The sequence below is a fragment of the Seriola dumerili genome, unplaced genomic scaffold (genome assembly GCF_002260705.1).
Source record: "Seriola dumerili isolate Sdu_G_001 unplaced genomic scaffold, Sdu_1.0 BDQW01000291.1, whole genome shotgun sequence".
NCBI lineage: Eukaryota > Metazoa > Chordata > Actinopteri > Carangiformes > Carangidae > Seriola > Seriola dumerili.
In genome coordinates this window covers 7,315,542-7,459,720 of record NW_019174546.1, presented here as the reverse complement: position 1 = coordinate 7,459,720, position 144,179 = coordinate 7,315,542, and the positions used below count along the sequence as shown (strand labels likewise).

General features: G+C 40.2%; 1 protein-coding gene across 1 annotated transcript; it reads right to left on the bottom strand.

The window, feature by feature from the left end:
• Positions 1-50,958: 50,958 nt before the first annotated feature.
• On the bottom strand, positions 50,959-111,635 carry cdh2 (cadherin 2). The gene is made up of 16 exons (XM_022757900.1): positions 111,346-111,635; positions 109,475-109,583; positions 74,043-74,263; positions 69,695-69,862; positions 68,230-68,385; positions 66,761-66,905; positions 66,233-66,405; positions 64,702-64,839; positions 64,039-64,224; positions 63,201-63,454; positions 62,305-62,447; positions 60,947-61,180; positions 59,756-59,989; positions 59,386-59,525; positions 54,916-55,080; positions 50,959-52,245 (listed from the first exon to the last, which is right to left on the bottom strand). Exons 1-16 carry the CDS (start codon positions 111,403-111,405, stop codon positions 52,039-52,041), a joined length of 2,733 nt encoding a protein of 910 aa, XP_022613621.1. The 5' UTR covers positions 111,406-111,635; the 3' UTR covers positions 50,959-52,038.
• Positions 111,636-144,179: the final 32,544 nt, after the last annotated feature.

Genomic DNA, 144,179 nt, shown 5'->3' with positions numbered 1-144,179 from the left:
ATTTTAACATCACACGGATCAACGTTTGCTGAAAATGTGCATATTTGGATATGGTCTTGTGTGCTGTGCGCAATGAGCTTTTGGACATGTATATTGCAAAGCTATGGCATTACTGTTGTTGTTTTGGTCTTTGTAGCAGCATTGTTGTAGGACCTGTTACAATAGAGGCATACAGTAGATCGTGCAATATTGTAAGCTGCTGCAGAGCAGTTAACAATTTAGTTGTCAATAACTTAAAACATCACACTAATATACCTTTTGTTGAACAAAATGTGCATATTTGGACATTATATGTTCTTGTGTGCCCTGCAATGGCTTTATTGTGAGCTATTATTATGCAATAGCATTTGTACTGAGTTTCTGTGTTTTATAGACGTTGTTGTCGTTGTTGTTTTGGTCTGTGTTGTAGTAGCATTGTTGTAGGCCTATTTGTATGGAGAGACACCCAATATGAATTTTTTAAAAATAAGCCCCAACAAGCACTCCCAACCTAAGACATCTTCCTGTGGCCCTGGTTTGTCTCGTTTTGCTGCCTCTCTCCCTCATTGACTCCAGAAGATCTATTTACAGCCATAAAAAGCAGCAGAATAAGAAACTGAAGTAAATGACGTGTTCTGTATGTCTGTCTGTCAATCTCCTCCGCTCTTAAATCACAGCAGCTCCTACACACAAGGAGCTTCATTACAATCAGTTTATCGGAGTGTGTGCGTGCGCACTTGTTGCAAGCATCGGTTATATGCGATTATATGTTAAACTGTGGAAGGCAAAATTTGATTTAGTATTAGTTTAATACTATTAATACCCATTACTATATTAATGGGGAAATAAGTCGAATATAGCCTTGACATTTGCAAAAGCATGAGCAATCTTCGATCGTTCTGATGATCGTTGATCACTGATATCATCGTCCATGGGCACAACCCTACTGAATACAAATGTTAAATTTAGCAAGAAAAACAGGCGCTTTGTGCACTGTGTGTACTATGGCTGCTAATTCCAAGAACATCAATGTAGTCATAAATAAGCCATGAATGAGAGTCAGTAATTGCACTCTCAGCCCATTAAAATACATATGATCAGGGATCTTTAATTATTGTTGACATGAGCAAAACCTTTCACTTAGTGTTTCATGAGGCTCAAGAAGAGATGCAGTTTAAATAAGAGAGCACATCATCACCGACAGTAATTAGAGATAGTACCCACATATGCATGAACAGGGATAATTACATGACACATGCAATAAATGTGAGTACAGGTAAGTTATATCACAGCTCTCTGTGTAGCAATACCCAGAAACCACTATGCGATTATTCCTAGTTAGTTTATATATTCCTCAGCACTCCATATTTAAATCCATATGTTGCATGAATTCACATAATAGTGGATCATAGGGCTGTCAGTAAAGACTGCCATGAGTGAATGTGGATTATTTTGTATGACACTATCAGCAGGTGATGTTTAGCAATTCTGGAAGAGCCTTCTCTTCTGTTAAGAAGACCTATTATGGTTTTCTGAGTTTTCCCTTTCCTGTAGTGTGGTATATAGCTTTTTGTGCATGTAAATTGGTCTACAAAGTCGCAAGGCTCAATGTACACACCAAAGGAAGTGCTTCTGTCAGGGCGAAAAGCACTTTTCACATTTGCATGAAACACCTCGTTGGGGGTCCAGGCCTTACTTCCTAGACCTATTGATGTCAGTATGTCACTCATTGCCGCCGACCTGTAAATTGGACACTTGCTGCAAGCTTGGCACACCACACAGCACACAACTACTTCAAATAAAGGCCAAGAATTTTTTTTTTTGTTTTGTAGCCATGCTGAAAAGACACTGTGTTCGGAACTGCCTGGAGCAACCTACTATGTATGCTCTGCTAAAAGCAGAACCACAAAGAACTCAGTGGCTGAAATTCATTTTTACCGGGTTCCCTCCACTGGTCCAAACATTTTACTGTTGACTCACATTTCAAGGGGGACTGCTTCAAAAACCGCGCACAGTTTGATGCTGGAATTATCGCGATTATACTTTTTGGAGGACAGGGCAGTTCACACTGTATATTGCCCAACAGGAGACCCAGGCTCACAACTTGGGAGTACAAATTATTATTTGTGGATTTGTGATGTTTAACTGGGTCGCTGGCGACCCAATCGAGTTAGTGCAAAACAGCATAGTAACATACGTACACAAAGATAAACCAGCAAGAAGGTAAAGCCTTGGTGATTCCCTACCTTTGATTTGAAGTCTTATCCTCAGTCCATAAGTGTCCACAGATAATAAAAAAACTAAACAAAATGGTTTTTCAAAGAGGTATTCCAAATTATGAATATTGTCATGTGAAGTCCAATATAGACTATCAAGCAACTTTTGTAGCACTCCGTCTTATGACTCCCTGGCAGTTTGTATGCTTGCTTCCTCCAGCTCCAATCTAGCATGTGAAGGTGGATCGTGTCTATCATCTTCTTATTCAAGATCAGACTTGGTCTCAAACTGATAAGGCAGGACAGACGCCATTTTAACAGCCACGAGAGTTTGTTTACAGCTGCGTGAGAAAACCTGATGTAGGCAGAACATATAGTTGCTGGCAAGCTTAGCGTGCTCTGATTGGTCAGCTTTAGAGGCCAGAAGAGGGGCCTTAAATAGCCCTGACAAAGCTTTTAGACAGAGGGTGAATAGAGTACAGTATAAGATGTACCGTGTAAGAAAAATAATGTGTTTTTGGAACATTTAGGCATGTAAATCTATTTTAGAAGACACCAAGACTGAAATGATGAACACTAAAATGGCCATAATATGTCATTGTTAGTGCTGTATTAGTGTTTTGGGTTTGTGCAACTTTTGATGAACAGTAGTCACTGTGGCCATGGGGGGTGATTACAGGATAAAAGTTAGTATAAATGCAGAGCCAAGTCACTGCATACACTGTAACAAATTTGACCTTTCATCTGCAAAAGGCAAATTTCATTATTTGTTCTTTCAAAAGTTACATGGTCATGCTCTGGCACTGGGTACTTTCACAAATTGAATTACTTGATTTATCAGAACTGAGGGTCACCTGGGCACCTTTAGAAGAGATGCTACCTTCAACCAGCAGTAATAAGTGAGTCAGAGTTAAAACTTATATTGAGCTGGTTGAAGGCTAAAATTTATTCTGTTTTTAGCTTTTAACTAGCAGAAAAGATTTCATTTCAGCTGATAATAACATCTGTTGGGTTTTTGGATGTATTTTTCACACCACAGGCCAGGCCTTCATACATACTGAACATTATGCTACTATGTACTTTGACCTGTTAACTTCCTCCCACCAAGTTTAACTAGTCTTTTAAAGTGTGTTACCTATATAAGTAATAACCTTTGGAAACACGTCTATGAAAATACCAACTGAATTCTTCATAAAGTTGGGGCATAAGTGCTGATATCAAATACTGGCTCAGTTCTTTGTTCTGCTGCAGCCCTTTTAACCTCCAAGCACCAACCTCTCCTGGTGCATCTCTCTTTCTGAGTGTTGTGTTTGCTCTGCTGTTTCTCTGTCCTATTCTGCAACCACATAACCTCTATCTGCAGAATATCAATCAGGCTGGGCCGTAGCATGCTTCATCATTTGGCTCTTCAACTCAGCCTCCTCTACTTTCACACAAGCAATCAACTGATTGTGCTTCATCCTCCTAACCCATTCCTGAGTCACCCCACAGACTTGGGCTGAAATGTCAACCAAATTAGCAGTCAGACTACCTGCGAGCATCACTAGCAAACAGAAATGTTCTCAGTCCTGGCAACACTACCACATGGAGCTTACAACTGTGCAAGACAAAACAATTACACAACTACACCATTGGCCATCAACAAAGTTCCTGACATGCTGTTAATGTCAAAGGTGCTCCTGTTTAAAAGTCCAAACAACCCCTCTGATGCTATTGGCAGAAGCCTCCTCCACCCCAGCCTTTGTATGCACCCTGGTGTCTGTTTATTTCTAAATTTATTCCCATTTGGGGAGTGTTTGCAGTGCCCTCTGCATATTATTTATTATGCTGTTGTTTTTCTACTTGCCTTGCTATGTTGCAGCAGCAGGGAGCTTCCCACAAAGTAGAACCATACTGCCATGTCAAAGTGTGTTGACATCTGTATTTGCAACACCGTATGAGTGTTCTTGACAACAAAAATATTGTAGCCATATATAATATACCAAAAAGGTTATCTTTCTAAAATTAGAAATTATTTACCTGTGATCATTTTTGTGCTCTTTCCATTTTTTTGGCTACTTAAGCTCATAGTAAGAACTAAAAGAAAATCTCATGTATTGCTGATCGTTTTGAGAAGAAGTATTTCATGAAATGATATAGTAGTTTTCTTAACTTTCATATTTCACTGGGGTGTAGGAAGGAATATATGATATTCCATTTTTCATTGCCTGAGGTATGATTTTCCTGAGCTTGTAATGGCCATGGGAGGATGATATGAACTACAGGTTATCATAGTAAACACTGACTGTGGGATATACTCTTCCAATCAGCAGGTAAAGTGCAGCAACTGCTTTTCTATTCTCCTCTAATTGTGTGGTGGTAGCGGCATTGTAGCTTTTTAGCCCTTTCCCCCTGGATGCTACATGCAGTGTTATCAAACAGGAGCTGTAAAGTAAAATGAATATCTTGCTGTATCTCATTATTGCCTAACTCTGAGGCAAGTGTGATTGCATTAATTATTATTATTATTTTTTATGATACTACAATAATTAAAGCAGGATGTTAAGCATAGGCACATGATGAGGCACATTTGCTGATGCTCAAGTACTCACATCTAGGTCAATACACACAAAAAACAGTCACATTCATAGTAGGGAAATAGAGTTCATTAGATAGACATTAAAATTATGACATTTACCAGGGCTGAGGATAAGCTTGGACTACATTCAAAACAATTACCAGCATTTAAAAATGGATAATTTGGTTGACTTTTCTTCAGCTTCTGTCTCCAACTGTGTGCGATGTCAACTGCAAGAGAAGGGTTCCTATTAGTAAGTATCCTGTATCTGCCAGATTTTTCAATGCTTGTTACAAAACCAGTAAGCTATTTATTCATTTTTGCACAATTTAATTAGGGTTCCTTTCAGCATGATTTTTGGTTAAGGTGGAAACGAGCCATCTATGCCATTTCATTCACTGCTGATGTCCTACTTAATTATCAAGTTAAATTTACAATGGAGGCTAGGATATTAAACACCAATGTTAACATCAAACTTTTTCATTTAAGTCTACCATAATTAAATTTAATCAGTTACTCCTGTAAAAGCATGTAACTAGAAATGTGTCCACTATGATTCAGCTGAATAAAGAAATGCCACAGCACTGTATTATAATTAATTCTAGCCAGCAGGGACACATTTCCTTACTTGTTTATGATTGTGCCATAATTCTCAAAAGCCCTGTTTAACCCCCTCTGTATGTGTCATGTTTAATCAGCAGTTTATGCCATGAAAAAGATGTAGGCTGGTGCTTACCTAAGACAAACGGTGCTTCTTCTACATCCTTAAATTACACTCTCCTAGTCTGACACAGGGGGCTGCCATTCTACGGTATTCCATGTTTTCCACGGCCGTAAACAAAATTATCCTAAGGCATTTGTTCCCTGCCATAAAGTGTCTGAAAACCTGTCCGATACCATATTTCACACAAACAGCAATTTCTTGACAGGACTTGCTTACAATGACAGCCATACTGCATAAAGATCAAAGCTACCATCAGGATGGATTTCAGGTCACAGTAACATTGTTATGCTCCTGCACAGCAGGAGAAAAAGCTTTTCATGTGTTGTGTTTCATTGGGAGATGTTTATTACCTTTCCATCATAGGGGAAAAATATGGTGCTTTACTGTGACAACAGATGTATCTCAAACATTATAAACAAACCTATTGAACTGTAAAAAGGCTAGCTTCAAATAACACAACAGTAGGTGTTACAACTTGAATGCAACTGTACATGAGATATCATTACAAGCTGAAGACTAAGTAGAATTTAGTAAGTTGAATAGACTGTGATTTTAAGTCAGATACTTCCTGATTGTCTGTCTGTTCCTTCTTTTATTCCCTGGAGACTGTTCCCCAAGAGAGACACCTTCAGGTACATCGGTTCAGACTCTCCTGACAAATGTTTCATTGTCTCATCAAACCGGTCTGTCCTCTGTATAACAGAGGCACCACCCACGTGCTGTGGAGGCACACAGTGCATCCTGTTGTTTGTTTTAACAATACAAAACATCTATACTGTGTTTCAGAGACACATTTCAATCAATATTTTGTATGAAACAGACTTCTACACTTTGTCCATGTAGAATGACTGGGTCACATCCTCATTCACTCCTCTTCTTAATGTTCTTTGGCTTCCATGCATTTTCTCCACTTTCCTAAAATGTATGGGAAGCTACAGACAACAGAAAAAGCAAGTCAGTGGGATATGAAGAAAACAACAACATACAGACACTAAACCATGCATTTTTAAATCTGTTTTTTTTTTGTATTACATTTGAAAATCTCAGCCATCTCGAGAAAAGGGCCCAGAGACTAGGATAACCCCTGACCCCACTAATAGTCTTAAATGGGATCTGTCTTATACTGGTCTGGGTTAGAAGTATCAAGTTGTCCCTGGGTACAGCTCATTACAGGTCATTCACATCCAGGTAAATACTATTTTAAAGGGAAAAGGATAAGGAGCGTTTGTAACTCAGAAATATAATAAACGGCAATGAATACAATCTCTGTTTCCATGTTGCCCCTCAGTATTTTATGTAGTCACATTAGGATGTTATGTCATGGTTTCAGGGTTGGTAATTAATACATTTTGAGCAGAGTGATAACAAAATGTAAATGGTGTATCGAAATAATGCGGCACTCTGTTGTCTAGTGGTGTAATTTTGAACAAAAAAAGGTGATGACACCCTGCCACAATAATGACCTCACCATTTCCAAACAAGGTGTTTGTATTACCCATTGCCATTGGCAAAGTTAAGCAAAATGCTTGAATTCATCAAATACTGGAGACGGAACAGATATTAGCAGGATGGAAGATTAATGTGGCCAAACTTTGGGCATAATAACAGTCTATATTTGCATGATTCTGTAATTTTTTTCTCAGTAAAAATGATCTGTTTTGTTTTTAACCAAACTGCCGGATCCCTGTCACTGTTAAATAAAAAATGTCTCTGAAGTAATGAATTATTCTGAAGTGATGCAAAAAAATCCTGATTTTTAAAAATATAACAGACTCACTGCAACAAGTGGTCACTGAGTAGTCTGCACAATTAAGTGCTTCGGGCAAATGAAGTTCACATTGAAATGATGCAATAAAGAGTAACAGTGTTTCCATTATCAGTAACTGCTGATGTCTAATCTACTGTATGAAGGTAGTGTGATTTTCTCTACATAGTTTCCGCACAAAAGTGCCTAATTAGTAATCAGTACAAGTGCTCAGTGCTGATAAAATACAAAACGATGATCTGCAGAATACCTTTCATTCTTTTTGTGTTTTTTTTTTTTTTTTCCCTGGTTCAAGATGGGGCTTTCAACAAAGTGCTGCTATTTAAATCAATACATCCCTCATTACAGAATGATGAATATTTCATCAGCAAGACTATTACTTCAAATGAATAATTTAACTATGTTATATCAGTCAGGGTTGGGGGTTCAGTGGTACCCTGGTCCCTCAGCTTTTAAACCCAACCACTCATTATGAAGCTCTTTAAAACACTGCATAACCCCACCAAAAAGGTCCAGGATTAAGTTCAGAGATTGTTCTCTCTGAAAATGCCAGGGTCGCAATCGAAACCACTGACAGTAAAGGTATCCTCAGCTCCAATTAGCCGTGATATGTACACCGTATTGAAGGCATCTCTCTTTATTATAATGAACTCTATGCATGGTTAAATCCCACATGGATGTATGGCTTTTGTGCTCATTATAAATACCAAAATCCCCCACGACCGTCTGGTTTATAATGAAAGCTCTTTTTGTAATATTTTTTTATTTTTCAACGTGAAGATTGTTGTTAATGTGTTTTGTTATTTCATACATACAAACATTTTTGTCGGGATTTAGGGCTGTTTTGCAAACAGATTACTATCGCTATTTTTTGACCTCCTGCTGCCACGGCTTAATGGAAGATAGAGCAGCTGTAACAATCAATTATTTTGATAAGAGATCATTTAGGTTTTCCTGGTAATTATTTAAGTAATCGCATATAAATGTTTTCAAGTGTCTATTGGCAATTAGACACACAGTTGACTGATGAAAATGATTGGTTTCATTGCAAGTAGCAGATAATATACATAAAGATTATTTCATGTTCAATTACGATAAACAGTACTAACAGTAGTAATCTAAGGCTGTGCCTAACCAAATCACTAAACATTTACATTAAAAATATTGCTTATACATTTTGGAAGACACTGACAAATGATGCTGTCCTTTTAGAAGCAATAACAAACAACCTCATTTGTCTTTCAGTCCAGAAAAACATGTTAGTCACAAGCATAACATGGTGCCTCTTATAAATGTCTGGCGCTTATATTTCACTGCCAGTTTTATGCAGCAGGTGCTGTGGCCTGGCCGCTTGTGCAGCACCACAGATGCTTTAAACATAATGCCCCTGAAACTTTGACAGTTTCTTGTGTTTTGATTTCTTTTTTTTTTTTCTCATTTTACTGCCTGTCTCTTCTTTTTGCTCTTCCCTCTTTCTGCCCTTTCTCAGTTTTCAGCTTACACAATCAATTTAGTGTCAGCTTGTACTGCTGTGGAACTGCTCCGGGATGAAATAAGGATTTAAAGCAGAGAAGTTTAGATTTTAAATAAAAACCTTTTGAGTCATCATTTCAGCTCTACCAAAGCAGTTTCAACGGAGAAAATTCTGGTACCTCAAACGTGGACTGAGCTCAGTAATACTACAAAAAAAGCTGTAGCTGTATTATCACACACATCAAATTCACGATCATACATTAAATATCAAGTGAGTAGATTTTAACCTTCAGGATTTCCACAGGGGAAAAAAAGGGATGAATCCACTTCCCCCCTCTGAACTTCATCAAAATGGAGATAAGATTTCTTTCAAGTGTTGAGCTGTGCTGGGTGTTAAGTAACACACGGTCAAAGTCAGCGTTCATGTAAGATTATGGAAATGTCAGTCTTTTCTATTCCTCTCAACTCTGTAGTTGAGAACACTGACACGGAGAGCACAGTCGTTAAGTATGTCGTACACAGATAGATATGTTGATTGTATGAGGAGAACCTATTTCAGTCACATGCCTGTTCATTTGTAGTCTTTCACTCAGACAGGTTATAATTTCTGTGTAATTACCTCCATTAGCACGAATTGCTCTTCTGAGGCTCGAGTATGTAATGACATATTGTGAATGCAGATAGTGGAGCATGGGCACCATGAGCTCTGCAATCTTCTCCTTCAAATGACTGCACTGACTCTCTGCAAATAAGGCATTTATCGAGTTAATTCATCAGTATCAAAGCCCAAAATTCTAATATCTACAGATATATAACTTTATACTTTTTTGGAAAAATGTAAGCTGCGATGGATGCAATTTCCTGTCTCTTCTACAAGCATTAAAAAACACTCACATTCAAGCTGTGTTTTAATCACATTATAGTGGCCAAGATGTTGTGCCTCCACTGGGTGTTGAGATTTGTGTAGACATTTAATTTTTGGCCAGTGTCTGAGTGTTGAAGTACCACTTTTGCCTTTTTGCCTTTAATTTGATGTCCCTCAAGACTCTTTGATTAACAACTGCATTATTAAAGGACGGTGACAATTATTTTGTTTTAAAGTGATAGTCCACCCCAAATCTATCTGTTTAATATCAAATATTCATGCCATTGTAGGCTCGAAAAGCAGCTTTGCCTTCAAGGATAGCAGCTGTGAGCTTGAATTCATGTCGATTATATCAGTTACAGTAGCTTCAAGGTTTTTCCAGTGGAAAAACATATCAAAAGGTCATAAAATCATCTCAAACCTCCCCTGCAGCGTTGCACAATTCTCCACTGTCCATCTGTAAGCTCAGCATGTTGCAAACAACCATGGTTTCATCAAAATATCCCTTTTATTGGCTACTAAGTAAAACCCAAATGTTTCACATGAAAACAATGTTCAAATGTCTTTTAAGAAAGCAGTTGTGAGAACTATACTTTTTAGTATTTATAGCTAAAATAATTCTTTTGTGCAGAAAAATCGTTAGTTCAGCAAGTGTGCAAATAGAGTAGAATAGACTTTTAAATGGGTTCATCTGCATAACTAGTGAGATTCAAAAGCTTTTCATAAAATTTAGATCAGAGGCATTTATTGAATGTAAAAAGACTTCATAACTTCTGATTCTAAGTCTACTCCATTTTTTTCGTTGTTCTAAATCTAGTAGAATAGAAGTTGCTAAACATTCTAAAAAGTCATGTCGTTTTGCTCGTCTGTGTCTGCTAAGAAGTTAAGACCCTGACCTTTGATCATCCAAACCAATGTATTTTGCATTGCTTATAAATCTTTTTAGCAGTGATCCATCATATCCTCTCTAACAGCATGTCCTCCCAGACTGTACGCTGATAGCGATGGCGGAAGTAACTTATCTGGATCTATCTGTCCCTGGACTCTCCCCCCTATCTCTCCATCCTCTGTCCAAGAGACCCTACTGAATGACAAACTGTACTGTTCTCTGTGGATCAATGGCTCATAAGTATAAACCAATTTCCTTTACAAACTGCACTCTGGGAAATAAACAGACACACTGCCTCAGGAGCCTGATGCTGTGTGTGCTTCAACAGCCCATTATTCACTTTAATGTTGTGGAACTTTGGTAGATGCGCCAAACTTCAGAGATTAGGTTAAATGTTAAAAAGTGAAACTCATATCAGAATAATGGTTTATATTAGAGGCATCAGGAGAAATAACTATTGTATATGAAATCTATTTTAGACAACTACAACTACAATATCTCACAGGATAATACATGCTGTACATATTGAAAATATGATTATGGGGGGAGTATGTGATAAATGAAGCTTTGGATCTTGAATTTTATTACAATAATTAAAGATTATTTGTGTTTTACCTTACTGCCAGCCATTTTCCAAAATATAAGTTTTAAGACTACAACATGAAAATAGAGTTTAAGGGATTTGAAACTTGTTTTATTCCACCACAATTAAATGAAACCTCTGAATTTCTTCATTTTTTTAATCCAAGTTTTTTTCATAAGGGACCAGAAAACTCATTCAAATGTTCAAGGACACCCTTATATTTAAGATGGCCTAGTTTGCTGCTGAACATAAATCTTTCAATACACAAAACAACCAAATTCACATCATTTTTTTTCACAACAGTTTGCTTGTTTGGCCTTTCGATTGGATTTTCTGACAATATAGCTCATCAGTGCAATGCTTTTCCATTGGCAAAAACCTTTTTTTGAGTATTGAAGAGCCCTTGAATGCACCCGCCAAGGAGAGCGTTGAAAACAGTCTTTGTTTGCAACTGGGATATAGTACCACTCAAAATGTTTGTGTAGATACATCTCATTCATAACAGCAGCATAACACTGAAGTTCACTTGAGCCTTATTTCTACAGCAAAATGGGTGAAATGGCTGAGAATCTTGAAAATATTAAAGGAGCCATATGTACGTTTTGCTATTGCTACATAGCAAGAAACGTTGCAAGTTCGTCATAAAACTTTAGTCCTTTACTCACCAAGAGCTGTCTCCAGCGGTGGAAAACAACTCCCTGGTTATGCTTCTATTTTTATCACTTCTTTTCTTCTACTGAAGTTAGCATGCTAACCAGCTAGCCCCGGTCCTGCGGGACCGTCTCATCACTTTTAAATACAGAGTCAATGTATTGTCCAGTCTGCCCTGAAGAAGAAGTGTTGCTCAGAGGGCGTATTATAACCTCTTGTCTTGTAAACATGATGACGACCGAAGCTCTTGGCTGGTAAGTAAACAGCTGTTAATGCTAACGTTTGCTATGTAGCAATAGCAAAACTTACAAATAGCTCCTTTAAGAACAATATACTTAATGGAAAAAAACTAAAAGAAAGGCTAGTGACTAGATGAATCCTCTGTGCTACTGCATTTTTATATTGTAAATGCGAGAGCAGATTACAGTTAAAAAAAGACAAAAAAAAAACAATCATCTGAGCAGTAAAGATGCCAAAACTGCTGTAGAAGGGAGAGAAATAGTGCTTGATATGGTTTGTGTTTCCTGTTCTTTAGTTTGATGGAAAGGTTTGGTTCAGCTCTTTACAAGTATCTTCTCCCCAGTCTACCAATTGTTTCTTCCGATGTCATCACAACAGACAGCTGCTGGATGTAATTGGTGTTTTTTAGGAAGCCTTTTTATGGCCAGGTTTTGAATGATAGACCCTTTGCTGCTGGGGTGACATTAAAAGAATGTCCGTACTTTTCAAGACTGATCTGTTTCGTTGCTGCTGCTGCTGTTGTTGTTGTTGTTATGCTTTCCTGCAGGGCCGCTTGAGACTTAGTGCACTGATGATGCAATTATGATGGAAGAACTATATGTAGAAATATTTTTGAGTAAACAAAGAGTGTTTGGAAAATTCTGACATACAGTAAGAAGAAGAGGGAGTGGATTATGTTACAGATATTTTGTGTAAGTTGTGGTTAAAACAAGTCGTGTCAGTAATTAGACATCCCTCTGCTGCTGTCTTTGGCTATTTGAAGTTTGCAGAGAAATAGAGTGCCATTGTGCTAACAAAGACCAGAATGCATACGGATAAGCTTTAGAACAGAAACAAGTTAAATGGCTATTACTGTAATGAGAGGAAAAGTATCAAATATGGTATTTTTAAGGACAGAAATCTTAAGGATCTGTGCTTTATCTTTCAAAAAGTAAAGGGTGAATGGACTTTAAATAAGGACTGCTACACCTATTTAATGTCTTTTGTTAGGTATGGCGTTGCTCTTTCTCTGCTTCTTATTCTTAAATTACTTCCACACTAATTAACAGGAGCTCTGCAGTCTTCAACATCCACCTACACTCATTATCTCTCTCCTTGAAGTTTCACTGTTTCCTTTCCAGTGTGCTTTACAACTACTCATACTTCATTTCTTCTTCTTTTTGTTTTGCCAGAAGTCAATCCTGCAACTTCTATTGCCAACTTTGCATCTGCCAGCAAATTTACTGAAGCTTTTTTTAAGCCCCTTTCTCTTCCAACTCCGCTTCTTTGCTTCCACTCAGTTCTGAAGAGTTTGTTGATTGCTTTAACAGCTCTTGCCTGAGTTCTCTTGATGCTGTTGCTCCTTTTAAGAACAAAATTATCAAAAACAAAAATCTCTGCCTTGACAAAATAAAACCACTACAGCTGTGTGTAGGGGGATGGCTTAATGTTGTAGTATGAATTGACATGATGTCATCCCTTTGGGTTCAAAATACATCTGAAAATATAGTACAACCATTTTCACTGTTACACACTTACATTTGCTTTTTCTTCCACAGCTCCATTTACATAAATCAGAAAAATACTTCCTTCTCATTTACCTACTGCTGCTACTGCTAAATGATAAGTGCCTTTCTAACAATGTAAACCCAGCAGCAAAAACAGCCCCATCACCCATCTTATACTTGTTATCTGCTTCATAGGTTTATATCAAAACTCTGTGATCACAAGTTGAGCCCTGTGGTAGGAATCTCCTCCTGAGATCCTTAAAAAAAAAAAGGAAAGAAAGACTGAGATGACTCAAAGGACTTCAGCTCCTCATCCCTGTGTTTCTGCACACAGCAAGATGTTCAGTCAGTGAAGATTCTCTGTCTTAGTGATCACAGGATATCCAAAAGTACTAAGTCTGGGGCAATTGGTCTTAAGAGTTTGGTCTTGAATTCAGTTTGCTGCTTGTTGAAAAGGTTTCAGTGGCTCTACATCGATCCTTTAGAAGTGACTGTCCAAACTGGGACAGCGTGGGCACACAAGGACACGAAAGTGTAAGACACAATGTTAATGTCCCCCTAATGCTAAACAGGCTCTTCTAAAGCCTTCACTGCAAAATAGAACACATTTTTTAAAATATGAAATAATGAAAATAAGTCTTTAGTTAATACTTTTTACATAAACAATAGTTCAAATGTGAATTATCAGCTGCTATTAAGCTCTCGATGCTTAACAGCATCTTTCAGCTCATTGTTCTTGTTTTCATGCAGGCAAATGTGATGTTTCAGTTCACTTTCACTTCGCTCTCACGTTGTTGTTTTTGGATGCAGCAGGCCGCTGTTTTTCAGTGACAAAGCTCGAAAAACACACTGCGCACACTTTCAGCCTGGCACCAAGTAGCGGAAAGACAATAGGCATGCTTCCATTAACCTTAATGCGCAATTTGCAATTGCGACCCTAAAACAAGTAATGGAAATGCGTGAATTGAAAAAATGTATACACCTCTATGACGTGGTTTTTCAGACTATTCAACAAAGCATTATTTCACAACATTGAAATGGAAAAACTTTTTTCGCATTCAAGGCGTGGCACCTGTCGTATCATTCCCCAGGGACCCAGTTCCAACCGAGAGGCAAACTGCTGGAAATCCGTCATCACGTTTCATTGGAATGTTATAGTGTGAGAAGAAAAACAAAACAGCTTTATTTGCTTAACATCACTCAACGGAAACACAGACCATTTGCAATGGCGTTTTGTCGACTTTCCTAAAAAAAAAAAATCACTTCTATGCTGTAATGGAAACCCTGCTAATGTTAGCGGTTGGCAGGTGAACATATTGGAGTTTAGAGCTAAATAAGTTTGTCAGGAATGACTTGAGACCAAAAATGGAGCTAAAAGGAGAGTAAATGCCAGAAATGTGAATCCAAATGAATGCAAACGTTGCTCTGTGTCTGCTTGATGTCTAGTCAACTAAGTTTGCTAACAACTTATAAAGTGACAGTGTTTTATTCACAGCTTCTATTCACTGCCATCTAGAGACCAATTAGTTACTGCAGGTTTAAATGTTGAATCACATTCGGTGCAATTATTTTTTACTGTGGTGCACATTTTCATTCTCATCTTCATAAAGCTACGTGTTGTGAGTGTAGAGGCCTGTTACTAATGTCAGCATACCCTTCCATCAAAACTCCTCAAAGTGTCGCTCATCCCTTTATTTGTTTGTCAGTGTTTGTTGCAAATGACTCATACAAAAGGAATTGGAGGGAGGAAAGTGAAAGAAAAGATGATCAATTCAATCTCATCCAAGCAGGGCCTTTTTATGAACACGTCTTGCTTACAAAATGCATTTCTAGACTGCAGTGGAGACATAGGGGGAAACCAGTTCACACAGAACACTGAAAGGTTTTTGATCTCCTGCAAGAGCCATTTTCTCTGAACCTCCTACTTAATGTTTTGACACTGTTATCCATGTAAATGCTCGGCACAGTGCTTATGAATACTGAGAGCTCTCTTTTGCACATGAATTGTCAGAGTGGTTGAAGATCATTTAATTCTTAGGAGATGGTGATTAACACATGCATTCATTTCAGGTTATGCACCTCTTTGATGCCAGCGAAAAGAGAGAGACCAAAAAGAGGAAGGGGGGGGTGAAGGGGTGGGAGAGAGAGAGGAGGAGGAGGAGGAGGAGGAGGAGAGAGGAAGAGTGGGGAAGGGAGGGAAGCGACGAAAGAAAGAAATACAAAGAGACGTACAGAAAGCCACACAGGAATGGGAGCTGCAAATCCCTCATAACCATGTATTACTGATGTGTGGCAATGTGCAGGAAAGAGTCTTCATTAACACTGTTGATACTAAGCACAGCCTCATTCAAAAGCACAAAGAGCACTTTGCATTGGCAGACATTATCAACAGTGCTCTTAGCCCAACAAAGACGGGAATGAAAGGAGGCAACCACGTATTGTACAATAAAAGCTGCCAGTAATTGCTTCCCAATTTCCTCTTTAACAACATTGTCCTTCCACTGACATCATGTTCAATTAAAAGAAAATTTTCTGCATTTTTTTCACGTTCAGTAAATGCAGTATATGTGGTGGGTGTTTGTCTGAGTGGGGGAGGGGTCATTTTTAAAACCGAATAAACAGATGAATAAATTATGTGCACATAAACATCTAGAGAGAGGACAGCTATGGGTGAAAAGTTACTGATGCGCAGAGAAAAGATGAAAGAATTTTATATGGTGGCTTTGCATCATATTTGTCAGATTTAACCATTTAAAAGGCTATTTAGATGGTCATTATCCTCCATGTAATGCCTTCAGCCAATCTCATACTGTATGGAGATATTTTCACCGCTTCACCACTGATAATATGCCAACACCTTCCTTTGGGTAAATATTCCATTGTTTTTAAAGGTCATGTCCCAAATACTGATTCATAGCTCATGCAAAAGGGCAGATGTTCTTGAATAAAATCATAGCTAAGGTCATTTGCAAAGAACAGCTTTCATCCTTACACTGTATCTGCTCTGTTATCTTCCAACCATCTGTGCATCTTATCTTTTATCCATCTATATATCCATCTTTGTGGATCAGCTAGCAGCAGGTCATAGTCGCCATTCCAGCAGAACACTGGAGTTATGTTTTTAACAGACTTTATCCATTCTTTTGGTCTCTTGCTCTAGATTTCCACCAGTAAAATTTTATTCATGCCAGCCAGGGTTAATCCATGTTAATGAAATTTATGTGAAAAGCGTCCTTGTTCATTCGCTGATGTAAATTTGCAACTCACAAGATTTTCATTCTACCCTAGTGCTATGTACAGTACAGCTAGGTAAACAGTTTCGAATCCTCAAATTATCTCCCGCTCTGCCTGAAATCAACACAGGGACATAATACAGCAAGGACCGACTGGGCAAACTGTCAAACTGTCAAACTGCAACTTCAACTTACCATTTTCTAAGGTAGTGCAGTCTATGTTTTTACCTTTGAAATGGCTATTCATAGATTTTAATTCAGCATTCACAATTAGTCTCCTTTTACAATTGTCTTTACACTCAATGTAAAAGCAGCAACAATTTAAATGAGAAACTATTTAAAGCATGCACGGTATTCATCAATCTTTAGAAAATAAAAAAGATTTACAATTTACTGTTTAACAAGTTTAAGAAAAGCAATTACCTACCATCCAAACTCTTTACAAACAGCTTGGGTCTCTTAAAACAGCCACATGCACTCAACTTTGTCCAGCATGCAACAGGAATGTACCGCTACAGCTGCGAAGACTGGACAATAGCCGTTTGGGGAACGGGTTTAGTAAATAGTCAATTGTTGATCCAATCAAGTCACTTCTTATGATGTTTCATAAGAAACAGGTTACTTAGAGTCCTGTAAATACTCATGCTCTGTAAATATTTACATCCTAACAAAATGAATGTTTGCTATTACAGTTGGATCTGCATACACAAAAACCACATGGATAACAAAAGCTCACATGCAACATGGATCTGGTTTTTGCGTTTTTGACACTGACTATTGAGCATTTCAGAGATGGAATTCGTGTGAGTGTTGTTGTTAGTAACAGGCCTGTGTGTTGGTTAATGTACGATATCTGTGACTTCAGTTGTAAACATCATTCCAAACCAAAAGGGTAAAAAATCACGACAGTATTAAACTTTTCAAAGTTAGAACATGAAAAAGTCTTTCACAAAACATTAAACCAGGGATACATGTCGACAGTATAATGCCCATCATAAAACAACAAACAGGGGTCACTCCATGAAAAGGTCTCTTGACAGTGAAAAGGGCACTGACTTTATAGACAATGTGGTGTAACTATATTCCATGGATATGCATTTTCTTCTCCTCCTTGTGGGTGTAAAAGCTCAGCCTGCCAGTTTGCAAAGTCAGCTTAACGTACCGTAAAATATTGTTTTATCATAACTTCAAAAAAGTTGCCCCCAGTCTTGTTTGGATTTTAGCTCTTGCAGTGTAGCTTTTTTTGCCTTGAGTGACTCCCATTAAAATAATTTACATTTATATATGTTTTCGCTCTTACTGTCAGTTAGAGTGTGAACACTCCTAGATACTGTGAGTATTGTCATGATGCTCTCGCAGCGCCACAGACAATTTAATGATAGATGCCTTCGTAAATAAAGGATGGTGTTCTACCTAACAGTGAACACAAACTTCCAACTTTGTACATTTTGATCCGGATCAAGGGTTGGCTTTAAAATGTTTGTGATACTGATGAGATATTTTGGCTCTCGCCATAAAAAGTTGTAAGCGTTCGCTCTAATTTGTCACATTCTCTGCTTTCAAAGGGATGCCCCACAGCGTCCACTGCTGCGTACCTCTTTCCCAAGGCTTGTGTAAATTTGCAGAAAAAAATAATAATTTGTAGTGCACCTTTTAGTTGGAAACCTCTTTATATTTTACAAGAGCACTTTGACCAACAGGAGTCTTTATAAATTGAATTACCTTGTGTCCTTGAATGTTGATGGTAGCTTTTACTGAGAGGAAAGAAAGTCATATAAATGCAAAAACTGCCAGTTTGTCTTAAAATGTTGGACTCATTTAAGTGTTTATTTGCAAAAGAAATCCATGCTGATATTTTTTTCATTTCTTTTGAAAATAGAAAATACAATTTCCTTTCATCAAATGTTGTATCTGCATGTGATGGCATATTGAGGAAATAAGACGGTGATTAGGGACCTGGGGAGCGAGGAGGAGGAAGAGGAGAAAGAGGTGATGGTGCTACTATCATCATGACTGGCCTGTCACAACGTGTGGACAAACTGTGTGGGGATGATGGGGGACAAAGGAGGCGATTAGTTGGACAGAGCACTGCTAATACACTCTCGGGGGACCAGTAAGTCAGGCAGCTCAATGCTACAGCCAGGTTCACTGAGCAATTAAGAGAGCTGGGAGAGTCAAAGTGGCTTAGCCTGATGCTCTGCAGCTCTGCGCCAGTGTTGAGAGCAGAGGGTCACTTTCAACCCCTATCACTCCACCTGTGTGTCTTAATGCACCCATCCACACTGGCTAGAGGAGCCGAGAACAGAGCCAAAGAGACGAGTGGGGCCAAAGAGTACATGGGAGGAATTATTCTCCCCTTTCCCCATAATTGTGTCTGATATATCCTTTGGCTTCTCTCCCAGATCACTAGCAATACATATATTTTTCTTTATACCCTTGTTATCCCTGGCTCCTTAATGAATTATTTATAGTGGGGAGAGTGAGGGGGTAGAGAGCATTTCCCTCAGAGTAAACATACCAGTAAAAGGAGAGATGACTGCAATAAAATGATATGGAAAGCATCATTTGCCCTTTTACCAAAATGGGTTTTAAAGTAGGCTGTGCACGATTTTGTGAACTTTATAAAAAGAGCCAAACTCTTTAGCAATATGATTCTCAGGGAAGACGAGGTCTGAGTGACACTGTGGAAACTTTCAATCAAAAGCGGTTCATTAGCGTTGCAAAGACCTATAAACTCCATTGCAATTAATTTGTGATGCACAAACAATTGATCTTAACTGTAATAATCCTGCCCGCTGCATAAACTAAACTGATTCAATCCTCTTAAATATTCCATTTTCTAATGCAGTTTGACCTCAATGGTGGAGTAAGTGCGAATGTCATTAAATTGCTCTTCTGGTTTCAGGTTTCTACCAATTTAAGATGAGTGTCAAATATTACCGAATACTACCTTGAAATCAGAAACGCCAATAAAAAAAAAGAAAAAAAAAGCAACTTTACTGGAAGCATTTTAACAGTAAGGCCCCAGGGACAATCCTCTATATGTGTTTTTTTGATTTGCTTGTTTCTTTTTTTTTCTTTTCTTTTATGTCACCATCAGTCCACAAGACAAGGGAGATTACAAGACTAAAGGCAGTGATGCCTTGAGGGGAACAATTTCCAACTTACCAGCAGCACATCCATGAGCACTCTCTCACCTACTGGTCCTCAGAGAAATGTGCGCTCCGATTTACAGCTTCTGCAAGAATGTGAGAAATAAGTGTCCATAAATGGGGAATCAAGCTCTTTGTAACATTTCATTAATTTGGAGGAGAAACCGTCAGCTTCATGGAAAGATGATAGGGTCAGAAATGAGTAGCGCTCGATGACTCTTCCTCTCCCTAAGCATCTATATGTTCTGAAGTCGTAATTTACACTCATTCTCATTCGGTCTTAAGTCCTCTCAATGTGAGAGTGGATTATTCTCCCATGTATGAATGTGCATGTCGTTATTTTTTTTCTTTTTTTTTTCTTTTGCTCATTGAGACGCATTTGCTTGCTGAGTTCCAGTGTTTGAGAATCGCAGGAGAGGGCAGTGATAGGTCAAAGCAGAGAGCCTGTTAATTGAAGTTGTACATAATAAAAGAAGGGGGGGAGTGAAGTAGGGGAAGGAAGGAGGGGGGGTCTGTTCATTAATAATTGATCAAAGAGCCGTTAAATTGGAATGTGTTTGCATCAATTAATCATCCCCCCAGATGCCACTAATCAGCCTTTTCCATCGCAGCATCATAGCAATCCTGCAGACTACACCAGTTGTTGCCGAGCCTAAGCCATCATTCATCATGTCTCACTGTGCTCTTAAAACTGGCCTCAAGTCTGTGACAGAGTGATTAAAACACTATTGCCATTGAGCGCTGCAGGCTTTACTCACAATCTCCTCTGAAAATTGGTTGCAGTCTGTACTGTGTAGAGTGTGAAACTTGATTACCATGTTTCTACGAGTTATTGATATTCTTTGAACTTTAACAGGGCGGTGAGGCGTTCTGCAACAGTTTGTGGCGACAGTTCGCGTTCTCAAAATGTTCAGTTCAATCACTGTCAGGCTCTTTGTCGTGGTAGGGGGGAGGGGGGCGCCATTATGCCATTAGCAGTTTATGTGGAAAATAACATGTAAAGCAATGCAATGACATTAAGGACTACTAAATTAGAGTTCACAGTTAGGCCTTCCATTATCATACCTCTGTTTTACATATGCATGTACTTTGACTTTAGCTAAGTGAGCCAAATGAAACACAAGCACAGTGGGATTGTGGAGCCAACAGGTGCGTGCACGGACGTACAGCTGTTGCTTTAAAAGGCAAGAGAAATTGTGAAATTTGGAGCGTGTAGTTTGAAAAAAGGATGACAGCAGCAGCCACTGCAGCGAAGCACTGAGCAACAAAGCACAATATGTGAGTACTACACAGTGTGTGAAATTGTGGGCTGCACTGTTCATATTGCTTTGTGTTGTCAGTCTTGGTGAAGCTCTTATTTTTTTGTTGTTGATTGTACGAGCTGTCAGGTATTTATGCCTGTTGGACGTGATATGTGTCCACAGGCTTTTTTTTATCTGTTGTCATGAGTTGATTCATTCTCTTGAGGCTATCCTGAGAAAGATGATTATAATTGGCAGGCTGGTGTATCCATAAGATGCAAAGTGCCCATCTGCAGTATGTAAAAGGAATTGATATTTTGGCTCGGATATGTAGCCCTGTGGTGCAGCTTGCAGAGCATGACATTGTTAGTCTTGTCCACACACACAGAGATAAACACACCAAACAGTAACGCTTGTTATTGTCATTATTACGCTCGCCTTTTTATCATATATATTTTTCTCAGTGCTGCTGAATGTTTACGTAAGTTACCTGAGGATACGGGCGTGACAAATGTGATGTGTTCCAAAGAGTCAGCACCATCTAATCTGCCCGAAATCAGAGCCTCCATCTTTAATTACGATGAAAGCACAAACTGATGCCTTTTTATATTTACTACATCAGTGAGCATCCAGGTTAATCCAAGAAAGGATTATCTCCAGTGACTGAGAGTGACCACTCATGTAGTAAACTCACAAGTAAGGTGACTCGGCTTCAGAGGGCCTGTGGAGTTACAGGATGGCCCAGCCACAAGTCATAATAGTCAGTCGCACTAAGCCATGATAGGAAATGTCCCCATCATCTTTATTTAAAGTTTAATATCTCCAGGCTGTGTCTCAGCCCCGATGCTGGTGACATAAAAATGATCAATGACAGTAGATCAGCCCCATGGGAAGTGCAAGATACACATCACATGATTAATGGCTTTGTCAGCTGTCATGAACTATACTGGACCAATACAGTGAAGGCTTCATAAATCATAAATTTTCTGACACATGAAGTTTTTGTGCATTTTATAAAAGCCAACATTTGGTGTGTTGTCATTTTTTTTTTGATTTCGGCAGCACTCTCAGGAACATAACACGATCAATTTTGCTTCCCAATTTTATCTGTTTATAGTTGCTGCATTCTGTTGACGGCAGCGCTGTTGCAAAATGCCTCCAGTCTAATGATGAATTAAACATGAAATTTAAGAGTACATATAAGATGTCCCTCAGGACAGTCTGTCATGCGCTGTCATATGCTAATGAATGTCTCTTAAACCTGCATTAAGTGTTTACCACTAGAGAGAAGAAAGACTCCAAAACAAATTCACAGTAACGTAGCGCTGATATACCATCAGCTTATCAAGTGCTTAGGGCTAAAGTATTCGTAGAAAATTGGCTGCTTACACATCCAACAGACACAGAGCAGCACAGGCATCCCACTGGAGTCTTTTTTTCTGTCTACCTGTCAAATATCAGCCCAATATTCGCTCACATTTCAAGCCCTGGTTTGGTCCATGAATCCCTGAGGAAAAAAAAGTTGAATTTTTTTTTTGCTTTCTAGATGTTTAGCTGTAAAAGATGTAAAGCGACGGGAAAGCTACCGAAAGCTATAGGGCCAGATGTTGGTTTTTGAGGTTGGAATCCTCAAGATTTCAGCGGTCACTATGATATCGGCAAGAGCGGGTTAATATACTACAGGTCCCACAATTCTGTGGGCTGCAAACACTCCTTGAGAAGCTAGTTTGTCAGAAATACAACGGAGGGACAGCTGGTGTTATCAGTTGGCAGTGAAACCAAACAAACTCACATTGTTTTAATAAAGGAGACAGTTGATAACAAAGCAAAAGCAGTCTGATTTCACACAGAGCGAGGGCTTCTCCACACAACAGCTTGGCACAGCGAAGCTGCTTCCCCTGCTGATGAGTTGGATGTGTTAAGCCCATCTCCAGCAGCTCCTCATTACTCTGGCTGCCCCTTCTTGTCCATGTAAGAAAATGACCAAAAATGAGACTTTTGCCTAGTTTTGTAGACACACTTTTAATGAAAAATTGCATTGTGTTTATGGCTGCTTCACAGTAAAAGCCACCCTCATGTTTCATCAGTTGAAAAGTTTTATTTAGTGAGAAGCAGAAGCAGCATGAAATCTTCTGTTTGCATTAGCAACTTAAAAATACAGGCAGAGTGTATGCATGTGTCGTTTCGTGTGATCTGAATACATAGCAGATTCCATCACTTACAATGAATACTACTAGACAGAGAGGTAATAACTGAATGTAAATACAATGAATGGCTATTGCAGCTATAAATAGTTCAAAAGTGAGAGGTTTGATTTCATGAAAATCTTAAGAATTTAAACTTAAAAGTGATTAACAGTATAAGCCCCCCCCCCCCCCGTATTACAGGAGTGAAGTTATTTGAGACAGGGTAATCAAAAATGTCACTTTATAAAGCTTGAAATTATCTAATATGTTTAATCAGTTGTAATTAAAATTCCTTTCTTGCTCATGGTGTCATGTCCACTGATGATTATTAGTTTTCTCGATCCAGCTTTTTGCATTTATGTGTGTGTGTATGTGTGTTTGTGTGTGTATAAGAAACAATTTCCTCTTATTATGTTAATAAACTTGAGATGCCGTTCTGTTACATTTTTTACACATTTGCATTCCACACGAATCATTATGCTGCCATGTGGTCACAATAACTCTCCTTAATGGCCATATTAGTAAGACAGGTCACCAGGGGTACAACTTGGGAATGATTACATATCCACCCACCAACCACCTACATATACGCATGCACTGGTTCATTACTAAAACATGTATGTGCGCGGACAATCTCTGCAGACAGCAACAGAAGGAGGTGATACAGAGAGAGGGAATAAGAAAGAAGGAGAGTGATAGAGGTCAGAATTAATAGAACACTGAACCTTTAATAACACTGTACAATAGTGAGGCCATTACTATTATAATTATACTCATTAGCCTAATATCTCCTCCCATACCCTATCCAGGATGATATGCACCACTACTGAGAGCCATCAGCCTTATTCCCATTGGGACTCTGAGAACATATGGTGCATTTAACAATGTGGAAAAAATAAATAAATAAATGAAAGATTTCACATAAATCTAAAATAATTGTTTATCTGACCATACCTTCAGGATTACCTGGTATTTCTATTAATACATTTTGTGTTCAGTTGCTCATATTCCTGCGCAAGACAGCAATCCCTGTATCACTTTGCTATGTTTTGACGGTATACAATAAATCTATAGCCTAACTAGCACTTACAATACAGCATTTCTTTATTCACATAAGGGCAGCCATGGGTGATTGTTTCAGAATTGAGATGTACAAGTTTGCGGAAGTCGTAATGATAAGATGTTTCACTTGTTTTTAAACTTTAAATCAGACAATTTCCAATTTCTGAGCAGCGGAAGGTCACTCCTCAAACCACCTTTTCCACTTCTCAGTCCAAACAACAGCTTGCTTTGAATGTACCGTGGCTTAAGTCTCAATCTAACACAGCAAGGTCAACACACAGTGAAGAGCAGCTACTATCACTGAGTGGATCTGCAGAAATATTTGCCAATACCAAGAGGCAAAAAAATAATGTTGGAAAGAAATAATCATAACTTTGAATAAAGCATGTCAAAAGCTATGAATGCAGTTCTGTGTGACCTGGTAAGTGGAATAGCATTACATAAAATATGTAGCCTATGTTTACCATATTTTTAACATTAGTGTATGCACGACAGATGTCCATGGCTGTTGTTTGTGTTTCCACCTGTATATTTTTAGACCCTTGTGATAGAGCTGCTTTGGGTATACGCTACTCTTGGCCAATGCATGCTGGGACAGGATCCAGCCCCACTGGGATCCTAAACAGGATAAGCAGCTATAGAAAATGGATGGATGGCTGGATGCAGTGGAGTCTCCCTGGAGAGAAGATGTGCACTACCTGTTATGAGAATGACAGGCAATATATTTTTACCTGTGTGTATGGCCGTGGTCATTCCCAAATATAAAGTGTGCATGTTTGTGTATGAAGGATGTTTGATAAAGACAGCTGTCTAGTTTGGAGCAGATCTACAGTGCATAGCATGGTCAGCAGTGTTGGCAGCTTTGTAAGTTGCCAACCACACATACACTGGCCCAGAGCCAGGACAATGATGCATGCATGTTAACACAAGCAGGAAATAGTTTGGTGAAGTGAAGTGTGCTCTGCGATGTGAAGTAGTGATCCTTGCCACCTCAGCAGAGAATTTGAATGTGATCTCAAACTGCCACAGCGTGGAGAGGAATCTGTCTCCTGGCATTGAAGTGCATCTTTGGAGGCAGAGGCAGGGAAGTGATAGAGAGAACAACCAACACCTGGAGTCGAGGAGCTCTGCGTAGCAACAATTTGCAAACACTATTTTTTTTCTCCACAAAGCTCAATTATTTCCTTCACAAAGCCACCCTGAAGCGACACGATTGAACTCTTAGCAGGTACGTTTTTTCATGAAAAGCAACAAGAGCAGTAGCGGTAGCAGCAAGTGTTACAGCAGTCTTAGCAAATGAGCAGTGCAGCCCAATAACCTGAAACCTGAAATAAAACCCACTACAGCAAAGGGTGTATGTATATTTCAGTGAGTAGAGTAAGTCACGAGTGGCACTGCAATTTAAGTAGTCTGCCTGAACGGGCTCGCAGGTTTCTCAACTGATATAGAAAAACGTGAATGGAATTGTTCCAATTTTAGAAAAAGAGCAATTTGCTGTGGGTATAGGCTCATTTATTTACCATGAGTCACAACCATGTCTGAGCTTAATGTTGTCCACATTCTCACTAAGAAACTGAGATTTACTGGCTTTATTTATTTATTTATTTTTTGCAGTATCCACATGAGGTTTGCTATTTTGGACATTTGTTTAATTTTATTGTAATTGTATTGGGCTTAACATGCTTGTGCTGTTAAGTCGTTTCGAAATACCCACTCTTGCACCATGTGAGAAATATCCAGGTATTTGGATTTAGCCATCTAACAATGAGAGATCTTACTATCAAAGGTCTGTGAAAACTAGAAAATAAAGCGCTGTAATCAGCGCAGTGTTAGTGTGACTGAGGGAGCACAACATCCTCATTAAATGCTACGTCTCTGGCTGTGAACAACAAGGCCTGACCCTTTGATTACACCAGAGCCGGGGACAAAGGCAATCCAAAAAACCTCCCTCGCGACTATGATTAATACTGGAAGAGCCAGGGCTTCCCTTTGCTTTTTTGATCATATCAGATCATTTCTACCATAGCAGCTTCCACAATAAATAAATCAATAAAACAGAAAATGAAAATATAAAAACACTGTGAACACCATTAGGCAACATGGGAGGGAACTGAGTACAGTCTGCTGAGATGAAACAACTCTCCACAACAATAGATACTTGACTTAGTAGAATCTGCAGTTGCAGTTGTCTTACAATGTTAACTTGAGTCAACATATCTTACATCATTAGAGTATGGGACTCTGCATGTTAATCAATATTGTTAGGTATGTGTTAAAATGCACCCCAAAGGCTATATATACTTCCAACATGGCAACGTCAACTATTCATAAATTGGATATTAGCTTCCAGACAGACTAAAGCCTCAGTTGACTCTGTGCCATCAGACGACTGAATAAATAGAAATTCACCACAAAAGTAAAATAGTGGTGGAGGTTCAGCTGAGGGCAGGTCACACTGCGTCTTCCTGAATTAAACATGGAGGACGAGATAACAAATGTCATAGGAGGACAATGGGGAGTTAAATGCAAACCAAGCGATGCACAAAAGAGACATTTCCGAGGGGTTACTACAAGCTTCACCGCCACAATAACAACATGGATATACAGTCTATACATTTATAATGTGTATATATGCTGTATGTATGGACATCATATCGTGCGCATGTGATAAAAGGATGAAGATCCCACAAAATTACTCTCCTCAGTTCAACATTTTTTTTTGGTTGAAAAACATACGGCTTACATTTTCTCAAACATCCATAATTGATAACTAAATATGTACATAATTTTTTCCCCTGGTTTATGCGCTCACGCTCGCTGTTGCTAGCTATGAATTATTCGTTTAATCCATTAAAAGCATAGACTGACGCTACTATCATGGAGCTTGACAGTTTAAGCTCTTCCCCTTATTTTACAGCTTGATGCTAGAAAGCAAGTGGTCAATGCGTCCTATTGCAACACAAACAAACACTCAGTCAAGAGATGGAACTGTAGTGAGATGGAATTTGTTATGTTAGTGAAAGGAGGGTCCTGGTATATCAAGTGATACTGAAGACAGATTACATAAGATCTCTTAGACCATTGAAAAATTCACAATAATGTAGAGAGATAGATAGTTACTTTATTTATCCCCTAGGGGAAAAATAAAGTATAGGGTATATGGAATAGAAAGTTGGGTTAAAAGCAGAGATGTGAACAGCTGTGTCGTTCAGCAGAATTTCGTTGGTTTTTATATTTTGAAAGTGTCCTGAGTGACTTCATTTTACACTAGTAGCTCAAGATAAGGGAGGGAAGACTACCAGTGAAAGGAAGCTTACGTTCAGCGCATTCAGCCAGTTGAAAATGTCTTTATAGGAACAATGTCTTAGGCCTGAGAAGTAAGTGGCAGAGAAAATTGTAGACGGTGTAATAACCCCAGATGATGTTACCTAAGCAGATTTCTGTGCTAATGGACAGAGCAGCAGGAGGTGCTAAGCTCTCTGGTAAACATCTCTGAGTTTACAAAGTTGGTCTTGCACTTATCGATGTAATTCAAGCTCACTAATGTTACATTTTTTTCCTTCTTACTTCAAGAAATATGCAGTTTGTATTTACAAATTGAAATGGTTGCTTGGAGACAGATAATTGCCCCTTACCTCTAAGTATGAACTGATGCATGTGGTTCAGTTTACTTCAGATGTCTTTTCATCAAACCTACTCTTTTTTTTTTTTTAAAAAAGGATTTAGAAATACAGTGGAGTAGCCTTATTAGTAGCTCTGTTAATGGTAAATCATGTAAGGTATTATGGGTGTGTGCAGACAATTTATTAATTGAAAACAAAATAAAGTATTAGAACTTTAATTGATGTTATTTGAAGTGGGTCTATAATGTAGTTAATAAGTTTGTATCCTTGATTGCAGATTGTATAGGATGCTCCTATAATAGATGTTGAGCTTTCTTGGTGGTTTCATCATGTTCTTACTCCACTGTCTCAATTGATTATTGATTTGTTGTCATCTGGTGAGGCCAGTCTGCATCCATAGCTCCTCTTTGATCATTCCTGTTGGGGAATTCTCTTTGCATTGGAGAGAAGTTATACAGCGTGTCATTTGTATTATCTATTCATCATTGACTCACGCTGCACTTTACATTCACAGTCCCAGAGTGCACGCGGGCAACCCTGCGCGGATGTGGTCAGGTAATTTGTGTCCTCAGAGAGCGAGCCACAGGAATGAATCGGGGCAATGTTCTGTTCATTGCTGTGAAAAATCATCTGAGAACATTCTTCTGAAAGCAGACAAATACAATTAGAGCGAGCTGATCGAAAAAGTGTCAAGGGTAATGCTTTGGGTTGTTAACACTGCTGATTTTGGTGACCAGACTCTGCCCCCCAGTCAACATGTGGCTCTGATTATAAGCGGCCGTGTGGTTTTGAAAAGCAATGACCCTAACTGCTTAAAAGCTGTTCTGAATCAAGGACATGGGAATATCCTTCCCAAAATGTTTATTTTACATTTGCTGCGCAGCCTGTTCTGAAATATCTTAATATGGTCATCAAGATGCTCTGAAACCCACACAGCAGATACAGTTACTGAATACATTAGTGTGCAAACATCTGGAATCATTAAAATTTTACTTTTGGGGGGGTTTGGTGAAAGAGTCTTAAAGTAACCAGTGCGGTGTAAAACTTGGTGATAACTTGGCAGGTGGCTGTGACATGATATACTGTATATGCTAATAACTCCTCCACTGCGAAACATGAATGAATGGGAAATATGAATATGGAGGAGGGCCATCCGTGCCTGCTGTTTCAGGACACCTGGCCATTACGCTGCCACTCAGAAAAGTTTCTTCCACGAAGCTTCTGTGCTATACCTGTTCTCGCAGGCTGCACGTCTTCATTTCACATTTAAGATCACTAAAGCACGAAGCGTAAGGAATCTGTCCTTCTTCAGGATCCGCTTTTAGAGATATGTTCATTATACAGCACAGCAGGAGATGCTCCTTATTTGTACTGAAACATAAGCCAGTGGCTGAAATTTAAAAAAATAAATAAGAAAAATAAAAGGAAAATATGATAAAATAAAAAACGTCATTTTTATATATTTTGTTTGATTTAAAATAATCTCAGGGGATGTGCAATTTCTTACTGCCCATCATTAAACAGGCGAGCAGTGAGAGGATCAGAAGAGTTAGAATGAAAGCTAAAATCTTGGAATAATTATCATCACTCTGTAACTTTTAAGTTTCCGCAGAGGGAGCTCAGACTCGTCTGCATCTCTTCACACAAGGGCATTGTTAGTGTGCAGGAGATTGATGGACTATATGCAATACACTGCATGGCCACCTCATTATTTACTGATTCCTATAATCCTTTTACCATGCTAAACACTGTAAGTACCCAGAGAGGGCTGTTTTTTGGGGGGGAGGAAAAGTCATTTGATGATGTGAATTATTAATTAAGAGAAAAAGCAACCATTTTGGTCCTGGATTCAGACACCGCAGCATTCACAGTGCACTTGCCAGGACAATAAAATTACAGATGAATGTGAATGTTCTCAAAACAAATGGACACACAATGCAGATGCAGCAAACAAGTGCCACAAATGGGTCTGAATACACCCCCTAATCCTGGTGGAATATTTTGTCATTACTGGCTCTTGTAGGAGCGCGGATACAAGAATGCAGCATCCAGTAAGTGGTGCCCTGTAGCTAACGCTGGGAGAGCCCCTGCCAGCCCGATGTGCTCTGCTAGCAATCACAGCCCACTGAGTCACGGGCCAGTGGAAAATGTCAGATAAACATCACACTGGGAATGAGCTTCCTCCCTCTCCCTCTCTCTGGCTGTATAAGTGGTTTAAGAATAGCAATAGAGATGGAGCTGCTTATTTTAAGTGACACCATGAGAGTCAAGAGGTCAAATGAAATTTACAAGGTTAGAACAGGCGAACACGGTGCTGAGTAGATCAGATGACTGAGGTACATGCCAGGGTGTGTTGTGGGTTTCGCTCTGATTCAAACGCTATGCCGCATGTTATTCTGCCTCACCAACATCTCCGCTGTCATCCTCTATTATGTACTAAGCAACAAAGGAGGAAGGAAGTCCGTGGGAAACAGGGAGGAACTGAAACCTGAGTCTGTGCTTCGAGTTCTGCAGCACAAACGCTGCATTAGGACTCTGAGCCGGGACTTGGCCTGCTCTCAACCATCCAATTCACACCTTCTCACAAACATTCACAAAAAGCTTGTCGTAATTTCCTGTGAGACCTTAAAGAACACAGTCAGGAACAGCTCTCAGTGCAGGCTGTAAATCACATGACGGCAGCTCTGATATTTCATCTGTTCATCGACCAGTGGGAGAAAGTAGACTGTGAAACATCTCTTCCAGTTTCATGACATATTACACAAACTCTGTGTTGTACTGCAAGTGGGACTTACACCATGTAACATTTTGTCAGATATATTAGTTTTTTACTTGTTAAAGTACTGGATATAAAAAATAAAAATCCCCTGACTTCAAAGGTAATACGCAGCGTTGGAAGTACATTTACTCAAGGACTTTGTGAGGAACTTGAACTTCACTCAATGATTTTAATATTATGCTACTTAATACTTTTTTATATTTATTTAACATCTATAGTTGCACGATACTTTGCTGATCAATATTTTCACACACGATACCTTTGATCAACTTATTAGAAATTATGTTATATATATATAAAGTGGATAAAAGAGTGGCTTCTCCTTGACCATCTACAACATCTACAGCATGCACATAAATGCATCAGGAATAATAATCTATCACTACAATATCTATTTTGAATGGACTTCTATATTGTGTGAACTGAAGTAACCTTTTGGTTGGAATGGATGGTTGTGTGTCAAAATTTAATGTATATTCTGTATCAGCTTGCTCCAGCGCTTCACTGAAGCTATACGATGTTTTCACTGAGTGATAGACTTTATACACATTTCTCCAAAATTCAACTTGACATGCTTGGTATTTTGGGAAACTGTGGGATCTCCAATAGAATTAAAATAAAGCACTGTGGGTTGGAACAGTATTTGGCTGTGCTTCCTGGGTTTGAAGGGTAAGGGGTTAAGTAAAACATCTGAATACTTCAAACTATACTGAATCTTTTGAAAAATTGTTCAAAAGTCGCCACATTGTGATCCCTGTATTAATTTGGCTTAAAAATGAGCTTTAAAAGGTCTTGGCAAAGCTTCTTGTGAGGTTCCTCAGCCCCATAATCAATTATCTTTCTGCCTCTAATGATTCGTTCCCATTTGTAAAGGATGAAAAGGATCTTAGTCAATTTCCTAAGGACTACCTCATTGTTGTGCTGACTGTGTGCTGTCCAGCTCAATACTGTATAGCTGCTGCACAGACCAGGGATGAGCCACTGTAGGTGCCATCCACTTCCTCCTCCTGCTCCTCCCTGGCATTCACTTGCAGTGGCAGCTGGTGATCATGGCAACGGTGGGTCTTTGGCAGGACCAGTCATGTCTAGACCGGTTCAAGCTGCAGTATAGTCTGCAGACTGCAGTGCTAAGGCGCCCTGTTTAATTAGGCCCATCCTGCTGAGCTGCTGCTGTTTATTTCCCCTGTGACACTCCGCTGATCTCCGCTGAGCAGCCAGAGTGAGAGAGGGAAAGAGAATCATTATGCATACACCTCTGTGCAAAAGCACCTATACACAAAGTGCTATATAGACATGTACATCAGCTCACACATGTACACACACACACACACACACAACCTCACAGTACAGCAATACTCTCATGTGACCTGACTATGCTTTGTTATATACACATTCATTTTCTGAAAATTTCATTCTGTGCTCACACGACCACTTTCCAGAGAGACATGTAGCCACTCCTGAAGCTCAGCCAGTGATCTTCTGGTCTTAGCCTGCACTCCCACATCATCACACTGCAGCAACGTGCTATAGCTTCTCACATCTCCACAAACCACTTCAGAATTCCTTGAAGTCGAGCTGACATTGGGTATATTTGAGATCAGCTTAGTTGTGATTAAGACACAGTTCGGTGTCAAATGAATTAGTTGTGTGATATATTTCGTGCTTGGAGAAAAAAAAAAATTGAATTAGTCTCATTAAAAGACAAGTTCAACATTTTGGGAAATAAACTTATTTGCTTTCTTGCTGAGAGTTGGATAAGAAGATTAATTTGTTCTCTCACATCTGTCGGTAAACGTGAAACTATAGCTGATTAGCTTAGCTTAGAACAAGGCTACAGCTAGCTTGGTCACCTTAAGGCTGCAAGGTAATCAGTGGAGAGTCCAATAACTAAGTGCTTCCAAGCTAATAAATCGTTCAGCACATAAGGCCTTGTACAACCAAAATCTGTTGTTTTTATTCTTCAGTTTTCGTACAAATTAAATTTAAAAAAAAGATGTGATGTGTTTATAAGTGAGTTTTAGCTATCTTCAAGCCAAGCTAGCTGCTTCCCCCAGTTTGTAGATTTGTGCTTGTGCTAAGCTAAGTTAAGCTAACTGGCTGCTGATGATCCACTCTTGATGATTCCTTCTTCATATTCACACATCAACGGTGTCAATCTTCTCATCTAGCCGTCAGCAAGAAAGTGAATAAACATATTGCCTATGTGAAGTATCTAAAGACATCGTCATGTGAGGGTTAGCTATATGGTCAGAATAGAAGAGAGAGAGAGATGGTTTGGTGGCACTTCTCGGTGCACAAATATATGTTTGACTGCTACTGTGGCATCTCTGTTTAAAAAAAAAAAAAAAAAAAAATTCAAAATGTCAGAAAAGAAAAAACATACACCCTCACATACAACTGTCTCGCACACACACAACACAACTGGAAATGGAGTACATGTCATATGGGGAAAGGCCAGTAGCCGTGTTTCTCTGGTACAAAAATCAATCCAAAAAAAAGAAAAGAAAAAACACAAAAAAGCAATACCTGACCTGACAGAAGTTAAGTTGAGCCTGTGAGTTTCTTAGGATCCCTGCAGGGCAGAAACTCCACTGATTTCTTTTAAACATTAGCTGTTTAATTTAAGTGTGGGTCCAGTGAACTGGAAGAGAATTACCGTTTATCTCTACTGGGTCTCTGTGCAACAGGGAGAAGCATCAGGTCAGCACAAAGCTGCAGCCAAATGGAGAGGCAGAGATAGATGGATTGTCAGAATACCTCAGTACCGAACAGCTCTTGCTGTAGAACACGTTTTCCCTCCGTGCAATTTAAGCTGCTTAGTTAAACAAATCTGAGTTAGGCAAAGATAGACGAACAGGATAATGTGCTGGCAACACATTTTTTTCCCTGATTTTTACCTTTTTGCTCATTGTGTTTCACTAACTGCACATTGAGAACAATTGGAACACATGGCATGTGAGGAATCAGTTTGACTACTCTGGCACCTACCAAACTGTGAAAGTAGGACTGGCAGAGCAACCGTATGCTCTGTGCCAGATCCTTCTTGCTGCACAAACACAACTCAACACACAACGCGCACGGACACACACACACACACTCACAATTATTTAGGGGAAATATGATTGATTTCCTGCTTTTAAATATGAACATCCACTGCTTCATGTCCTCTAGTTTTAATGCCAGGCAAACCTGCAGTTTCATATGGAATGAAAAACATATATACGACAGTATCTAGGTTAGGCTTCACACAGTTATAATAACATAATATTAATATGAAGGTCATGTAGATGTTTAAGTTCAGATGTGTAGCTTATCAATCTACTTTAGCTCCAGGTGCTTAATTGCTCTGACATTACAAATTGCATTCTTGTTTTCTGGTTTCTGGCAGCCAGCTCCCTTGGCCCACAAAATAAGATGGGAATATTTTCCTTGTTAAATGGAACAATTTCTCCTCTTTAGGCTAAATATATGTGAAGAATAATTCATGAGACACACTTTTATATTATCCGCCTTGGCTTGTAATTCATTGGCCACATGGTGTCAATGTGCCTGGATGATAAAGTGACTGAAAGCAGCTAAAAGGACATCTAGGAATTCTTTTGAAGTGCACAGCTGTGCTCATATCAGTTCTATATGAAATATAATGAGGGACCTCCTTGTCACTGTCACCTGTGATAGACTCATCAGACTCCAAATCACAGGGCTAATGGAAAGATCGCCCAGTGGGATACAAAGGAGAGATATTGTTGTACGAGGTTACGGTGGCACCTGAGCGTTGAAATGGGATGCATAAATGCACATTTATTTATGGTGTTAATGTATTAGAGAGGAGCTCATTTGTCTGTCAGTGTGTATACTTGACTGGAGAGGATGGAGATTAGCTGTGGAGTCAATGTGACCTTTCTGTCTGTCATTCCTCTTTGCTTCTCACTATCTGTTGCGCCATGCTTGGGTATTTTTCTCAGACTGCGTGCACAGAGTGACCATGAACTTGGATTAGGGAAGGTCCTTGGCAGCAGCAGCAGCTGTGTTTCTGTATGATGACAAAAAAAAAAAAGAAAAAAAAGAAAGAAAAAAAAAAAGAGCAATCTCAAAAGAGAAAGTGTGTCTACTTGATCCGGTGCCTTGGAAAAGCACATTTGGAAAATGGCTTCAGGAAGGAGCTGATTGCTGCCGGTGTTTACTTAACCTAATTAAAAAATACACTTATCATTGCACATGCATATGAGAGCGGTTACACTTTGGAAACTATGCATCTACTTTTTCTAGTATTTGTTTGCTTAAGCCTGTCATCCCTAAATGTAATAAATATAGAGGAGATAAGAAAAAATGAGATTCCTGCTAAAATTGTCTCTGTGGAAAGTCTTGCAGCTCATGCTTTAAATTATCAGAAACAACAGATGATAAATAATGTAATACCCAAGGTAATATAATGATACTCTGACTGTTTTATTACACCCAGTTTATCTATGTTTACATAATGTTTGGGAAGACAAACATTTGTTTAATGTCTTGACAGGCATCAGGATCCTGAGCCAAAACAGATTCATAGCACTAAACCTTCTTGCCAAATGTTTGTAAAGATTAGCCACAGTCTAACTGGCAGTTTAATTATTTTTGATCGCACATTATTAGCAGGGCTCACAGTGCACTTTTCTGTGTCTCTTGTTTGGCAAATGAGGCCCATTGTTGATTTCCTTTTTTCTACATGTCACCAGAACTCGGGACAACACTGTTGGCACTGAGAATGATTGGAAGGAAAGAAAGACAGCAGTGACAGGCTTGAGCAAACAATCTCTGCATGATCAAAGCTGCTGAGTGGAGGAGAACACTGTGTACAATGATTGGAGAGAGCCAGGGGGAGGGCACTGTAGTGAAACAGAGCACCTCAACACAAAGTTTCTCTGACACTGCACTTCATGGGATGGAATGGGGGTGCAGTTACAATCCATTAATCATAAGTACCATGCTAATGTCAAGCAATAGCTTTGCAGTCTATACACTGACTCGTGGTGTAAACTCACAGCGAGCCGTGGACGTGATAGCTGCAACTGCACATGATTAAAGAGAAGCCTTTCTTTCTGCTGTTATCATATCGTTACCTGAGGTGTGACAATAACGATAACAACAAAACACACGTCAGAGTGTGAGGTCTGGTCATCACCTTACATTGTAATCAACCTGACAAGGTAACAACCTGCATTCTGTGTCATGTTCACAATCTGCCTACTTGCACAATAATTACCACATCTCTCCCCTGCAGTGAGCATTGCCGGTAGGAGCTGCATCCCTGTAGAGGGAGAAAGACATGTGACATCCACACCCACCAGCACAGTCATTAGACACTGAGTGGAGGCAAAGTTCAGCAGACGACTCCTGCATCAGGCTTAATGGTCGCCCCTTGGGATGAGAAGCTGATTGGGGACAGAGCAAGTACAAAACGTGTAATGGGGTGGTGGAATTAAGCAAGGGTAGTGAGGTGGGCGTGATTTAGAGTTAGCCAATTTGTGGGGGAGACTGTAAAGCTGTAAATAATGCTCGCTGATTTCAATCCAACTGCATGATGTCATCCTCCGTCCTCATAATACAGCACCTCAAGGCTTTTGTGATCATTACATGAGCCACACAGTTTGTTTTGGTTTGTGTGTGTGTGTGTGTGTGTGTGTGTGTGTGTGTGTAACTCATATCAATTAGGGGTTGGACTGATATGGTTTTGTTAAAGGCAAAACAATCTTGAATTGAATTAAAATTAAATTCAAAACACAGCAATGTATCTTGCTATTGACAAAAGTGATTAACAGCTGTGTTGATAACTACACTGACACTGGACAACAACTAAGTCTAATCTTCTCGCCTGTTAAAGGTTTGTTGTTGACCAAAGGGCAAAAATAGGCTTTTTTTAATTTTTTTTATTGCAATCTGCTGAGAAACACAAAGTGTATATGTGTGTGAACACACTGAATATGTTATGGTCAAAAAGTTATGGAAGACTGGCTTCAAGATGGAACTCTGTCTGTGTATTAAAAGTTTATATTTCAGACTCTTATTTATTTGTTTTATTGTAAAAAACAGTCTGGAAAATAGAAAAAAAAACAGATTTACAGTAGTTACCTGAAAATTTGATTCATGGCAAGTTGAGAAAACTTTACAGTATAGAAGCAATGAAACCCAAAATATTAACAACAGTGATATGAAAACAACAAATATTTCACATTATTATATCACAAATTAAGAAATGACAACATACCTGTTATAGTATATCACAGATGATAGTGGCAAATTATTATTTATATTCATAAAATATAGATGTAATCCTACATCAACACAACTGTGTCTCTGACATAAAGATGGAGCATTTTTGTTTGTGTTCTGTATTTAAGAGAATTATGTGCCTTATATTGACTTTACATTATGCATACTGGTTTAAAATATGTGTGTGTGTGTTTGTGTGTGTTTGTGTGTGTGTGTGCGTGTGTGTGTGTTATGTGTGTGTGTGTTATGTATACCAGTCTTTACATATATGTGTATAAGCTCTTACTCAGTGGACACTTCTGGGTCAGTTCCTTGGCAAGATTTTAATCCAATCTGTTTCCTCTTTGTACAATTAAAATACCGCTTAGGAATACGGCACTGTGTCCCAATTATATTTCTCCAAATGTTCCCGGCAACATTTCTGCAGTGTGCGCTCTGCTCCCACTCCTCCCACTTCTAAGTTTGGGTGACAGGCATGTGAAATACCTGGTTTGTCTGTAGAGCTTTTCACAATGCCCCAGATCCATCATTGCAGGGCCATTGAGGCTCATTGTGTGCATCCATTAACTGTATCTATGGTGGAACCTTACAAAGGGCCAGCTTGAAGAGGGTCACTGGTGCGTGGGCCCCCGCCATCATAAATCTGGTGCACTCCACAGCTGAAACTCCCCTGTGCTCAACTAATGGCGCTCTGATCGCTGGTACCACTTCTTGGGCGGGACGGAGGGATGTGTGTGAATGTGTGTGTGGGGTGGGTTGGGGGCTTACAAGGGGACAGGGTGTATAAAGCATTACTCATTTGTTTCAAAGCCCCGAGACCAATGAGCCCTAACTAATCACCCGGCTTTTGTCTTTTCTACAAAAGTGTTTCTGAAGAGCACAAATTGGGCAACCATTTTAGAGACACTTTCTTTGTCAAGATATTGATATTAATTATTGTCTTTATCCCCACCCCCAGCACAGTGTTAATATCCATATGAATAAAATATAGACTGTGCACGAGGGACGGTCAAACCCTCGCTTGCTTTTGGATGGAACTCATTTTTCCTCATTATTGAAGTGGGTCAGTGCCTCTTCACCTCTCTGCTCACCTGTAGAAAAACATGTGGGAGACCTGCAATATTAATGCCCTCATAAAGCAGGAAAGACCTTCACTGCAAACATATCCTACCATAAATATAGGTTTATGTTTTGTTTTTGTCCTGGAAACTGGCTCCGTATGAACATAACGGCTGGTAATGTGTTCCTCTGTGGTTGTAGGAACGGCGCTAACAAACATATAATGTGATTGTTTACAGCATCTACAAAATGATGTGAACATTAATATAAACATACATTACAATGTGCAATGATTCCTGCTAATTACCATTGCATTAAATTCGAAAAAATTTGGACATTATACCCAGGGGCCATTCTTAATTAGAAGAATGTGGAAATATATACACTACACATATCAGACAGAATTCAAGAAATACAGGGTTTTTTCACTCTTTTTCACTTGTTTTAAAGAAAGCTGAGTCAAAGTGTTAAAACTGGCATTCATACCAAAGTCACAAATTGTTGATTTGTTTAATATGTTTCCCTGTGCTCTGAATGCTGAGCAGTATCCCTGTAAGCATTGCCATGCAGGTACAAGTGTCCCACTAATTTACCTGCAGGACCCTGGGAACAGTTAATTCCCTCATGCTGTATAATATTGTCTAAATTGGGTTATTTTGAGAAAGCTAAGCAGGGAATGAGCAGAGTCTTTAATACCCAGTATCCCGCAGTTTGTCCTCTGTAGCTTGGGAAAATATTTCACGTTTTTTTTTTTTTTAATTTCCTTTTCTTTTATTATTTTTTCTTCTTCTTCTTCTTCTTTCCACCTCCAGCTTTGTAGGCAGCTCAGTCAGAACATCTCCCACTGGAGTCTGTGGGTGTCCTCTCAAGAAAAAGGAGCTCCTATTGGTTTTCCTCCTGCATCCTACCCACACACATCCAAAGGTTCCCCTCTGTTCGCCAATCAGTCCCTCCAAATCCTGCCAGCCCTCAGTGTGTCTGAAACACAAAAGAAACGTGTTCACCTTAATACTGTCCCTGGGTGCTGAGAGATGCAGAGTGTTGGTATTGGCGAAAAGAGAACAGTGCCTCTGTTTTGTGTTTAAGGGCCCCCAGTCCCCCTCTTTCCTTCATATGGTGGATGATCAAACCTCAGAGGAAGATTCAAGTCAAGTGCTTAGAAGACAATGGCTTTTTCCTGCCAAACACTGCAGGGTTTCTGGTGGAATGTAGCCAGTCATATTCTCACATCAATTAGGCCATTTAAATAATAGACTGTAGAAAGTCCTTCATGTCCAATTATGGTCCCCATGGAGCCCCAGAAAATGACTAAACAAATAAATAAATATGAAATAAATTATCATATGAAGAAATTGTGTAAAATGTATAAACGAACCACTAATTTGGGAAATCATTTCACTCGTGTCAACTTCTCATAATGATATGTTATTTTATCATTTTCATAAGGGTGCACATTTACTAAAACTCATCTCATCTCGTCTCATTCTGTTCTTATTCCTGAGTCTTAATTTAAGGGTCCCATATTGTATAAAGTGAGATTTCCATGTGTTGTTTGATTATAAAGCAGGTCTTGGTTCTATATTAATACTGTGAAAGTATCAAAGTGCTCAGTCCACAGAGAAATGCACACAGCCTGTATTTAGAAACGGAGCCTTAAAACCAGCCGTCAGTACTTCTGTAACTTTGTGATGTCACAACAAAGCTGATGTCACAGCCTCTTCTGATTGGTTCATCGGCCTGTTGTTACTAGAGCTCCAGAGAAAAACCTGAGAGAGGAGACGTAAAACTACATTGAGATGGATTTTGGAACTTAAAACCACAAATGTATGTTCTTACACCGGGAATGGATGCGTGGCGTGAGCATGGCGGCTGACATCGCTGAACTGCTATGGAGAATCACGCGTGTTCACACCGGCTGCGTCTCTGCTGCAGCTCTATCTCTCTACAGAGTTTGCAGGTTACTGGAATGTTGGATTTAATATTTTTATAAGTTAATTTCTTTATTTATTTTTTATTTATTTTTGTCAGAAAATGTCAGTTTAATGTCTAGTGTGTCTGAATCTCTAGATCAAGCCATGCACGCGTGACGCGTGAGACCTGTGTCTGCTCTAACCTGTAAATGTGCGGCGACACATTCCGCAGCCGCCACGCTTATGCAACGCATCCAGTGTGTTCCTGGCCTTATTGATATCAACACTTCAAGTAAAAACACTGTAAAAGTGTAAGATATGGCACCTTCAATCTAAAATATGTTGAAAGGATTTTTTTGTTTGTGCCGTACCATCATTAGCATGGACAACATAAGTGGCCCGACATGAACCTTCACTCCACTGAAATTGTGTGGGTGTCTCCATATGGTTATTGAAAACCTTTAACCTTAAACCTCCAACACTTACTAGGTAGAAAAACGCACAATCCATTTTAGTAAAGTTCTTGTGTGTTTTTTACACGCAGTCTTCCATCCATTCACCCACTTGCAAAAAAAGTATTTTTGAGGGTCCCAGCTGACATTGGGTGAGAGGGAGGATACACCCTGGACAGGTCACAAGTCTATCACAGGGCTGACATAGAGAGACAAACAATCATTCACACCTCTGAGCAATGTAGATTTGCCAATTAACCTAACCTGCATGTCTTTGGGCTGTGGGAGGAAGCCGCAGTCATAACTCCAATAATTTTTAATGATGCATTGTGTTCTTTTCTCTTCGTGACATTGTGTCACATGTTGAAGAAAATGTTTTCTCTGATGTAATCTATCGCAGTAACACTTGATTATCAGTGAAGCGTGTGGACTAATACACCAGAGAAAGCCATATCAGATATTCATCCAAGGTAATTTCCAATGTGTAAACATGAATGTCGTCCTTGATAAGGTTGTGCCCAATAGTCCAGCAATGATGATAGATGGCCAATGAGCCACCAGTGCTTCCTCCGAGCGTGCTCATCAGCTGCGGGGGGATTACCATTCTGCTCAGGTCCTTCTTCTCTGTGTGCCAGGACAGAGAGCAGAGGCTCCACGAAATATTAAATACATATGCAAATATGCAGGTAAACGCATAAATAAACAAGTACCTGTTGGATGTTGGATGTTGTTTGGTTATGATTCCAGGATCACTCATGCATACTATGCGCTTTATTGGAAATGGAATTCTTACAGTGGTCTTAAAGGAATTTTACTGTGTGATTATCCTTGGTTTTGTAGGATGGCTCATTTTAGAGCTGGTGGATATTTTGTCAAAAGAGATTATATGATTATAGGGGTAATCCTTTTTCTGTCTCTCTTCTTCCATAAAATATACTAAATATACATAATATACATGTTTGTGTGCTGACAATATGAAACAAGCAGATTTTTTTCCCATGTTAGGTTCTTATGTCTATGATTTTTTTTCCCCCTAAACACTTAAACTCCACTGCACAGGTAAGTTATAGTATTATACAATATCACAATACCACTTTTTTTTTTCTTCCTTTTTTTGGATATTCTCAGTTTCTATAAAATTAGCTGAGTGTCATCTTTCCTTCCAAACTCTCGTTAGTACCAAATTTAAGTGACCTGCTACTGGAAGCTATACGGCAGGCCTGAAGAGCTACACTGTGACAGGCTGCTCTTGGTCTCAGAATGACACCAGCACCTCCACCCATTAAAAAAACAAAAAAAAAAAACAGGGGTAAGAAATATCGACTTATTTTTTTTTTTAAAAACCCTCTGCAGTATAGTAGAAGTATAAAACCATCTGGATGTGTCAGAAAGCAGACAGGAAGAATAGAACAGGTAAAAGGGGGAATCAGGTGAAGGACTGAGACAAGCTTCACCTCTTTCTTATTATAAGGTGTGATCGATCACAGTATTATGCCATTAATGGTGTTGGAGCTCACATCGAGACGCCGGGATAACAAGTTCATGCTACCACATTATTGTGCAGTGCTGTTCTTTGACAGGGTGGCAATATCCCCAGCTTCTGACTCACACTTCAGAATCTTTCATGCAGCTTGACTTGTGTTTTTATCACAAATTTGGATTTTTCTGCCGTATGAGAATGCTGTTAGGACTCTTTTAAAGGCTATTTTGTATGTGAATGTTTAATGACTCTCTCCCAGCCAACTGTAACCATGGAGTTATTGGCTTTGCATAGTCATATCATAACTAATGTGTCTACTAATGACATCTCCACAGTTCCTACTTAAGACACTAATGGGCAGTAACAGATCTCAAACTGTGGTGTGTTATATTAAATTAATTATTGATCTGGGCCTCATATGCGATTGATGTCTCAGTCCTATGATACCTTATTATTGATGCATTTTCACTGAGGTTGTAATGCATGTCTGGAGTCGAAACACATCAGGGTGTGGAGCGTCCTTACGGACACACAACAACAACATGTACAAGACGTTTTCAGCTGCAATGATGCAATTTGTAGTCCATATTGAAATGAGGGAAATCAATAAACATACATGTAGGGTTGCATGTACGATGAGCAGCCCGGCTGTGCGGTTGATAGACGGGGATAAGGAGTTGAAGTTGTTATGTCCTGCGTTGATGTCGGGCGTCATGCCCACCATGTTTTACTCTTAATTAGAATGAATTTGTATTATTGTTGCAGTGTTGCCTTTCTAATTGAACAAGGAATTGTGGATGTAAAGGGATTCATGAGGTCTCATAACATCATGTAAATGATGTCACAAATTTCTGAGGCAGGGAATTAAATTAATTAACAGATGAATAAATAGTTCAATTTGTTTATTTAACTCCATTTAACCAACCGTTGAATGTTTTGGCACCACACTGTGGAGCTATCGCTGTTCACATGCTGCGTGTACTGCGCATTCTACATTGACTGTATATTTTCACTGCATATTTGTACTTGTTGGGTGTTACTTACACTGTAAACTGCTGCCAGAAACAACAACAGTCAAACAGCAATATGAAAAGGCATGCAGGCATTGTTGTTTCTTTGTCATGTGCATTGTTATTGCTGCTATTGTGTGTCTGACCAAAACCACTGCCAGTATACTCTACATACTGATAATAAAGCGGTTTCAGAGTTCTGAGTTCTGTGTTTGTGGCTTTAAAGCTGTGAGGGTGATTTATCCATCTTGGCAGGCATGCATTTCTGCTTGTTTATAAACTGAAGAGTTTATGGCGCTCTTAGCTTTGGCACTGCTGTCTTCATCTGTCTTTCGGTCACAGTGCTTTTCATTTACAGAGGAAACAGTCTCTATACTGCAGGAGAAAACAAACCATCTAAACTCTGTATCTTAAAGCCTGTATGCGTGTAGGAGCTTTAAGATACAACCAGACTGAGATGGCTGCAGTTCTCTCTCGGAGATGACGAGAATGGGGCTGATGTACCAAAAAAAAAAAAAAAGACAAAACAGTTTGATAAAGAAGATAATATAACGCAAACTGTAAATATAGATAACCTAACAAAACTAAATGTTGATCTTTTGATCAATGTTGTGAAATCCTGCTGTAATAACTTCAGCTACAGCGTTATACTGAACACCTACCCCAGCACTGTGGGATTGGGTAGCATCTGGCCTCTCTGTGTATTTGTTTGCCCATAATACAATTTTTCTGTGCTATAAACAAGTTGAGTGAGGCAGTCCTCTCACTGCTTTGGTTAAGGATCTCTCTTTGTGCTGCAAGTCAGTCCTGTTCTTTTTTTTCTGTGCGTTTGTGTTTGTGTTTGTGTTTGTATTTGTGTGTGTGTGTGTGTGTGTGTGTGTGTGTGTGTGTGTGTGTGTGCTAAAAATACTTGTGTGGACAAACAGAAAACAAAAGAAAGGAGAAAGAAATATATATTCTGGAGCTGGATACCAAGAAATATTTTAAAATATTCAGAACCGTGGAGCCACCACAGTTATTTCTGCTCTCATACGCCATTCAGTGTAGGAGTTATTAAGGTGTTATTATAGCTGTAATAAAACAGGAAAGGTATTTCATGGATGCAACATAAAGTCATTTAGCTGGATAATGTGTGGGCTGTATACCGACATAGATCAACCTATCTGAACATTTCATCTCATGCTGCAATAACTGGATGGTGTTTTATTTTTTTCCCTTCGTGTTTTTTTTGTTTTTTTTATCCCTTCCATCCACAAGAGACTTGCAAATGAGCCAGTGACTCCAGGTTAGCAATAAGGCCCAATGTGACACTTCTGAAATCCCCCCTGAGTAAAATCTGCACTTGGACTTTGGACTTCTAAAGGAGACAGCTTGTAAAAACTTTCTAAGATAGAAAGCAAAGACTTTCACACTATAAGCCACTCTGCTTTTGAAGCTTCTCTCCACTTAGAATTGAGGTTAAAGGGCCAAATCAAAAAAAGGAAGAATTTGTAAAAAAAAAAAAAAAAAAAAAAAAAAAATGGATGACCTGAAGAGAGATTAGTCAGCATAGGGTGAAAACTCATTTAACATCATCTAGTCGTCATGTAAATCTGTTTAACACCTTTTGAGAGTAGCTGGGGCAATGTCATATTAGTATGAACTACCAGTTAAAAGTATTTATTATATCATGGGAATTTTGTCAATTGAATTGAAAGTGTAAAAATAATCATAGGCTGCTCATAATCATTGTGTTTAGCCAATCACAGGAGATGGTTTGACATATATGTCAGAGCTAATGATTTTTTGTACCTAATTCATTGCTTTGTTACAGTAATGAGAGGTAATTCGTGTAATATCATGACATTTTACAGATGTCAAATGAATAATAGGCTGATTAAAACATACTTGAACTGATGTGCATGATCATATCACATCTAGCATTCTCTGACAATGTGGTGAATGAAAGCTGATGTTCTTTAGACTGAATTATTCTCTGGAGTTTTGTTCTCGCCTGGCTGATGGCTTGTCAGTCTTGTCACTCTAGCCCTCAGCTATCCATACGAATGGGGGGACTACAACGGAGTCAGTAGACAGGAAAGACTGGCCTACCCAGTGGCCTCTTTTCCGTTCCATATACAGTAGACAGTAATATAACGACCTCATTGTACAATCAGCAGCACATTGATCTCAGGGCCGTCTGGCCTTCGGCACATTTTATTAGCCGCTGATCATGGAAGCCCCTAGCTAGTCAGCAGCAAGACCACAAGTAACAGATTTGCTCTTATTGGAAGAAAAAATCCAGTTATGGTGTGGATGTGGCCAAGGGAAATAAAGCCTTAATGACAAGCGGGTGATGGAATGTCAAGTGTTTAAAAGCATGAATAAATCTAAAGGCTCTCCAGGGAGTCTTTGTTTCCCCTCTTTTTCCCTTGTCGTTCTTTTTCCCTCACTCCACTTTTGCCTGTTTTATTTCACAGGAGAACGAAAAAAAAATGAAAAAAGTATTTCTCCAGAGTGTGTAGTTGCTGCTGCTAGGGGTCTCTCAATCAAAACAGAGTTTGGTGATGTCATGAGGTAGCGAGGGATCGTGGGAGTTGTTGTCTTCACTACTGTCGCCATCACTGCAGGCAGCTTCTCCCAGTTAGGATTCCTTCGGTGTCAATCGTTCAGGAGGCTTTTATCCACAGAGGTGTGCTCCTCTCCCAAACAAATGAGCCAGGTGATTAAATCCAATAAAAAAACACTGAATAAGGTAGTTTCACTTGCTGTACAGCTGACTCAATCTTAGAGGGTCTGGGAGCCGAGCTGTGGCTAATTTTTGCTCAGCTTGCCTCTCTGATATCTTACCATCTAGACATCCAGTGACTAAAATTCTTCATTCGATTAAAATATGTGGTTGAAACCGACCAAGATCCAAGAAGTGTATTGTAAAAAGTGTCTTAAAGGAGCTATTTGCATGTTTTGCTATTGTTACATAGCCAACATTAGCATCATCAACAGTTTACTTACAGTCCACAAGAAACGTTGCAAGTTCAGCATCAAACTTTATTCCTTTACTCGCCAAGAGCTGTCTCCAGTAGTGGAAAGCAACGCCAATGTTGACTCTTGTCTCTATCGCGTATTTTCTTCTACCGAAGTTAGCATGCTAACCAGCTAGGCCCGGCCCTTTTCATCATCTCCCATAGCGACTCACTGTAGCCTCCAGTCTGCCTTGAGGAAGCACTGCTGCTCAGAGGGCATATTATAACCTCTAGTATTGTAAACGCAACAATGGCTGAACCTCAACTCAAACGGCAATCTCCACCACCCGCTCCCTGTAAGAAACCGGTAGAAGTTTGCCGGTAGAAAAAGTATACATCTAGCTCCTTTAAAACTGGATAAAAAGTCAATTTTGACCACTTCGTGCAGACAACCACAAACAAACAAGACCACTGACAGACGACCAAATAAAAATCACAGATTTGACTAGGTTTGTAAATTGCTGGAAACATTTGGGATAATGGAAGAACACAACTCCACAAAATATATAACGTAGTCATTTTTAGACATTCTAATTTGGAATTGTTACATAATATAGCTTTAATGCAATTGTTTTTGTTGTGTTTTTTTTTGTCATTTTCAGGTTGTGATAAAGAAGGTTAACTGTAATGTGCGAGTGTGATAGAGAAAGAGAAGTAGAGACGAACAGAGACTGAAGCAGAAACAGGAAGAGAGGGCCACGGTTTATGATTACATGTCCTTTGTGGAACACATCAACCATTCATGCAAGAGAAACCACAGTGAGATGAGAAATGCCTTCCATGCACTCTCAGGCAGCAGAAAGTGACATTGAACGTTCATATACAAGCTGAAAATCTCATGCTCAGCCGATATGCATCTTACGAGAGACACAGCGCTCATCATTTTCGTCTCAGTGCGCCCCCCCACCACCACCACCACCACCACCACCACCATCCCATCTCCCCCTTCCCCAATTCTGTGACCACGGTGTCACGGCTGTGTGTGGACTGAGAATAATGGCAGGATGGGGCCTGATAAATGAGAGCTGATAAATCAGCGTCATGAAGAGAGGTAGCAGAATATCTGCTGAAACAGAGGGTGAACCGTTCAGAGATATCTGCCTGCAGTCAGTGAGAACGCAGGGAGCTGTAGATCAAGGCTGGATGCTGGTGTGATTGCAAAAAACCCTGGGACTCAAGAGCAGGTCCCTTTCACTCTCTGTGGGTGAAGCAATCCAAAAAAAAGGATCAAATATTCTACTTAGAGGGTAACGGAGTAGAAATGAAATTGATTGATTTTACACAAGTCACTAGGTCTATACACAAATACATTAAAGACTGCATGTGCACAAGTGTGCGCGCTTCCTGTCATCCGGCCTGCTTACTTATTCATTCGAAGGTAGTATGCAGGGACTGGGAGACCATAAGAAATATGCTCTTGCTGCTGCAGGCCAGAAATTTCTATCGATAGCCTGGGTAGCATCCATCTTCCCAAAGTCCACCAAAGGTCACGAGCAGCATAACTTAGAAGCTGGTTTGCATCGGATTCTAGTCTGTATTCTGCATGTTTACTGACAGTCCCCCCATGGAGGCTGGGTAGCTCTGTGACACTTGCACAGACACACACACACACACACACACACACACACACACACACACACACACACACACACACACACACACACACACTGAGGAGCTGAGGATGGCTGTCTTGTAAATCTGAGATGGTGAGGGGGTGTTGGTGAAAGCATTGTTTCACAGTCAATAAAAGGGGCCCCAGGGTGCTTGTAAGAACAGCAATCTGCAGCCATTTTCCAAATAGAACATCTTGGGAGTACTCGGGGGGTTATAAGTTGAGTTCCTTCTCGTATTTGGAGTTAATATCAAGAATAAAAACTAAAACAATAATCTGCCCGGCACATATTGCAGTATCTAATGGGAGAAAGGATATGGGAGTCACTGGAATGAAATGTGCACATGAGAGCCAGGTTTCAGTTCAGAATAGACAACAAGGACCACAGTGCAAGCCAACAAATGATAGCACATTGATTATCTATTTATTGTTTTGTATTCCTGAGGTGTTTGCCTTTTTTTTTTTTTAATACGCGCATTTTGTATGTCAACGACATTCACATAAACTGGCAGATGAAACCAGTGTCATTTCAATCCAACTTAATTAGCTTTGCACATAATTTTCTGTATATTTAAATTCCCTTGCATTACTATTTTTGTCCATTTGTCAGCTAGCTAAAATGTGCAAATGAGATACTGTTTTGAGCAATTATTTCACCCATCCTTGTTGAGCCATATGGCAAATGAATGATAAAAAAAAAAAGAAATGCTTCTCACATAATAGTCATTCCAATTGCTGTTCAGTCAGTCAATGTCAATGATTAGAATCCTCAAACATATTGTCCTTTAATTTCCCATATAATATATTCCGCTCTCACTGAAGCAGACCCTTTTCATTGCATTGTTTAGCAGTCTCTAACGCTACATGTCTATAAATGGTACAGAACTGTATATTTCGGCTGTGGATAGTGAAGGAGCTGTATAGTGGCTGCCTTTATGTCCTGGGCTCTCACAGATTGCCAGCATTCCTTCAGGGATAATCCATGTTGTGAAATTGAAGTGCAGTGCTGGAATATAAATTGACATCATCAGATGACAATACAGCAGGGTGGGAGAGCCTTTAAAGGACTTGAAGCTGGGGAAGAGGCGGCATTAAGAACTGAACTAATATACACTGTTGTTTGTGTTGCGGCTATCGGAAGAAAAAGTTTGACATTTTGGGAAATTACCAATTTGCTCTCCAGTGGAGAATTAGATAAAGAGACTGATACTGCTCCCATATCTGTCCCTTAAATATAAGGCTACAGCCAGCAGTCTGTTAGCTTAGCTTAGCACAAAGGCTGGTATCAGGGTGGAAACAGCTAGCCTCGCTGTATCGCATTAGTTTTATCTATCCAAACTGAAGTGTAAAAACCGATAAACTGCTCCGAGCTAAGAGATCGTTTAAAACACAACCCAACAAAAACAGTGAATTGTCCTTTTTTACGTTTCTGTTTTTGCAGGGATTAAACAGTCGTGTTAATTTGTGAGCTTTGGACTGCTGGTAATGTTAGGCAGATTTTGTTATCTTCAGACAAAGCTAGACTTACCTTTTCTTCATTTCCATTTTTGTTTAGTTTTTTTGCTAAGCTCAGCTAACAGGCTTAGCCTCAGTCTTAAAATGGAGGACAGATATGCAAAAGATAAGAGTGGAATTGATCTCCCTAACTACCTCTCTGCCAGAAATGTACAAAAATGTCAAACTATTCCTTTAATGGTGTAAAAACCTTCCTCTGAAACAATGTCCTGCTTGGCTGCACAGTTGTTAACTCTGGGTACATCTAAGCCATAAAAAGGATTTGATGAAGCCCTTTTCAGATGGTGAGTCACTAAGCACGTCTGTGCCTGCCCAAGATCAAAGCAGAGAATGTAGTTAGGCAAAGATTGAAGCGGTATAACCCCCTTTATTAGGAAAGCAGAAACAAAAAGAAGTACGGTACATTAAAACCAACCATCTGGTTTGAAAAACTCAAAGTCAGAGGAAGCGATTTGGCGAAACAAATCTGATTCCCGTTGCAGTTGAAACAACACCTCGAGGTTTGTTGTTCAACATCTCATCTGACTGGGCACTGTAAAATTTCATGTTGCTTCTGGCAGATGGAGTGAATAGCTATGTATACTCAAAGATAAGTGATATGCACCAGACGAGGTCATTTGAAAACACCTCTGCAAGAATAACTCCTCATTCAGGTTCATTCAGGAGGTGGTATGAAAAACTACTGGTGTTCTCAAGAGGTACAGGATGTGGAACTGATTAACACAGACCAGCTACACTGATTACACCAGCTGAAAAACAAAAGGCAAGTACGGTTCACTGGTTACTCTCTAATAGACATTCATTGCGCTTTGTGCGAGGACTACAAAACCAAACTTGCTCCACTATAATTTGGTTGAATTAATAAGCCATGTCCACATCTATTCAACTAGGTGCAAGTGGTGGCTGTGTGAATTACAAGTCCCACAGTAATAGAGGAAGGAGAGGAAAGGAAGGGCAGGTGAAGGCTAAACGGCTGACGCTCTGTGACTTTCATCATCCCAAGACACCGTGCACGTGACAGCTGAACGGATCGTTACCGCTGCTTCCACCACCGCATACAGTATACACACACACACACACACACACACACACACAACACACACACACACACACACACACAGAGATGTCATTCTTGTCTTCATCCTTCCATATGTCCCAGGAGTCCAGATACATGCCATGTCCCCAGAGGCAGTTTTTTTGGANCACACACACACACACACACACAGAGATGTCATTCTTGTCTTCATCCTTCCATATGTCCCAGGAGTCCAGATACATGCCATGTCCCCAGAGGCAGTTTTTTTGGAGGCGTTCTTCATTTTGAGGTCCAAGTCCAATCTGACCTACAGTATTTTACAGTACAAATCCCTGATAGCAGGCAGGTGCTGGATGGGTTTGGCTTTTCAATGAGCTTTTGACCTTGACTTGGCTTAGGGACACATAGATATTGTTACAGAATGAGCCTATTGTTTTCTTCTTAGCCTGCAAGTCAAACAACTTATCATCCACAGACTTCTATGAGCCTAAAGCGTTTTGGTTTTTATACAATGGGTGCAAGCAACAAATGAATAACGGTATAAATTATTTAGTCTCGCCTCTGGTAAAATATTGTCTGACGAACTATTTTTTGTTTAAAGCTGTTGTCCTTTGAGATAGATTGCACAATTCGCAATCTAATTAAGCCTCTGCAACAATGCTGAGTTTGAGTAAAAACAAATAAATAAAGAGGCAGTTTTTAGCTCCAAAATTAGCATTTTATTTGGATGGTTGGGGTCAGAGATGTATAATTTGTTTTCCAGTACACATGGTTATCCACAAGGCTTAAGTCCAAAACCTTTTCCAGTCTTAAAGCTGAATCATTAATTAGTGCCTAGCATGTCATCCCGCCCCACCCCCCCTTTTTGGTACAAATTCAACAGTTGTGCTGACAAGATCACTACTTTTCAATTTTTATCAATGTGTTTTTTTTTTTTTTTTTTTTATACAAAAAACTCTCTTAACTTCTACACATTTAATGTCACCCAGATTTTTTATTTTTTCACTTTGTAAATAAATTTGGGAAACAACATTTTTCATTTTTGTTGATAAAAACATGCAAAAAACTTGAATTTGTAGTCCAAATTATACATTTACAAGTTTGGAACTTTTTGCACTTCTTCATATACTACATCAAAAGAAAAAGATAAAGAAAAAAAACATTATGTACACACATCTTTTTACAGTGAAGTAAAACTTGAAAATATCAGATGATGACTAAGGCATATGAAGTGTACATAGATTAGACCAAAACAGTTTTTTTGTTGTTTTTGTAAAATACTACATCACTTCAAAAAAAAAAGGAAAAAAAAATCTGCTACAAAAGTATGATTCATAACTCCCTTTATTTGCAACCAGCTGCATAATTTTAATTTTTTAGTGAAAAAGTCTACAAGTCTAGCGTACTGTACAGTGCTGCTCTTAATTGTTTTTCCTTCCATCCAAGCTAACAGATGATCCTTCATTTTCTTTGTAGTTTATTTAAATAATCTTCAACAAACAGGAGCATTGTGTAACCAAAGAAAAAAAGCATGTAGAAGCATACCAGAGTGTAACATACTTTGTTTGAAATCACTCCAAAAGTCAGTACCATTAAAGCCTTGAACATAAAACTAATCATTTAGATCCAAAAAAATGTACAAAAAGGCACATTATATCCCAGTGCTTCTGTACTGTGAAATTCAAGTGTAACTGAGCGCATTCAATACCAACAATCCGAGTGGCGACAGTCCACCAGTGTTCCCTCCCACATCCACCATAACTGGACCACAGCCTATGCCTAAGCTTTCAACAAGCATATGTATGCGTAGACTACAACAATAAGCCTAGGTTGGTTTTTGAAAAAATTTCTGAATCAATGTTTATTTTTTGTTTCTTTTCTGTCACAGTTCCGTCACTTTCTCAGGGGAATATCAGAAGCTGTAGATGTCCATCAACAGGAAATCTTTCCTTTTCTTCATTTTTTTTTCTCCATCTTTTCATCATTCAAGGAGTGGCTGTGTGTCCTAGTCGTCACTTCCACCGTACATGTCCGCCAGTTTTCTAAAGCGAGGGCCCCAGTCGTTGAGGTAATCGTAGTCCTGGTCGCCCCCGCTGCTGGAGGAGTTGAGGGAGCTTAGGGAGCCAGCTGTGGAACCGCTGCCTTCGTAGTCGAACACTAGCAGGGAGTCGTAGGGAGGAGCGGTGGGGTCGTTGTCTGCTGCCTTGAGTCCCTGTACAGAAGGAAATAAAACCACGGTTAGATGAAAAGATTAAGCCGTGTCTGCATGCCGACGTCGTCTGCAACAAGGGGATGAGCCACGTGAACGCGGCTCCCTCCCCCCTACTGCTGCACACGAACAGGCTAATCTATCCTAAAACCAGTCAGTGGTTCTGCCTCCACTTGTTCAGGAAATCAGGCTCTGGTGTTCCTGTGAGTTTCCTCTGTTTTGGTTGGCATTCTCCTGATGTTTCTGGGATGTAGGATTATCCGCTGCTTGATCAAAAGCCAAGATTGAGCGTGACCAGCAGCCTCAGTTGAGTGGAATCATCTCCCCCTCCCCCACTGACCCTTGTGCAAGCCCCCCCCCCCTTCAAAGCCCTTTGCACAGGCAGTACAACTCCAGCACCGATACATCTATAATCTAGATAGCGATATCTTTAATATTTCATTTTTATCTGACTCCTGCCTAAACAGCAGCAGTAAGCACAAGACTCAACCGAGGCAGAAATGAGAGGAGCATGTGTGTGTTTGCCGAAAACGTGTCTCTCTGTGTGTTAACATGACGCTCGTGGTGCTGGTTGGGTTTGGTCTATTTTGAAGATTGTGCTGGACATTCCCAGAAATCCTCACAGCGTCATGAGAGGTCCTTATGGATTGTTATTGATTTCCAGCCTCATTCCTTAATGGGACTCAGGAGACTTGATGGATTGCTAATCTAGGAGTTAAGATGTGCTTTGGCCATGAACCACTTTGGATCCAAGCCTGCTTTCTTCCTCGTACGGCCACAAGTGAGGACACCCAACATATAATAAATTAATTAAAAGAAGTAGAGCAACATAACACAAGAGAAATGAGACCTCAGCTCATTGGGAACTTGTCAAAGATTTATTGTTTCCTTTATGCTGCTGTTATAGCGCTGAAATGCTCTCAAATAAAAAGATGGATTGAATTAAAGTGCCTGGGCACTTAACGATTATTTTCCACTTGTTAGCTTTCGTTAAGTATTTTGCTCAGGGCCGTGGTGCTGATAATTTGGTGGGAAATATGACAGATGGATCGTTCATTACAATTACAACCATAATCGCTCTGCTGGTTATAGCCCCCTCTATCTGCGACCAAAACCCCACCGGCAGTCTCATACGATTAGTCAATCACAGAACCCAGCTTCATAATTTCATTAGAACTGAATCATCTGCTGTGCTACAGACAATCACAACTCTTAGTGAAATGGTGAACTGTCCTAACTTTTTTGGAGTCGCTCTGTCCTGCAGATAACAAAAGAGATGTGTAATCAAACCCACTGGTATTTCTGTTCACAGACAACTTTGCACATGCTGAATCAAGGCACTATGCAAAACACTGAATGCAATCACTTCAGCTTTGTCTTCCTCTGTGGCACTGCGTCCACCTGTGACCAACAGAGGTCATGTCACGTTGGCGCTAATGTATTTAATGTTACCCCCCTCTGTGGGAACAGACCAGGAGTTGACTAATAGACCTTTGTTTGTCCGACTGTGAGGTTAAAGTCCTTATGCTAAATCTATGCCTAATTTTTTTGTCCCTCTAATTTAATTAAGAGCCACAAGCTCCTGGGGCGTGTGCACATTTCAGGATGAAGATCAGACCCCCGCCACCCCCCTTCTCCCCTCCCTCACCACTCATCTCATTGCTCCTCTGGCAGCTAGCCCTTATCAGTTAGGTCAGATTCCAGCTCCGTGTGAGCGCTGGAGCTACCATGACTGAGCTTTAGCGACAGTCAAATCTGGGACTAAAAACAGATCAACACTGCCTGGTTGCAGCAAGTGTTTTCTGGGTCAGGATGCTCAGACTTGAAAAGTCTCAAAGGTCTTGTGAGAATATTAAAATAACAAGTCTGATGAAGGATGGAGCATATTGTCGAGCTGTTCTTTATTGGATGGCGCAATTGCACTCCACAACTGCTGGACGAGTGTATTAGGTGTATTCATGACACAACGGTGAGAGTGAAAATGAGTAGTGTCTGGGTAGAGGGATCTGAGAGATAGATGGTCAGGGAGCAGAGCTGAAAGAGCAAGTTCTAATCTAAAAACATGGGCACCATCCAAAAACTAGGAGAGAACTCCATTTGTAATGCTGTGAAACTCTTGTCTGTTGGAGCTTGTGAAAAATACATGACTGCTCTTTTCATTTTACATTCTCCCTTCATGCTAGAGTCAATGATGGCCTCAGGCAAACGAGGGCACTCTGAACACTGCACTCCGATAGAAAGCCAATGTATTGCTCCTCTCATCTCCTATTTCTATGCTGACACATCTATAACTACTTTGGCAGAAAGTGAAGAGAAAAACAATTATATCTAAGTGAGTTAGCATCATGTACTTTTTGGGCTTAGTACATGTCTGATCGGATGTATGTGAGATGAGAAAAGTTTCTGCTACTGCTGGGAGAAGATGAAAACAATTCTAATAATAATTGATTCAATTTAAAGTAAAGTTTTTTTCTCTCACTACAAGGCGGTGCTTAACTCCTCGATACTGAGCCAAATTGTTTATTTAGATACAAATTTATTATAAGAAAGTCATTCAACTTGAAAATGAAATTCAAGCTTTGTGACAGTACTGATCCTTTCATTTCAGCTCTCTTCCTGGCTCCTGGGATTTGATTTCAGTTTTCAAGAACTGTTGCTGGCTGGTGTTCTTACCTCATTGATAAAGTCTCCGATGTCTCCAGGGTGGGGTGCTGCTGACCTCATGGGGTACTGTGGCTCGGGGTGGAGGGGTCTCTCGTCTAGACGGCGGATTCCGACCGGCTTGATGGCATCAGGCTCTAACGTGTCCGGCTGCTGGAGCTGACTGAGGTCGTAATCCTGGGGAACACATAGACAGATGGGAGTTAGCTGAGCAGTGTGACGAGACCCCAAACCAAGCGCGATTATTTAAATAGGTAAACACATTCATGTGCTGTACAGAGGAAAGAGGAGTTCAGCTAAGTCGAGGGAAGATTTTAAAGTTCAGAATGCAGCGAGCAGAGTTGAGGGAACACGAGGAAAACTTTAATCTTCTTGTCTGTGAAGCACAAGCCCAGGGACAATTTGACACATTAAAAGAGCCAGCAGTGAGGGGGGCCAAGCTGAGGACCACATCATACGCTGCAGAGTGTTTGTACTTGTGCAGTGTGCTGCAGGAAGGATGTGCAGGCGACTGTTTTGCTCTAATCAATGCCCAGACACGGGATGGTGGATATGCATAAGCCATTGCTAATCCTATTAACATTACCAAGGCAACCTGAATGGCTCGCAGTTTGTGCAAAGTCATGGGCAGGGAAGGAGGAGGAGAAAGAGAGAGAAAGACGGAAAGACAGAAAAGGAGTTAAGAGACAGAAAGAGCCTTGCTGAGCTGAGCTGAATGTCTGGATGGTATCACGGTGACAGCAGATATGATAGAGAAAATGCCATTTGAGAATCAGGGTGTGTGCCTAATAAGCGTGCATGATGGATTGTCCCTCTTTAGAAGATTTTCAGTAATCCATCCATCTCTAATATCCCCCTTCAAAATTGTCTTTGCTCAGTTGCACATGTACCTACACACACAGGCGCATGCACGCTCAGTACCAGGGAAAAAAATAAATAAATAAAAGGCTGCAGACGTTCCGATGTAAAAATAAACGTGAGAATAAATATAAACCCTGTGATGATGCACAAACAACCCAGATATACAAACACGACAAAGCGAGCGGGCACTTGACAAACACCTTCTCAACTCCACACTATTAAGTATCATGTCAAATATAAAACAAGCGCATTGATTATTCATGTGTAATTTGATTTCGTAGGGAATGACAATCAACCCTGAGGCTAGCTGCAGAGGAACAATGGTCATCACACATCATGCAATAATGCCATCCATCATCTTTGGTCCATTTCAGTCTGACTCCCGCCTGACCTTCCCTGAGTGCGCACACCGGAGGGGTCAGGAGTTGGTGACAGGAATTGCAACAGAGCCGTATAATGGCTGAACTAAGCAGGAAGGTCTAATGACATACCGGCCCCCTTCAGGGAATTGACTCCTCACACGTACACTGGCCTGGTGAAATGGCTGCCTCTGGCACTCATGACCCACATTCAAACACGGGAGACTGAACATTGCCAAGCCTTATACACTTAATCTGTTGTGAGACATAGCTATAGCAATTTAAAAAAGAATTGAGTTTATTTATCATCATGCCAACAGTGAGTTTGATGTCCAGTACTTCCTTTTCAGATCATTTGCCATCATTCCTGCTAATAATAATAACACACATAATAATAATAACACAAATTCGTTTCATCAGAGATCTGACAAATCAGCAACATCTCTAAAACTAAATGCAATAGGATCTGAAACATGCAGCAGCCATATGATCACACGTTTTTAACAAACCCCAGGTTATTTGTACGAATAAATAGAGAAGAACAATTAAAATCATTACCCAAACAGTTTGTTCCAAACATCCACTGAAGTTTACAGAACGACTTTCTGGCTTAACTTAAGTGCTGGCTTCTTTACAACATGCTTAAAAGGGAATAGCTGGACATTCTAGGAAATTCTTCATGCTTATTCACTCTCTTACTGAGAATTAAATCAGAAGAGTCATTGCACTCTCATGTCTGTCAGTGCAAAATAAAAATAAAAAAGGCAGCCAGTTAGCTGAGCTTTGCATGAAGACTGGAAAGAGAGGTGCTGGTAAGTAGATTTAGTCACTTTTGGACAAGCTGAGCTAGCTGTCTTCCCCTTTTTCCAGGTTTTGTGCTAATTTAAGTTTCATATTTACCATAAGGACATGAGCATAGTATTAATCATCTCATTTAACTCTTGGCAAGAAGGTGAATAAGCATACATCCCAATTTTTCTAACTACTCTCTTGAATCTTGTATTTCCTGCACTGTAGGACATAGTGCATCATCCCAAATCTTAGCAATTACATATATTTTACACTGTTAACATAATTGAAATAATGGCCAAAAGTGCAAAAACTAGCTCTAGTAGAATTATCCTGTAAGAGACGTTACAGTTCTCTGACATATTAAACTTCCCTTTATCTCCAGTGACAAATACATGAAGCAGTTATACTATCTGCATAGACAGGTCTTATTTCTTTTTGTTTTATTTATTACATGAGATTGAAAAACAAATCAGAACATATTTCAATTCATGCCTCGAAAGCCACACTGTCTTAGGTTAATGTGCATCAAAATATTCTGAGGTCATTTGAAGAAGCAGATAACTCATCTCTGCCTTACATTTTATCTTTTTCACCTGCAAACCTGTATACAACTTCTCAATTTACTCTTATTTCTGCATTATATTTTCCATGTCCACAGAGTGCAGTGAGATCAGCTGTCTGCCTTTGATGAAATGAGTGCTTCACAAACCAATACAAACCAGGGCAATGGCAGCAGCAACTAAAATCATATACTCTGAGAGCGCCCAATGGTCTGACACTTCAATTTCCTCCCCAGCGGGAGATAGGGAGAACAGAGGTGGGCATTATAAAGACCACATCGCCGGGAAAGTCAGGCCCATTTTTTACCCAACACTGACTTCCCCGATTCTGCAGACAAGACCATTTTCTCCTGGCGCCCTGCACTTCTCTGCGCCAGTCAAAATGGAAGCTTGTTTTCCCTCAATAAATTGCTGCACCCGTTTGTTTGCCTTTGAGGAGTGTTATATCATGCAACAGTTTCCTTTACAAAGTGTTCTAGTCCACAAGTTTGTGCATTTTGTGTGTGAAAGTGAGGATGTGAATACACAAGTGGGTGTACTCCCTCCTGCCTAATCACTGGCAGATGTATAATGGCTTTCCAGTCATATTGTTACCTTAGACAGAGCTTCATTATTGCGCCACAGCAGATGTCTGTCTCCAAATGACATCAGCTTACCAATTACAAGTCTCCAAGGCTAATTTGGCACTGCACTGGGTCAGACCAGGGTCTCCCACTCATTTCTGCTATACCTAGGCCACTGGAGCACTTCAGCTAGCAGCAAGAAAACAGCCCATTTGGTATATTACTGCCTTTTTTATGAAATGATTCCGTTCTGCTAACAAGGGGTCATTAGGACAATTGAATTTGTGTCTGTATGTGCCTGATCAGTGCACAGGGAGATGTGACTTTACAGAGATGTGACTTTATTGATGCCTGTGGCACTGCATTTCTATTGAGTATATGTGTTTTTGTGTGTTAGGGTTGTTGAGTGAGAACCAGTTCCAGCTGAGGAAACATTTCCAATATTTCCAGAACCGATTGGATCAAAATGTATTTGCCTTATTGACTCCAGGCTTCGATTCCCAGCTCCTCTCTAGAAAAAAAAAAAAAACCCTACCATTTCCAATTTCCAGTGAAAGCTGTCTTACTCCTCATTGTGAATGACTGCGAGGTGTATCTTAGAGCAGCATAATGAGCAGGAGTAACACTAGAAAGAATGCATTCTAAGTATGCAGTATGTATGCTTGCAGAAAAAGACTAGGTGGTCCTCTTTGTCCTTATGCTGCCTCAGTTATACACAAACTGCTACTGTGCTGTGTAGATGTGACCTGAATGTTCCCCCCTGACAAAGACCACACACTCCGTCACATGTCACCCTTTCAAAGAAATGTCACTCTCTACTGAGCTACTGCATGTAGGTAAAATGCGCTAAAGTAAACCTTAAAAGATCCCGAAAACCTGGTTTCAGATCTGAAGTATTTGTCCATTAATGTAAACATTCATGTCTAAATGAGTGATACTAAAAGTGTAACTTCAGGCAGAAAGGTATTATCTATCACCAATTTAACATTCAAAAAGTCATCTTATCTGCTGCAACAGGACTGTGGGAGTTTGATCTGTGGCAAGAAAAAAGCAAACACCCACACAACCGTAGTCAGATTCTGATTTACATGTGGCTAAATCCTGACTGGTGATCTGAGTGTGTGTGACATCACCCTGTGAACCAATGAGACAGGACACAGACAAAGAAGCAGAGACCGAAATCTTTCATTTGGAAAATCAAAACTGTTCTTAATTTGGCAACTGTTGATGTAGGGTACGCTAACAGGAAGAAGCTGACTGTGAAAATATGTTTTCAGAGCCTTTAAAATAACTCAAAGAATTTTTAAAAGGAGTCTACACTTTGTGTGTTTAACACGTGATTCTTACCTGATCCTCCTCTCCTCCACCTTCCTCATCATACTTGAGAATGTTGTCTCTCACGTCATCTTCGGGATCAATGAGGAGCTGCTTGGCTTGACGCTCCTTGTCACGGCGCTTCATCCACACAACAAACAGCAGCACGAGAACTGACAGACAGACAGAGAGAGAGAGAGGGATCTCATATTACAAAACATAATAACTTACATATTTTCGTACAGATGTAATCGGATCCGATGTTTTAGAGCTTGGATAGGGGCCCTGATCTTTTTGGTAATCCTACAGTAATCTAGTAGTATCTCAGATAATGTTTAGCCGTCTTTATAATCCCTGTGTGTGTATGTGATGTGCTGATTGAGAGAGGCACTGAGACACTCACTGAGGAGGATGATGATGCAGAGGAGGATGGATATGATGGCCCCCGTGCCCAGACCGGCGGCTATGATGTGCTGCTGGTCAGTGCAGTCCCCGTTGATGTCACACTGGCACACTTTAATCCGCAGGTAGGAGGTGTTGGACATGGGCAGGTTGCCTGAGTCCGTGATTATGATGGGGATCTCATAGATACCACTTTCAAGGAAGCCAATCTTCAGGCTCACCTGAGCGTAGTCACCTGAGAGACGGAGAGGAAGAAAGACAAAAAAAAAGAGTGGGTGACTGATCTATGATGGCTCCTTTTCAGAGGACATAAATATGAAGTACTGAGAGATTGTGCAAGTTAATGTGATTAAATATAAAATAACATCATGTTTCTTTAGCAGATAATTCTTTCAGAGGGGATTAAACCAAAACTCTGAATAGTCGTTTGTATAGACCATGTTCACAGTACGATTACACACTTATTACCACAAATATGCAGCATAAATTCATACCTGGAAGTTGCATCAGCATATCTAATCCAAAACATGGTCAGGATTTAGATTTGGAGCTTATAAATCTACTGAATACCTTTTGATAATGCTGCTTAGGCTAAATTCCTAGCTGCGATAATCCAAATGCCATTATCCTATTAAGATATATTCACTGCATTTCAGCTCACACTATCTAATAGCGAAAATACAACAAATGAGTTCTTCCACTCATGTATTTTTGTTTGAAATTACCATAAACAATTAATGACAGTTTGGTGAGGTTAATATAATATTATACTGTGGATCCCAGCTCTACCTGACCCTTCTGCAGTGTGCTATTTACACAAAATTTTAACTGTTGCTAACAGGGATCACAGATCAAAGTCTCAAGCTTTAATTACTGAACAACAGACATATATGTGTATATATATGTGTGTGTGTGTGTGTGTGTGTATATATATATATATATACATACATACATTGACCTAGATATTTTACAGTTTTCTTTCTGATTATTAAATGCCACTGATTGAAAAAGGCTGAAAATGGTCACTTTCTCTCCTTTCACTTTCCAGTAATGAATATAAATGAAGGCCAGCTCCAAAAAGATGAATCAATGTCCTTGACAGGTTATCTCAGGCATTTCGCAGCCCAGGGTTTTGCTCATATGTACAGTATAAGTAGCCTGATATGATTCTAATTAGCCTTATTTGTCTTACCACTGATTCTTGTGATGGTCCAGTTTCTCCGAACATCAGAGGGCCTGTGGGCTAACTCAAAGGCAAATGGCCCCGCGTTCGGGTTCAGGTCTCCATCGAGTGCAGTGATGTTGATGGCATTTGGTTCTGGCTTTTCACATATCTCCGCCTCCTGAGGGAACACCCTGGGAGCGTTGTCGTTGATATCTAGCAGGTAGATCTGGAGAGTACCTGTGCCACTTGCTGGAGGTACACCTGCATGGACCATAAAATGACTCACATACTTAGCACATACATATTTATGAGAAAAGATTTTTTCTTAAATTTCCATATGGTTAGCAATATATATAGTATTGAAATTCCAGCCCTCATTTTGCACTCAATATGCATTTGATGGAGGAAAGTGAAGTATGAAGTTTATTTTTTGGGCCTCATGCTATAAAGACACTCTAAACAGCTATTTACTCTAGTGGGAGAAGACCCATCCAAACTGCATACTGATCTGAGAATCTAATCTCAAGTGAGGAGGTAGACAGAAAGAGGGAGATATCAGAACATTTGGCTAAAGTGTGTGTGTGTGTGTGTGTGTGTGTGTGTGTGTGTGTGTGTGTGTGTGTGTGGGTGTGTGTGTGTGTGTGTGTGTGTGTGTGTGTGTGTGCCTGAAGAACGTCTTCCTGACGAAGGACACGGGATGGGAATACTAAAGCAGACAAACAGAGCCCACTGTCGCTTCTCTCAGGCTCCTCTATGTATTCACTCAGCTAAGAGGCTTTTTTACCATTCAGGCCACGCTCAAAGGAGCTAGTCATCCAATCCTGACCCATTAATGCTGAGAAACCTCTTTATTGGTAGAGTTTTTAAGCCTATTGGCCTAAGCTATGCTCCGGAGAACAGGGTAAACCTGAACAGAGGTAAATCCCACCAGTGCAGGGAAGAGGTGAATATATCCCCATGCTGGATGGTTCTGGGATTGCTAGCACATTAACCTTCAACTACGATGGTCAGCGTTCCAGACGGGCCAAGCGCATGGTTGACCTTCAAGCATGGAGGATATCATTGTGGCTGTAAGTGATGTAGTTTTTTTTTTGAAGAAATACAGTGCGTTTGTGCACTGGCTTCAGGTGAAAAACATCACAGTGGTAGTCAAAGTGATGCTGGGTGGAAGATTGACCTTTGAGAGCGAGGCTACATTAGACATGTGCTAGACTTCCTTTCGAAAAGGCGGCATTATCTCCTCCTGAATGCTCTAACAATAATGGCCTAGAATAGAGTGCTTGTGTAACAGCCTGGCTAAAACACCTAGACCATGTAACCAGTGCATCACAGAACCTCAACAAGGTATTTTTGGCAACTGTAGTATCACTTCAATGGTTACTAACCACTGTCAGAAGCCAGGAATGTTGCGTTGTACAAACTGTTCTTCACAAAAGGTGACTCTCGGTCCAAAATGGCAATTGTTGAGATACGGCCGGTGTTGGGGTCAATCCTCAGCCAGTTGGCTGGATCTGAGAGTTTGGAGTATCTGAGGGAAGGAACAATAGAGGTTTAAAGACTCACTTCATCCATTTTAAGCTGAATTTCCTGTGGGGAGTTATCTGGAAGTTCTTTTTAAAAGTAGTGATAAAGTTGAAAAAGGTTCAATTTTTTTTCTGCAGAAGGAACTCTAGTTGATGAATTTGGTCTCTATTACCAGTTTGGCATCTCTTTCTTCTACACATGCTTTTTTTTTTTAATTTGTTGACACAGAATAAATATTTTAGATGTCATACATTTTACATAATTATTCTAACTTTTGAGAACAGCCTGTCAGGGGAGACCAAACTGGTTTGTTGTTATCAGTAGCTCAAACTAATTTGTGGGACAAATTATTTCTAATGGCTGTTTTCAGGTAGATAAACTCATCAACGGCCAAACAGCTGTGCAGCAAGACATCTGATGATGAAAAGGAAAAAAAATTCTTGTTCACCAAGAATCAGATGGAGACATGCTGGCTGCTTAGGGTTATTTCAGAAGGAATGATGGAGAAAACAGCAGTGTACAGTTCTCTTAATCCATCCTGTCATTCTACTGTCACATATAGGGCATTACATAATCAATAATTAACCATTGTTCTTATCACTTTTGTAAAAAAACAAAAACAAAAAAAAAACGTAATTTAAACATCTGTGCCATATTTTTAAGTGGGAAGGCATTGGACCCGATTCATCTTAAGATGTGTAATGTTTCAAGCACAGCTTTCTCAGTATTATTATTTTTTCGTTTTACTGTAAAGTACCTGATAGTTTGCTGCATGAAGCGATCAGGGTCCTGTGCAGTGAAGGTAGTCAGAGTTGACTCAGGCATCATTCCCTCTTCCAGTTTAATGAGTTTGGGGTTGGGCTCAAAGTAGGGGCTCTCGTTGACATCTATCACTCTGATGGAGACTGTGGCAGTGGACTGACGAGGAGAGTGGATGCCTCTGGCCAGGGGGATCTCATTCTTCGCCTCCACTGTCAGCACATATGTCCTACTGATTTCATAGTCAATAGGCTGGAAAACAGTAAAAGAGAGAATAGAGAGAGAAAATCAAAATCAAAATGCAAGATAAATGATATCACATAACATTTTTGGTTATGTGAAACTGGTGAGAGAGCTATGCAAAGAATGAAGGCTTTTTCTTCCTCTTGGCTAAAAAGCTGTTATTGTGAAAGCTCACTGTAGATAGTGAGATGAGATAAGGAGACTGTGTCCTTTTGTGGCCAGTTCAAGGATACACAACAGCAAGAGAGCTGCTGTAAGAGGTGTGCAACCAACCAATTTCATCTGGAATGTGTTCTGAATTTTAAAATTTTGTTCTAAGTTTTAATAATGTATTATGAATTTGAATCGACACAAAATTCAAGATGAGAATTTGCTAGTAGCTCTTACGCTATACTAAGCATGACATCTTCACTTTTATCAAATTCAATGTAATTAAAATAAATTCTGAAATGTTATAGATATACTGATAGAATATCCAAACTGACAAAAAATAATGCAGAGCCAACCACCCCCAGACATCTCAGTATAGCATACACAGTATAATTTACTATTCATCTCTGAGGGAAAGGGCGGAGCTTGAAGAGGGGACTTACCTTGACGACCGTGACCAGGCCCTCGTTAGTGGTTGGATCAGTGGGCACAGAGAACCTGCCAGTGGGGTCGCCCCCGGTGATTTTGTAGACAGCATTCCAGGCTGGCGTGTTGGGCTGGTCCTTGTCAGTCACCGTCAGGTTGGCCACAATGACATTCACACGGTTTTCAGGCACCTCGCCGAAAAACTGCATGAATAAACCATGAACGTACAGAACAGCGAGCTGTTAGTGATACTGCTGTGGCAGCAGAAAACACACCGGGCCTTGCCTTACACAGCACAGCAGGACCAATCTCGGGTAAATAGACATCTAAGGTAACTTATCATGTCGTCATGGTCATCTCATTCCCTGCTCTCCCCTGATAGCACAACAGTGGCATTACAAATTTCAGTGATTCGCAAGCACGGTAAGTGCCTCCTTCACTTGGGCAGACATCCCCGTAGCAGTATGTGTCAACATTTGGAGGGGGATATAACACTTTGCACATGGCTGGCTTCTTGTGTATCTGTATGACTTCGGAAATGCTGGGCAAGCAGAACTAGGTAAGTGAGCAGAACTGATGGTTCAGTGCATATATCTACATTGGGGTGACATGAGGGTCCTTGAGATGCTTCCCTCTCACTAAGATTACTGTGTTGCCTTAGATATGAGTTTGTTCCTTACCGTCTCAGCAGTAAACTCCGGTGGATTGTCATTAATGTCAGTGACTCTGATGACAGCAGTGGCTGTGTTGGAGAGGCCGTACATGGGGTTGCCTTCCATGTCAGTGGCCTGGATGATCAGTGTGTACTGGGGCACTTTCTGGAGGGGGAGGGAAGAGTAACAATAACAGGATGAAGACATAATTTTTTGTATGGCAATGATGTAGCAATTTTAACAGTGAAGTGAGATGTGTTGTTATTTTGAACTACATTATGTTGAGCATTTGATAATATATAATCCCCCTGTCAAGTATGCAAATGAGGATAGGCAAAAGATTAGAAACACTGTTGTATATAATTCAGTTCATTACAAAACTACCACAAATTACAGCCTCAAAAATGACCTCACGGTTGAATCAACACCTCTCTTGACTCAGTGTCAGCAAAAAGTGAGCATTATAAGCTCCATGAAGATTTATTTCTGGGCTATTGTATTGGATTATGATACACTTTACAAGTCTCTCTAATAAGCTGGTTTCTCAATGTGCATGAGTATTAATGTTTTCAACTAAAATGAAACAAATCTGAATTGGATAGCTTCTTAATTATGATGGCTAATGGTGGCTTTTTATATAAATCTGATTATTCCCTATGGGGGGATGTGAGTTTGCGAGTGGATGTGTGAAACTTACACCTCTGCTATGTACACCATCATGAAGCTAACAAATGACTCTTTTCACATTAAAAGCCACTCAGGTGACGGCCCAGTTGCTAGGTAATGAGAGTCGGGCAAATTACTTTCATGGTGGCAACTGGCAGACATAAAACGGCGGCCCCAGGGCGGAAGTGATTGAGCAGCCACCTAGCCAGATTGCCCTCGCTAGAATTGCACCAACTGGCTCCAGCTTTCTATACTATTTTATTTATTTTCTCAAACAGCCATGCGATCCAATTAAATTAGAGAGTGGTAGCATTTACAGCACAGGAAATAGAGAGAAAGAAAATGCAAGTAAAGCCCCTGCTTTAGACAAAAAAAAAACACAGAAGGCGAGAATGAGGGAAGGGAAACATTTAGCTGCTCAGTGATGCACGCTGCATCCTTGTAAGAGTAAATAAGTGTGAAAGAGCCAAGTCCATTTCTACTTCTCATTTAGCTGATAATCAGCAAAATTCACTTTGGCTCATTAGCTCTCAGACAGTCTGGATATTAGCAAAGATATTCAAGCTGTGTTTTGTCATCATATAAAAAATGTACAACCCATTTATGTAAACATGGAAAATGGATATGTTGATCTACATCTACAACAAGCTGCAAATGCAGAACGAAAATGAGTTAATATAATGGATGGCCTTGCTAATGAAGGTTTCACTTAAATGCTGACTATTTTATAATAAGTCTACGTTCATAAACACTAAATAGGGAAGAGAATGGCAAACACATTAAAGTGTATGAAATCAAGAAAGGGAAAGCTATCCCATAAACAGATGTAGGAGAAGGTAAAGCGAAAGAGTGAAGAAATGAAGGGCAACAAAAAAACAAAAGTGTCAGTCACCTCTCTGTCCAGGCCTGCTGCCACCGTGATGATGCCTCCTGTTTTATTGTTGATGGTGAACATATTGGAGGTCGGACTCTCTGGATTCTGAGACAGGATCTTGTAACGCAGCATCCCATTAGCAGTTTTGGGGTCATCTTTGTCAATGGACGTTACTGTCATAACAAATGTTCCTACAGGATAGAAAGACAGAGACAAGATAGAAATACATGTTATGTGTCCATTTATTTCTTTTCTTTTTGTGCCTATCAAAAGACAGTAGAAGTTGAGCGAACAGTGCTATTTGATCAGTGTTAGAATTGTAGTTTTGTAATATAGACATCTAATGTTCTTTCTGGTGATCTTAAAAGTCCACTGATCGCTTTAATACAGCAGAAGCAAAGTTAACAAAGTGGCCACCCCAGGAATGCTATCAATGCCCTTTGATCTGCTAACACTATGGCATCATGTGGAAGTGGAGGCTCAGACTACAGCCAATCGTTTGCTCATACAGTGCGGTGCTGCGCACGGCTTTATGTGGTATATTACCTGGCTTGGAACCCTCTGGGACACTGCCGTTCCAGATCTGATGGGTGAACTCGGGTCTGTTGTCGTTCATGTCGATTACATTGATCACAATGTCAATAGGGTTTTCTACCTGGTTGCCATTCAGGTCCACTGCATGAGCTCTCAGCTGGAGGAAAACACAAACACATCTGGACTGTACAACTGTTCAAGCGAAGACTGTTATCAACTGTGCAAACAATATGTTGGGAGAAACCACTTACTGAATATCACCCATTAAACTGCTGTGATAATTAACCCCGCAAACCATAATTAAAATCTTTCAATGCATGTAGAAGCGCAGAGGTTCAGGAAAGCCTCTTTATTTCAAAGTGGTGTGACCAAGTGAGGAATTCTCTCTTTGTAAAGAAGAAGTTTTTCCCTCTACTAGCTCTATCACGTGCAGGGAAAAAGACAAACAGAGATTAGATTTAGTCTGATACCTGCCAGAGTTGACAACAACACAAGCATTCTAGCTGCATTTTTATAGTTGTTTCTTGAAACACATACACTCAGTGCAGTTGCCTAACACTGGTTCAGCATAGGTTCAGTTGTGTTTTACGAAAACAAATCCGATCGGCTGAATCTTTTTGCACCTCGAGTACATGTTTTTCCTACAGACACTAAACTGCAGGTTTGGTGCGTGACACAGGACTCGTGCTCTAGAGTAAATATAAGCAATGTGGTATATATTGAAAAATCTACAGGCTCTTCACAATATACATCATATGCCTGTGCATGTTTACCTTATAGTGTAGTTCAAGTGCATATTAATCAATGAATCTATGTTACAGTATTGATTGCCTACAGCAAAATTAATTGCCAAACTCACATATCAGTAGCACACTCAATACTGATCTGCTCCTGTGTTGCTCTCCAGTTTACAGTTCACATACAGTTCACTTAAACTGAACCAGTTAGGAAATCTATGAAGCTTTTTTGTTGAGTCTTTTGTGACTTTCAAATATAACGCAAGTAGACTCCTTTAGATGAATATGTTCCATTGTTTTACTTGCTTGATGTGTTTGTGTTAAAGCACATGAAAATATACGATTAAAAATGCAGCTATGTAATTTAAAGACCATAGCAATATCATGGAAGAACCACTAATGAATAAAGCAGCTTTACAAGGAGCTGAGGTTCTCGTAATGTATTTAACACACACACACACACCCACCCAATTCATTCATCACATCACTCGTCAAACATCACGTTAAATCCCTTAAATTCTCAGACGGATAAGTCAGATTTCCTGGGAGACCCCAGTCTTTATTGAGTCTGAGGAGGCAGTTTAGGCTACACATGACCCTTGAGCACATGCCAACTGGCAGGAATGTACAGCACCACCAGACAGAACACATTTCTCTTGATGAAGTAGGCTGAAAAAACCATTTGCAAATAATAGAGATCATTACCAAGGGTTTTTTTAGTACGAGCCATTGTGTCAAACTTACATGGAAGCTGGGGATGTGCTCTCGATCCAGGGGCTTGTTCACTGATAACTCTCCAGAGATCGGGTCGATGATGAAGATGCCAGTGGGAGGCTGGTCAGCGCCAGGGCCTGTCACACTGTATCTGAGGGACCGGTTTTTGTCATGGTCCGACCGAATCTGTGGATGTTGAGATTTGTTAATGAATGCTCCCCAACAATGTTAACTAGGACCTGAAACATACCAGATTTTTGAGGCTCATACAAATATTAGAGAGGTAAAGAAAAATCTGAAAACAAAGGAATGTGTTTTAGATCCCTTAAATTTGACGATAAACTGCAGTAAACTAGTACTGGTCACTATACTGGCTCAATTGGCTAATTTATCTAATATTCACAATAACAGAATGCATCAAAGTTATAGCTACAACTTAATTACATTATGAATCTTTATTTTCTGACAATTATTTATTGTTTATAATTTTCTAGAAATTTCGTTGGATTGCATAGAGATGTCTTTAGATTTTTAGAAGTATTCAATTATATCAACAATAAACAGAAAAGCAGATCCGACTTCTGAGAAGCTATACCCAGCAAATCTTTATTATTCAGTTATTTATTAAAATTACCAATAACGTCCTTTAGATTGACTCATTTAACGACTTGTCATTTCAGCACTGGTTTAAAAATAGGGTGCTGTGTAAGTAAAAGAGTGCATATAAAGAGTGTGTGTGTCTGTGTAGTATTGAAGTTCTGTCTTGGCTGCGCTGTCTATCCTGTTTGCCCTGTAAGCCGAGACCCTCTGTGCCTACACCCCAGATCCATGCTGAGCAAACAAAGTATTTCCTCATCCTGATATCATCCACTAAAGTCCAGAAACATCCCTTCTAATATGGCCGGATTAAATATAATACACACAAATGGCATGTACAGGACTTAACATTCAGTAAGGAAGTCAACTTAATTTGCTGAAAAGGGATCTATTTCTTCTTAGTATTGCTTCTTTAAGTATTGCTTGTCCTCTGTTAGCTACCCACACCCAGCCCCAACCAAAGAATTGTTGCAAATGAACTGGGCCGTGCGTGTCCTTGAGCCATGATAAAAGGACTATAATATCTTAACAGGCAACTGAGGAACAATTGTGCTGGTGAGCACTTCAGATTTCTCTCTGCTTATAAATAATACCATGTTACATTGGTACCGACTGCCCCCTGAAAGAAAAGATAAATAATACAGTGTAAAAAAGAGCCCCGACCTTTAGCAAAGTGCTGTAAATATAAGCATTTTGTTGAAGGCATAAGACTCATGTCTGTGACCCTCTGAGTGGGAGCTCGGGGCAACAGGGGCCTACAAGGTTGTCAAATCAAGCAAAAAGCATTTTCTTTGGAGTTGTGAGAGTGGTGTGTGTGCGTGTGTGCGTGTGTGTGTGTGTGTGTGTGTGTGCGCACATGTGTGTGTGCATGTGCGTGTGCTTGGGTGAGCTACGTTACCCGGACAAGCTCTTGCGGGAATGGGCCTCGTGAGTTTTCTGGGACATTGATTGGGGGGATGACCCAGTCTCTCTTCATGCGTTTGAGTTGGCTGTCTGTGTTTCGTGACGGAAACACTATTTCCTTCAAATCCTTGGACATGACTGGAGGGACGGCAACTTCCTGGACCTGTGAAAAGGAAATGATTTAGTTCAAGAGCTGGGTGGTGATCACATCTATGCTGTAAAATTTGAGTATGTACATTTTTAGCCACGCTAGCAACATGGCACTATGGATGGCAATGTTAGTTGGTCCACCTAAGACCATCTGATGGATGGCCATGAAATGTAATGCAAACATTCGTGGTTTCTAGATAATTATTCCTACTGACTTTGCTGATCCACTGACTTCACGTGGCTGGATTTGTCATGTAATTTGTGTTGAGTGCCAGGTTGTAAATGTTAGCATGTTAACGTGCTGAACCAAGATGGTAAACATGTTAAACATTATACCTGCTAAACAGCAGAATGTTATCATTATCACTGTAAGCATGTTGGCATGCTGACATGAGCATTTTGCTCAAATCACTGTATAAGTACAGCCTCACAGAGCTGCTAGCGTAGCTGTAGAGTCATCATGTTTACCCTGTGGGAATGAAGGCCTTAATCCTGATCATGTAATTTCTGTGATCAACAGCACAACACCTTATTGCAATGGTAGACTGACCAATGACCCTTCCCTTTTTGTTACACAAAATTAAATTGATGTGGTGATAAAAGCAAACATGCTGCCATTTTCTGCAAAACCTAATAAGCTCTTCCAAATGTAATACCTACTCTAAATGTCTGTTCAATCAAACAATCCATTCTTTCACAACTTTCTTTCTTGCTTAAAATATCCACAGTGCAACATGTGATGATATGCTTTGAAACACTTTGGTGTGGCTACTGCGGCAGCCGCACAGCACCAGCGCTGGTTTGCTTTAAATGTCAGACCTCTTCTTATGTGCTGATAAAATGCACCCACACAGACAGACCAGCTTCCATAATGGATCTGCCATCCTCCCTCGGCTGTAATGAATGAGATTTGAAACAAAGGAGGATGGTACCTGCAAGCCAGACACTAAACACACAGATGGCTCAAATTGCCTATGTTGCTCCAGAGACTGAGAAGACTGAAGTAGTGCCAGAGAAAGTTAAAATAACCTTGAACAAAACACGGCGGGAAGGAAAACAGAAAAACAATATGTAAAATCCGTCAATGTCAGTGAATGATAGCTGGGATTTCAATGGAACTGTCACGTCCCTTGAAGTATCTTCCTTACTATTGCCTGTAATTATTTGAATGTTGATTGGTTATGAGGTACTCAAGGCCAGGAAACTACTACAAAATGTTCTGTGCAAACACAGAAATTAATTACCACTTTGCCACCTTGTATCGTGACCCATATCCCACGTTCCCCCTCCTCTAACATCTGGGGAGCTGTCGGAGAGCTTCCACTAATCATGTTTGAAATCCGATTATACTGCTTTCACACATTGGAAATGCAGAGAGGCAAGCGGACAGATAACGAAGGGGCATGCTTCAGAAATATCTATTACCCTATTAAAATGGGTGCGAGTGAGAGCAGTAATTATTTGCAACCTGCATCTGGAATGATGAATGGCATGGTGGGTTTGTCCAGCCCAACGCACATCTATCTCTGGTGCGCTGGAGGTCTGCACCCATCCACACTATCAGAACCCCCTCCATCTTCTGACTATTAGTCTACTTCAGAGTCCAGGAGAGTGTTAGGCTGAGTGTCGGCCTGAGTGTGTGTGAGAGTGTGGAAAGGATTACGCATGTGTGTATTTGCCCTTTTAGAAAAATTGCCTCTTTCAGATTCTGAAACATTTTCCACTCACGGACTGCGGTGGAGCTGAGGTGCTGATAGAGGTGATGATAGTGGACGAGGACACTCTCATGTTAATGAGGATATTGTTTGGCTGCCATTGATTAAAATGTTTCCCCAAGGCTGCAGCATTCATAGCACTAATAAAAAAATTTAATCGCTTATGTGATTAAGAGATGCATGATGATTCATGACAATAATTGTGCTGGGGGGAAGATAAGCACCCAGGACCTCATAAATGTGCAAGATACAGGAAAGTCAATCCCTGATTTCATTACGGACAAATCAGGACAAATTCAACAACTCTCAACAGATACAGATCAGACACTGATGATACAGTTGATAATTTGTTTACACATGTAGAATCCATGTGAGATTCTCACTTTTACTTAACATCTAAGGAAACCTGTAGAAAGTCTTGTTTACCTGTTAGGGACACATATGTATTTGCCTTTGACCAACCGACAACGGTGACTAATGGTATCATTAAAATCACATACCTGCAGGAGCCCCTATAGTAATGACTGTCACTGGCTAACGATGGTGTTTTGAAAAGCCATGAAATCATTACCGGCTGCAAGTTTAATTTCGGCCCAGCAGACCACTGCACCCGTAGCACTGACAGTAACCACACATAACTGTCGGCATTAACTTTTAATCTGCACCCACATAAAATATGATGCCCATCTTTCCTGAGATTATCTGCTGCACCACACATTTAGAAATGGCCACTTGTGGCCATTTGTTTAAGTGTATTACAGGGATTAAAACGAAAAGCACATTGGTCTTTGTAAAACAAACACAATTACTGCATTTGGGGGTGTTCATTAAGACACCAGACGGCTAATGATTTAAGATCTTACCGCAGTTATTATAAACACATGCACATTAAGTCTCACTTATAACCCTAGAGAATGGGTCAGGATAGGGAGCAGCACACCCAGTTGAGAATAGCTTGTGTGTGTCTGTGTCTGTGTGTGTTTAGCGTCACTGTGTAGCATCCTGTAAGTTTAAAGCAACAGATATTATCTAATTGAGCAGGATCACATAATCCACTGGCACTGAAGTTAAAACCTCAGCAATAACACAGCCTTTAGAGCTTCTTTTCATTTCCTGGTTACAAGGCAGACGGATAGGACATGTGCAGTGCTTTTTTTGTGCACTTCCTCTGATCCTTGGCCAACCACAATGTTGACATATGAGCACACGGTCATCCTAACTAATTGCAGATGACTGCACAACGCGTCCAACAGAACGGTTAGAGCGGCACTCTACAGCTCAGACAGATGCTTCCCGTCAAAGTACTGAAAGAGGTGCGGTGCGTCCCTTTTTGGATGATAAGGCAATAACCTCACAATCACAAGGCATGTTCACTGAAATCAACTTTATGAGGAGCTATTTTGCATCTGCTCTTGATACCCACTGACCGTGTTGAGTATATGTTTGTGCCCCTAGTAAATTGACACATTAAGTTTTAATGAGCAAGCATCCACCCAGTCTCTTGGAACACCTGCTACAATTTAGGCTTGGTGCACACAAGAGAATTTTCAAATCTTAACCAATTTTAATAATGTGGGAGACCACAGACATGACAACACATTTAACCAATTTGTATTAATATTTTAATTGTAAGAATGCACACACACCAGACAACCAGACACCAGACCACACACTTGGTGTATATACTAAATGATTTCACAGAGGTAATTTCAGGGGCTTGAGGTCTCACCGAAACAAAACAAACATGGAGGTGTACCGTGGTCATCAGCTGGTTCAATTTGTTTGTGCTATGGTTTGCACCAAAAAATCTGCATGGCTTATATATTTTGTAGCAGGAGCTGGAGGTGAGTTGGAAATAAAGTGTTGTTAGTCTCAAATGAGGCTAGTGCAAGCTAACTATATTGTTATTTGTACACAGGTCAAGGGGAAAGGGAAACCTGTGGTCATTAGAAATGTAGTCATTTTCATACATTCTCTGACGTTCCAGACGCCGTTCCATATTAATATTACTGTGCTCTGGGCTTGTATGAAGTTACAGGCAATTGCTGGGTAGAATAATATATTATGTAGTGATGTTTCCCAATCAGCTTGCTCATTGGCTATTGCAGGTTTCTGCTAAATATTCCATCTCTGTTCTTTCAGGCTACAGGAAATCAAGTCAGTAACATTAAGATTATGTCTGTAAACTCCTCACACTACAGGATCGTTTGGGCAGATAACTGGTTCAGACCAGCCTGGAATTGGGAACGCCCTAAAGTTGGGAGGGGTGAATGAGACCCAAAATCTGCCCAATTATCCTCTAGTGTAGAGCCAGCATTCGGGAACTAGTCATCTGTGAATGTGCTGTGTGTCTAATAAGCGTATGTTATTTGATACGAGGGAAGTATTGATCATTCCACCTTTCTATGGCAGTAACATCAGTCAGACAATCGACAAAACAAGTCAGAAATGTTATAGTAGTGTTTGAGGTGTAGTCACCTGCTGGCTGGATTGAGTGGAGGGCATCAGCCTGACTTGGGTCACCCATTGCTGCAGCGTGGTGGAGTCACTGGCCTTGATCAGCAACGGTGACACAGGGAGTGTAGAGTGCTGAAGACTCCTGGCAGCATAAACTACTCCGTCGGCCTCTATCCGGAAGTCAGAGGGATTACTGCATTCAAACCGCACCAGACCACCTCGGCCACAGTCAAGAAACCTCACTGCAAGAGACAGACACAGATGGATTCAAGTTAAAAATTACCAGTGAGAGAGAAACCTAGGGAGAAAAAAAAAACTTAGATACATAGACAAAGGGGTTGGAAGACAGACAGACAGCCCGCCAGACAGAGAGACAGACAGAAGGTCCACAAAGGTTTTCTGATTCTCTTTCTCGCTCATACATTATTCACTTCAAGCTGTGCCCCAAAGGTATTGCTGAAAACAGGTGCAGTGGAGGAGAGTCAGAGGGAGAGAAAACTAAAGAAAAAAAGGAAGTGTTCCCCTTAAGGGCTATTAAGAAGAGTCCAAAAACCCTAAACAATACATTTAAAACCTGATGTGTATATTAGACTCTCTAAATGCCCCTGTGTTTGGATTTTAGAAAATATATACAGTACGTATAAAGATGTTAAATTCGGCTAGATAAGTCTTATTTTATTTCCAGCTAAGGCCATTGCATGCCAGCTTTGTCCCCCATGACGTACAGGGATGGCTTCCACGGATGACTACCTATCCTCAGCACCTCGAGAGACAGAAGTAAGTGCATGTGATGTTTATTTCATCGGCATGTTCACACAGAAAACACACCGAAACTCATGCACACATACAGATACTGCAGACAGGCTGCTCATGGGGGCTTGAGTCCCACAGGTGCCTCAGTGGCAGTGGTACAACATTGGTTCATGTTACAAGTGAGTGACAGTACAGCACAACCTACGTAACTCAAACATGTACACACACACAAACATAGTTCAACACCTAAGAGCCTAGCTGTGTGATCCTTTTGTGTGGATATGTTTCCCTGGCAGGCCCACCTCATGTTTATAGCACACGAAACAGCATAAAGGGAAAGATAAAAATTCCTCCCGGCCTCAGAGATCACAACGTTACCATATATTGTTTGTGTGGAGGCTCTGCTGGTGCCGCTTTGAATTATTAAAGCAGATGTGGAATTACTTAACAAAAGCCTTGAAGAAGGGTGCCTAATCTTCCTTTGTGCTGCTACCTTGGGGACCCACTGATGTCTTCAGAGTATCATCTGCAGTCTGAGTGCATAGAGTTCCTCTGGGCTTGGGGAGAGGATGCAGTAGATCAGCTTGGGGTCTAAAGGAAGTCATACATTTACCCCAAGGCCTAATTTAATATTATCGCCCACACACTTGCAATCAATTCTCCCAAAGTGCACCACAACCTACAACTAATAAATCTCTCAAATGATGACAGGGGTGAATTTGACACTTTTCTTATAACAGCCAACAGGGCAAGTGGTTTCAGACCCTTGGTTTCAGCACTGACAAAGATGAACCTGAGCAAATAAAGGTACAATGGCTGAATGCAAGACACCAGCAAGAAAGGGATGGTGAATCTTACTCTAAAAAAAAAAAAAACTATTATAGAATAGTGAATTTAAGAAAAGAGTGGCAAAAACCAAATACCACAGCAAGCATCCTATACAAACTAGCATGTTTTTGAAGGTTAGAAGAAGAATGCACGTAAAAGACAGAAAGAGAGGGGGAGAGAGAGAAAAAAAATGAGGTCGCCTAAGGAAAGTTCGGAAATTGGCATGCAGTGTATTCACAATGTATTCACCCTGATGAATGAAAATGCAATCTTACTCTACTTTATCAAAACCCAAACAGGGAGAACAAATTTCTGCAAGGACCATGTGCTGCATTCCATTACAGCCTGCTAAAAGATTTAAACACTGACAAAAGAAGAAAGCAGCACTGCAATCTGGACTTTTTTTACCTGAAGAATTGCTATTCATCTAAATATTGCCTACAAGGTGAAGTAGCATTGCCGGAGAGACAGCGGTTTCAATAATGAAGATAGAAGATGACAATATCTTTCTTCTACATTGGAATACATTTGATATTGACCTTCTCCTTCCTGGATGCTCTTGTTCAATTACTATTGACCAATTAGTTTTTTTTTCTCTTTGAGCCTGGCAAAGCTGACATCAGATAGATGACTTTCTCTTTCTGAAGGTTTTGCCTCAAAGCCAGCCACCTGTAAACTCAAAGCCTTCAGGCAATCAACCTAGCCAGCCCAAGTCAGCAGATACTCAGACAGAGGTGGAATACAGAGCAAGGGACTGTCAAAATAACTCACAGTACAGCAGAAGAAAAGTCCATAGATTTAAGCTTCATTGTTGCTGGTGGGCAAAGTCTCACTCACGCTATTTCTGACTCAGATGCTCGGATTAAGAATACCATACAGTGTTACCCAGCAAATGTAGGTAGGGCTGAAACAATCAGTAGATGACTCAATTGAAAGAAATGGTTCCAGCTTCTCAAATACCAAGATTTGCTGCAAGATTTTGTCTTTTAAATCATTGTAAATTTCTGTAGTATTCAGTGTCGGTTGGTCAAAACAAACAATTAAAAGACATCAGTTTTGACTCAAGGAAATTGTAATGAATTATATACTGAAAATAAACACTGAGTGATTATTTAAATTAGCTGCAGTTGAAATATATGTTGCCGGCAGGAATGAGCTTGGGTTGCAGTAATGATTAAAAGGAACTGTCTGATGCTTATATCTACGTCTGCATTCTTCCAGCTGTACTACTTTGGCCTGTTCCTCCTCCCTCATTGTATTTAGGGCATTCCAGTTAGCATTTTGTCAATACGTAGTAACTGGACACCAGTAATGTAACACTTGCTGCCAAATTTTGGATTCACACATATTGCCTTTCTGCACCTCGAAGCTGCAGCCCATGTGTTTTCATTTTCTGTCCTGCTGGCATTTTTGACTTTACATTTTTTGTGAGTGTGTGTGCTGGGGTACTTGACAGCAGTGTTCCCCATGTGGGTTATTTTAGCCTAAGCCGCTCTTTAACATTGTCTGAAATTTAGCCATCAGGACACCTCTGGGAGACCCTTCAACAGTCAGCCCCCACGGCAATCGCAACAAAAACTCCCAGCAGGCACGACCATTTCCAATGATAATGAATAGGAATGTCCAGCATGTGCCTATTCATTTATCAGACAGACTCTGGTGGCTTACAAAACCACAAAAATGTCTAGTGTGGCTTGGCTTTAAACCTGGCTGCTTCAACTTATCTATATCTAGATGTATTGGCTCCCCAAGGTTTATGGCTAGAAGAGATCTTGGCTGCCACGCCCTATCAGACATGTCGTCATGGGCACAACGATAAAGGCCTTTGGTTTGGACAGAAATGCCGATGCAGCAGAGGGGAATTGGGGGTTGGGGTTAAAAAAAAAAAAAAAAAGAAGGGGAGAGAGGGAGAGGGAGAAACAAGCCTGTCAGCAGAAAGGCCTGTCCAACTAATGCCCTGCACCGGGGCCCAAAATTATCTCCGACTCAATGATCCTATTCACGGCTTAGATGCCCCCCCTCACTGACAAGCAACACAAAAACCTCGGCTAACCTCTCCGTAGTGCCAGAGTGCCTCGCTATTGTCTGCTTCATCACGTGATAACTCTAACTCAGACAGACACAAATAGTTAGAGAGAGAGATAGGGAGAGGCAGAGAGAGATACATTTAATTTGGAACATGGAATGTCGACTCTGACTGCACAGACGAAAAGAAAATGTTCCACAATCTAGGCTTTTACGCCTGCCTGCCAAATACAGTGGCTGCAAATGAGCAGGCTGAAAGTCCCTCTAAATGTGACAAGACAGAAACCTCTCATGTGAGATCATCCCAATATACCATCATTCATTTCTGAGAAGTGAGGTCACTGACAGTTGAGAAATACTCAGCATAGGTGTTTCATCAGTAGCCGCAGATAAATGCAGACCCAGGCAAATACCCCAGTGGTAACCCCCCCACCCCCCACCCCCAACCCTGGCAAACGATACAACACCCCTGACAAAATGCATTATTCACAAATGAATGTGACCAGGTTTAGTACAGTGGCCTGCACTGACGATGAGACAATGCAATATGAAGCGGAGGCTCCAACTGAATGTGCTGTGTGAGACATCCATGCCAGCACCACTGTTTATAAGATCCTGTTAAGCCCCAGTGGAGCTCGCACTCTGGTACCTCAATTCAAACTGCTGTGATATGAAATTCTAATCCCATCCCAAACTGGGGAGAATACGCTAAATTAAGGTCAATGGCGTACAGACTTGGTGCCCAACCACAAAAATATCCTTCACAGCATATTCTAATTGCCCAATTATTGCACAAACTGCTAAAAGCACTATACACTAATGTTTTTAAAATAAGATGACTGCTTGCTATGTGTAATTGTGCATGCATGTTTTTTTCTTTCAACTGAATTTTTTTTTCTGATGCTATTATTATGAATGCCTACTCACAGCTTCAAGGCTGGTAAGTAAACAAACGCCATTATACAACTTATTAAATCCTATTCTTCAATTATAGCCATTTCCATGCAGATGCTTAAAATGTAAGGCTATTTTTCTATGTAAATCTTCCAGTGGAAAATGACAATCAATAAATTCATTTCCATTTTATTACAAATATATACACTATGCACATTTAAACTGATGATCTAAAACTACATTTAATTGTGGCAGGAATTATGTCAATAAATCTGGGGTTGTGAAAACATCATCAGGTCTTTTTTAATAAAAACAACCAGCACTGGTAGAGGGGCAATCTTGGTATTTGAGGAATGTTCCACTACTTGTCTGAATCAAGACATTTCTAAATGTCCACTTATTCACAGAACCTGAGATGCAGAGATGAGATTGAGGTATATTTCTGTTTTTAGAAAATCGGTTATTCTTCAGAGAAAGTAAACTGTTTTTAGCTGAAGCTTGGATCTGGGAATGATGATACTCCCTTTCACCAGACTAAAGCCCTTGAAGGCATTTTACTAATGCACTGCACTTCAAACGCGCAAAGCATTCCATGCATTTATAGCTGCTCCTAAAATATGTAAGGGATTTGCATGAAAAAAACATGCAATGTTTGTACTCTGTTCAGTGTCTCTAGCAATTAAGAAAACTAAAGAGGAATTGCATCAGAGCATAAACACGTTTAACAAGCAGCTGGCTCATTTTCCTAGCTTGATTGCAGTGACCATTCCCCTAGCACTTGCTTTGTGTAGTTTATGCATATTGTTTGAGCTATTTTTCCTTCCAAAGACTGCTGCCTCAATTATAGAATTATGAAGAGCCCCTCTAAAAACGTATTGATACCACCTTCCCTTATCACACATACCCACATTGGTACACACACTGAGAAACATAAGCACCATGGATGTCTAAGCGGCTAGAGCCATATGAGCTTACTCAATCTCAAACACAGAGACTTTTAAGCTGCCTTGATCTAGCTAACTGGCCCTTAGGAGAGAGAAACTATTTTCTTTCATTTTGATGTGTTTTTTCTTTTCTTTTAACACTTGCATTTATACCACATTAGCACATGGTCATTCGCTCTCCCAGGGTACAGCAACCCCCTTTGACAACTACTGTATTCAAACGACAATTACAAGGTAAGCAGACTCCCCACCAGGCCAAGAGTCACCTCCATTTCCTTTAGAGTGTCAAAGCTTCTCCCTGTTACTGTTGAGCACAAAAGGTTCTATGTTGTGTCTCAGCAACGATTAGCCTCAAGGAAGCTACCATCACCCTCTCCACTGGCTGTCCCATGCCGACACATCAACTTCATGCTTTGTAGATACCTGCTGGGTTCTTAGCAAAAGCTAACTGAACGCAACCGACCGCTGTGATCTTCATAAACTGACATTCAGTAAGAGCCTCTTATTCCAGTGGCAAAACAGGTTTCTCTGCAAAGAAAAAAAATGCATGATGACAGCTCGGCTCTTTTGAATAAGTAATATTTGGCCTTTGAAAATTCGCAATCTCAATGGCTTAGTAGTGAAGGGGGAGCACAGGGGGACATCACAATTATTCTTGGGCCTTTGTTGGGTAAATGAAATGATTCTGTGTTTTCCAGTACAATGACAGCCAAGCATTGTGTGGATTACTGTGTCACTGGAGCCAAGAGCTGATAAGGCTAAGCTACATCCTTCTGCAGTTATCAGCACATAGCTACTGGGACTTTGTTCTGTGAGTTATTGAGACGAGCGGCTTGATACAGAGGTTTAAGTGGGGTATTAAACTGACCACATTACCAGGATGTCAAACACGCTTGCTCTTTATGATGTCTTTCAGCAAAGCTCTGTGACCCCCTGCAAATGCTTACAGGTGGAGCTCATTATGAAAAGCCTTCCATTAATATACTGGTAAATGAAACGACTAAAATCAGAAATGCTTTACAGATTCAAGGTAGAAAAAAGAAAAAAAAAAACGCTCAGCAGTCCTTTCTCCTTGAAGTTTAAAGGACAATAATTGATGCTTTTTCCAGAAGTAAACTCAAAATTACTGTAGACTATGATGGGGCTCAGTGTTAGGTAAATGTGACCATAATTATACAAACACAGCCTCCTGTCTCTAAATCTTGAAGCCTACAGTCTACAACGCCCAGCTGGCAGAACCTCTCAGATGTAAATCAGAGTTATATGAAATGAGGTGTTGAACTTCCTGCCCATAACAGATATTCTTTGACCTCACTGTGTCCTCTCATAGAAGGCCACAGGGTTTTAATTGCTCTAAATACCCTTATTCACCTTAGAACTGCTGGCATTGGTCACTTTGTTCACTCTACAAATGCCTTAATGATTAATGGGGGGAAGTAGCGAGGGATGGAGATGAAGAACAAAAGCAGGTAAGAATTAAATAAAGCAGTGAGGTTGGAGGCCAAAGGCAGGTCGAGACACTGGGATGCCTTTTAGAAGATTGTGAATAATAAGCCATTTAAGGTGTCCACATGCATCACTTTTTGTTGTTTCTGTATTACTAGGTCATTCTCTGACCGCACACCACAGTAATACACATTTTAGTAAATGCTCCACTGCACCATGCATCCATCTTTGCTGTGCCATGGTGCTGTTACGGAGCTACTGCGTCTCAGGCACTTTCAGCTGGACACAAAGTAAACTCATGTCTGAGGCTCTGGTTGGGTGAGAAATAACCATAAATATTAAACACCAGATATTGATCGCTTTCAATTTTTATGCATTTTATTGCGATGGAAACAAAGACACAAAGAGCTGAAGTATTACGCACAATCAGATTCACCCAGAAACCTGGATTCATTTTTAAATAAGAAAACCACATCCATTTCATCACTTTTACACATTTGTAAGTCAAACGGTGGCCTATAGTATATACATGCAGTTAACGACTATTTTGAATTAGATGAAAGAGCTGATGGTATAGGGGATTTAAATTTCTTAAATATATTTTGGGTTACAGACAATACAAGTATAAAAGTATTGTAGCCAATGGCTACATCAGCTGATTACTGGGAGCCCCAGTGCCCCCGGTTGCAAGCTGAGCTGATATTTTCTGAAGAGGCTGATCACGAGGGCTGTGCACTAAAACTGCCTCAGTGAAACCTGTAATGTGACATTATTAGGTCCTTTTGATCTCAAAAGCACAGACTCAAAGCTATTTAGTTCTTCCCCTTGATCATTTCTGTCAAAATGCCATCATAAAAATCAAAGAGACAAAGAAGGAGGCAGTGACCAGTGATGAGGTAACCTCTGCTGGCATGTTCACTGAGTCCTGTAAGACTTTTTAATCACACCAGCAGAGCGGTTCCTGTCTCTGATTTGTTGCTAAGAGAAGAAACAGAAATATATCTCTCTGGCCAGAGCTGTACCAGCCATTGTTCCACAGAGACAGAGCTTTTAGTGGAAAAGCAGAATAGGTGACTTGTGCAATGATGTCAATGTCTCATTCGGCTTTCACCGAGTGGAAAACTAATAGTGTTAAAATCATGCATAGTTAGGCTGTGCTCTCCAGCTCCACTGTCTCCGGCTGTAGTAAATATTATCCGTCAAACACTGCCCGCCAATGCTATGGCTCAGCATTGGCACTGTATCTCTCCTGTTTTAACTGAGTCAGAAGTGCATGTTTATGGAAATTATATCAACAATCACTTAAGGTTGGTGTGCAACAAGATACTCACTTACTGAGAATGAGAACAGAACTGTTATCACTGCTGAACTACTGGCGTCTGTGTGGTTGAAGATGGCTGGTGCCAGACAGAAATACTCCAACACCAGTTGGACCACCATCACCACCCTCTTCTAAAACATTGCATGCTTTAGTAGTGTGTGGAAACATATTGCATTGATCAGATCCCGACCACTGACATATTTATCATTCATGCAGTGAAGGAGTAAAACGGAAGATTGCATTCAGCCACATTTTGGCATACAAATTAATTATTATGCTACAGGAATGCATGGGATGACACTCAATAGACAAATAGTCAGTCATAAATACACTGCAGCTTTCCAAATATAAAATTCCACATTGGACATGTTCCAACACATTTAAAAGACATTAAATGGGAGACAACAAACCACACAGTTCATTAAAACTTTTGATTTGCACTGGACAAAGGTTGTGCAAATTAATGTTCAAGTAGACAAAGCCATTTCCCGGGAGATTGACCACCAAGGATGCAATTTGTACGTTATCAATTTTGATGAAATTAGCATGGTTGTATATTAGGATGTGATTAAATTCTGACAAATTGTCTAACCTCTTGTGTCACTGCTTGACATGGAGTTCGTTTAATGCTGGACTGAAGCAGATCCAGCCACCGTATATAATAATAACCACCATGCGTGACGGTGGTAGGCGCCTATATGCGACACACCCCATCCATAGCTGTGCAGCACATACTAATTCTACAGTCTTCAATGTTCTCTGTTTAGTAATAAATGTAGCCATCTTGATGGCCTCGCCACATTTAAAACACATTTTCATTACATGGTGCTGAATAAGCCACAAGAATGGCCAGTCAGAACAAACACAAAGGCAAGAACATTATGTGGTAGTCAAGGAAAAAAACTGAATAAGATGAATAAAAGTCCAAGTTACATGCACCACTTCTGTCTGTTTAGTGAGTCATATTCACACATTCACAAGTGACTGGTAGTCAAGGCAGCCTATTGCAGTGGGTGTAAAAAAAAAACATCCTGTATATTAGAAAAATATTAGAAGTGCACTGCAAAATAGGAAGTCAGTTTTATTTCTATGTTTAGAGGCACAGCACACATGACACACACACAAAGGACGTTTGGATTTTTTTTTTCTTTGTTAATTCTTCCTCCTTTTAGTTTTGCCTTGGTGTCTTTACGTTGTTCTTGATTGATATCCTCCTGTTGATCCCCATTCTTCTACTTGTTAAGGTAGATTGTTTATGATTCTTGTGAGAACATGATGACTTCAGCAAATTTAAAGAAACCTCCCACTGTGCTTAACCTGAGCTGAGATGTAATCTGCCAATATAATCTCAAACACTCCAGTAGATGGACCGTGGCTGAATAGAGTGGATATGCCTGTAAGCAAAAAACAACTCAACCATTTTCTTAACAATAATGACTCAATACTAATTAACAAGACAGAGATATCTAATGAAAAAGGCATGATTTGTGCAACCTCTCTGCCCTCGTAAGGAATAATACTTGTGTCTGCTTTGCATAGCTCAGTTGTCAATCAATCCCATGCAAATGACTAGCTCAGGTAAAGACTGATGCGGTCCACTGCATCCAATTACAAACCTAACCACACACACAAACATGCCATTTCTGTTCACATTTTTTCTTTTTTTCTTTTTTAAACATGCACACATGGATGCACGCACATACACACACTCATATGGTTTCCCTTTATCCCACTGTGTGCTCAAAACAGAAGAGCGCAGCAATTTGAGCCAGATTCAAAAAGTGAGGGATTTTATTCAACACAGAGTGTCTGTAAAAAGATGTGATGCACTCACCTACAGTATAAGATGTAAAATAAAAGCATGGGGATCTGGGACCAGTTCTGGGGCCATTATGTCATGTGTGGCACAGACACAAGTTCACACTGAGTTTTTGAGAACAAAGCTAATGGAATTCCTGCTTCTCTGCCTTTTCCTTTGGAGTAGATGGGGCATGGGGAGAAACAAGGAGAAGGCATGTGAATCCTCTTTGGCTGAGAAACAAAGCGGCAGACAAAGGAAGCCGAGGCTGACAGCCTCTGGAGAAGACTGCTATACTGTAAGATAGGAGCTGCTTCTGCATCGCTCTCGGAATAAAGGAAAATGATTTACTAAGTCATTTGCACACATACAAACTATATACTGTATGTTCTGCCTTACCGCTTACGCCAACATCTAGACATTATACAAATCTATATTCAGTTATGGTGGTAATCAGTTAAAATGTTCCTAGATGGAAGGGGTAGAGTAAGAAGTATCTTTTAAATTACAAAACAAAAGAATATTAAAGAAAGAGGAGGAGGACAAGGGGAAAAACACAGTCTTATGCTGTAGAGGCCATAAGGACATTTTAGTGCTTCTTTTTCAAGCTAAACAAAGCAAATGAGTCATTGTGGTGGGTAGACCGTTACAGTCACAGCTACAAACCATTATCTTCTTTTTACTCTCTTGCCCTACACCACACATCATGAGAGTCTTGAAAATCTCTCTCTTAAACCTTTTCATATGAGCAAAACAAAGCAACATATGGAAAAACCCAAGGCTGTTGAGTCACTGGGTGTAGAAACCTGCCTCCTCTGAAAGGTTGGGGAGAAAAGAGAATGTAAAAAAAAAAAAAAAAAAAGAAAAAGAAAAGAAGTACATTCTCAAAACAGTGACAGCAAGGAAAATAAAGCTTCTTCAAAGAGACGGATTAGGGCAGCTGCCAATACGCAGGGTGTGCGCATTTGCCATTGCATGTTTGAATCAATACGTGTCAAATTCTGCTTGAAACACAATTAGCTCCTGCTTAAAGAAAAGGACGAAAAATACACAGCAGGAAGATTAAAGACAAGCCCAATGTTCCTCTCAAAAGCTTTCATATCTAACACATACACAGCCTTTCAGACACATGACAGCTTGTTATGTGCCGCTCCAGTCGAAGAAAGCAAACAGAGAGGAAAGCATGCGTTTGTATGAATTTACAAACGCTGTCTTAATGTGTCAACCGAGCTTATCCCTTTGTACTGCGTTGGTTCCTGGAGCTATCAAACTACAACTGAAATGCTGAATGCATCTTGCTACTAACCTACTTTGACCTGCTTGACCCTCCCCCACACATAGTTTGAGCTCAAAAGAGATCAACTGTGTGGAACAGAAAAGGGGGAGGAGGCAGGTTGTCGTATGGATGGATGGAAGTATAACATCTATCTGTGCAAAGCAATTAATTTCTGTATCTTAAAGCTGAATGAATCATATTTTCAAATTGATGGCACAAACTTGTATACACGCAGTACACAAAGAATCCATTTAAAAGCTTTCTTTTGAACGCTTCCATTATGTAGACTTTGAGAACTTGAGTTGTTTATCTGATATGGATGAAAGCTGCCATGTTGTGATACAGGCATCTTGTGCACAACTCAGAGCTGTTATTGATCCCTGTTACTGTTTTTGTCTTAAATGCAAAAGGTTCAGCCTCTGATGCTCAACGTGGCACCAATTTGTAAGAGAGACACATCTTTCTATTAGGGCTGCCCACTTTCATATGCATGACTTCTTTTTTATTTCTCAGCAGAAGCAATTTAACACAATCCACCCCGACAAATTGACATATTGCATTGGAGTCTCGCCTTCACATAATTCAGTGTGAGGGGCATTATAACTATACAAACTATTTGATAATTCAAAAAAAGTTTTCTACTCCAAAAGGCCTATAGAAAGTTGAGAAATGTGTATACACAACTTCAATCTAAAAAGCTGCAATAGTGAACAGTTCATACTGCTTAGATAAAGAACGCACATGATTTCCCTTATGTGAGCAAGATCTGTGTTACACATCACAAACAAAAATGGATATTACAGTCCCTGCACTGTAAGGGTTCCCCAGTGCAAATGCAACATCAGGTGTGAACAATTAGTCTTGGCATCAGTCCAGCACAAGGAAGTGTCTCCTCTCACATGCATTATGTGTGTTAAGGGAACAGTAGAGCATTACCATGTGGGGAGCATGGCAGTGTGACTGGACTCTGAGAGAGGAGAGCCCTCTTACTCCCATGTAATCAGCTGAACTGAGTGGGTTCAGAGAAGGATCTGTGCAGCTGTGCTTTATTACAGACACAATGACTCCCAGATTAGGGGAACTGGAAGGAGGGAGGGAGGGAATAGAGGATCATGGGGGAGTAGGAAGGGGGGGTGAAAATGACTCCAAACACATCTGTCCTCAGTTTGTCTGCAGTATAACACCAAACCACAAGCATGGCCATGTACAAATCTGTCTCCATTTGGAAAGGCCGCCTGCGGAAATGTTTCCAGACCTTGGGTTTTTAACACGAGGACTCGTGGGAATAGTCTGTCGCCTCGCAGTGATAGCGGTGTTCGTCAGGGTCACACTAACATCGACAGTGGTGGCGCAAACAAGCAGGTGGCACATACATGTGAATCACTGTAGACAGCTTCTGGTGCTGTTGTGTGGTCTCTGCATGTAACTCAAGGAAACAATCAGTAGTGTTTTTAATCATGACCCTTTTATAGTGAGTGATGTGCTGTTTTCCTGCTGTTTCCATTTGTCTATTTCTTTATTTTGAATGTCACAAAAGCAGCCTGATCTGTTACTAAGCAGGGTAATTGTTGTCTAATTACACAATGCTTTCAGGCTAGGCCTGACAGCGTTTCTACACTGTTGTGAAGTGGGCTTTTAAACTTCAAAAATGCAAGTGATCATGGTGCCTCCACGTGAGTCACCCTAACCAACCCAGAGAGAGAGCGGGAGAGACAGATGAGAGGGAGAGAAGTGAGGTGCTATGTTTGGTCTGTGCTGTCCTATCATTCTGCTTCACTGGAACCTCTCAGGCAAACAAAAAATGCAGGTTCACAGTGTGTTATGCCAACAGAGGCAAGATTCACCAGGAAGACATCCCACTGCCATTAAAGCTTACTGAAAAGCCTTTCTATCCCCCTTAGAACAGCTTACGCGTAAGGAGTGATTAAACATCAAACCACACTGTTGCACCCTAATCCACCACCCAATTCCTGATGTGCCGCCCTGTTTGTCTTGCTTTCTTCCTTCACATATACATAAGTACAGACAAGTTGATTCCTAACGCTATTCAGGATTAATCCCTGAATGCAAGATGTTGTGTTTGAGAAATGGCAGTAAGACTTTCTTACACAGCTGAGAAGATTTTCCTTTGTTACAGCTTACATGCGAACAAGAAAAGCTACATATAACTTAATGAAGAAAATTAAATTTTGGTTTTGATGGACATTCATCTGCTTTTTCATTACTGGGGAAAGGCCAAAGTTGGGTAAAGTTGGCAACAACTGGCCACCAGGTACATGATGCAGCACTGCTTCTTTGTTGGAAATAGTTAGAGGATTAAATTGTTCCAGGTGGGGCCCTATTTTCTTTTAAACTCCTCTGCTAGGCCTGCAGGTATAAGAATAGCAATTCTTGAGACTGGAATTGATCCTATTTTTTAAAGTGTATGAACAGACCAATGGGAATGGTGGGAGCTGCATCACTTGGTCTGTGGCTGGTTTTATTACTTACACTGCTTCTCATCTAAGCCTGTTCTCTCCACTTATCCACATGCCTCTGATTCACTGGAGTGGGCACAAGAAATATGTCTTTTTTTTACTAGCTTAATCTCATTACTTTCATTGGCTGATAAAACTCTGTGCTAAAAGTAACCTCATTATTTATTGTTTTGAACAAAGACTATCTGCACCAGATGTGTGAGCATGTTCAGGTGGGTGTACAAGCAGTCCAGGGGTGATAATAATAATAATAATAATGATAATGACAATAATAATAACCTTTTATTTTTTGTTGATATCTTCTGTGGACAGGGTATGGCACAGCTGCTTATTAACCAATATGATCTCCTCCGCTACTCTATTTCCTCTAGGACCACACGGGACAGATCTGGCAATATACATGGACACTCAAGATGTACAGCCTAATAACTCACATTATATGAATTCAATAGCACATGTCTATAGCCCTGCATGGTTGTTGATAGGAGCAGTAAAACAAACTGTAATATCCCAGTGTGTTAGAACTGTTAATGATCAGTGCTGAGGGCAGACAGGCTGTAACTCACTGTCCACTGCCACCTCACTACCAATGCAGACTGTAATTCTCATACTAACACTGTACGTGAGTGTCAACGAGATGTCCCTCCAAAATAGGCAGACACAGCATCCATAAACAACATTCAGCTGACGTTTTTACAGGCTTGCCAGTTCTGTGACGTCAGCATTGTACTTGTGGAGCCCTAAAAAACTCACCACAATATATTCCCCAGCTCTTATTGTTTCCTCAGGAAAGCATGACACTGACCGCTTTTGAAGGTTATTCATCAGCATGTGACTTGGCATCTGAGGGCAAATAATTAGTTAGCAGAGGTAAGGCTTTGGCACGGCTGACGAGTGCAGCAAAATAAGGCAAACATGGCATGCTATGAGATCACAGACTGCTAACCAGCTGTGTCTGTTGATGCTGTGGAACCCTTTCAAGCCCCTTCAACATATGGTTTGAATCAAGTACATCAGAGTCATTCTGGGTTTTAAAAACAAGCAAAGGTCCCATGCATTTGAAAATGCTGTATTAATTAAAAACACTGAAAAACACATCATGAAATTAATCTTGACGTGTAGAAATGCTGACACTGCACTTATGTGACCACATAATTCAAAAGCACAAAAAAATACTCGGCCAAGTATTTCAGTATAATCCAGCAACTGTTTTCAATTTTTAAAAAAAGAATAAAATAAAAACAGCATTTCACATAGAGGCTCACTGTCCTATCCATTTAAAATCAAGGATTTAAGTCTATAATGGCGTGCTGGTGTATATTATATATTATATTAATCGACTAAACGGTTACGTTTTGCTTACCTTACTAGTCGGCACCAGAAATACTAGTCGGTTAATAATTAATATTTTATTAATGTACAACACTAGTTAAATGTTGCTTCTAAGATGTTTTGCAGCCACCCGCCACTGGCAAGGGCTGCAGCCCCCTTTCCCAGTGCAGTTGTCCAGATGTTGAAAACAAGCTAGGTGAAAAGTGGGACAGGTGACATCTCATAAAACCATCAGTTTGGGAGTATTTTGATTTAGAAAATGAAAAAAGGTTGTTTGTAGGCTACATCAGAATAAATCTATAACCCACTGGACTGGAGCAATGCGTAACCACATTCAGCACAGACATATGGACATTAACCTGCAATGTAAGAGGGCTACTTGTGCTAGCACTACTAATGTTAACCACACTCAGCGAACCAGTATGACCTCTTTTTTTTGCAGACACTGTGATCCTGATTCAACTTTGACTGTTTTCTGATTATATAATAGACACCTTTCTCACCCTTAAAATGTGTTCAGGTGAGAAACATAAAAAAAAATCAAAGTGGTTTAAAGTAAATACAGCTATCACAGCTGTTGTGTATATAAGACTGTACAGTGTCAGACTACAGGCTTTTAAGAGTTTAAAACAACAACCCCCCGCCGCCTCCTGCACATGTTCAGCTAAGAGACACACATTAACCCACTGTTTCCAATCACGAAGAGGTAAAACTTTGCTTAAGTTGACGGGGTTTGAAGGCCATCCTTTCTTTCAAATGCATTACTCTGTTCTGAAGCGCATCATTGTACTGAGCAAAAATCAACATAAAGCAGAAAAAAGTGTGTAAAAAGACAATACTGAATTCATTAAGTCCAGGAACTTCCATTAGTATCAAAGAGGGTGCTGTTACACTCATTAACCCTGTACACAAAAGGCAGTGGAGGGTGGGTTTTCAGTTTCTGGTTAAAGCAAACACTACAAAATGGTAAATAAATGTTAACTTGCTTTTCATGGGAGAATGTTAAAAACTAATGAGTCACTGAGTGAAGACTGGTATCTAATTAGGGCTGTCCCAAACGATTATTCTTTAAACGATTAATCTAGCAATTATTTTTTCGATTATTCGACTAATCTAACGATAATTTTTTTTATTAACCTAACAGTAATTTTATTGCAATTATTTTCCAGTTAGTCATTTAATATAACAATTTGCTCCGTCCATCACACACACAGACACAAATGAAGATGCACTTTGCAGAGTCTGCAGACTACCGTACTGTTGGTGTCAAGATTAAAGTATTCCCAAACTTTGGAGGACCGTGTACGAGCCTTTTTTGCCGTGCGTTGCTCCACACGCTCCGTCGTACTGCTGGTAGACGCCGCCATGTTGTTCAAATAGATTACACAGACGCAAATCATTCACGTAGTCAATGACTTCAATTACGTCACCGCGTTGTCCCAGCCCTTGCGCTGCGCTTGTATCCGGGTAAACCAAAGACGATGGATATAAATGGTCCCATTAGAAAGTTCCGGTTTTGTTCTATGAACATTTACCCTGTGTGGTTTTACACGACGCGTCGACACTAAAATTCCACGTTGAATAATTTTTATAATCGACAACGTCGATTACGTCGGATAATCGTCCCAGCCCTATATCTAATACATATCAGCACAGGTCAGCTCTGGACTTAATTCCATATACTATACACAACACCTTCGATTATGTCCTATAATGCGCAATACAGCATTGTCACATCACTGTCACTCAGCTGTTTTCTGAAACCCCTTTTACACAGCCTGTTCAAGGTGGGAATGTTGCACCTTAATTCCACCTCGCCATTCTGTATAAAAAGTGCGAACCTGAAATGAGGGGGCATTGTAGTTCCTTTAAGCAGGCAGTGGAGTTAGTCACAGCGTCTACATCTGTGTAAAAGTTAGAGTCGGCACGGTGGGACAGACGCTGACGTGTTACACATCACGCGGCTGATTCCAGACCACTAGCATGCTAAAGTCTGAAAATCACACACTGCTTGTTTACAATGAACTAAACAAAGCCGACAACAAAGGAGGCATAACGAGGGGTCTCTGATTAACAGCAATACAGCGGGTTCTCTGTATAAAAGGGGCTTAAGATTTATTCCCTTTCTGACTGACATGAATACAAGTTGTCACCACTATATACTGCAGTAAGGTTAACTAACAGCTTACTACAGCAGCCATATTGCAAAAATGTAGTTGCATGATAATCAGCTTGTACCCGGTTCATACCAAAGCAGGCAGAAGCAAGAATATGGGCCCATGTCAGAAGACTCATGTTGAACCCATTCACACTAACAAAGAAGCCAACATTTTCCCAGATAGTGTCTTTGGTGTGAAACGTAACACTTCTTAGACCCGAAATGGTCAGTTGATACAGTCTGGGAAAGGGCGTTGTCCATGAACCTCAGTATGCTGCTTCATCTTGTGTTACACATCCCCCATCCTTTGTGCACAGGGACAATAACAGCATTCGGGAGGGGGAGCTGCGGGGCTGATGGGGGTGGGGGGGTCGGATCTGGTTACCTTCCCAACCACTGCCATAACAACATATGGAAGAAGCTCAGTGACATGAGACCAGGTCCATCTTCCTGTATTTCTCTCTATGCTGTCTAGCTGTCTAGCCCCCCCCACAAACACACACATGAGAGAGAAGCAGAATGTTAGGGCGGTAGTATTGTAAAACACAGCTGAAATTTTGCATGTTTACATGAAGTCCACTTTCCATGTAAAGCAAGTGTCACATTAACTTCAGCCACTTTATTTCATGCAAACTCACAAATGTCAGTATGTGTGTGTAGGAAAATAATTATATCATCCCTCATTTTTGTATACTCATTTACATAATGTGGGTGTAGAGGGGTCAAAGATCATCTCCATCACAAATCCCTTAGAGTGAGGACTCACAATGGGCAGGAGCTGAATGCTTTTAGCCCAGCGGCAAAGAAGAGAGTGGCTCCTCCCTTGGCGCTGCGTTCCTCCATTCCTATACCCGCACTTCTACTTCATCTTGCTATTCTCCCAGTTTATCATTTTAAAAGAATCCTGCACTGAAACCTGAAGCAGTTTATTGCATATCCATTTTTAACTGTAAGAGAGGGAACAGAATAACGCAGACAAAAACCTTGTGAAACAAAGAGAAAAGGGAGGGGGTAAAAGCATAGCGGTACTAGTAGCTGTTTTATTGTATCCAGGTCTATGGTGGAAACTGTGGGGCTTCTTTCAGTTGTCACATTAAAAGACCCATCCGTCAGAAACAGAGCTGTGTGAAGTCCCTGCAGACTGGCAAAGAGGGGACACTTTCCACTGTGCTGGCCAACACTCCTAAACCCAGCTAGTGTAAATAAGATTTACATTGGCACTCATTGTGACCAGCATACAAACAAGGCCGTAACATCCCCCAAAAAAGGAAAACAATAAAATTAAAGACATGGTGGGAGGTTATGATTCTTGCACACTAACTAAGTGTAGCTAAGCAGAGCTTACTGACTTTTACCCAGAACAACATCCAGAGTGTAGATTACCTAAAAATGTGTAGTTCACTGTAAGTGCATTCAGCACTAATAGGAAAGCATAGCATTATGAAGGAATTCAATCAGATTCCTTTCTTGAAAACTATATTTGTTGTTTTCCAGTTCGGACTTGAGGCTCAAAGTCAGCTATTGTGCCAGAGGCCTAATGATTAAGTATGCAGGCTTCTGTCAAAGATAACGGCAGATATCTTAAAGTGTCTGCAGCTGGGACGCTAGCAGATATTGTGTTGCATTCTGAGCTGGAAGGTTTGTGCAGGAACAGGATAACACGACAGCTGTAGCGACCCAGGATACCAGGAGGACCTGGAAGCACAAACATTTGCCTTTCTGCCTCACTGGAATTCACATTAGGAGGTCAGTGGCATTACAGAACCCCCCAGACATGCCCCGGTGGCAGCTGTGCACGGGGGTTTATAGCCCAAACACAAACAAGAGATAGAGTGTTCAGAGAGGGATGGGTGCTGCCATGCATGTACACCATGACACTGACACACTATCCCTGACAGTGTTCCTGGGGTAAATTAAATTACCGTTTCATGACAAAGGGTTTCATGGAACCAAATTACACATGTACGTATATTTACTAAGAGAGGGGGAATAGGGATGAGAAATGAGGCAAGTGGTAACATGAGAAACCCCATTTGCGTCATAAATCAATAAGGATAACATCACCAGGGTCATGTGATATTACACCAAATACTGAAATGTTTGATGTTGTCCTTGCATATGTCCCACTCAATCAGGCTAAGGTCTTCTGCTCAAGTAGACCAGTGGGAGCCGACTTTTTAAGGATCAATGTAACATATGGAACACACCAAACTGAGAGGGAGTGGCGCCCGAGGGTTAGATTTAAACACGGACAGACAGCTGGTGCCGTGAGCTATGACAGCAGAGAATTCGTATGGAATCCCATTCCCTTTTTTACGGCTCTGGAATTGTGGGCAAATTGTGGAGCTTCACTGGTAAGAACATTAAAGGGTTTTTTTTTTTTTATGGGTCTGCTGCAGAGAACAGGTCACTTTAATGAGGGGCATTGTCCACCCCATGCTCCTCCTCACTTTAACTGCATGCTGCCTCAAAGCCCGCATTGGACCCTCAGCCACATCAGGGACATCTGGCCTCTCCATCTACAAACATGGCCCTTAATGGGCAATTACAAAGTCCAAGGCCTGGGAATATGCTTCGATTTATAGTTCCAATGTATCCAAACCCAGAATCCTCTGTCTATCATGGCCACATTAGGTTATGTGAGACAGGAGGCCCATCAGACCTAATAAGCCTTATCCTTTCCAGAGGATGGCCATTAAACTCCCCCCTACTATGCCAGCCCAGCCATCAGTTCCCAGTCTAGTAAATTAAACAAATGAATGGCGTCCTCAGTATTACAATTAAAGCATAGAATAACATGAAACTATGAAGCTCATTAAAGCTCTACTCCATCTACACTCCAAGCAGAGCCCGGGAAAACTCAATTATAAATCATTTATAAGGCAGACATCCAATGTGTGTATTTTGTTTCACCCTTTCAATGTCAGGCTCATATTCAGTCCTACTATACGCCAGCATCAGAGTTTCTTGTAGAGAGGGTGAGAGGGAGGCAGGTTACACAGAGCCATTTTAGTTGCCCCTGACAACCCATGGCTTTTGCCAAGTTGAGCCCTCTTCATTTAAGTTCCCGTCTTCTTCCTCCCTCTTTTGTCAGTTGGGGGTCTCCTGCTTTTATTAAGTCCCCTCCCCCTTTCGTTACAAACACAACCGCGTTATCCATGTCAAATCCATTGGAGACAGCCTGAGGAAGTCAATGGAGCCAATAGATTCTCTGCTTTCACTGTGGTAGTCCTGAGGCAGGGAAGGCAAACACAGCTGAAACTATCACAGACAGGCCAGCAGAACAACTATTCTTTTTTTGAATTTAAAGCAAGAATATACATTTTTAGGTTCAAACTGGGAACAACAATTCAAATGCTATTTCTTCACACATTCAGTCAAGATTTATTCAGGTGCGACAGGGATGTTCGAGTAAACAATTTTTCTTCCAAGCAATGTACAAGTAAACCAAACATTTTTAAAGCTCTCATGCTGAAATGAAACACTGGACATGAGAGAGAAAAGAATGAAACTCTTTTCAGAGGGCTGGTAATCTCAGAACAACTGAAAAGAGTTCTTGTACAAACACTTTAATCTGTATACTTTATTGAATTCCTTGAGCAAACAGAAAATTCAAATGTAAGGCAGACAAAGAACAGAACAACATGTTATTCCTCCCACTTTGGTGTGGATGAAAAAAAAAATCTAAACCACTGTTCAGAGACAATAATCTTAGCAGTGTAAAATATCAGTTCAGGGGACAGCAAAAGATGCTACAGAAATACCCTGCCTTATTTTCTGGAGCCTTTTTTAGCAATTAACACCTGCCAACAGCCTTTCATCCTCCTGTCCTGAGACGCAGGTGTGAGGAGACCAATGTGTGACCTGATGAAAGACACACTACCAGTGTAGTGCCAAACAGTCATTTCCCCTCACTGATAGGCCATTCTTTATTTAGCGTAGCCTAAGGAGGTGTGCTTAGCCATCACGCAGACCAACACACACCAGCACCGACACTAAAAATAAACCATTACCACAAAGCAAAGCCCGCTGGTCACACATTAACCACAGCAAACTAGCTATTCCCTGCCTCATATGATAGTGAGTCTTGGAATTAAACACATCAGACAGAAAACAGGAGAGGAAAAATACTGAACATGATATCAGAGGTGAAACTATGAATCACCACCTGTACAGCGCTATTTCTCCCAGTCTTCCTTCTGCTCACCCAATGGCCGGAACTCTAGAAGTGACAGTGAATACTAACAACGCAAGCTTGTGTCTCCTGGGCCTCTGTACAGCAGGCACGATGTAGAATCATAAATGAGCGACTTTGACAGAAAACACATAGGCTTACAGAAAAAAAAGGGGTGAAGGATGAGCAGCAGCAGAGGCAATGAATTTAGAGGTTGCGGGATTTTCGATATGACAGGGGCTAGTTATTTGCTGGCAGCAGCAAGCCCTTTACCAACAAAGGGCCTTTCATATTTCCTCTGAACAGAGACAGAGACTCCCATTAATCCCGGAGGGAGGGCTCATCTCAGGCTTCTCCTTCGCACATAAATTACTCTTCTTATGCCCTTCCTCCCATTACTGCTCAGTGTTTACAGCATAGAGAGTAAAGGAAGAAAGTAGATGAGCCAGCCACACATCTTTAATGTGTTAGGCCACTCTTAAAAACAGTTATGTCGGCGCTAACTCATAACACATGTGCCAACATTTGCTTTGCTCCAAGCCACAGTCAGGAAGCTGTGGCTACCCCACTCTCCCTGTCCCTCCTCTCATTCTGTCTCTCTATGTCTCATTTCTATCCATCTTTCTCATATGGGAGGAGTGAAAAAGCTCTGTCCAGCTGTCGCACTTTTGAGCAGATGAACCAGCTCTGACGGGCAGAGTACATGCCAATCCCCACTTATCCCACACAGAATGGAGTTTAACAGTGGTGCACAGCTGCCTGTGTACACATGCTTAGACCCCTTGGTGGTCTGGTGGAAGGCATGATAAGCGGCTAAGGAACCATCGTCTCGCCTGTGTGGCACACTGAGAATGGATTCGCACGAAGTGGAGGGGAGAGAATGAGAGATACGAATGAGAGAACGAAAGCGTAGAAAAGCGTAAAAGGAATAGCAAAAAAAAAAAAGTATTCCCACTTGTGCATGTGCCCACTGACTGGACCGCCCTATTTCAAACAGACACAAATCAATGGCCGGGCAATTGCATTTTCCAAGCGCATTGCAGACGGACCAATAAATGAAGGCCCGGGATCAGACGATAGGCTGAGGAGAGGCTAGACACTGCACTAGCTGTGGCCAAGTTTCACAGAATGCTGTTCCAGCTGTCAGCAGGGTCCAACACCTACTGCTGCACACACACACATACCTTTTAATGCCTGTAACAGCCCTGTTCATAAGGTGCTCAGCGTGAGAGGGCTTTAGTTGTTAGTTTGCCTACCATTAAAAGCAACAACGGCCACACTGTTTTCCTGTGAGAATGTACTGATAATAGTTATAAGTGGTGCAAAAACATGGATGAATCTTCACAATGGAATATTTGTCAACCTTGTCACTCTGGACATTCATTGATGCAGATGTACTTTGGTATCAACTTCTGGATTCAACACTACGAATAACTGGTAGGCTAATATTAAAGTCTGAAGTCATAAATATGCGGCAGCGTTGCATGGTTGCATGCACTACATCCGTAGTCTAAAATCTCAAAGACAAAAGTGGATTTTATTGTACTCCGTCTTGTATCATCAAATATCTATTATTGTAAAGCTACAGATCTCTTCCACACATCAATATGTAACGTACTGCAGGTCATGAATCTTTTCTGTTTAGATTGTTCTTTTGTCTATGAAAAAACTCTTAAATGCACAACTAAAATACATTCCATTTCAGGAAATAAGAATGTTTGACTATATTGGCAGTCAAAAAGAAATACAATTAATATACAGCATTAAAGCTCATGAATATAAATGTTCTCTTGCAATATACTACCCGATCTTTCAACAGATTGAAAAGAACAATGTGTGCCAGTGTTGCCCACTACAGTCACTCTGAACAGAGTAAGCTGGGTAAATGCAGAACAAAGCCTTATTTGTGTCTTTTGACCTCAGCTCTCCTAGACAACACATTCTTGGTAGGACAGAGGGGAAACATTCAGACAGGTTCACCACAGTTGTTTTTCCGCTATTTATCCAATCAGATCCCCTTTAAAAAGACAAGGTGTGTGTGTGTGTGTGTGTACTGGGAGTGGGAGGGCTGCTTTAAACAAACACTAAATACTCAAGTAATAATGCCATGTCACGCTGATAGTTTATGTTCTTGGCAAGCCATCTGCAGCATACTTTGTTTAGCACTGTTCTCAGCTGAAGACATTCTTTGTTCACTACTCATAGGATTTCTTAAGTTAATCTATTTATTGTTTTAACTACACAATCTAATAAAGTGTTTTTCCAACATAATCATCACTAAAATGTCCCAGGGATAAATAACAGCCAACAGCTAATTTTCCATAAAAACTGACTCAGTGTCTAAAAATTTCTCAGTTGATTGAAACCCTAATGACTAATGGACTAAGGGGGCAGGTATTTATATTGACTGTTAATGATTGACAGCTCTATCAACGACCGACAGGGATTTGAAATTATATACAAAATCAGATCAGAGCATGATGAGAATAAACAGGTAACTGGAATTAGTGCCGTTATCCATTACTAACACCCATAACTGCAGCAACCTTTATACAGAACAAAATGGCGTCTTCACTTGCTTTATGAGGTGGGGGCTTTTTTCAGCCTGACTTGATTGCTCAAATAACCAGAGGTGTAATTTTATCCATCAAGTTGTGATAAACTGACAGTGATTTCATATGCTTTTCCACCTGACATATTTAGTAACTGTAAGGAAAGTGCTCGATGCAAAGTGCAGCATTTGGTCCCAGAGCACACAGTGAGAGCAACTCCAGTGGAAAGGCAGCGTCTGGGTTGAAAAAGTGACGATGTTACATCTCATCTCTATCTCTATGAGTGACTGGCATCTTGGACATAAAAAAAAAAAAGAGAAGTCACACCTCAAAAAGGAAGGAAGAGAGTGTAAAAAAAAGAAGGGATATAACTATAATATTGCCAAAGTCTCACTGTCCAATGCAGATTTCAAATAAATGCACATTAAAATTAAGCTGAAAATTTCCAGCTGTCACTTTACTTTCAGTATTTGGTGGCCATCCTCTTTTATAGCTGAACTGTGTATGAACCTCAGATTTAGAATGACAACCATATTTAGCTGCAGTGTGATCATACCCAAAGTGCATATTTCTCCTTCAGCTGGCACCCACTTGTCCACAGTCACTGCTCGAGGTATAAGCTTTTGTGATATGGAGCTTTTCCAGTCCAAAATAGCTCCACCACTTATACGAAACCCCTGGGCAAAGATAATATTTGTTCCATTTTGTACATACTGTACATTTCGATAAGTAGTACACCTGAAAACAAAAATAAGTCCCCGCAACACACAAGCATGCATTCCATTTGCAAGTAGCGCACTCAAGTGCATAATATTCACATGCATTAGTCCTTTTACCTCATCCTCTGGTTGTCTCATTGCAAATAAACAAACACTTGAAAAATTCAACAAGCTCCTCTAAATTAATACTACAGAGGATGGCTGAAGCAGCATCAGTGATTCTGCCTCTATTCTTGCAAACTAAATGAGGTTATAGCTAAGCCCACTTGTAATATCTCAGGTAAATGTATAAACGGAAAAAATGTACAATATTAAAAATGTCCTTTAAGCTGGACCTCACTCTGGGGGTCCTCTAATAACAAAAACATATCTATGGTACAAGTTCTCTGTTTTTATCTATTGCTTATTTCCACTGGGATGTGATTGTGGTCCTATGTACAAACAATGCATCAGGCGGAGATAAGCTTCTCCAGAGTCAATAAAAATGGTTTTAGTTGAACCCCATAAGGGACCATGTATGATTATAAAGACAAGAACTGGAGCTGGAAAAATAACATCATAGCATGTTGATCCAATATAAATGCATGCCTCCCTTGCCTCCCACCAGGTTTTACAGACTGGGAGCTCAGAGGGAGGACGGGGCTGAAATAACATGTGCTCAATCTTCTCTATCCGTGGCTCTGTTTCTCCGCAGTCCTCACAACATTCTTTACATGCTTCATTTTATCCAAGCGGTTTTCTGCCGGTTCAGCTTTCCGCCTTTGTCTTACAGCTGCAAATGTAAATCACGAGCAAAGACCCACAAAGACAAAAAGATTTGTCACTGAAATAAAACTGTGATGTCTGTCTAGAAGTTCAAATTGCCTATGCAAAAAAACTTTGATTTAGTCATTCGGAATCCACAAAATCCTTCATCTGATAATGATGACCTCAGTTCAAGATGTGCTGCTGTAATGGTTTTTGTGCTCCAAGTGTTAATCCTTCAGGCAGTTCACACATTGCACCCTGATCACTTCCAGACACATTCGCGGGGGCATTACATTATGATTCAGTGTAACTCTCAGTTTCTATTTTAGCAGAAGACAATTGGTCAAACAGTGTAAAAAAGTAATGATTAAATGAAAGAGAAAACTGGAGAATAAAGTTGCCCCCTAGGTTTGATTCGAAGCCCAGCTGTATAATAAGCCCAATTCATTTTCCTCCTGGGTCTAGCTTCCTCTATCACTAGTGACAGGCGTGAAAGGTCATTAACCTTGGCTCATAGCCCTCATATGGTTAGCAACGCTATAAATTAATGGTTGAGGCCGTTATTCCAAACTATTCAAGTCAGCTGAAGGAAGCTTATCTTCTACAAAGGTCACAGTGCTTGGAACACTTAGTGTGAGAGTGAGCGTCTGACACAGGATCTATATAAGATTGAGTGTGTTGCACTCAATCAGATGAAAGGTAGGTTGGACGCTGCATTTGGAAATCTGCGTTACGGTTGTAGAGCATACAGTGTGCACAGTTACGAGATAAAACACAAAGATCAAGAGACAGGGCTGATGTGTTTCTTTCAGTTTAAATAACAAAATGTATTTGCTGTATTAAGCATTAAACTATTTTTATGACGATACTGAATCACATCTGGAATGTGAAAAGAAATACTCTTAATTCACTTTATTTATTTTTGGTTAACGCCCACAGTAATGTTGACCAGAAAACAGCAACACCTGGGCAGTGTAATGCAATGCATCAGTCCTCCAAGAAGCACTACCTTGAAAGTTTTTGTTGAGACTACTTTTTCTCCTCCAAACACCAAGAGATTAAAACCCGCAGGCAGCAGGGATTTTCTGGTGGTTTTTATGGCCTTGATTGCTTCATAATTTTGAATAAATTTGTTGCGTTACCTTCCAATACCGCAAGTGCAGCCCCTTTTACAAAACCTGTTCAAGGCAGGAATGTTGTGCTGTTATTCCACCTCGCCATTCTGTATAAAAGGTAAGAACACGGAACTGGAGGCATTGCGCTTTAACCTTTCAGCCGGCACGGCAGTAGTCACAGATTACGTTGTGTTATAATATCTCCAGAACACCTGCATGCAATCTTAAAATCACATACTGGAGCGGCTTTGTTTGGTTCCATGTAAAAAAGCAAAATCAGCATAATGAAGGGTCTTCTTAATGGCAATATAACCGATCTCTGCACAGAAGTGGCAAGTGATTTGCCTGCAGTGTGCTTTTGGTTGTTATCATTGTTGTCGAATCCAAAAGCTTTTTATGCAAAAGAATGTGACCCTCATTTGGGCAGAAGCATGTTTATGTCAGAATTGGCTTGGATAAATGTATTTCCTCTTCCTCACCATCACCGGCAGGGTTTCCTTTTTTTTCTGGCTCCTTTTGATCTCAATTTGCAATTTAAGGAGAAATTAGGTGTGTTTGGCTTAATGCAATTGATCTCATGCTAATCCAAAACCAGCAAAGTCATTGTCATATAAGAATGAAATTTCAGAGTTATAAACATAAATATTGATTTTAATCAAATTAATCGAGCAGCTCTAATGGATACCTGATCACGGCTCACAACCTAACACAAGTAGATTCTACCTGCTAAGGATAAAATGGCAGGGAGCCAAAGAAAACAAGAAACTGGTGAAGAACTTTAACCATCTCACAAGGTAAAAAGACCACATATTTTATTAAGGACTTGGAATAAGCTAGACATTTAAAAAAGCTGGGAATATCTAACCTACATTTGACAGGTGGTAAGAGTCTATTGGGATTGTTGATGCTGCTTCAAGTTTTGCTAGATTTATATAAAAAAAGTGTTTGCAAAGATCCTAGCTGTAAAAGCATATTTTGTATGAAAATATAAATATAGTTTGGAGGTTTGCAAAGGAGTCTTGCTGGTACTTCAGACAACTCTTGGTTTAGCCACTTCTAGCCAATGATGATAAAACCTTGGATTATCTCCACAATCCGGTTCATTGTGCTCACAACGTGAGGCAAAAAGTAATTTACAACAAGAGAAATTTAAAAACAAAATCATTTTCAAACTGTTACGCCATATGCCTTTGTCTCAGCCAGCTCACTGGTGCATGTTTGCCTAACACACAAGGTTACTTTATAAAAGTCAAACTCAACATGTTAGGAGAAATTAGCAGACCTTCAGTTTGTAGCAGCAGTTATACCCTTCTGTAAGAATCTACCTCCCTCCAGCCCCTGCCCTGCTGAGCAGGCAGTGCTACAGGAAATAAAGTGGCAACATGCTGCACGCACTTTAATGCCTCAGTAAATATCGACAGAGGAAGAGATAAAACAAACTCAGACAACGCAGGCCGCAGAGCGATATGTTGCTTACTGCCATAGTGTGCGCTCAAATGGAGACTAGAAATTGCTGCAGGTCAATCATAATATCCATGTGGTGATGGCAGACACTGGTGTCAGCAAGGCATGGTAACAGTAGATCACTTGAGACAAGTAATATGGTGAGCCATATGTGGTTATCTGATGAGCCAACACTTTGGGGTGAGGTGGGGTGGGGATACGTGGGTAATGTTACCAATCACCAATCTTTGCTATAAATAAAAATAATGATATTCTTTATTTTGTAAGACAAGCAAAAAATAGAAATAACTGTCATCCAAGAGGTCCCTGGAATGATGTGATCAATCAATAGCGAATGGGAAGGCTTTATTCACATCCTGTCTCGACAGGTGCAAATACACAGAGCACAAGTCTGTGTAAACCTTGTCATAAGGAACTATCAAAAAAACCACATGCTTCACAGAACCCCAATCAAAAATATTTGTAACACCACTAAAATTGGACATCACATTCATGACAGAAACCACGAAGCAACCAAGATGACTGCAAGAAATGAACTCAGTTGTAGAATAAGGAGCTAAATGCTTCAGTACAGCCTTTGCATTACTCAATTAAGGCACATCAATCATAACGTATAGCCAAGGGAGCTCCTCCATCTTAAAGATTGCATGTGGTAGTGGGGGAAGGGAAGGCTGGGAAGAGAGTGGTGGAGGTGATAAGAGGGCTGGATAAAAGCAGCATGCATGGAGAATGTCACGAGATACAACCCAGCGACTCATCAGAGGCTAGTGTCCAGAGAAGAGCTGGTGTGTTGAAATTGAAGCCTCTGCCGGAACACAATAGTTGGCGTGGCCCGCAGGAGGTAGTCGTCTCTTCCCAGGCAGGATATTGGCCTTTGTGAACATGGTTAGAGTATCTGGGTCAATTAACGTGTCCTCTGCATCAAATTTCTCTTTTGTTGTCAGAGGAATAATAGTGTGCCAATTCATGTAGCCTCTTGAACACAGCATGAGGTTTGAAAATGTGTGCTATGTGTGTCACATGCATACTGAAAAGGGCTAAACTTGGGGCTAGTGCTGCTTCTATTTTCTACATTTGCTCAAACTCTCATTAATATATTCATTTGAGTATTAGCTTCCCTCTTTGACCCTGCACACAAAGACACCATGTCTGCCTGCTGTCTGTCTGCTCACAGCTACGTGAGACAGGTAATGCTGTTGAATCTGCATCTGGGCAGTCTGTGAATGCACTCTTGTCTACAAGCAACAAAGCTGAGGCTAAATGTATTGCCTTACGAACAAAAGATTTGAGAAAGTAGAGGGGAATGGGAGTGGCTTCCCTTCGCATGCCTGCCGATGGTAAACCTGACAAGACTCTCTATACTCTCATCTAGCTTAACATAATGAGAAAAACAAGCACAGCAGAGAGTCAAACTGGGTAAAAATCGAACGACGGTATTGCACAATAAACAGCTGCGGCAACACTGCAAACAGCGCTTTCTATGTATAAGCAGGATCTCTGAGAGAGATATGGAGTTGTTTCTCTACCAACCAAAAAAGGCTGCCCCACTGAAGAATAATGACACTGAAATCCACAAATCAGTCCCTTCAAAAGTTAACAATTCACTCCATACTGCTGATGTATTGTCTTCTAGGTGCAAGCTGGCATTTGCTTTCCCACACATGGTTCTAGCATTTCACTAGTGAAAAATAACACTAGCCTAGTTATATGGAGGCATATATGCAGAAAGCCAGGTCAATACAGCTATTTATACGTGGCCTCATTACATAGCGGGGTCATCTTATGTGCTCTCTGGGTGTTCTTCACATTAAATAAAACCCATCAGAACCAGTGTGCCAGGCACGCCACACCACAGTCACTAAGAGTGATCCCAACTCCCCTCCATGTCAAACAGGGAAGGATTGTTTTAGAAGGATAAATAAATCTGTTCTCTTTTGACAGTCTTTCAGGTGGACGCACGCACATCAATTTTAAAACCATAGCAATATGGCATCTTGAATGGTGGGGCCCAGGTGTGATCTAGAACCAAATAACCTATAAAACCTTCACATGACCATGTGAAGGAGCAATACAGTGAAAGGTCTTCTTTTCAAATCTGTATCCGATCACTGTGAATAATAATAATTCACTATGAAATTTTGATCAGGCAAATATAATTACATGCAACCTTGTGAGAAACAATCTTGTCTTCATGTAGGCAAGTAGCCTTTACCAAAAGCTTGTTATAGAAGTCTCTGCTACCAGGAGCAGCCCGGTGCATTTGTCCACCACCACTAAGAGCTGTCTGGGTAGAACAATCTAATTATATGCCAAGGACAAACCCCCCAACCACACACACTAACGAGAGAGGGACACCTTAACTGCTGCCCAATGTCAGAGGCACACGGTTAGGTGCCAATAGCAGAGGGCAGGGCCTGTAGCTGATAAGAGCGATATGAACAGAGGTGATGAGAAGCCACCAGGGCAATGTCAGCCCTCCACAAAATACTTTATCTAGAGTTAGGCATTGCACAAGTGCCTGTCTGCCTCCTTTGGTTTGGTTAAGAACTTGGAGCCTAAAAAGGTCAGACATAAATAAAATATGTCCTATCCCGTCATGCCACCCAGCAGGCTCAGAAAGCACGACCACAAATTAGACACAAATGGGTGCACTTGCTCTAATACGCTCACATTATTATTATTTCATTTTTATGATATGGCCTTAGGTCTGCAATGGAGCTATGATTTTCTGACAAATAGCGATGGTGGCCCTGCCCCTAGCAGTAGCATTCGACTAACTCTGCATCCTTGTTATATTGTAGGCAAACTGCATCAAAGGTTATTTTCCAAAACCATATACTGCCAAGATTCAATCTGTTGTCGCAATATGTGGTGGTTATCTAGGCCATGGCGCTCCCAGGAAAAAAAAAAAAAAAAAAAAAAAAAAAAAAAGGGCGGGGGGAAAAAAAAAAATTTTGAAGGGTGAAAAAAAAGACAGTGACGGGAGATGAAAATAAATTTATGCAGGCTGATAACAATAAAGAATAAAACAAATTCAACTCCAACCCGCCAGTGATGCTTTAGCAGGGAATTGGAGCGCAGCCTTCATTACAACATATTGATCACTGCAAACAAAGACCCTGGATTCATTGATCCACTTCCAGAAAAAAAAAGAGGGGGGATGGGGGCAATAGACTGCTCTTACAAACAAACTTACACTGAAAGTGCTGCCTTAGCTTGAAAAAAGCTGGACCAAAATGAGAACTGTGGTCATGGGGTTGCTCTTGATGTCCCACAATGACAAAGAGAATATGTGAAATGTGCAGAAGCCCCTATACTATTAAAAAGGAAGCGTTTCATAGTGTCTCATGTTGCTCTTCATTTTTCTCATCTGCTACATGATGGCTCCTCTATGCTTATGGATCTCGTTTTAAGCAGGGATTTAAATATTAAGAAAGTCATGTTTGACTATTGAATTATTCAGCACCACCACAGACATCAATGCAGACCTCCTATACATCAAACACAAAGACCTCCAGAGCAGACTGTCTTTTTTCGACACTGTGGGCTATACCAGGGCTATATAAAACTGTAATTCTGCAATGTTCCAAAGACAGTCCCTTACAGTCCTTGACACACACCACAAATGCTACAATGGTTATTTATTGTTCATAATGCTGTTGGAAACTTGCTATTCAGGCTGCCTCATAACCTGGGTTTGGGAAATTTGGCTTTGTCTGTTTCTCTGAGTGATGAACGAGCTTCGTAGGTCAGAACAACATGAGGTAGGGGTGCTATGCATTTGTGGCCTCCCAGGTGACGGGTCAGGACCTCTTTGGCTTGTGTTCCATTCATTTGCACCTTGCCAGGAAACCCCCACCAGTCTCATTCCCAATCTGAGAGCAGGAAAAAGGGTTGAGTATGTTTCTGAGCACTTGGCCCAGTTTACAGGAGAGGGTCGAGCAGGGTCATGTCTCAGAAAACATTGGGGCCCCTTAAACATATCTGAGTGGCCCCAGCTGTACCCAGGGCCATCAGCATCTCAACAGAGCGCAGAGAACCAGAACAACATAAAAGTGGGTTCAGTCTGTGCAGTCAGTTTTGGATTTCGTGAATACAATGTGTTTCTTGTCAAAAGGGAGGCCCTTGGTTTGTTTTAAAGGTTGGTCTTAAACAAACACAGAAAAGAGAAGTAATTACACCTAATGATAGATTAACTGATCATTCTGAGATATGTTTAGTCCAAGTGAGCTCATGTCCTTATTGCAGACGTTGACGCTAATTGTTTTAATCACATTATTAAACTGGTCAACTGTAAATCCCTCCCCCCCAACGCATCTATGGAGCCAGCTCACTGGACCCTCTTGACACGCTCACATTCAAAGCACTTGAACCAAGGCTAAAGCAGACTATAAACATACATCTCTTTCATCACCAGTGCTCACATAATTGTCGAGAAAAGAAGTAAAACACAGGGCTAAGGGGTGGAGGAAAGAAAAATGAAAGCAGAATAGATGGTTGGGGGTAGGGAAGGAAGAACAGCAGCATAAGAGAGTGTATTAAGCTCAATTAGGCTTTTGGGCTTTTCATTAACCCAGTTTTTAGTGAGGGAAACCTCTGCTGAATAATGCTCCGACTGACTCACTTTGCAACCCTGCTTTAAAGGCCTCATCTGGAAAAAACTGCACAATGTGTGTCAGCTCTCCAAAGCCACCAGAATTCCATTAGACACCCAGGGGCAAACCACCCGCAGCTGCAGCCTACCTGAAATTAAATGCAATTTAGTAAAACAAGTGACTTTATCAAGCAACCAAACAAGATAAGAGGAAACACGGGACTAATGTTTAAACGATTTAGCTGCTTTCATCTGTGTGATGGTCTGATAACAAATACTGATATTTGGTTGTTTCTTTTCACTCAGTATCAGGCCAGAGCAAATATTGCAACCTTAAAATCAAGGTCATATGGACCCCCAGAAGTTAGACAGTGGGTAACCTCCTAAGCCTGATGTGGTTTTGCATCTGTAAACAATGAGCGTAACCTCCCTTTAATGGATCATTGGAGAGGAGTTCTCATAGAAGAATAATTGTCCTTCCTGGCTTTCCTCTGAGCCTCTCTGCCAAGCAACTTTGAAGAAATGCATTTTAACAAATCTATTGCAAATCAATGGGGCGTCACTTGGCCAGCTAACAGTTAAAGCCCAGTTTACGCCCCCAGGAATGTGATTAAATCTTACAATTAAATAGCTATGTTAACTAGTTAGCCACAATTGCCATTATCAAATCCACAGGATGTCTTTAATTTGGTGCATACAATGTGAGCTGTTTACATGTTAACTGTCACCATTTCCAGGTTTTACAAGCCTCAGGATGTGTATTCTCTTAATCAATAGCAAGGAAGATACTGCAATTAGATGGGACAAAGATATCTTAACAGCTCACCCCCACTGCATCTCTGTGCACATTTGGGGTCAAAAGCAATACAATATGAGCAAAGGAGTCATATTACTGACACCTTACACAATCTAGTGATATTATTACGCTGATGCTCTTGCAGATCTTATTTCAAATAACTCCTCCGACAGACAACTGGTGACCACTCATCAATAATCTAAGGAGAAGTTTACATACCGGAATTAGTGACCTGGTTATTTATAACATGGTCAAGCCTATGTGTTCTGTTCTAACATGTTCAGACTTGTATGTTTAATAAAATGACTCCATCAAGATTTACTACATGTCTTCACTCACTATTCAGGAGAACAATTGACCAAGTTAATGAAATACTAGGAAATGTGAAGTATTAGCAGCTACATGCAGCTATAGAAGCATACATTTGAAAAAAAACCCTCTGCTCCTGGTCAGAAACAATATTCTTAAACAGCATGGTGAAAGCAAAGTTGAAAAACTTTGGGCATACTCTCCACACTGTGGAGGCTTTGTCTTTCAAAACATGCCACAGGAGCTTTTCATTAGAGAATGCAGTTTCATTAACATCATCCCATGCTGCTGAGCCCTGCTGCATTACAATGACACAGGAGTGCCCCTCTCTATCAAGGAAATCTCCACAGAGCAACAGCTCGCTGGGGGAGGGGAAGGCAGAGAAAAGAGGAGAGGGGGTAGTGCGGGGGGCAAACAAAAGGGAACCTGATTACCCCCGGTCACGGCTCATCCACAAGCCAACAGAGGGAAATCCATCACCTGCAGGATCAAACGGAAACTTGTGCACAAGGTAAAGCCCAGTGAAAGCTGTACCCACCCATCTAAGCACTCTCTTCCCTCTCTCCTTTCTTCTCTCGTCATTGCTACCTCCCCCTCCACCTCTCTGACTCACACCGATGGCAGCGTGCAAGTTCTAGGCACACACTGTGAAATCTAACACAAGTGAGAATGTTTTCTGGTCCAAATGACCTCAAGGCTCTAACCTCTCTAATGGCACACTGGTGATATGTTCCAGTTTTATTACCGTCTGTAGGTTTGCATACCGTTTCACGGTAGCTGCATCCTCATTTTGCCAATATTAAACTCCAAAGAGCATTGGTCATGCCTGCGGCAATGTAATGGACTACTGCAAAAAAATAATTATTTTTCACTTTCTTGTTTGCACCAGGTTATATGTTAGAAAAAATAAACCTACTACAACTGGATTCCCAACAGAAGGACTACTGATAAAACAAACATTTTGAAAGATGCGTAAATTGCTGTTATTACTGCCACTGAGTGGGCTTAGCTGTAGATGATTTCATTCGGGCACATTACTATATGATTCTCATAGGAACCTTTAGGCATTCAAGTGTTAAAAGTAACAGACACAAAGAGTTAGCATATGCCTTAAATCTGTACTGATGTTAAATTAGGACAAAACAAATGCATAATTATGCTATATGATAATGGAAATAATCCAATGCTCCAGCACCAGGCATGGAGTGTTTAATAGCCAAGTTATTTGCTTGATTAAAGTCGCATAAGTATTCAAATCTGTGTGTAATTGATTTTTATTCATTGCAACAGGAAGTGTCCCCAGTGCAATCAACAAAGTTTTCCTACTTTTAATGACAATGCCAGCCGTTAATATTCATTGCAACAAAATGCAAATTGCAAAAACTTTTTAGCTGCAACGCATGATCTTGTGTTTAGGTGTAACAATCTGCTTATGTTTGTGTCTGCTTTGAAAGAGAAAACAGCATGTAAGCAAAATGGACTGGAGCTTTATAAACCTGAACCACATTGGAGTTGGTTTACAAGGGAAACTACACAACTTGCAATACCACACAACTACACCAGAGCTAATTGTTTAAATATGTCAAGCTTGTTCTGATCCTCCCTGAATTGTAACACACGGAGGCAAGCACGCACAATTGATGCACATGCTGACACATACGCACACTCAATCAAACACAGACATAACAAGAATCCACCACAGAACAGCACTGGGAATATTTCTCCACTCACCGTTGAAAAGGGGCTGTCCTTTCTCTGTGATATCTGGCACAACAACCTTGTATACATCTTCAGAGAAGCCTGGCCTGCATGGTGTGGTGCCCCTGCCCTCTGCTGCAATCTGTGATGATGGGGAGAGAGAGAAGGGGGGTGGGGGGGTGGGCGTCCAACAATGAGTCATAAATCAACCTTCAAAAATGCACCCTGTTGCCTCTAAAACCCCTTGGTCACGTTCTGAAGTCCCCACAGTTGTACAAAAGCATCTGTTGTTTTTATAGCAGGGACTGCAATTAGGATAATGAGGCCAAAAGGGTTAAGCATTAGCCAAAAAGCACGGCTAGGCAAGAACAAGCTCCATTTGTCCCCCTGGAGGGGCCCAGGCACAGGGTAGGGTTATAACCAACGTTCTCGGTCGGCCCCTCTGATCAACACACTACTCTGGACAAACACTCCACTTTGAAGTGCAGGAACAAGGGAATAAAAAGTAAATGCTAACGATCCACTGTTGTGGGAATAAACATCTATGTGTGAGTGTCTGAATAAACAAGAAATAACAACTGCTGATGTCTAAAGAAGCTGCAAGACTATGACTGTGATCAATACAGTGTCTTTTTATGCCTCCTTTTGAAAAGGAAAACTGTGCTCAGGGTGTCAACACAAAAGATTTAGGGAATAACAGGGAGTTTGCAAAGAAAAAAAAAATCTTTAAATCACTGGGGCTAGTGTTTCCATAAAGCGGGAATCTAGCATGAAAGAAAGAAATCACTGGCAGTGAGAAATCACAGACAGACCATATCTGAAGAAAACACTCTGGTGTCCAGACATGTCCAAATATACTCAATCACACAACCTCAGCATTGATTCAGCTCTTAGCAACAGAGGCCTGGCCTTATTTCTTTGCATGCACTCTCAAAAGAATGTAAAACGAGAGGAGTCCTGCTGAAAAAGAGCATTGTGGGTATTCGTGCCACTTGCCATTCTTAATCAGAGGAATTTAAATGGAAAATGCATGCAGAGGGGAGGGGGAATTCTGGGAATTCTAGCACGTTACAACAATGGCACCAGGATTTACAATATTCTTGTTTTAAGTGTCAAAACACAAGTCAAATCCTTTTAACCAACTATTTCAGCGGCATTGTTTAAAAGTATGTGGCCGCTATTCGCTGATGCTCAGTGGACACAGTTTTAACAAAGTAACCACATAGTCAAGAAAATAAATTGTTTCCACAAAAGCACTACATTAGGTTACATAGACAGCTTCCATTCTTATGATTGGACAACAATCATTATCCTATCACTGCTACGTGTACTTAGGCTATACATTTAACCAGTACTACAGCAATAATGTACAGTAGTCTACTTTTCATTGTTGCTCATACCGCGATTTTACCAGAGAGGCAATTAGCTCGCCAGGAGGGGGGGACACGCTGCAGCAATCTACATAAATATTAAACCTTAACTAAATATAACCAAGTAAGAACTAGGTTAATGTGGGGCCGCATCACCCAACTTCCACACAATAAAAAATTCAGTTATATGAACTTAAATAAGGCGAAGTCATTGTAAATTTAAATTATCCGACCTGAAATGATTAATTTAAGTGTGCGTAGTTGGGCTTTTTTTTAAACAACGCAGCATCTCGTGACCGTTTGATAAAAAAGAGCCGTTAGCTGGTAATCACAGCCCGTGCTAGTCCTACTTTCTGGTGATTTTTCTGTACATACAAAGCAGTGTTAAACAAACAGTATGTCGTGTAAAGTGCGTGTTGGAAGGCTAGCAGCTCGACCGCGGGCTCGTAACTCAACGAACAGCATCGCCTCCGCAAAAACAAGCCTCTAAACTGTCCGGTGTAACTCTGCTCGAAACCGCTGATGTTACATTACCTGCAGTCCTGCCAAGACCGCCAGCAGAAGCAGACCGCTACCCTCGTGTAGTGAGTACATTGGTACGCCCGTAACTGCTTAATTTCCCACTTCGGAATCCGCGTAGAAGAAGAAATAAAAAAAAAAATAAGGAAAAATTTAAAAAAGAATATCCTTTGGCTCAAGTGTGGCTGCGGTGAAAAGCGTCCCTCTCTACGACAAAGGCAGGAGCGGCAGTGGCAGCAGGAGCGGTGGTGACGGCGGCAGCATGTAGCAGCCTCCTCCTCTGTCTACCCAGTCAGTACTGAGAGAGAGAGCAGTGCCTGGTACTGAGGTTGCTGCTGCTCCCTCCCATCCAGTCCAACACAAAAACAAAAAAGAAAGCCCCGGCCACTAGTCTACAAACCACCCATCTCACTGTCTCTCCCTACTGGTCACACTGCCAATTTCACTGCTGGGACGGAGCGGTGGTCTCCTGTGTTAACCGTCATCCCAAATGACAGAGTATTATGATTTTCACACACAATAGTAATGTATGTTCACAGTCCGGGGTAGTAAGTGCTGGTTTATGCTGGCTTTATCATACATTACGGTATATATTTTTTTTCCCCATTTCCATGACGTGTGTAGTCATTTAAAACATTTATGATTATTTTATTTTATTGTCAGCCTAAAAAGGTAGGTACTTTCAAAACTGCTAACAGGGATTTAATATTCAGATTTAAACCTTATAATACCCATACAATCCAATTATGATATTACTCTTATATACTATGCAGCTATAAGCTATCTTTCCAGTCAGAATTTAAAAAAAAAACAAAACTCTACTTTTACTTCCTTACTCTGAAGGAAAATACCTTATCAGCTGATTACAACTACGCCCTACAGTACTTCAACATTTTAAGGTCAGTTTGAGGTCGCCATTTATTTGCTTAGCGTCTGGTTTCACTTACTCATACACCTTATATTAAAACGAGACTCTCACCTAAGGCTGACAGAAATACAAAGAAAGAGAAATGATCAAAACAGACATTCCTGTATGTGAATATCATAAAACGTATATAAATCTCACCATTATCTACAATAGTTCATTTGGTGGAGATTGTTAGTCTTGTAATATTTTGAAGTTACGGCTGAAATGGTATCACTGTTATTTCAGCTCATTATACACTGGGTTGTATGTACATATATGAGCTATTGTTTTTCATTTAAATTCTATGGGTATTAGCTCCAGATTCCTCTGAGAAAAATGCTTTTTGAATGTCATAGATGTCAACTCATTCAGGATTCAGTCAGTTGTCTCTCATCTTGCATAAAGAGCCCAGACTCTCTATTGATCATTAGGTGAGGGATTTTGATCACATTGCCCCCAGATAACTGCTGTTTACGGTACGTTTGATCTTAAGGATTATTAATTGTCAATGCTTTTTTGTATGTGTGTGTGTGTGTGTGTGTGTTTCCCTCACTCTCTGTCTCTGACACACACATACAGAATATTTAGCCACACGGTCTCCCTTACCACTGCCTAACAAGCTCACTGTTTCACAAATGACTCGATCACTATGGAATTTTGAATTTTGCATTCTATTCATTCATCTTCACTTAAGCCTAGAATTCATAAGTAAAGCTTTTTTTCATGTACCATTAAAATATGCAATGAATAATTCTCTTACATTATCTTCTCATGTGATACAGCCTGATGAAGGTTAAATTACCTCGGTTGTGCTGCTGACACCTAATTAACTATCAAGAGAAGGCTCTATGGAATAGATTGCATCTGTGATACAGAGATATTTCAGTTCGGCAGATGAGAAAAATACTTATTCCATCTCCAAATAATAAACAAGTGCTGACTTTTGGTTCACCTCCTCCTGGGCAATCTGTTGTTTTCCAAGTTATTGGCGTTTTGAGGTGCAGGCAAGTATGTGATGGGAGTGATGCTGCTTCCCTCCTCCTACAAATCAAACCATCCGCCCCTGAGAGTGTGTTGTAATCCTAAACAAACAGTAAGCACTATCACATCCCACTTACAGTCAGCACACATACACAGGAAGAGAGGGCTGAGTAGTTTTTGAAAGTGCTCACTTCACGTCACTTCACACTCTTGTCATTGATTAGCACGCCTTATCATCCGTGTTTTAAAATAATTAGACTCGTCTCTTTGGTGGAAAAGAATACTAACAAAAGGCAAAAAAAAAGAAAGTGTAACAAAATTAAGATGACACACTTAGCCCATTTAAAGAAGTCTATTGTGGACGTGGTTTCCCGCTGCCAGTTTTCCTCGCAGCTATTAAGAAACATGACAAAATCATGTTTTTACCACAGGCAGTCAAATTCAATGGGCGCTTCTTTTGTTTGCTGTGGCAGAACTGGGCAAGAGATCAAACTGAATGACCTGTTGATAATTGATATCGCATTTTGTACAAATTGTTAAATTTATGTAATCTAATCTAATTGAGAGTGGGATCAAAATGCTTCATCTCTTTGATTAATGCAGAGGCGGTTATCTTTCATCAGTACTTGTCTAGGCAGGGGAGGGGAGGAGGCGTTAGTGGGAATCCAATTTGGACTTAGTGCATTCAATCAAACAATATCATGTTGCACAATTCATAAGACTAGTCTGATAACCCTGAGAACTCTGTGCGCAGCATATACCTGAATTTCTTTGCGTGGTCTAAAATGTGCATTCAGAGGCGAAAATTTACCATCAAGGTCGCTGTGCAGTCTGTGCTTAATATATTCTAAGGTCTATGCTAGGTGTGTGTAGACAGATAACATTGTTTTGCAGGCATGTGTGACACAGCCGTATGATGCATGTTGGTTGTGGTGCTGACACTGCGGTTGACTCTCATAAATGCAGGTGTCTGAGGGCTCTTTGCCTGGAGGAGCCCTTGATTTTACACCTTTAACTCTGCACAATTGGATGCAGCGTGGAGCACTGCAGCACGGTGGCCTTGATGGCACTGGAAGAAAAATGGACGAGGTCAGCAGCACTTTCACATCCGCCGCACTTCTTCATGCTGACTTTGTGTTGATACAGGAATATCATACAGTTCGCCATCCGCTCCCACGTACTGTAATGCAGAGCGCAGTCATTTCTAGTCAAAGCCAAATATAGATGACAATATTCAGTGACACACATGCACACAGCCTATTTCTGTTGAATTTATTGGCTGCTCATAAAATTGACAGAGGCACCGATGCAGTATTTTGAAATGACACTGAGCCTCCACAGTCAATCAATAAGGGAGAATCAAGTATTCTCTGTTGGTATAAACACACATATTTTGACCCCTCTCAACAGTCGGCTAATTACCCTGTCATTGCCAATCCCTTGCATGTCAAAGGTTGCTTTGGAACAAATTATTCAGTGGAAAGGAGCAACCTAGTCCTCGAAGCCATTATCAATTCCAATCAAGCTTCATTGTGATGCATTCAATAAAGGATCTCTAAGGACCACAGTAATGCTCTGATTATTCTCCTCTCATGCCAAATCGGCTCATTCAGTCTTTTATATCCTTTGAACAATAGAGCCAAATAGAGTCGTGTATGTATTAGGGCGCACATACACATATAAGTATAAATGTACTGTGTGTATCTGTGTATGGATGAATCTTATCTGCTTACTTGAAGTTGTTTCTGGCTTTCACAAGTATTTTATAGCAAGGTCACAGAATGTCATCTTCCACAAATATAAAGTGTGACATGTTTTAGACATGAAATATTGCGTGATTACTTTACTGAAAATCTGCAACCTTAAAAGGGATCTGATTATATTGTACTGTATGCAAAGTGACAAATGGTGACAAAGACATGCAAGAACATTTCCGCTGAGCATTTTCTCTGTAATTTTTTGTGAAAAGACGTGTCAGTGAAGCAGCTTGGTGCCACCCCCTTGTCGACAAATAACGGCAAAACGCTGCTTTGCAAGCTCTGGCAGCAGCTCTGGCAATCTCTGCTGTGTCACAGGGCTCATGCAAGAGTCTGTCCCAATTTAGGGACTGGAATTTTTGCTGGGGGCCACATGTGCCTGCTGTGTGCTGGTGTGGCACACAGATCTAATAGTGATTGATTGCCTGATTAAAGCAAATTGTGTTAAACTCCAGAAAAAAACCCGAGGAGAGAAGAAAGCATCTTTAGTTAGTGATGCAATAAAAGTGTGGCTATTGATTTTGGCACATGTGCAAAATGGCAGTTGTCTTAATTATTTATTGTTCACTTGTTATGCTGTATTTTCTTTCAAGCAAACCACATCCAAAAGGTTATTTTGCATGTTTTCCTGTTCATCATTTCAATTCAAAACTATATCAATGAATATCATAAAATCACTGAATTTGTTTTGGACAAAAACAGGATATTTTGGGCTCATTTAGTTAGTGACCAAGTATGCACCATCCTTACAAAAACACAGCAGTTATATAGCAGTCAACAACAGCGGAAGTGAAAATGTAGAGCCATGCCAGTGGCTCTGTGAGGCTGTTCTTAGACGCCGCTGTACTTTGAGCTAAATGCTAATGTTAGCAATGCTAGCAAGTATTATGTTTACCACATTCACTAGCATAGTTTAGCTTGTTAGCATGCTAACATTCGGTAATTAGCATCAGATCTTTGTCAGCACTTAACATGAAATTGGCCAATGAATGATGGCGCTACATGGAAGGTCAGGGCCTAACCAGTGATTACAGTTTATTCTGAGGGAGACATGAATGTCTGTACAAAATTTTGTGACAATGGACAACAGCTGTTGAGACATTTTACTTAAAACAATAAATGTCAACCACATGGTGGCGCTATAGCAGACGCCATGGGATTACAGAAGTCATTACGAAACGTTGGCTGGGGACCATGAATGTCTCCATAAGCTTTAATGGCAGTTCGTTTTTTAATAGTTGAGAAATTTCAGTTTGTACCTCAGTGGCAGAATGAACAACAAACCAGTATTACTATCCACAAAACCAAGCCATTAGTATGACCTAAAATATTTACCATACAAATTGCTGAGGACACAGTAAGAGAAAGGAAGTTTGTTTTTCTCTCTCCAGCACGGAATGAGAAAATAATAAATGGCTGTGGTGTTGTTATCTGAGCTTTCAGAAACTGGAAAGTTTTGTTTTAATAAATAGCTTTATCTTCCGTACATGATAAGTGAATCAGTCAAGTGCTTGCATTCACACACACATACACACAGTCACTTGTACTTACAAGTAACCCTACAAGTAAACAATTTAGAGTTGTTTAGAATAGCTTTTTATTATCAGACATGTTTTCAATCAGTGCAGAGCCATATTCCACATGACACCAAAGACGTACAGAAAAACCATGATGCCTCAGCGACAAAGTGACCTATCACACTTTTTTCCCAGTCTTCCCTTGCTGTTATCCTCAGCATGAACAAAGTCGACATTATCATTATCACAGCTTTCAGAGTGAAATATTTTCTCTGTAATATAAAAAAAAAAAAAGAAGTCAGTATAGATGCCTATGGAGCTCTTTGCCACCCGAGTGCCTCTTTGGTGTCTTCAGTATTTGCAGCTCAAAATTTATTTCCCTTTATCACCATTGATCTGCAAGAAGACAAGGTCTCTGGTCGTGACAGTCTGGCCTGTCTGATTTAGGAGTGGGCCAACAGCCTGTCTGAGCACATGGAGCCTGGATGGATTTATATGAAGGCTGTTTCTGCTGCTGATCCACCACCGCTCCCTCCTCTGTCTCAGACCGGGCTTTCTTATCAAGAGCTTAATTTTGGAGGCAGTCAGGGAATGAGTCACTTTTTTTTTTTTTTTTTTTCCTAATCACAGAGGTAATGAGATTGGAGGTTACTTCTATAAATGCTTGAGTTTTTGGTTATCCTAATGTTTTCAGCTGGGAGAGTTTAGTTTTCACATTTATTAGATTGCTTTCATGCAAATGGCGGAGAGGCCTGATTACAAAAATGTGTTAATAATTACTGTGGGTTTAAGAAGGTGGCAAATGGCCGTCCTGTCAGATTGCATAAAAAGGTAGCGTGTGTTCATTAGGATTATAATCAAGATGTAAAGTACGATAAAAGACAATCTAGTTAATATGCCACCACAGCAAATGAAACATGGATTATAAGAATGTCTTATTATTGTATGTTCTCTTTATAGCCAGTTTATCTAACACATACTGTATGTAATATCTAAATAATGTAGATGGCAAAGCTCTTAATAGACAACAACTATATTAAGGACATTATCCGTTTTACAGTAGACAATTGTGTTGATTTGACACAAGATACTGTGTTTTAATGAGATTAAAATATGATCTGAATTCATGGTAATTGCCTCAGTGCCTATTCCAACACACTTGCCTGTGGGTATTAGTATCTATTTTTTTCCCTGTCAATGTGAACAGGATTATTATCTAGTGCATACTGCTATCTCCACAGCTCATTAGCAGTCAGCAGGTTATCAGAAGCTTAAGATGATGTTTTTCTTTCATTAATTCAGAAAATAATAATGCTGTATTTTTGATCCGAATCAGATAATTGCTGCAATATAAAACACCTACATGCCAACAATATGGCGCGTTTAAAATTCACTGTTGCTGCTTGCATTCCACCTGCATTCACTTTCATTAAAGCAAAGTCCTGCCATCCATAAAACTAATAATTGAAATTGAGAAAAGATGAATTCTTTGAAAGTGGAGTGCTGTTGTATTTGTGTTGTATTTTTTTTTTTTTACCTGTGTAGTATAGACAGTGGTGCAAACCAATAAGCAGACAGGATTTATACAACTTGGAAGGGCATTTGCGGCCAAAGCAGCAGATGTTAGTGGCAGGTTGCTCAGAGCAAAGGGTGCTTCATTTGGCTCGCTCAGGAGGTGATCATGAGACATATTGCCTTTACTCTCGCCCTCCACACAGCCACATGACTGCACTCTTCACCCGCTGGGGAATTCAGCAAGACTAATATCAAAGGGTCAGTACTCTCAAAAAAATATTTTATCCTAATATCTAAAATTTATGGATTCTGATTGTATATAAAATGCTGAATAACAAGGTTTATGCAATATAAATCTAAACCTGGTTATTGTGCATTTAAAACACATTGGGTTTTATTATATAAATCTCATTCTTACTTGTTTTATTTGTGTTTGACTGACAAACATGCATCACATTAAGTTTATTATGTTGTTGCAATTAAAATACATATATCTTAAATATTAGGCTGAAATGAACAGTTTTTTAGCGACAATATCTCATATGATATCAAAAGCTCCTCATGGGCAATATAACCTTATAGCTGTGCTTTATTTGGTTAAAGTGAAGCAGAATTATGCATCAATGTGACTCACACAGTCCAAACCTCTCCAGCATGTCCCACACAATACTTTTCAAAACTCCCATGAATCGCGAGCGTAGCGGTATTCAGATGTGTCTTTTTTAATATCAAGCTTTGCACATTTGAACACCCTCACATGTGTCACTGTGGCAAGATGTTTTATTTACTCTCTGGTATTTTCACAAAAAGTCTCAAGGATCACTTTTTGTCTCAGTCTGTGCTTTTTTAGCCGCTCAATTCCTCTCTCACCTTCCTTGGTGTCTAATTGGGTTTCATTGATTTACTCCTCCATGATGCTGGCTTGGCCAACTCTCTGCTGACCCTGCAAAAAAATATCAGCCTGGCTGTCTAACAGGCAGTGTTCCGGCTATATATATATATATATACACACACACAGACACACACACAGACACACACACAGACACACACACACACACACACACACACCACTCCCAATGCAAGTGCTGAATGATTGTTTCAGTGAGCTGGAAGTGCGTCAACCTGCCGCTGCTGTGGCCCCCACAGCAGAACCATAGATTAGCGTTGCACTGAAAAAACAAAAAGGCTCAAGAGGGGTGGGGTGGGGAGGTGGGATGTTTGCACCCACTGCTCAGGGACTCTCATACGGTTGTAGAGGGGGTAAAAGTGAGGGGCCAACTGGCGGTCGTCAAGAGGCCCGGGGACACAGCCACTCATCTGTGCCTGAGCAGCCATGTGTCACCTTGAGCTCTCTGGAGGAGGTGTCCGGACACAAACCTGCTCGGCCAGACGGGGTGTGAAGAAGGAGGCAGGATGAAAGCAGAGAGGAAGTGGAGCTGGCTATCCAGCTTTCCATATGTGACATCTGTGGCTCAGTGGATGAGGGAGAGCTAAGCAATAACTTGAAGGAAATTTGAGCAGAGAGTGAAAATTAAAAAAAAAAAAAAGGAAAGAATACACTCACCTTTTCAATTCTCCATACAGCAATAGAGAGGATAAGAAGAAAAGGATGTAATACAGACAGAGCTTTGATACCAACTGTGTCCTCGTTTCCTCCTCTCGACTCCTGTCCCCCTTCTGCCATGCATTATAAACGGCTGATTATGACAGTGACAGCTCCTCAGGTGTGCAGTATGCTAGATTTGTTATTCAGCTCACAGGCATTGCTGTCCCTCCCTCTTACCACCTGCACTGGCGCGCACACACACACACACACACACACGCGCGCGCGCGCGCGCGCACGCGCGCACGTCCGTATTGCTCACAGCTGCTGTGTCAGCGGGACTCTGGAGCCAGAGAGAGGGGGATATTACATGAATCAGCCTCACACAACTGTTGTATTCACAGTGCTATGATCCAAATTCGCAGTTTAAATTGGGCTTTTATTGTCTGATTTAGATTTTTATGGGCGACTGGTGTTTTCATGAACTCAGATTTATTCAATTTTAGACACATTATTACATGTTAGTGGACAAAATGGGCAGATTTGCATCCGAGGAGCACATTGTAAGGACAGCCTGAAAAGCAGGTCGTACAATGCATTTTCTATCCAAGAGTGCCATGAGGCCACAAGACATGACAAAAGATTATATGTACTCTCCTGTGCTGCAGAAATGTCCTATATCAGTATATTTGACTTGTGTAATTATTTGTGAATGTGGGCTCTGCTAAAAGATATTGTACAAATATTGAATGCATCACATGCTTAGCATATTTTATGTTTAACGCTGCACTAATCAATAGTTTTATATGAACAATTGATACAATGAATACGTGTAATGTCAAAAGCGTCGCTGAAGAATCATCACTCATCCAGTTGCACTTAGCTCCGCAGAGTGTTTTAGCTTACAGTTTCGGTTGACTCTCACCGCTCATTAACCTCATTTCCACCTGCAACAGGCTGCTATTTTCTGCAACACAAAAGCACCGCACAGCTGACAGACAAAGTTGACAGTTTCCTGGTGCACAATACGAAGCATTTAGCAGCAAAAGGGCCAGATTTTTGCAGGGGTTGGTGGATACCAGAACAGAGCTTAAAGAAGAATCAGTATTGGACCCACATTCATTGGGGTGTGCAAGACACGACTCCAAATGAATGCTAAAGTTGCATTATCTCTGCAGGATATGTACATAGGGAAGTGTTTGTTAGCACATTAGCCATAATGGTGATGATAGTCAGTGATTTGTTATGCTGTCAGAGGCCTAAAAAGGAATCAGTTGATGAGTTACTTCTACTTTAAGCTGGATCTAAATCCACACTGAAACAGTCATTGGTAACATACAATACTTTTCTGGGCCTGTTGCTTGGTGAATATGTGAAGTGAGGTCACCTTGAGATTTTTCCAGCGCTGCCACATGTTTGGTAGTGGAATCACATCACAGTGGAAATGCTTCACAGAAAACATCAGTGGTTTTGTCATCAACTCTTCTAAATCTGAAAGCAAGGGCATCTTCATAGCCTCACTGGCTACAATCCCCAAATTGTAACTGGCCAGCTAGATATTTGACTGTAAGTCAAACGGAAAGTTTTCGGGGGGTGGGGGGTGGTGGTGGTAGTGGGGGGTGTGTGTGTGAAATGGATAAAGCAATGTATGTATGGTACTTCTAAATTTCAAAATGTAAAATAATTGTGTGTTCAGATATCCTGATCATCACAATTTGGTATCTAGTGTATGTACTGTACTGGTATCTCACAATGAATTTTCACTTTAAAATTTTCAGTGGGGTCCAACAGTCTGAGACCATGTTCCCATTCACAGAGGAATTGGAAAGTGGTCCACCATCTGCTGGTGTAAACAGTTCCCAGCATCCAATTTTCATCTCCCGTTGCAGTACTTTTAGGGTAGAAAATGAAATCAAAGGGCAAAGATGTCGAAAAAATGCTGTGTAAAACAAACATGGTGAGTAGTAATAATTTCAAGGCATATTAATGAAGAAAAAAAAAATCACATTCCTGAGGTGTTGATTTTTGAGAAGTCTCCTCACATGGCATTTCTTGAAGTGCCTTTTATTTCAGCACAGCCCATGGCTGAGCTCTCTAATTTGCTCCAGCTTTGGCTTCACTCTACCATGTAAATGCAATCAAGTTGCTGACAAAGTATTTCTGTTGGCAGAGCTGCCGTCTCCCTTCTGCATAAAAAAAAGAAATAAGGAAAGAAATAAATAAGTAGGAAACTGATCTAAAAATAGAAAGATTAATCACTTTGCCAGGCTTCGCTGTGGGAGGCAGTAACTTACAGAAGGTTAAGACTTCACCTTTTAAATTCACATCGATCTCATTGAGTTGGTCATATTTGTGTTTCTCGATTCACCATAAGTATTTTTAACCTAATATAACTTGACAAGGTTAATTTTGTGCAGCCCAGTGTACAGTAAGACAGACTGCTGACCTTTTGACATACAGATTTGCAGTCAACTTTTAATTAGGTTCCCTGTTCACTTCATTACTTTGCTTTTCTAATGCAGGCAGATTGCAAACAGCAGATATATTAGACGTGATGTAACCTGAGTAGGTTAACCGAGCATTGCACCCCCTACATTAAGACTGATTGCCCAACCTTACACATAAAAAGGTTACATCAACCTTCAATTAAAACCGTCTTCACATTTCTCATACTATATGGAGAGCAGTAATGTAAATGTTAGTTTAACGGCTGCTAGGTCAAGAGCTGAAATGTTAATGCCCTGGTGCCTAATTTACTTTGTTTCCTTGAGGGTCAGAAATTACTTCTCATAAACGCATCATTACGCTTGAATTTCAGTTCTGCCTTGAGGGCCAAATTAGACAGATGTCACCTTGATTGGAGGTTGCTGTTCCAAAGTTTCAGCTTCATAGGTCGGGACATGCAGCAATAATCAATATGCAGTTATAATTGCATGTTTTGACATGTATATATTATTCTAATGCCATAAGCAACATCGTACAAACGAGACATAGGAGGGTTCTTTGTTTTGTTTTTTTGTTTCAAATCGACTGTTTTAATCAGGGGCAGACCTAAAAATGCATAGGAAATGTAGATATTATATTACAGATATGACCAGCTGTTATTCTGGGATGTGGGCACTCTTGGCTTACTCAGTGGCAATGAACCTTGGGGACACTTTTTGAGCATCTGTTAGTGAGAATGTCAGGGCTCACAACCCTTAAAATAAGACTGAAATTGATACTGACAGAGAAGCTCTTATGAATGTCATGGGCTCCTGAATGTGATGACAAATTGTATTGTGGGTAGGAGTTTAGGATTCTGGTGACAAAGTGTCATCTTGCATTAGCTTGCTGAAGATTGGCGGATCAGGCTAAACAAGGTGGCAGTGAGGTGGAGAGAGGCAGTCAGCAGATGAGACTGTTCACTCCTGACAAGCTTATGCTGTTCAAGCGCTGAGAGGAACAGCCGGTGTAGCCCAGTGATTTTTTTAAGTTTCCGGTCTTTGCACTGCTCACTGTGAACCACAAATGAAACTTTTAAGTTAGGTTTTTTTTTTCTTTTTCTAATACAAATAGATACAAACATATAAGTACCATGTTTGTTGGAAATCTGAAAACAAACCCATAGCGCCTTTATGTCACACAGAAACAATCGGATAAAGGCCAAAAAGCTCCTGTGCTTATCAAACCTCCCTTTCCACAGTATAAACTTGGAATGGGTCTAACATCCAGTCTCCCTGCAGCATCATGTTGGAATCACAAAATATGGTGGCAGAACAGAGAAGGAGCCCAGCTTAGATTTACCACCTCCCATTACCTGCATTTTATTTTTAGCAATTCTTTGAGCGATTCTGGAACTAGGAAAGCAACTAAAAGGTGACTGTGCCTTCATACTTATATTGCCCCCAAACTGTGTCACCTCTTTCATATGATCTACTATATTTAGTATCGGCTTTTAAGAAACTTAGAAGAAAACGTCCATGTAACACTTGCCCTTTTGATCTCTCCTTCAGTTGTTTCAATAGCCTGTTTTTCTTGCAGGCTCTCTCATTGTTGTTGTCCTTGACAAACTGTTTCTTTTTAAACACTTCTGCTCTTAAACTGCAGTTTATCTTCTGAGTTTAATTAACGTTAATTAAATTACATTTTTAGCTAATTTGATGCAATTTGATTTTATTCTATTAAAATGCTGTTGTATATGCTGTGAATCACCTTGTTTCAACCCGTATTGTTACTTACAGGATTGAAATGATGAAATGAGGCTTAACCCCCTTCAGTCATTTTTGAAAGCTGTTTCCATGACTGAGGGAAAGTGATGAGATGATGACTCTGCAGAGGAGAAACTTTGTGGCTCCCTGTGTTCATCATCTGGCGCCTGCCAAAGCTTTGAGCCGAAGAGCTGGACAGCTTTGTTGTCCTGTCCCAACCTATGCTGGGGGTTAGAGAGAAATAGGTCAAAAATGTGGCTGAAGTTTTGCAAGAATCTACCCCCACACTCCCCCACCCCACCCCCTCATTCTATCATATGCATTACTGTGTTCCCTCTCCTTCTCAAACACAAAAGACATCTGAGATGTGTTCAGCCCTGCTCTGGGTAAAAATAACAAATGCTATGAATAGGATGCTGAAAATTGCCCTTGCAATATTATGATGTTAATTTAATTTGTATTCCCACGTTATGATTTGAAAGGACAATGCGACATCTCCCTGCATGCAAAGTAGGAAAAAATGTGTTATCTTATAATAGCTAATTAGATTTCTTATGTGAATACTGACATGTTAAATAGGCTTCTCCTACCAATGTCCTTCATGGGCCATACTCATGTTTATGATTACCATTAATCCTGCCAACAGAGTGGAAAACATCTTGCTGTCTGTGTACTGGCAGACAGTTCCGCAGTCATATCAAAAATAATTTGTTGTCTTGATCTATTGATGTTGAGCATTTGGGCTGAAGTTATGAGGACTGGTTTTCTTTTTTCCACTAGCAGACAATGCTGTTTGCTCAAGCAGTCAGGCCAAACAGATGTTTTAATAAGTATCCAGTGGTATAAACATATGTTACTGCTGTGCAGTCAAAAAGACAAAGACTAGTTCCAGCAGCATACACTTGATTATTACATGATAAAATGCCACATCTTATTTCAAAAGGTTTTCTTTTACTAAATGCAACATGTGCCCAAATTCTGCCTCCAATGTCAAATAACCAGCATTATATAGAAAAATAAATCTTCTACAGCCACTGTGCAGAGGGTGAGAGGACATATGAGGAAAATTGAAAAATGAGTTAACATCTCTGGAATCATCGACCGACACCCAAGTCCACGCACCTCCTCTAAACTTGCAAAATGAACGTTTGTCAATGTTGCAGGCCAAGCAATAATAACAAGGTTTCTGCATTTTTTATAAGCAAATTAGAGCAGCCTATCCTTGTTAGTGGAAATGTGGCTGAGAGGCTATCAACATCATGCTGATCTGTTGATGATCCTGTCCAGTCAGAGCATGCCAGGGTCTGCGGTTATTTGTTGTTTGTGCTCCTCCCTACTGCTCTGTTAAATGGGATATCTCTAATGCTGGTGCAATAACAAATTACCTGGAGAATTTGCATACTGTTTGCTGCAGCTAACATCACCACTTCCAATAGGCTAATCACCCCTGATTTGCTAATGGACTATTATAACATCTCTCTATATTTTTGCAATTATATGTGGGCATCAGATGGAGACATTATGAGAACATAATTGAAATGCACACAAACAATGTGCTTGATCTACTATTTATTTGATGAAAATGTGTCTTGCACATTCACATAACCTACATTAAAGCTTTATCAGAGAGTGAGAAGCAATACAAATGTTTTCCCTTGAATGAGAGCGCTTAACCTTTGCTGGGTGAAACTTGCCTGCTGATTTTTTTTCTTTCTGTAAGCTCTCGTGGTGAGACATGCCACAAACAGAAAAATTAGGTGGCCCCATGCTTGGCCTCTTTTAGCGTATAGGAATTCTCAAAGGTGAAGCACTTAACTGCACAGCAGACTTCCAGGTGATTATTTCCCAGTTGGGGAATAATAAAAGTTGCACTCAGACTTCGAAGGCCTATTAGACAGAAAATAATTCAGCACTGCATCAATATAGCAACATTTTCCATCCCCCTTTGTTTAGATGGAAAGTTGAAATGACCACTCACTTTACAATGGAGTGGAAGTGGAAAAAAGCACATAAATTGAAAGCACATTCCTTTGCAGCATGCATTTACTATTCTGTTGCTCTTATACTCACAAGCACCAGATCTGAACAGCAGATATCAGTCTAACATCCCGCTTACCTGCCTCGAAATGGTGCAGCTTTTGGGAATATGTCATAAAACAAACATGTCTGAAGTAATCTCAGTCAGATAAGCTGAATAAACACTGAAAACGTTCAACACCTTATTGGCCTGACTTTGAGTTTTGACTCAAGTTCCGGCTGAAACTATTTCAGCGATTGTGAGCCTTAACTGTGGTGCTGGCAACGCTTCAGTTTCACCCGGGGATATCTCTAAAGGCCTTGGCCTGAGTACTTTTATTGATGCCTTGGACCAGCAGTGACACATCCTCCCTGACCTGGCACTGCCCCTGCAGCCAACAGTCACATGTGTTTTAGCTCAGTGTGATGACAGTAGGGGAGTTGCCGTAATACATCACTGAATACATTCTTCAGAAGTGAGGGAGTCTCCTTTATCTTTAAAAACTGGATTCATGAAAGCGATGTTCTTTTGAGAAATAGAATAGAAAATGACATTTGGATAGCACATAACCAAAGAATTGGTGACAAATAACAGACGTTACACACACACACACACACACAAAGCATGAGCTAAAGATTGCTTAAATTTCCTAAGTTATTAAATTAACGAATGACCTGGGACAGAGTGACACTGCGGAACCTAAGGTCGTGCGGATTTTGTCCCCTGGAGGGGCATAATTAATGTGACAGCACTACATACCACAATTTAGCTAGCTTAGACTGTATATGAAAAGAGCTAGCTTGCTAACCTGAAAAGTAGACATAAAAATAAACGAAAGAACCGTGTGAAAGCGGGTACTGCAGCAGCTGAGGAGTAAGTTGTGGCCAAAGCGAGTGCAACAAGTGAGGACATTCAGCCAAGCTTCACAGACACACACCTGTGGCCGCAAAAGTGTCGTCTCACCGGCTGGCGCTGATCAGGTGCACCCCTTCAACCCCCTCCTCCGTGCCCGCAGGTAGCTTCGGCTGCTCTGCCAGGACTCGCTGCCTTCCACTGCAGGCCATGGATGATTTTGGGACGGATAAACCACCAGACCAATTCAATTAACAGTGTTGCCCACTCCTTGTGTAGAATAAAAGGCAAAACGTGCTGATTTGTGAATGATGCACGGTATAAGAACAGAGACAAGGATGCATATTGTTTTCCCTGCTGCATTAGTGGAACCAGCCTTCATCGTGCCTCCACTGCCACATATAAAATATATACTTTTCTGCACTAAAGAGGATTTCCAGCCATTCTTCACACCATGAGGATGCAGCTATAACGCCAGGTTTAAGGACAGTTATCCCAAGACGTGTTTCTACGCTGACCACCCCCACATCCTTCAGTTCTTCTAATCGTGAGTAAAGCTATTATTTTTTTTTACCTTTTCCCTCTGGCATGATTGTGCTTTGCTGTATGGAAATGTGTTTATCACACACTCTGCTGCTATGCTGTATATTTATGCTTGCTCTTGTGTGTTTTGTCGGCATTGTGGCTTTTCATGGTGTTCAGTTGAGCAACGGCATGTTGGAGCTCGGCCTTGTTGTGTTGCCAGTAATAGCTTTGGCCTCAGTGACTTTGAGTGCATATTTGTGTGTTAATTCTTGTTGAACAGTATGAAACCCTCATTACCTGTTGTTGGTTGATTTGTACAGACTATTTGGTAACCCATCCTAACCTTGGTATAACCTTAACATTAATACCAGTCTGAATTTATTTTTAACTATCTACTACTATCTCTTGATTAGCTTTTACGTAACCACAATGATCACCTGAAACTCTGTAGCCTTTTGAATGACACATAATTGACTCATTTGATAGGAGATGCAACATCAATTTTCAAGTATTCAGATAAAATAGAAACCAGCATGAGACCTCAGGAGGATAAAACAGCAAGGACAGATGAAAACCATTCGTAAAAAAAAATTGTGTATACAGCATGTTAGAAGGCTTTTAGGATCTCTCTAATATCATGGCAGCAGTGATGAAAAAATAGACCCCAACACCAAGGCAGCTGATACAGACAGAACAGCAGGGATATTTAGAGCCATGTTTTTCCATTTAAGGATTATATGAAAATGCCTTTCTTCTGTTCTCACACCAAACATTATCCTCATTACACTCCAAAGACAACAAAACAGCCAGAAGAAGCTAATTAACAAATCAGTAGAGTTTTGCTTTTGATCCGTGGTTTTAATTTTTATGCTGCCCTGGGGATTATGACCTCTCATTTCTCCGAGTAAAGATTAAATTTAAAATACAGTTTTCACAAAGAATTGACTGGGGTTAATAAAATGTCACAGCACTTGGAATGAATTAGACTTGAAAAGAATGGACCGACCACCATTGGATACAAAAGATATACTGTATTGTACATCTCCACTGCCTCTTGCAGTTAATGGATATACACGGCTCATTCAAAGGAGCAGCAAAACATTTTGATGCCTAAATTTAGTTGAGCATGATTATCATTAAAGCCGTTCAGATATGGGAAACAAAAACAAGAGGCTGATTGTTGAAAAGGGCTTTTTGATAAGAAAAACAGAGAATCTTTTGGTGTCAAGCTGTCACTGAACAGTTCTGATTACGACGTTACAAAAACCTACGTTCTCAGACTAAAATGTGGATACTGGTGCTGTTGTCACATGCAATGACAGGAGGGATCTGGAGGGAGCTAGCATGAAAAGGATATTGCTGTTCACCTGACATGGGAAATTTACTCACCTCATAAACGATATAATTAAATTTCTTAAAAGAAGAAACATTCAATCAAGACTTGCATTTCTAAAATGTAAAGGTTCCCACCTCTCCAAAACAATGAACAATAAGGCAGTTTAATGTTTCTTAAAAGGGAAAGGGAAGGGGATTTTAACATTTGGTAGACAGAGGGGAATTATTGTGGACTCCTTTTTGTGGAGGAATGTTGATAATACTGAAAGGATGGCAGGCGTTTTGCTTTTTTTTTTTTTTTTTTTTAATGGAACAAGAGAGTAGAAATTGTGCCTTGGATGCTATTGTTTTTGTGCTGAAGATGAATTTACCCTGAAATATAACATAATTAGCTCACAAGGGTTTCTGCAAATTCATTGCAGTAGTCTGAGTGTTCTTCTCTGTAGGGAGACTAACTTTGCATCATTTACCACTTATTGTAGCTGTGTGTTAAGACCACTGAAATCAGATATTATAATGATACTGCTGTGCAGGAGGCCAAAGAATGATTTTCAGACTGCTGCTGCAGAGTTGTGATGGTAATTGTAGAGACAGTTTAATTCCAACTTCGGGAAAAGTGGAAAACCGATTTCGGAAAACAGTAAAGAGTTCAGTGCATACGTTGCTTGTAGATATTTCAGCCAGATGATAAACTCATAATAGATATTTGATAGGAGAATACCATAGGTATTTCTCTAGTAGTTTTATGACACACTTTTGTGGTATTATTTATTACTGTAATTGTGCCACCTTGTTGTATGTTTCAATATCAGTAATTTCATTTTTAATTGAGTACACCTCAACTCAAATAGTTAGACCAGAGTCAGCTCGGACACTTAACCCAGGTTCAAATTCAAAGTACAGCTGTGAGCATCACCTCGTTCGTCAACGCGGAGCAAGAGCTGAGAGGTTGAAAAGAAGCATTACATCATGCTTATTGGTATGCCAACTTACAGTCCGCGACAGCCTTTGAACGCTATGTTTTATGTTTGGTTAACTGGAGCAATTTCATGGCAAATTTGCTGTAAAAACACAAAAAATCAAGGGTTGATCAGACGACAGGCCAGTGTAAACCGCAGTACTCAGCGGTGCTTACAAGACTACAGGATTCGCCCACTTGAAATAGCATTAGCCTAAATTATACTACTTAATCATTACTTATGGCCCCATGGCACTCTGTGTCACTCAGGATTCTGCTGATATTTCCTTTACTTCTACTTTTTACCTCCATCAGTGGCGAGATGTTTTCAGTCCCATTCCTTTGTAGATTTTCTTGTTTAAAATTCAATAGATTTCGGTGACATGTTGTGAAGTATCTATTGTTAAAAATACATTTTGTGCAAGTAATCCAGTCTTTGAGTGCTTTTTTTTGTTACCATTGTTATTATTTCTGAATGTTCAGGACATATCTAGACATTATGCAGTCAGCAGGGGTTTGAGTCCGCAACACTTGTTACCAATGCCACTGGTTGTGAAAGTGAAATTCTTTTGAAACAGCAGCCAATTCAAGGAAGTAGACTGTGAAATCTTTCAGCTGAGCTTTTTTCTTTTATGTTATATGGTAAGCTTTCATTTCACCAAATCACTTCTTGTCCTCAGCCTCTTCTATTCAAAGTTAGAAATATGAAACAGGCTGAATTGAGGAATGGGAATTGATCACCAATTCTGCTTAAATGCTTTGATTCTTTATCAATTCCCTGAATGTTTGTTGATCAATTTTCTGTGTAGAAAATAGTTAGCCTATACAGGTAGCCTATACATTGTCAACGCAACTGTGTTATTGACTGTGAGTCTGAACACAATGTAGAAACAGTAGGAAGAAGAAATGGAACTCAGGTGTACAAAAGCTTCACTGTTTAACTGATGTTTTCATTTATGTTTCCTAAGTCAAAGAAAAGCTGAGGCTGCCTGTGTGGTGCTGCTGTTATTATAGAATATGATATTAAGGAAGTGCTGCTCGGTTGGTGCGTAGAGTGTCAAATACATGGCTTTCCTGGAATTTAAGCCCATGTTGCATAGAGAGGTGTTTCAGCGTGTTAATGGTGTAAATGAAAATGAAATGACCATTTTAGAGACATTACAACCTGCACTGTCGTCACCTTTCTTTGTGAAGCAAAGCAACGCTTTGGACCTTTTGTTCCTCTCTGCCATGACTCCTCTTTTATTTCAAGTTTCCAGCAGTGTGGACAACACTACACAATGAATTTCATGTCATTGTTATGCAAACCGCAACTTTCAGGAAAAACATGCTGGCAATGATAAAAGGAGTTTCTAATTTCTAATATAATAATTCCCCCAAAAGATTTTTGTAAACCTTTGTGGTTTATCCTTCTTTTTCATGTCCAGACTGTGACTCATCCTGGTCATGTAACTCAACTAAAATTTGAAACCAAAACACAGAATTATGCACAGAAGACTTAACAGAATCATTATATGAGACAGGCATTGCAACGAAAGAGGCAAAATTATGTGAAACCATAAGCTGCAGGAGACTGTCACAGGGAATACTGTACATGACTTGGGCTCTAGTTTCGTGTATCTGGGTGCAAGCACAGATGCAAGTGTATGCTCAGGGAGAGGACATATTTGGCAAGGGATAGGGTATTACCCAAGTCTGGATTTTCAGAGTTGTCTCAGAGTCAGCACTTCAGACCGACATCCGGAGTCGGACGTTTAAGCTCTAAGCCTCATGTTTTGATCCGATTTTTCATTACCTGTAATATGAAAACATCAGATTTCTTAACACTGACACACTAACAAAAAATGCACCCTGGACATAGTTCAGATACAAAATCTTAATGCACCAAAGAGTCTCTCTCCAGCTGAATCACTCAAACTGGACACAAGTGGAGGGGATTTTACCAGCATCTGGTTCAAAAGAAGTTTTGTTGACTTTATTAGCATTCAGCATCTGAGCTGAGAGCATCAGAGCAACAAACGGAAGAGTCCCTCCCTTCTGATCACCCCTCTGTGTTTCCATCACAGTTAGATGTCGAGTGAGGTAATTTTGAGACATGACTCAGTTTGTAAAAAATGTACCACCTGCCATGCTATTATCCTCCTACCCCTTTCAGCTCTCGTCAGGAAAAGATGCAGACTCCCAAAAAAAATATTTTACAGAACGACCATCGTAAATGTCAACATTGGTGCCACAGGTTCCAATTTCTTAGCAAACTGCTAGTGGAACCCAGTCGTAGGTTTGGTAAGTAAATTGCGTACACAGCGTGACTATAAAATGTACCTGTGTTTAACCTGTAGCATCTGTGAACACGTGCTATGCATTAAGTGGAACAGCTTTTTTTTTTTTTTTTTTTTTTGAGGAAATGATACTCTGGAGCACATAACAATCATTACAGTTGAATATAAAGTGAAACCATATCTTGCCCTGGCATAGAATATATGGACTAAACTGAGCTGTGCATGTGGGATTGACAGGAATTTGGCAGCTCTGTCCAAAGAGCTGTGTGGTCAGGATGTATGAGAGAATCTCACCAGATATTCCAGTTTGTGCATTTCTGGACATGAGTCTCTATGAAATGACCTTTTTGAAATAAGCAGCACCCATGAAATTTGTCGATCGAAAGCAGCAAGACCGTCCTCCTGTAAGAAACAACCCCCAAAGGTTCTCTAACCTTATTTAATAGTTTTTTAATTCTTGGTGAAACATCTGCATCTTATATTATAAAATCTAACCCGGTCAGTGTAGCAAATTGTTGGTATTTTCTATTCTTTCTCACCGTAGCCCTGTAGATTTTGGCTCCCTACACTCATGGTCAAAGTTGATGGTAAAATTTTTATGGCATGGAGAGCTCTGCCAATATGTCCTTGCTGTTCAAGAACCTTGGTTTATCGTTTGAAGTGTGGCACGCCATCAGCAAATAATTCACTGAAATTCAAATGTGGTGAAATGCAGTTATCTTTTTATGGGGATTTAGATGGAGCTGTTTGGAGTTGGGGCTTCCTATTCATTTATTCTGTCACTATTGAGCCGCTCAGCTGTATTACTGAATTGATGCACTGTGACAGTCTTAAGCTATTTTTATCTCCTTTCTCCATCGTATTGAGAAATTACAGCTGATATACTGTAGAAAAGTCATGGATTTCCAACCGACACCAAACTGAACTTGATATAGCTCATAACACCATCTAAGCCAGCGTATTGAGTTTTGTTCCTCTGTGACCTGTAGATCAAAGTAATGGACTATCGGAGGCTGTGCACTCCAAACTAAAGAGGCTTGAGCTACTGAGCAGTTTAATGGTTTTGGGCAGGTTCTTAATTATAGGACAGTTTCCCCTGAGTGATTCCACTCTCTTATGGCAGTGCAAGGCAATTGTACATTTTCACCTGATCAATACAGTGAGGATGTTTGATAAAAGGTACATGAACAGGCTCCATCAAATCAATTAAGATACAATTACTCAGACTGGCAGCAATGCAATACATTAGCCTGATATGACAGGAGGAAAGTTGTGGTAACATACAGGAGTTTGACAAAACTCTTCACTCCAGAGTTGGACTTTTTCCAGTTAGTTTCTCTTCTGACATTATTATTATCAGCATTGTTACCTGGCGGCTAACAATATTTCTTTACTACTGAGTGCAGTCTGTGTGTCCTCAGCAAGCTGCTCTTGAAGGTCTGTCCTTGCTCTCTCCACCGTTTTGGGCATCCTGCACGAATGCTCTGATAATCGTCTGATGACTTTTTGTTCCAACAAGTTCAGCAGGTCAGACGAGTCATCCATTTTACTTTGGTCCGAGCTGGTATCGATCTCTCCTAAAGTGTAGCTTCTTCTTCTCTCTTAGCAGGGATTTCTGTAGCAGTGAGAGAAAGCACTCCTCTCCCTACTTATCTGGGCCACACTCGCCACACGTCTTACATCCAGACAAGCTGTTAACATTGATATGATGGAGCAGAATGGTGAAAAGCTGATGCACTGCAAGTAAATATTTTTGCAGCATGCCACCAGAGTGAAATCTGTCACAGGTGAAATGCCTGACCAGCACTGTGTTTACAGAAGCATTTCTTGTTGCTGTTGTTCACACACCTTTTTTTTTTAAATTCTTATTTTGGATGGATTAAGAAAATTAATAATAACTACAATGGCCCTCAGTAGAGCGCATACCTCTGCCAAGGATAAACAATCCTACACACGCCTACATACGTCAGGTCCACCAAACTGTACAAAATCATAGATGTCAACACTAAAAATATTTGTTTTTTTGTTTTTTTTACATCAAGATACAAAAATAATTTCTTGAGAAATTAACTTTTTAAATTAAATTAGGTGTCAAAAATGCCCTCATTGTGCAAAGTTAAGGAAAATGATGGACCTGCACCTAAACTTATTGGATTCTTCCCGCTCATCCATCATCGCTCCAACAAGTTTGGTGCAAATAGCTTCAGTACTCTTTGTCTAATCCTGTTGACAAACAAACAAACAAACAAATAAACAAACAGACAGACAGACTTCAGTGAAAACATAACCTCCGGGGCAGTACAAGTAATTAGTAGCAGTAGTATTAGAACGCAGCAGTAGTATTAGAGTAAAATTTCTTCAGTTTGATTAGATAATATACCATGTTATAAAAAGGTGTTGTCTAGGATTGCTACAACCTGATATGTACATGTTGGAAATGTACAGTTTGGAGAATAATAGGCTTTTGACGATGAAAAACAACAACATTAAACGTGTAAATGTAGCTGCTTATTTAAAATGCTGGATTATTGAGCATCATTGTAAGAAAATCTGATAGTTGTGGTTGTTAGCTTTACATGCATGAAATGTGAAATTTGGTGCGCCGAAGTAGGATGATGAAATCACCAATTATCTTAATAATACTTTAGTGGATATGGGGCTTTGTATTCACAGGATATGGTTTATTTTGTCGAATTCTCATTACGCCTGGGCCTTTGCTGTCTCCATCTTCATGTGTAGCGAAGAATTCAAGCAAATGTGCTTCATGCAAATAATGAAAAACTCTGACAAACGCTTAGACTGTATATAAAAGAGATCTCATGTGTTGATCAGAGTGAAGTCAAAGTCTGTCTTTGATGATTCTTTTCTTTAAGACATTCAAGACTTTTTTTTTATGCAGGTACACCTTAAATGTAAAAATATGGTGTTTCATCATAAGATTAGTACTGGTGCACTGTTGCCATGCCATTTATTTTCTTGCTATAAGTAAAACTGTTTAGAAGTTGCAATAAGATATTTATAGTGTGGTGCTTAATATGAGCACTAAATCTCAGTGATTAGAAGATTGGATCACTGGCTACATCAGTTGCTACGAATACTTACCATTTTTTGAAACTACTCTTAACAGATGTTTTTTTTTTTTCATCCAGCATGCAGGGACTATGAAGGGTGAGCAATTTCTTGTTTTGTGACCTCTTTTGAATGCCCGCTCCTTTCTCACATTGAAGGCACACATTTTTCCAAAACAGACTGAATAATTTAGTTTTTAAGTGGGATTGCCCTCAAAAATCAAAGAGTGCGCTTGTCTGGAGTGCTGAAGTGCCTTCTCTATGACCATGTTAGAGCTTCTTTCTGTCAGCCCTGTGTGGTGTGCTTAAAAGTCATTTTGCAAGCGTTTCATCAGTCATGCATAATTTTTATTTGATGCACATGGCTGGCGATGGTGAGTAATGTTAGTCTGACGTTAATGTGGGATTGCTGAGTGAGTGACAAGGTTTTTCTTAGCTTGCAGACACCTTTAGATAGGCAGCCTGCTAGCTTAAATTTACATTTCTATACTGTTTTTTTTTTTTTTTTTTTTTTTTTTTCTTTTGGTACCATGTCCTCCAGTCTTAGCGGATCATATTTTTTGACTGTTAATGAGAAGAGACACGAATAAGATAAATGTATAAAGAAGAGCAAAGACACGTCTTTACATGTACATGCTTGGACTGCTTGAATCCACTTTTTGCCTCCTCAGCGTGTTTGATATGTAAAATTCAAGCATGTCATTATGAACTTCAAGCCTTTTCAGTAAGTCAGGAAGAAAAGATATGTTGCTGTCACTGAGCTTGGAAGGTGAGCTAGTTGAGACAATCATCTCACTCTATGACTTTGAGAAGTTTTACAAGACCTCATCCAGTCACGCTCTGGACTGGGCTGGTTGTGAGTGATTCGAGGCAGACAGAGATATCATCCATCAGCGACTTCACCTGGGCCTAATGGCTTGCCGCAGACAGGCATGTTTGACTCTGTGTTTGATGTGTGCATACCACATACCCACTTACTCTTTTTATGTCAGAATATCAGCAGGCAGCACAGTGTCAGGGCTCACAAATGGATTTTCTAATCCACTTGTTTGCTGCAAGTTCTTTCAGCCCCTGGTTTTGAAGCCCAAGCCAAAAATGTACTTAAACACAAGCATTCCCTTAGACTCCTGTCTGTCTCAACCCCAGCTGTCATTGTGTGTTTTGACTGACTAAAACATTTCCGTGGCAGAGAGAAAGAGATGCAGGCAGGAAAGGCGAAGGACACCAGGAAAGCTCAAATAATGAGATGTCAAGCAGGGCAGACCATAATTGTTAATTACATTTATTCCAGTGCTTTTGGAATGCAGCCATGATGCTTTCAGGAATATAAAGTGGTGTCCTCAACATGTTCCAGGTTCAGACTTTTAAATGGGGCTGAGCGATCAGTCCTGAAATTCGATAAGTAGCACTCTTTTCCAGGTTACAGACAGGCCTCACATGGCCATATAAAGACCAAAGTCAGATTTTTAAAAGCAAGATAGATAAAATCTGAACAGCATTAAACTAAATGAAACACAGGCTTTGTTAAAATGGCTGCCAACCTGCCAATGTAATATTAGTCTACTGCTGACAAACACAAATACATTTCTGCATTAGAGGAGAGTTTGAGCTGCATGGGTGACCGGGATAGGGCTTAATAGTTTGACATGGTGTACATCAAACTGCTTTATGTCAACTGGAAATCACTCCCAGGATGTTGGGTGTTTGCTTTGACCCCGGTCGTGTTTGCTTGTTCTTCTCTTTAAGTGACACATTAGTTGAACTTTCTTCAACTTTTTTTTTTTTAACCTCCACTTGAACTTGTTCTGCCAGGTCCACAGGCAGTAATGGTCACTTTTCATAACATCTGAAGGCAATTAAAAATATGGCTGGACAAGACCAGTGAAGTTTAAAGTTCACAAGTGTCCCATCCTGTCTGTGATTTTCTAATGTGTGCTCTCTCATCTCCTATCCATATAATAGAATAGTTTCTTGTTAGAGCCAGCTAAACATCCTGCCAGTCCGGTGCCTTAATTAAATTCTAAAGAGAAACTGTCAATCACTTTACTTTTCTGTCACTCTACTGTATTGCTGTTGCAATAAAGACATACTCAGGAGAACTACAAATAAGGCTCTGTTTGGAATCAACAACTTTTATTTTTTTTACACACATGCACAAGCATATCCTCTGATGTACATATACCTTCCCAGTTTTACTTGCCACCCCCAAACCATCTGCCGTCAGACACTGGTAATTAGTTTTATGGTGTTCTTGGCAGCCTCAGTATGGCTTCACGATAATTACCCTTTTATTGTTTTGTATTCTATTGTTAATGTTGTTGTTGTTTCGTGGCTTGTCCTAATTAAAAGTTTGGAGCTTCGCGGAATTAACACAGGCTGCCCTTTTTGTCCTTCTAAATTGCTTATCCTGCAAAGCTAACATTAAAGGATGGATGCAGTGAGTGACTAGAGCAGATACGGTGTGGGACGGTAAATCCTCTGGACTACAATACACAAGAGCTGCTGTTACCACAAGCTGTAATGACTTATGAGGTTTCCAGGTTGTTGGCACTTTTCCCACAGAGGAGAAACTATCACTATTTTCCTGCAGAAGTCTTGTCTTACAACTCACCAAAGTATTCCAGTTGCTGCAAACAACCTGTGTCTCCCCCTCTTCAGATTTCTTTGACACGCTGCTATTTCCTTCTACCCTGCCGTCCCCTGGGTAAAGTACAAGTCAATATTCTCTCCGCATCTCTCACCGTGCTGTTTGTTTTAAATGGCTTTTAAGTTGACAGGTGGTCAGAGCTGGCTTTCTCAAGCCCCAAATGTGTTGTCTGAGAGATCTCCTGTGCCGAGCCTTGGTCATCGTCACAGCCAAATCCACTTACACACAACCCAATAAGCTCTCCCATTCAATAGCACACATTAACCTGAAGTAAAAGCTCTCTAGATTAAATGGAGGACTTGATCGAGAGAGGAGAAAACTGACTGCATATGGCATCGACAGACACAAACCCATTTTGATCCTTGGGAAATACAATTCTTCATTGATCACAGATTCAATCAATCAAATATATGTTTTTTTTATATTTTAAATAGGAATTAGCTTAATGTTTGAGACAACTAATTCACATGTAATAATACCTCTAACTTATTGACTACATTTTCTTCTCCTTTTCTTCTCTTTGCATTGTACAATACCGTATGTCACTGAGAAGACAAACTTGGTGATCTCGTAGTCAATAAAATATTCATCTTCTTAAAAAGTGGCTTTGCCATTTCAGTCACTAAAATATTAAACGTTCTATATGTGACATTCAGAAAACCCTTGTTATTAACAACACAGATGGCCGTGGAGTGAACTGCAGTCAGCATCCTGTTGCTTGCGCCGAAGTGATAGTTGGACTGGAAAAGAAAGTCAGATCTGTATTGTGGTTGGACTATAGTGCTAATTTAAGGATTATAAGGAGAAGGAGAAGTAGCAGTCTACCCTTCCATTGCTGCCAGACCATGTGGAGTTTTGATAGGGTTAATTGGGACTGCCGACGAGAGACCAGTGGCAATGTAACGGTGAGTGCATGGAAGGAGCGTCAATGGCAGCAGCATGATGCCCTGAACTTATCCGCTGGAACAAGCATACAGCACACTCTCATGCACACCCTGAATGACGGGCACGCAGAGAGGGTTGGTAAAGAGACTGACAGGGACAGTAAAAAGTTTTTGGATTTATCTTGCTAGTCTTCATGGCCAGTCCGACTACATGAGGCTGAATGTGATTGACAGGCATCATGTTCATAGATGAGGTAACTAAAGTTACACTGTTATTATAGTTTGACTGTAGACTATATATGACTCTCCGGTGCTGGAACAGCACTATGACAAAGTGTGGGAGACCAAATAACGTTATGTTTTTTGAAATAGGCTAGCATTTATAAAGCCTTACATTAACATTATCGGGTAATGTTGACCCTAGTTTTCCCCTGATGTTGGTCATATTACTGTTTGGTCAGATGGGCTTCACTAGATAAAACTTGGGAAAAGAGGCATTGAAGCAAGGCATTTGGGAGTGAGCATAAACATCACATCCTTTGAATTTTCCTGTTATAAGCAACTGAGAAAGTTGAGGAAGATCAAATTTTTTAAGTTACGTTACCATCCATTCCATCTGCAATAAATAAAGCAATTAATACATTTATATTGGTTCACATTCTCACATATAGTACCTTTTTAAAATGAGCAGTGCACAGTCAAAGTAGCAAGTAGCAAACCTATATATCATTAGAAACCCCAAGAAACCTCTTCTCTCTCAATAAATGATATAACCGATTATTATAATGAAATTGCCACAGAGTACATGACATATATGGCAATTAAAAAATTGCGTAAAAAAACCCTAATACACTAACATCACTGGACCGTTATCTAAGAAATGGAATACTTTCCATGAATCCTATTTGACCTTCAGTGAATTTGATTAAATACATCCCAGATCCTTAACACAAATTTATTAGAAAGACAGTTATTGCTAAAGGTTAGTACTAAATTAGGTTCTCTCTATTGGACAGGAAAACATGGATGTATTCGATCGTTTTCATTTAATTTTCCCACATTTCTCTTTTTCCTAATTGCCGAAGTTTAAATTTGCTTTTACATTACGCCCCGTCCCGTAGCCTAAATGTCAGAGCATTACATATTTACACTGGCTAATGACCTGTGCTGACAAGAAATAAGGGGCACAGCTATCTCTTTATTTAACACATGGAGAGTAATGATTTGCGCTCAGAGGGGGCTCTGGTGAGGGCCGGACATCTCAGTCTGTGTCCTTTAATAGGGCCTGTCTCCAGTGATTAGGGATTGTTGACAGGGAAAGTTGTAGTGCCTAGCACCAGATGGAGCGCTCTTTTTCCCCATTTATTACCACCAGCCCAGTTTACGCTTACGAGAAAGTACTAGCCCACAGATGAATACACACACACACACACATACGCACACACTTTTGCTCATTATGTCAAATATCAGATTGTGAAACAAACATTGTCAAGTCGCGGGGGAGAGCTTGGCTGCCTTGCCTCCCACGCCTCCCGAAAACTTCTGGGTCTCAGGGCCACGCTGGCAGTCACACTCTAGCTCTCTCATCATTACACCCTGGTTCACAGCACAGCATCAGTACTCTCAATCCTGAACCAGGCTGGAACCAAACTAATTAGCCTGTCATCTCTATTTCTTTGAGGCTGCTGGATTTTTTCTGATTAGTTTCTTCCATGTCATTTCTAAAATGGTTCATAGGCCGCAAACTCTTTTCTGTCTAAATTAATCAACAGTGTCCTTTCTTCTCCTAGTAAAAAAAAAAGGCCAGATCTTGAACTAATTGTAAAGGGATGGCTCTGTCTCAAAGTCTTTTCCTTCCAATAGACAAAGAGGCCTAATTCTCTTTTTCGGTTCACGGCCCTGACTGTGACAGTCTGCTTGTCTTTCCCTGTCTTCCTCATGCCTCTGGAGATTAAACCTGGGTTCACGTAAGGCTTATTACACTTGGCCACTGGACGTTGTAATTGACCTACACCTTTGACCTGTGATGGTACACAAACTGTACAATCATAATGTAACAGGCAATGCATACTGAATAGCTGTGTCTTCCTCTCGGGTCTGAAGGCTAAATTAATTTGTATGAAAGTCAAGGATAACTAATGGGCAGCCTGGACAAATAATACAATAAGAGACCCCTTATTCCACAGTAATTCAAACATACAAGGCTTATTTGATTATATATTCCTGCCAAATGCATACTCATCCCCATATGCAAAAGGGGACCTAATGGCATACTAATGCACAGTGTTAGCTATTATGCATGAACCGTTTCAGCCTAAGCTACCATGAAAGCCAATCAAACCATAGCCTTCCAAATTCCACAGTGTGCCTTATTTTTCAGAACAGTTTATTCTCCTGAAATCAGCAATTAATTGCGTAGAGTTAATTGCAGACTGAACTACAGATGACCTCTACTGCTCTGTTGCTGTGTATACCCTGAGAGAAGGGTGTAATAGATGTACCACAGAGAAAGGATGCGCTCAAAGGATTAGTCTGGGCTCTCATGTGGCAACTAAAGCTCGGATGTGATTTATGAAGATAACACCAGAGCAAAATAAAGGAAAGCTACAAGAAAAAAACCCAACTTCTTTTAAAGCTATATCTGTCATTAATGGACAGAAGTTAAGGGCACAAAGCCTCACAAAGCCTCACTCTTCAAAGGTATTCTAAGATCTGGAAATTTGACCCAGCTTTGTCACAATCCATCACCCATGGTCATTAACCTGTGGCACATGGCGGCCATCTATATCACTCCACTCCATGAAACAATACCATGTCTTCTGCACCTTACAACACAATTCCCACATGGAAAGCGGAGGAACCGAAGCAAGCAGTCACATTACCCTGGCCAAGGAGCTGCTGCTCATCACATGTGATGACGGTTGCGTAGCCAGCTCCAGTCCATGAGCCCACGTTAGCTGATATGGGCTGGCCAATGTGCATGCTAGCTCTGGCCTTAATCGGCTATGATTAGAACTAATGGCTGTAATGATGTACATTTTCTCCCCAGCAGGACAGTGCAATTAGGATCAAGCGAATTCAGTATCTCCTCAGGCAGACCCCATTTCTCTCACAGTTTATTTAGCCGAGCCAGTGCATGTGTGCACATGTGCACTATGTGTTTGTGTGAGAGAATGAGTCCATATTATCATTTATATAACATAATATGCTTTACTTTAAGGCGTGTTTTGGGTGTATATACTTGGAAATTCACTAATTAAAAAAGGAATTTACCATAACCAACACTGATATCACCTTTTTTTCTAAAGTGCAATCTAATACAACAGCTTTGTAATAAATCCTTCCTTTGTGAGACTGATAATAATACGTGTTTGTTGACACTGCCACAGAGGTGTTGATTTTCTATTTTAATTTTAATTTTTTTAAGGTTATAGGCTATTGTGGGTTTGTATTGGATTTGTGTATTTCTACTAGTTTGTTTTCCTCTGTGAAAAAATAGTGGTGGACCCCATTTTAGAAATGGTTTGGACATATAGCCTTGCATATTAAAAGCTAGAGCGAGAGACATGTGCAAACGTGCTGTAAGGATTTTTGCAGTTTTGTTGATCATAGATGACTGCATTATTCATCAAACAAGACTTGCCTCTGGTAAAACTCCAAACCCTGCAGCTTTTTCAAGTTGTTTTTTGTTTGTAATATTGCACTGAAAACCTCTATCACTTAAAATCACATCTGGCTTTCCAGACACTGCATATTGCCTTAGGCCACTTACACCATGTGTCTGATTTCGGCTGTGTTTAGTTTTAGTCAATTACAATGTTCCTGGTAAATAGATGAACAAAACCAATCTTGTATTTTTAGAGTCGACGCACAGCCTTTAACATCAAAAGTATTTGTTCGTCATAGGCTTCTGGTTGCCATGGTTACTAGGATCCTAAAGTCTATAGTAGAGGCTGTGCATTTTACACTAAGAACATGGTTTTTGGGCTTTACTTTCAGCTGTATCTCTTCCCCACTTCAGACTTATGTGCAAATTAAAGAGCACACACATACACACACACACGCACACACACTCACACGCACAAACATATTCTCATATACACACACGCACACATTGTGCTCGTCAAATCAAGCCACGTCTCCATGGAAACTAGAGTCGAATAAAGAGATTGCCTTAATCACTTGATAAGTAGTACAAACCCTGCTCTCGTCTCCTGGCCAAAGACATTCACTTTCCAATGTGATTTCAAATTCAGTATGTGAAATATGTGAGGCCATTTCATTCTATTAGCCAGAATTATACATGGTGACATCTGGGACAGTTCTCCAATATGTTGTACTTGGGGTTAATTAAAAATGTAATGGTCAAGTCTGTATTTCTAATAGAGCTGACAGGAGCTCATAATTCATTCAGATTGATTAGATATTAAACCACTGGTCTGTATAACCAGTAGTCAGAGATTACTATATGGAACAATTATCCTTGAATCAGTGCTCATGATGCCTATTGCTCTGATTGGGACGTTGAAGGAAATCTAAGGAAGCAGCAACAGCTTGTTGAATCTTTTACTTGTATTCAATGCTAAATCCTTGACTACAGTGACACAGATATTCCTCTCTATTCGTGATCAGTGAGTTGAAAAAAAAAAAAAATCGCAAAAAGCAAAAGAAAATCAAAATTTAAATAATAATTACATGAAGCTCTTGTGTTGATGTCATGAGAGGATTATAAAAATGAAATTCAAATTTATTTAGTCTGTTTTGAAATTAGAGTGTTTGCATAAGTTCTTAACAAAATCTGTAGTTCACTGTATACGTCTTATTTCCAGTGTGTGTGAATGTGTGTGTGTGTGTGTGTTTGTGTTTGTGTTTGTGTGTTCTACAAATGAGTAGAAGCTTCAGCATAGAATTAATCCTTTGTTGTTTGATTTTAGCTTTTACCTTGCAGTACAATTCCTATTATATATTGTTGTTGTAATAGATATTTATCTTCTGCAAGAATATGGATGTTACATTTGAGAGAATCAAAGAACCTGCAAGCTGTTGTTTGTGATGTATTGTACAGTTATAATTAGGCCTGAACAATTTGAGCATGACATGTAATTGTGCTTTGTCTGACCAACGTTGTGATTTGCGATAATTTTCTTAAAAATAAATCCCAGACATGTGTTTGTGTCTACATAGTAATTAACAAGATATGATTGCACCGAGCATTGTCACAAGCTGGTTTCTACATGAACAGATTAATGTTGAAGCAAGAACAGAATCAGATAAAACATGCAGTTGCCAGGGCTGTCTCAGAAAATTGAATAGTATGAGCTGTGCTGATCCGCTCGAGTTTGACTTGATTTTTTCGAGTTCGACCATCTGAGCAATTTAAGTAAACAAGGCTTTTGTTGTTCACTTTGCTAATGTAACATTGAGAAAACTACAGAGCCGCGCTGAACAGATCAATCCATATGAGAAGTAATATATGGATGCTTTTTGGATTTGACAGAAAGATGGAGAAATTGTGGACAAAGATGAGGCTGTTTGCTATACTGTAACATTAGCTGGTGACTGATTGAAACAGCAGAGGCACGTGGCGTTGACAGTATATCAAGTGTACATCATAGTATGGTATTAGGCTATGGGGATTTTCTTTGAATCATTTTGGACAAATTATAGGTTAGTTTGAATTCTTTTGAACAGGATCTTTTGAAAAAGAGAACAGCCTTAGCAGTTCAACCCTTTAGACGTCTTTCTTTACAGTTTTCTTGTTTTAAACCGTCCTTAAGCGAAAAGGTCAACTTTAAACTTGTTTTCCCAAAAGATAATGTTCCACTTTAACTCACATTTACCAAAAAAATACAGTAGTGGTAGACTTAACATTAC

Excerpts from the sequence above, each read along its gene's own strand:
- cdh2 (XM_022757900.1), bottom strand. The coding sequence starts at position 111,405 with ATGTACTCACTACACGAGGGTAGCGGTCTGCTTCTGCTGGCGGTCTTG. Across the intron at positions 64,225-64,701 it reads CGGAGTTTACTGCTGAGACG|TTTTTCGGCGAGGTGCCTGA; the intron begins GTAAGGAACAAA and ends TTATTCATGCAG. Across the intron at positions 59,526-59,755 it reads CTGCATCATCATCCTCCTCA|TTCTCGTGCTGCTGTTTGTT; the intron begins GTGAGTGTCTCA and ends TCTGTCTGTCAG.